We start from the raw sequence: 144179 nt of genomic DNA, 5'->3' as shown, positions 1-144179 counted from the left end.
ACAGCATTATTCCAGCTACATGGCGCCAGTCTGCGAATAATCGAGCCTGGACCAGACAATCCAGTGATCAACAGCATGAGCATCGATCTACACAACTGGCATACGATGACATGTGTCAACCACGTCAATGACCACCTGATCCTGTTAGCCGCTTCTGATGACAACCATGGGTTGCTGAAGACCAATTTTAACCAGGATCTTCACGGCTGGAATGAGACCATGTAAATATGTTATTATCAATAGGTATTGGACGTATTAACATGGTGTATGTATTTTCAACGTACAATTATATGTTAAAATTTGTTGCCATTTGTAAAATACTTCCAGGTTTGGTTTTCAAAGCATAAACAACAATGAAAAGTATTTCCGTACTGATCATGAAAAGTGGTTTGGACTTAATTAATGCTTATGTTTCAGTGTCGTCCTCTTATGTGTGGACTAGCATTTGTCGGCAAACTGAACGACACTGATTCTGAAGAACTGTATAAAGAGGACATTAATCATTTTACGACTTGGTGTGCAGAAAACCACTTACTCTTAAATCTCACAAAAACAAAGGAACTGATCATTCACTTTCGGAGTAAACCCATAGAAACGCTTCCAGTGATAACCAACGGTGAATGTGTTGAGACAGTGTCGGAGTATAAGTATCTGGGAACCTTCATTGACCCTAACCTGAACTGGAACTCTAACACTGAAGCCCTATACAAAAAATGTCAACAACGTCTTCATCTCATGCGTAAACTGAGATCTTTTAATGTTAACCCAACTGTGATGTCATCTCTTTATGTAGCATTTATTCAGAGTATTTTAACATTTTCCTTCCATTGTTTGGTACGGGTCTCTCTCACTTCATCTCAAATAGACGAAATTGTTAACACTGCAAGTAAAATTGCTGGAGTCAGATTTGAATGTTTATCATCAATATATGAGCGGCAAATCGTGAATCAAGCTGTCAAAATCATATCTGACAGTACTCACTACTTAAATTCGGAATACAACCTCCTCCCATCAGGCCGCCGCTACAAAGTTCCAATTGTGAAAACTAAGAGAGCCCGTACATCCTTTATTCCAAGTACCAAATCTCTCTTCAACAAATTTAAAGATACCTAAATCAAAGTATTAATGTAAATATGTTTGGTATCTCTCTAATGTGTCAGTAGCTCTGTTGATGTAACACAAATTCCTGAAAAGGCATTAAAGTATTATTCTATTGTATTCTAACACTTAGTCTCTGAATATGTATAATTGTGATAGAAACAACTGATTCCTTTTAAACTGAAAAGGAGCAACAGGGAGATGGAAAACTCAGAATCGGATGAAATCTAGACTTGCTTCATTTGAAGTCTCTAGCATTGCAGAAAGGGATGGACGTAATGGAGAAGAGTGGGTTTGAGGGACTGTGAGACAGACTTTCTTCTGTATAGTAGAGAGTCGATTCAATTGAGTGGTGGTTATGTATGTATCTTGACGGTTGCAATACCACTTAGCTGGAATACTGCCAACACCCAACAAGCCGTAGCAGGCACACGCTGTTAGCGTCTCTACTGAAACTCGTGAGGGTTTGAATTTTCAACGCTGGGAGGACAAAGGGTTTTTGTGTTGATTCGAATTGACTTCACAGCTAACACATTCGAAATCCGACGAAGATTTTATTTCAATGTACAATGAATAGAAATTTGACATTAGGTGGAGGTTATATTCTATGCACAGATACACCGCTTCCACGCAGCATTGAAGAAGGCGACAAAGCATTTTATTCAAAGGATTATACTTTATACTCACAGAAGATGGGCGAAGCCGCTTCATGATCCACATAACAGTGAGGATCCGGGTTTGAACTGATCTTCAGTAACCCATGCTTGTCGTAAGAGGCGACTAACGGGATCGGCTGATCAGGCTCGCTGACTTGGTTGACACATGTCATCGGTTCCCAATTGCGCAGATCTATACTCATGCTGTTGATCACTACATTGTCTGGTCCAGACCCGATTATTTACAGACCTTTACAATTACAAATAATCCTCATCCTTACCGTTATCACAAAAACATCCTCATCCTTACCGTTATCACAGGTAAATCCGTATCCTTACTGTTACTACAAGTACATCCTCATCCTTACCTTTATCACAAGCAAATCCTTATCCTTACCATTATCAAAAATAAATTCTCAACCTTACCGTTATCACAGGCAAATCCTTACCCTTACCGCTATAAAAAAATCCTAATCCTTACCGTTATCACAAAACATCTTTATCCTTACTGTTGTCATAAAACATTCTTACCCTTACCGTTATAAATAAATCCTCATCCTTAGTGTTATCACAAGTAAATTCTTATACTAACCGTTATCACAAAAACATCCTTATCCTTACCGTTATCACAGGTAATTCTCTTCCTTACCCTTATCTGAAGCAAATCCTAATCCTTACCGCTATAAAAAATCCTTATCCTTACCGTTATCACAAAAACATCCTCATCCTTACCGTTATCACAGTAAATCCTTATCCTTGCCGTTATTACAGGTAAACCCTCATCCTTACCGCTATCACAAGTAAATTCTAATCCTCATCGTTATAAAATAATCCTTATCCTTACCGTTATCACAAAACGTCCTTATCCTACCTTTATCATAAAATATCCTTACCCTTACCATTATCAAAGTAAAATCCTCATCCTTACCACTGTCACAAGTAAATCCTCATCCTTACCGTTATCACAAGTAAATTCTTATCCTTACCGTTATCACAAGTAAATCCTTACCGTTATCACAAGTAAATTCTCAACCTTACCGTTATCACAGTCAAATCCTTACCCTAACCGTTATCACAAAACATCTTTATCCTTACTGTTGTCATAACACATTCTTACCCTTACCGTTATAAATAAATCCTCATCCTTAGTGTTATCACAAGTAAATTCTTATACTAACCGTTATCACAAAAAACATCCTTATCCTTACCGTTATCACAGGTAATTCTCTTCCTTACCCTTATCTGAAGCAAATCCTAATCCTTACCGCTATAAAAAATCCTTATCCTTACCGTTATCACAAAAACATCCTCATCCTTACCGTTATCACAGTAAATCCTTATCCTTACCATTATTACAGGTAAACCCTCATCCTTACCGCTATCACAAGTAAATCCTAATCCTCACCGTTATAAAATAATCCTTATCCTTACCGTTACAACAAAACGTCCTTATCCTACCGTTATCATAAAACATCCTTACCCTTACCGTTATGAAAACAAAATCCTCATCCTTACCACTGTCACAAGTAAATCCTCATCCTTACCGTTATCACAAGTAAATTCTTATCCTTACCGTTATCACAAGTAAAATAATCCTTACCGTTATCACAAGTAAATTCTCAACCTTACCGTTATCTAAGGCAAATCCTTACCCTAACCGTTATCACAAAACATCCTTATCCTTACCGTTGTCTTAAAACATTCTTACCCTTACTGCTATAAAAAATCCTCTTCCTTACCGTTATCAAAAGTAAATTCTTATCCTTACCGTTATCACAAGTGAATTCTTATCCTTACCGTTATCACAAGTACATCCTTACCCTTACAGTTATCACAAGTAAACCCTCATCTTTACCATCATCAAAAAATCCTTATCCTTACCGTTACCACAAGTAAATCATTATCCTAAACGTCATCAAAAGCATCCTTTTCCTTATCCTTATCACAAGTAAAGCCTTATCCTTACTGTTATCACAGGTAAATCCTCATCCTTACCGTTATTACAAGTAAATGTCTAGCCTTGCCGCTATCACAAGTAGATCTTCATCCTTACTGTTATCACAAGTATGTCCTCATCCCTACCGTTATCACGAGTAAACCTTCATCCTTACATTATCAAAAATCTTTATCCTTACTGTTATCACGAGTAAATCCTTATTCTTACCGTCATCCCCAAAAATCCTTATCCTTGCCGTTATCACAAAAACACCCTCATCCTTACCGTTATCAGAGGAAAATCCTTATCCTTGCCGTTATCACAAAAACATCCTCATCCTTACCTTTATCACAAGTAAATCCTTATCCTTTCCATTATCAAAAATAACCCTTATCTTTACCATTGTCACAAGTAAATCCTTATCCTTACCATTGTTACAAGTAAACATAGAGTAAAACAGTTTGAACAGATAAGGCTCGACATGCTTGCCAAATCGTGTCTCCAAATTGTTCATGCTTAAAGCAGGCTTTCTCCACAATATTGTTCTTACATTGTTGTCCTATGTTAATTACCTTCAGTATTATAGTTTTCAATTATGTCTGCTGTGCACGAGTGCAAACCTTGCAACATACTGACTGACTGACTGAGTTTGGTTTTACGCCGCTTTTAGCAATATTCCAGCAACATCACGGCCATGTGGGGATTCGAACCCGGGTCTTCGGCGTGACGAGCCAACGCTTTAACCACTAGACTACCCCACCGCACCCTTGCAACACACATATTACTTAGTTGAACTTAAGACTTGACACTTCCTTATTCTCCAACTGCTTTATGAGATACATGAATTGCACGTGTAGGTTGACTACATAATGTGTGTACTTATATGTTGCAAAAACCTCATTCCCACTATAAGACTGTCGTGAGTGAGTGTCGCTTTTACCAATATTCAAGCAATATCACGACGGGGGACACCAGGAATGGGCTGCACACATTGTGCCTATGTGGAGAATCGAACCGGGGTTTTCAGCGTTTAAAGCGAACACTTTAACCACAAGGCTACCCCACCGTGAATGGTTAGCCAGGCACACGAGACAGAGCACATTGGAACTTCTATTTTAAGTTTCACACCTTATTGCAAACATTATTTACCAGTTACTTTACCATGGGGTGTGTGAGAAGTACTTTATAAATTCAGTGTTCTTAATTACTATATACATGTATACTTCCCACCAAAAGTTTAGACTCACCTAAAACACTCTCTATATGTTATGTATATATGTGGTTACATCGAAAATGAATTTCTCCACTAACTTGGGGGAACCAACTGCAAACTTTATGCAGATGAATTGCACGAGAATCATGCATCAAATTGCTGAAAAGCATGTGCACAGATGCGTTTTGGTGTGAAGTTTTTTTAAGAATTCATATCATTTATCATTTATGGAACTCATGACAATAATTTTCTCAACGTTACGAATTTGTTTTACAATACATCAGTTCATGCGTAAACAGTACCTTTAAACAGTATGGAATATTTTGCAAAATGTAGTTTAGAACAGTTGCCTGAGTAAGTGGCTATATTTACACTGGTGAGTGTAAACTTTTGATGGGAAGTATATACTCAAGTAGTGATATGCATTGACGGGACGGAGAATCAAACCACTAGCATTAAGCTCTATTCATTGGACTGCAGAGGCACAGTGAACATGTTCCATTACGATATCTGAATGGGTTTCAAAACGAAAACGGCATACAAATATCTAGATATTCTTTATGTTTTTGTTAGGATCCTTACACGAAATTCACCGTAGGGGTGCGTCATGAAAATCGAAAATACTGAGTGTTCGGCATTGTGGAAACACCAAAGGACTTTGCAGTTACATTTATAAGACAACAAAGAATTTCATTATGTTCTTTCAAACGTATTGATAGAGAGTAGAAACTTGACACATTAGATAACTACCACCTTTGAATGCTCCTATACAATCTGTGGATAGAGGGTTGTAGAGAGCAACCGACAGGCTATGCAAGTCCTGGTGCACAACTCTATGAATAATATTCTGTGGGGCTTAAACTGACGTTGTAGTTCTAATCTTTAGATATAGATTATCTATGTCATGTCATTTTAGCCAACCTTCTAACCATATCCCAAAACATATTTCAAACCCAATAATGCGATTTAGAACCTCCCATCATTATTTACCAGAAGAGACAGGTCGCTGGAAAAAAATACCTTGACAGTCAAGAAAATGTCATTTATGTAATTACCCAGCGATAGCTCACGAGTTCCATTATCTGTTTAATTGTTCGTACTTCGATAATATCAGATATATCTATAGTACTATTACTGTAAATGGCCAAACCGTATAAAATTTAAAAACATGTTGTCCACCAGTAAGTATTCATCATAAATTCTCAGAATAATTAATACAAAGTTAATACTTAAATAAAATCTTGCTTTAGTAATACGTCAGTTACAGATACCAATAACGTCATAATGAAGACAGAGGCGGGTAACGAACCAAATATTCAATTTGTCACATATGATATGTTTGGGATTACCCTTTGGTAGTAAAGTTCAGATTCTATTACTTTTGTTTGGTTGAGTCCCATCTAGGATTCGAAGCCCACACCCTCAGAGTTAGGCACCGTTGTTGGATTTGTCTGGGAGTCACAAACAGTAAATAGTAAAGAATCATTGTTACGGTCAAAACACTTATTTTCCTAAAACTTTATTTTTCAAATTCATTTTCCGCTTAATTTCTAGTTTTTTATCTAAACAAGTGTAATTGTACTCTTATTTCATTTAATACCTTTGACACTTTTGTAATAACCCTCAAAAAGAAAGGTAACTGCCTCAGGGCATGCCACTTGAGGCCATGTGCTTGCACTGTAAACAACTTTCAACCACGAGTAGTGGTGAGCATAATTATCATATTTTTTATATTTCATGAATTGTAAATTGTTAAAGTAACTTTAATCTATCTTTTCATTAAGTCGTGGTAATTTTTGTGAAGGAATTTTGCTTTATTTGGTCATTTTTGTGGCAAGTTGTAAGTTGGTAAAAATTCTGTGAATACATGTTTTCATGGCTTAAGGTTAACATTTTCTCAGTGCTTTTAAAGAAATATTTCATGGTTTTAATGCTTTATTGTATTTCAAATATGCTTAGGAGCATATAACAATATTTTCTGCTTTTGTCTTTTGAATAAGTTTGGTAAGTGACAGTACAGCCATTTGCTCATTTAGCAAGTTAAATTCTGTTTATGGCTTATTATTTCCTAAAACTTATTTAGTTCTACTATTTTCAGTTAATCTACTTTAAAAACGCAACAGGAATTGAATGTGAATATTAGAATTAGAGTTGGAAATGTATGGACATGTTGAACAGATGGACATTGAATAAAGTAATAAATACAATACACAAGAATCATGTTGTTCGCAACAATCATTTATCGCGGAACTTATGGCAAGATTAAAATATTTGTTTGAACAGGACTGGCACTCCTCTCTTTTCAGCAGTTCTAAAACTAGAAGTTTCTTTAAAGGTACATTTCGAATGGAATTATACCTCAAACGATTAACAATTGCAAAAATCTATCTACATGACAACTCTGACGCTAAGCAATGTCGGGCGGTGGGGTAGCCTAGTGTTAAACGTTCGCTCGTCACGCCGAAGACCCGGGTTCGATTCCCCACATGGGTACAATGTGTGAAGCCCATTTCTGGTGTCCCCCGCCGTGATATTGCGTGAATTTTGCCTTTGAAGATTTGCTGTCACTTCTTTTGAATGAAATACATAGTTAAGATATTGAAAAACTCGAAATTTTAGCCCCCAAACTCGAGAATGTATTATCATTTCTTGCAAATTTGATGTCAAGAATTATCATAACGGGTATCCAGGTAGGGTAGGGTAGGGTAACAGGGGGTGGGGTACCCGTGTAGAAAATGTGGACCCGTCCAAGCCATAGTATTTATATCATATAATAAAATAATTATTGACTTCAGTTCGTTTGATCCAATGATTTATCGACCATGGACATGTGATATTCACCGAGGCGATAAATCATTGCATCAACCTCACTAGAAGTCAATAATTGTATAATATCTGAAAATACAAAACTTTGACGGAAAAAAAGAAAAGCTTTGACAGCTCAAACTGGCTGCTAAAACCCGGGCTGACCAACTGTATGAACACAGGCAGGTTCAAAAGTCAACATGTGTCTAATCTATAGTGATGAAACAATACACGCGCAAATATATTATAAAATGTACAACTAGTTGATGACAGTGACACACTGGTTTTCACTCCAACTGGCTGTATTTACTCAGCAGTTGCGAAAACTGCCCCCCCGTTTGGTGATTCGTTTCACAAGATCTCAAGAACTGCTTTCAAGTGCAATGAATATCTTTTAACGTCTGACAAGAACTGTAAACTGGCAGGTCTATTTTGGGGGCTTAACGAGGAGCAGCTCACGATACGAGCGCGGTAGGTGTTACCTCCCTTTACCATTGAAGGATTGTTCTGGTGAAACATCATGTCTCGTTCTCGTTCTGTATTTCCCTGCATATAACTGACTGTACTTTAGCATGATCATTTCACGGTTAAATTCATATTCAAGGCATGACGTTTTCTTGACCTTGGAGTAACGCATGGAAATATCCATTGTAAATCTTCAAGCCGAAGCGTATCTCAATTTAGTAAGTGCAATCCATGGCAAACTGAGAGAAATCCTAAAACATTAACTCTTTGGTACAACCATTAAAGGGGGATCTTTGTTCAATGTATTTTCCTTGTGAGTGAGTGAGTGAGTTAAGATTTTTTTAGTCACATCGGCAATATATCAGCCATATCGTGATTAAATAAAGTCATAATTATATAAACAATTAAGGGTAAGTTATATAATTCTGTCATCAAAGGACAGTAAAACCACTAGATTAAGACAAATATAAATATAAAACTAGTAACTAAATCTAAAATATTTGAACTATACATGACAATACAATATAAAAACAGGCTATAGATTGCCAACGACTGAAAGTAGATCACCATACTAGGGACCATAGGGACTTACAGTACATTTGCTTCCTGCATGGGCCCTAGCTGGATTTACACCATCCCCTCAGCCGTTAGCAATTTAGACAGATTTAGCCATACATTTAAAAAGACGCATATAATACGATTGAAAATAGTGGAGAGTTTGAATTTACTTTGAAAGTTTGTGGACTTACGTACCCTCTCAGGAGCACAATAATTTTACAGTACTTTAACCCTCTTTGAGGATACAGCCACTAACAATCTGACTTACTAATTTAAACTTCCAATCATAAAATATTTATCTAATTACAAATCATTTACCAAATCTAATTCTTTCAAAAATGCAATAATTAAATGAGAACTTATATTATTTAAAAGATCCTTCATAGTTCGTGATTTGAAAAAGTTATCCCTTGTGATGGAATATTCAACACAGTCAAGCAAGACATGCTTGACCGTGATTCTTTCATCACAAGGGATACAAAACGGAGGATCCTCACCTTTCAATAGGTACTCATGAGTATATCGTTGTGTGGCCAATGAGACATCGTCGCATGATGACCTCTTCAAATCTGGACTGACAACCCAAGTAAGTGTAACCAATACAGGGTTTTATCATTAAACTTATTGATACCTTCTTGGGTGTCCCACTTCTTTTGCATCAGATCACGAATGTAGGATATAATGCATGCTTTGTAATCAGAGTATGGGATAAGAAGTGGTGTCACAGACTTGTTGAGTGCTGCCTTAGCAGCAAGATCAGCCTTTGTGTTCCCAGAAATGCCAACGTGGCTGGGTAACCAACAAAAGACGATGTCATATTGGCCAGTAGCCAGACAATTATATAATTCAATAATTTCAATTAAAAGTGGATGTTTACAAGAAAGATTTTTAATCGCCTGAAGGCAAGAAAGAGAGTCTGAAAAGATGATATATTGTTTATATTTAGGGTGTTTATTAATAAATTTAAAGGCTGTAAATAAGGCATTTGTTTCTGCTGTGAAAATAGAGCTATTATCGGGTAATCGAGAAGCTATTGTTGTGGATCCAATGACAGTGGCACAAGCAACTGTGCCACCATCTTTGGATCCATCCGTAAATAAGGATTTATATGTATTATATTTATTTCTTAATTGGCTAAATTCTTGTTTATATTGTAATTCATTAGTTTCTGTCTTTATAAATGTGGTTAGTGATAGGTCAACCTGTGGCCTAACCAATTGCCAAGGAGGAGAAGAAAGAAGACGGGAAGGAGCTATATTTTCCAGCTCAATGCCAGCAGCAGAAAGGAAAGGTTTAATTCTTATTCCTAGAGGCGGAACAAGAGAGGATATTTTTGTGTATAAATCGTCATAGAGGGGACTGAAGACACGGTTATATGCAGGGTTAGATTTGGTAGAGTACAGTTTGGTAATATTCTGTAAAGAAAGTTTTATACGGCGTTGTGCGAGAGATGGCTCATCAGCCTCGGCGTAGAGACCTTCAACAGGAGAAGTTCTAAAAGACCCAAGACAAAGCCTTAGGCCTTGGTGGTGGACAGAATCAAGTAGTTTTAGGTTGCTTTTACAGGCTCCACCATATACGATGGAGCCATAATCAAGCTTCGAGCGGACTAGTGATCTGTATATGTGTAAGGAGGTAGCTTGATCCCCTCCCAACTTTGAGTTGGAAACAACTGTTAACAAATCCAGAGCCTTCAGGCATTTATGTGGAAGAAAAGTTAAATGTGAGTCAAAAATAAGACCCAAGAACTAGGCCTCCTTGACAACCTTGATGGGTGTGCCATTTACAGATAGTTCAGGGTCTTAATGCGGTTTGTATTTACGGCAGAAATGTATGCAATTAGTTTTGGATTTAGAAAGTTTAAAGCCGTTTTCAAGACACCATTTGTTTATTTTATTTAAACGCAATTGCAGTTGCCGTTCAATAACCGCCGTTTAACCGCGACAAGAAATATTAAAATCACCTACGAAAAGTGATCCATCAATTGAATCATTTAAAACTTTGGATAAACTGTTAATCCTAATACTAAACACTGTGACAGACAATATACTGCCTTGTGGAACACCCTGATCCTGATTGTAATGGTCAGACAGGGATGAACACACTCGGACTTGAAATTGTCTGTCATTTAAAAAAACTGGATATAAATTGAGGCAAACGACTTCATAATCCAAAGTCATGTAAATCTTGTAAAATCCCATGTTTCCATGTCGTGCCGTGCTTTACTAGGCACATAAAGAAACTGTGCATACAAAAATTTAAAATCTAAATTTATCAAACCTGTGTAGACACATAAGGATTTATACTCAGAGATTAGTGACATGAATCCAACATGCATGCACGTGGCACGTTCCGTGACGTGGGTTCGTCCTTGAGACGTGCATTCCGGGAAAGAGAAACAGAGCAAATGAATGCCACACAATACTGTCACTTAGGAAAGCTCAACCCCTGCCTTGGGGTTGTTCAAAAAATTAAACGGCTATTGAAACGCATAGCATGCCAAGGCTCACGTCTGCACGTCATGAGACCATTGGGATGGTACATGGGGGGAATGTCTCAACGACAAGTGGCTGCACATTTCCACTGCCACCGGAACACCATTTCTGCACTGGTGAGACGCTACCAGAACACAAATGACGTCATCGATCGGCCACGTTCTGGACGTCCACGTGTAACAACGCCAAGACAGGACAGATGGATAAGGGTGACCCATCTGCGCCACTGGTTTCAGACTGCAGTGATGACTTTCCGAACCATACCAGGACTTCGCCGTATCCACCACAACACAGTTCGACAACGTTTACGTCATCACGGGATCAGACCACGACGTCCCGGCATACGGCCTATCCTGACTCAACGTCATCGACAAGCTCGCCGAATGTGGTGCCGAAATCATGTCCACAGACCCTTGTTTTGGTGGAGAAATGTTGTTTTACAGATGAGTCCAGGTTTAACATTTCCCATAGTGATGGACGTCAACGTGCCTATAGACGCGTGGGAGAACGTTATGCAAAGGCCTGTGTCTTGGAGAGAAATCGCTTTGGTGGTGGTTCCGTGATGATTTGGGGTGGAATAACAGCACGCCAAAGAACTCCTTTGGTGATTGTTCAGGGCAACTTAACTGGTGTGGGCTACAGGGATCAGATTCTTCGACCTGTGGCAATTCCTTTTCTGCAACGTTATGGCCCTGGGTTAACATTCCAACAGGACAATGCCCGCCCTCATACGACAAGGGTTGCTATGGATTTCTTGCAACACCACAACGTTGACTTACTGCCTTGGCCTGCAAATTCTCCGGATCTCTCTCCGATAGAGGATGTTTGGGACGAGATGGATCGACGTCTACGCTGTCTTCCTCATCCGCCGGTTAAAGTCCTTGACCTTGCAACAGAACTTGAGAGAATCTGGCGTGACATCCCACAAGCCTTCCTTGCACGTTTGATAGGCTCTATGCGTCGTCGATGCACTGCTGTTGTCAATGCCGATGGTGGACATACCCGTTATTGAGCTTGTGACATGGTCGTTTGACCCCTGTCCCGCTTGTGGACTCGTGAAGTCATCGTGATTGACTTTTCAATTGAAATTGTCCCCACTTGTTATGGTCTCATGATCCCTCCATTAAAGTTTATATGTACCTTTGACATTGTTATCGTACTTATCAACTGGGATAATATTTTGACAATGCACAGTTTCTTTATGTGGCTAATATAGATCTAAAAAGATCCACACTGCATGTTGTTTATTAACTATGGCATTCTTCACAAAAACTTCTTAACGCACTAAATGATCGATGGTACTTCTGTTTTTACGAAAACACATTGTCTATCTGTTATTAGGTTATTGGTTTCCAAGTTCCAAACAAGTCGATCATTTATCATGCGTTCCATGGTTTTGCAAACGCAGCTTGTTAGTGAAATTGGTCTATAATTTGAAGGATCAGTATGATCACGTCCAAGCTTAGGTATGGGAACAACACTAGCACCACGCCATGACGGAGAAAAGTGTTCAGATGTCCAAATATCATAATATCATCAAAAATATGTCTCAAAACATGATTCCGGTAAGTGCTTCAGGAGTTGATAATGTGTGTTATCAGTTCCTGAAGCAGTATCGCGAGCCTGATCAAGAGCAGTATGAAGCTCATGTATAGAAAAGGTTTCATTGTACTAGTCTTCCCCATTATCTGAATTGAAATTAATAAATTTCTTTTCTTGCTGGTTTTGATATTTTTTGGAATTCAGGTACATAATTAGATGAGGAAGAATGTTTGGCCAAAGTTTCTCCAAGTTTGTTTGCAATGTCTGATGTATTTGTCAATAATTGGTTCTCATCTTTCAGATGGTGAATGCTAGATTTAGAGCCCTTACCCTTTATTTTCTGGATCATGTTCCATACCTTTGATACTGGCGTGCGCGAATTGATTTTTGATGCATAGTTTCGCCGAGATTGGCGTTTACTTTGCTTGAAAGTACGCCGTGCATTAGCGTTTAAAATTATAAATTTGTCCACATTGTGGACCATAAGATGGCAACGGAAGTAACGTTCAGCTTTCTTCCATGCCTTGCGAGCCTGTTTGCAGTCATTGGTAAACCACGGTTTTCGTATATGAGGAATTGCAGAGGATTTAGGGATACACTCGTCAACTATGTTATTTAGTTCATCTGAAAAACATTTTATGGCATCAGGAATATCATTAAAAAGTTCAGGTTTCAGTTTGTCAGTACAGAGAGTGGCATATAAAGGCCAGTTAGCCTTTTTAAAATTCCATGTTGATGATGGAGTAACATCAGATGGATTCACGGGTGTTAGTAGTGTTGGGAAATGGTCACTTCCACAGAGGTCGTCATGGACTGCCCATTCGAATTCACTCAGTAAGTTGGAGTCAGCAATAGACAAATCAAGAGCTGAATAAGTTCCTGTGCCCGGATGTAAATAAGTGTAAGTGCCATCATTATAAATGCATAAGTCATTATTTGAAATGAAATCCTCCAGTACTTTACCTTGGTGTTTGTATTAGCACCACCCCATAGTGGATTGTGGCAATTTCATCCCCCATGATTTAACAGGGTTTAGGGAGTTGATCATAGAGAGCTTGGAGATCCATAGGTTGAACAGCTGATGAAGGTAGGATGTATGTACAAAGAGCACAAAGTAAAAGCAAACAGCAATACAGTCATTCCCTTTGTAAATATGTTCCAGTGTTTAAAGTTTCTGATCCTTTAACTAAATGTTTATGTTAAATTGTGTATTGCATAGTTTAGCGAAGTTTCAAACTTCAACGGTGCCGCCATTTTCATGCTTCGAAATGCGTTTTACTACGCGCGATTTGATTGGTTTGCCACGATTCTTGGCCCGTATCCGACGAAGCTGACCCGAAGGCGTGCGCCCAGACTGATGTTGCTGGCGCTACTTGACCACTCTGAGGAAAGCTGCAAACTCCTGGGCCTAGATTTTCGAAGCTCTCTTAGCGCTAAGATAGTCGTAAGTGCCATACATTAACATTAACTTACGACTATCTTAGTGCTAAGAAAGCTTAAAAAATCTAGGCCATGGTCCGTATGGCAATCTCACTCAGGGAACATATCTCTTGGTGCACGTCCTGTCCAAGCAGTCGGGACACCAGCCATGTGGATTCTTCAACTCTTGGGGAGATGACAACTGTCACACTTGGAGGTAAAAACCGACAGTGTCTCCGAATCTGAAGGCTCAAGCAACATGTCCGCCATCTTCGACTAAGCAAGCAGTAAACAAACTGACCAAACGCGCTACGTGACAGGAAACACGAATCTAATACCAAATTATAGTTGAAAATTATTATATATATTAAAATTGAAACACAACCTCATTGAAGCTCAATAAAGCCCGATGGAAGAGTCAACACTGAAATAACATCAGAGAAAATCGTGAACACAACCTCTCAGCAAAAAGCTTTGAAGAACAAATGATGAGTTTCCGGTCATGCGCAGTGCACACAAATGACAGATACTACCAGAAATAACATTTGTTATTCGTTAAATTCGAATTTATGTCATCAAAAAGTATTTGATTTTAAATACATTTCCTATGGCATGCTTAATTCCTATCAAACAGACATATTTCAACAGTTGTCTTTGGGAACTGTTGAAAGAAAATCAAAATGAAAAAACCTACTGCCTAGCGAATAGTCATCGCCACTGTTTTCGTTTTTTTGACGATTTGTTCCACTGTTTCTTAACATAATGAAAGGAAATCTATCTTGATAATAGATTAGCTATCCGCCAATGTTTCTTGCTCGTTTACAGTTGCCGATCGCGTTTCTCTGAAACGCTGCCAACAGGAAGCGCGGCAGTACATATTGTGATTTCCCAACAACTAACAACTAACAAGAGCAGTTATCGAGACTTCTGAATTGTTCGTGTTATTCATCAAATATGACAAAACTTTAGTAATAAAACTGTTGTCTTTCAAACCTTGACACACTGTAAGAAATTTCATAACTGGAATTTGTTTTTAAAATGGAATTTAAAGGAACAAAACTCAAACTGTGAATGTTGACGAATGCCGTCATAAGCTGATTTTATGGAAGCTTTATTCACTAATGGCAAACAAGGATAAGTTGAGCACCCCACTGGCGCTTGTCATTGTGAGCGCTTGTCATTGTGAGCGAAGGGTGCCTCAGTTGTCTGCGATCAAGTGTAGTGCGATGGGTGACTTGCTACACCGACCACATGAAAATCATGTGTTGCGACTCAATATTATTGAAAAAGATATTCATAGTACCAAGACAAATGTTGCAAGACTTGAACTTAAAGTTCAAGCTTTAGACGAGTTGCAGAACGAAGTAAGGGGTTTAGAAGCTAGCACCAAGTACATAAGCGATACATTCGATGACTTGAGGGTTGACATTGAACATATGAAGAGCGACATTGCTGTGTTAAATGAAAAGACAGGTGCCTTATATAGATGATCTCAAATTACAAAATCTCAGTCCGAAAGAATCTCTGATCGATCAACGATGCAGATCGATGTGCGATAACTTGATCTTTACCAATATCGAGGAAAGTTCATCCACGGTACGGGGTCTGAATGACTAACACTTTGAGATCGAGGACCGAAAAAGTTCTGAGAGACTTTATTGAAAAGCAATTGAAATTTGACAGTGAGAACTTACAGTTCAAGTGAGTCCACAGGACTGGTCAGAGACGTGCTCCCCAGGACACAGGTGAAATAATTAAACCCAGACCGATTATTGTCAAATTCCTCGTTACAAAAGAGAGAGATGCAGTCAAGCGATGCGGTAAAATGCTAGCTGGTAAACCCTAAGGTATAGCAGAACAGTTTTTCTGAATACAGAAGAAATTTCCTTATGCCCATAAAGAAAGTCGCAATAACTGAGAAAAAGAGAGCGCACATCGTTGTAGATAAGCTTTAGGGGCGGTGGGGTAGCCCAATGGTTAAAGCGCTCGCTCGTCACGCCGAAGGCCCGGGTTCGATTCCCCACATGGGTACAACTTGTGAAGCCCATTTCTGGTGTCCCCCGCCGTGATATTGCAGGAATATTGCTAAAAGCGGCTTAAAACCATACTCAGCCAGTCAGCAGTCAGATAAGCTCTATGTCGAAAATCGCCTCCAGTCTGTACCCATCCCTCCCCCGTATAGAGCCCCGCTATGCAGGACATCTGGGTCAGCTAACGGAGATAGATAGAACAAGTGTACTCCGTGATAACATTGATGTTGAAGTTATCAACAAATTAACCGACGTGATGAGATTTGTCATGGCAGTGTTGATGTTGATACTGCAGTGAATAGGATGGCTGAGGACGTAACGCACATGCTGGTTAATGCCGCACGTAATACGTTCGGTGTCAAACGTAATAGAGCTCCCGGTAAAACGAGTAAAGGCGTCATAACGAACAAGCCCTGGTTCAGTAAATAAACGTATTGATATCAGACAACTTTACCATAAATCGAAACGCCGGTTTAAGAAAACTCGTAATCAAGTAAATTACACAATGTACCACCATCATGGCCAGTTGTATAAAAACTGCATAAACAACATGTTAGAAAACAGAAACATGAAACAAGCACTATGCTACGTAATAAATTCAAATACTCGCTGAAAGAAGTTCTCAAGTTGTCAATTCTCAAGTAAATGATGATAATTCCCAAACCCCGAAACTAGAAATATTTCATGATTTTTTCAAATCTATAAACGATTGATATGCTGACGGCAATGATGATATCGTCGAAGATCTCAACCCGGGTTCATATGATAAGGCTACGCTTAATAGAGATATTACATTAGAAGAAATACGTTCAGCTATCTCGCGTCTATCGTTGGTACATTTATACAACCAAATGGTTCCAAACGAAGTTTGCACGGTCTCCAAGTCAATTAAAGTTCAGTGTCTGTGGGGCGGTGGGGTAGCCTAATGGTTAAAGCGTTGGCTCGTCACGCCGAAGACCCGGGTTCGAATCCCCACATGGGCATAATGTGTGAAGCCCGCCGTGATGTTGCTGGAATATTGCTAAAAGCGGCGTAAAACCAAACTCAGTCAGTCAGTGTCTGTGTGTTTACGCCTCCTGCTCCTTCTGAGCACACTGCTTGTGACGAGCGGGTCGGTGGAGATGATCCCAGGACCTCTCACCCGTCAGTCCACCCTTGCAGACTGGTATATATGGATCAGTGCAAGTTGATCAAGGTTTTGAATGATTCGAACAGTGATACAAAGAAGAAAATGTTCAGTGAACTAAGGTGTGCTATGGACAAGAATTTCGTATCGTTGCATTCGAAAGTTGACAATATGGCGTCGGACATGCACGAGCAACTCGCCCGACTTCAGACAGAGAATGTGGAGTTACACACCAAAGTTAAAGAACTTGAAGATAAATTAGAGTATCTTGAATCTAGAAGCCGACGAGTTGGGAACGAACAAACTTCCTGAACCATTCCACAAAAAAGCTTGCTGTCAACATAACCATTCTCAGAGCTAGCAAATAGCCAGTTGGCAGGGACGCCATCAGTGTAATTTCTGTGTGGCAATGATTTGGCTGAAATAACCTTAGTTGGCAATACCCTGCCATTGACAGTATACAAAAAGTGGCCGTCATGTGGTCCGACGAAGTCAACGTCTGTTGGTAGGAGTGAGTCCTCGTTGGCAGGTCACTTTCTCCCTGACCACCTCCTCCCTACTAAAACAAAATGTACTTTGTCTAATATGCGGTATTATCTTCTTTATAAAATATCTTTTAAATACATTACATCGGATCATGATTGGTATATCTACATATCTTAAATTAGTTTGAGGTTTAAGTAATAATGACATCATTTCTGTAAAACAATTGAATAGATACGTTTTCAAATGATATTCATTGGTTGTTGAGAAATCAGTATTTTCCCCCATCAACGGCAAATTCGTACACAAAACGAACTCGTACATGTTCTTTCTATCTCACATTGTGCTCGCTAAAACGGCAAGTGAGGTTTCAATTTATGAACCAATATTTGGAGTTTACTGAAGGTTTAGACCAGAATTTGATTGTTATTAGGCTGAAACAGAATTGCTAAAATCAAAAAAGTTTTAAATAGTAATTAAATGGTAATTACCCCCCACCCCACCCCATCTAACTTACAGGCCTAGTACACCTATATTTTGTATTAAAATATTAAAAGGATAAACTTTTTTAATTCATAAATAGTTTTGCACTCATTTGTTTTTTACTTTTTTACTTGTTAGGATGTAAACTTATGTTATGCCCGAGATGGACATTTTATGTGCCCTTCGTAGGTGTAACCAGTGAGCCAGATGAATTATGAATCATTGTACGACCTCTTCAAACGGGAAGTCTGTGACTTCCTAGTTAATGACAGTCTGACTAAACCTCGACATAATATATAGAAATACGATTGTTTAAAACTTTAAAATTAAAATATAAGGTTAGTTAGTCCCGAAAACCATTGCAATGGAGTCTTCCTTTGAATTTTAGATTACACTGATCGTTACATTATTTAATTCATGAGTCAAATCTGTCAAAGACTGCCTACGATTACCTTGCACCAAAGTCGGCGATCACTTCTCTGGTCAGACAATTTAGGCCTCCCACTTCAAGCCTTGTTTTCTACTGAACCGTGAGGAAATTTCTTCCAGACTCTAGAGACAATGGATTCATTTATTCCCCAAATCTTTGCCATATTGCAATTTTTTTCTCCATTCTGTTTAAAAAAATCACAATCTTTCAACGCGGTGGTAAATTCTCTTCTTACAGCAGCCATGATTTCATCTCTAAAGTAAACAGGATATCGTCTGCTCCACCTGCATCCTGTAGGTGCTAGGTGAAAAAGTACCCCCTAAAATATTATCTTTTTCCAAATATTGTTTTTGGATGTAAACAGTGTATTTTTTTATCCAAATACCTAACGGCCATCTCAGCTGAAATATACAGCCATTTTTCTTGCAACACTTTGTACATAAATAAATGCACAATGGATAATCAGAACAGATGATAGAATCATAGAGAGAACTCTGAACCTTCGTGCCGATGTATCTTAGTGACAAGTGCATCAGAAAATTACAGAAGAGCAAAGCGAACGTCCATTTGCATTTTTGGAACTGGTGCTTCGTGCAAAGATGGTTTAACAGTGGTTTATCTGGAGCACCGCATAAATACGATTTAGTCAAAGGAACTGGAACCCGTTAAGATCTGGGTTATAGAATTGGTCTTAAGCAACCACTGCTTATCGTTAGAAACAAATGTCGGGATCAGGTGGTCAGACCGTGTTATCGTGTTATCGTATCCCAAATGCGTAGATAGATGCTCATGGTATTGATCACTGGAATTTCTGGTCCAGATTTTATTATTTACAGGCCGCCACTAAATATCTTGAATATTGTTGAGTGTAGCTTTAAACAACAACAAACAAAGCTGGATATTCAACACTGTACGGTATGCTTAATTTGCAACTTGCTCCTGGCCATAGTGCAGCTTCCACACACTCTAAGCATACTAGTCCAGGGCTGGGATGTATCGTAGTTCTGTTGTACAGGTTGGCCCGGATTAAAGTCTTGTTAGGGAGGGGACTGTGAACACAGCCGTGTGATGTACAGCTACCTTGTTGTCCTGACACACAGACACGAACATTTGTCACCGACGTAGAACACAGAAGTGGCTGGATGGATAAAAATGCGACGCTATATTTTACCGTTATATCCTGATTCATCACTAATGCGTTATATTTTCGTTGCACATATTATGCGTTCGCTCATCACGTCAAAGACCCGGGGTCGATCCCCAAATGGATTCAATGTGCGAAGGCCATTTCTAGTCAGCACACCATCCCCACCACCACCCCCGCCGTGATTTTGCTGCAATAGAGGCGTAAGACCACACTCATTCATTTACTTCCAGTCATAATTATCATTTGACTTTAAATTTCCCTTCTATAATGAGTTTTGGTTTACGACGCCTTTAGGAATATTTCTGCAATATCACGACGAGGGACACCAGAAATGGGCTTCACACGTTGTACCCATGTGGGGAATGGAACCTGTGTCCACGGCGTGACTACCGAACGCTTTAACCACTAGGCTACCCCGCCGATTTTAGTGATTCTTAAAACTATGCAGTTATGCTCAGTAAATAATGATACAGTACACATGGGTTTGAATCCCTGTTCCAAGACTTCGATCCTTCATGGGGGTGGTGGGGTAGTCTAATGGTTCAAGCGTCCGTTCGTCTCGATGAAGAACATGGTTCAATTCCCCACATGGGTACAGTTTATGAAACCCATTTGTGTCCCCCGCCTTGATGTTGCTGGATTATTGCGAAACGCGGCTTAAAACTTAACTCACTCACTCGATCCTTCATTGATTGCCTTATCATCGAAACACTTCTTTCTCTCACTCACTCACTCACTCACTCCGGGTTAGAATTGATTTCAATAACCCATTTTTGTCGTAAGAGGTAACAAACGGGATCGAGTGGTCAGTCGCTGACTAGGTTGCCACATGTCATCGGTTCCCAATTGCGTAAATCGATACTCATGATGTTGATCACTAGGTTGTCTGGTCTTGACTTGAATAATTACAGACCGCCGCCATATAGCTGGAATATTGCTGAGTGTGGCATCAAACCTCACTCACTGACTTCACTCACTCACTCACTGAATGTTTTATCAAGCGGAGAGCACTCGTAATGATCGAACTTTTAGCACAAGAGCACACCATTCCGGATTAAAACTGATCCGTTGCCCGTGAAGATCATGGCAAGCTTTGGTCATTCTTGTCGTAAGAGGCGACTAACGAGATCGGATGGTCAGGCTCGCTGACGACATATGTTACCGTATCCCAGTTGCGTAGATCTCTTCTGATCATGCTCACTGGATTGTCTGGTCCAGACATATAGCCAGTGTATGAAATAAGGCCTGTCTGACCGCCCGAGACGGTCTAGATTTCTGACGGACGGTCTAAATTTACAGCTAGCCAGCCCGATGGTCGGGTAGAATTTTAGATGTTCCATACATCTGAGTAAATTCACCATATTTGGTCTGGTTAAATCCATTTTGGGCTGGTAACATTTTGAAGTTACCAGCCCTGATGTCTGGCTGGATTTTTGGCTTATTTCATACACTATTATACATATTATAGTTGTAATATTGCTGAGTGCGACGTCAAACAACGAACAAACATGGTGAATATCTGTATGTAATGGCTGATATTTGTCAGATCACCGTAGCCTTTACGAGCTGCATATGTATTGATATTCGGTCAGAATACAAAATTGAGTGAAATAAATAGTAAACAAAAAACTAGCATCCTTTGCAGGTCGCAAGAGGCAATAGGCTCGGGGACATGGCTGAAAGCTCTGTCACTGTACCCCGACTGCGTGGAGGTAGGTAGGTCGGTCGGTATGTCGGTCGAGTCTGGACCAAACAATCCAGTGATCAATAGCATGAGCATCGTTCTACACAATCGGGATACAATGACATGTGTCAACCAAGTCAGCGAGTATGACTATCCGATTCCGTTAGCCACTCTTACAAGAAACGGTTAATGAGGGTCAATTCTAACCCGGATCTTCGCGGATCTTAAACAATATCATCCCAATTGCGGCCAAGCCCGGTTAACGTGATGGGGCGCCCCCAGGACGGACGCGGACGCCCAGACACTGTTTAGCGACATACCTAACCTGCAGCTAAACGTCACACAAATATTCACATCTTTTCTCTTAAGAGAAGAATGACACGGCTGAGTTACTTTAACACGGCTGTCAGATTCTTCCCGCGGACAACGTGCGTGCATAAACCACATAAACGACAGCGACAGTTACCTGCACAATCCCATGACCACGTTTGTGTTGTACTGACTGGGAACAGGCTGTAACACGGAGGTCGTTGTTGTTCATGTTGTTGTACCTTCGGAGGATAATTTCAGCAAATGTGCATATACCTTTCGGATCGGAACACGTCCTCGCCACAGATTAACATAAAAGTTGAAAACTCGCTCGGAAGACTTCACAGATTTGTGGGACTCTCGTTGATGTATGGATTTTGTGTGATTCTTGTCGTTCTGTGACCTCTACATTGCTTCATTTGTTGCTCATACTTGAGCGAGGTCAAGGTCAGACCTTTTCCCCTACGGATCTGAACCGTGCTGACGTTACTACGTCATTATTTTGATAAATATACAGCGTACATTCCTCACAAGTGTAATTTGATTCAACAGCCTTCACCAACAACTGAAGATACTTGTGAAAATTTACTGAGAATACGTGCAGTGCTTTATCTAAAGGTCAAGGTCAACGTAGAAAGAACTGTTATTGTTTTACAAAATGGAGAAACATCAGATCGAGTCCAAATCGTTGCCGGTTTTTCTAGTAGGATCGTTTGTGGCCTATGTCCTGTTGGTCACCGGCTTCTTTGTGCCGTACTGGATTGGTAACGATACCCTAGGTGTCTACAGCGGGCTGTGGTTCGCGAGGATTTGTACCCCTCAGGAATGTCAGAATCTGTGGTACATTGATCACGGTAAGAAAATAAAACACATTTCTGAGTGAGTGAGTGAGTAAGGGAGTTAGTGAGTGTGAGTACTTAGAACATACAAAACGTAGCGAAAGAAATATACTTATAAGGATATTTACAAAGCGCTAGTTCTACATCACTGAGGGACCTGCTCAAAGCGCCTAACAATCAGATTATTATTAGTATAGGTTAATCACCCTTACAAGGTAGTTCTCTGCAAAGGGTTTTGTTCGTAGTGAGGGTGATTAAATGGCTTACACCACGAGGGCATACTTATTTAATACGCGTGTAATGTATTAGGCCTGATGAAGATTATCAAAATAAGTACAATTTTATGTTTTTTTAATAGAAATAATTGCCCTAGGTCAGTTAATCAGTTATGCTAATAAAACATTACTACGAACACTGGCGGCGTAAAAACAAACTCACTCACTCACTCGCTCACTCTGAAGTGTATTTGAGTGTATGCATTTATGGAGGCTTGGGTTCAAACTTTATATAACCTTGCCTCAAAATTGTCCGATATCCTTTCGTATGGCCCTTCAGTGTCGATGTTCTGTTCAGACCTCCGATAGACGATTTACGATAATCTATCAATTGAATCCCGTTATTTCTATGTACGTTTAGCAGGTCGAACAGGGGCGGATACATCTTTTTGAGAAAGGGGGTGGTGGGGAGTGGTGTGTGTGCACAGTTCATTTGCACCCGTTTTCACGAGAGTTTCAATGACAAGGGGGGAGGGCTTGTCAAATATTTTGTGCGTCATAGCTGTAGGGGAAATAACCGGAAATTCATGATCACATTCGGACTCTCTCGGCTTCTTCCGCTCAAATGGTAATGATCACAAAGACATACATGTACATGTATATCGAACGCTGGAAGGAGAATATTCAGAACGTCAAAGCCGAAGGCGTATCCACGCTCATATTTTTATCAAAACAATAAGAATTGTTCACTGAATTGTAAACACAGTTGTTTGCTGATGTGGTGTGCTCGACCTATCGCATGTCAGAGGTTGTGAGGTGAGGTGAGGTGAAATTGGGTTTAACGTCGTGCTTGAGAATATTTCGCTCATATGACGACGTGCATGCGTGTGTATGTGTATGTGTGGCTGCTTGTACTAGCTGGTTTTATAGTGCTAGCCCACTGAGATACCATGCCGCAGTGAAGCATGAATACCCCACTCAGCCACAGTATACTGACTCCGAGCCGACCAGTCCTTGTGGTATCCGATAATGACGAGCGCCAGGCAGGGACCAACAAGTACCATATTTTAACGTCTTTTGGTATGACGCGTTCGGGGATCGAACTCGCGACCTTCCGCTCTCCGGTCGGACGCTCTAACCACTACACCACGGAGGCGGTCCTCAACTCTTGATGATGTGTTTGTTTGTATGTTGTTTGCAATAATACAGCGGAACGTAAATATTTCAGTCTGGACTAGACAATCCGGTGATCAACAGTATGTCCACCCTATCTGACCACCCTATCCCATTAGTGGCTTCTTAGGGACCGTTCTTAATTCATGGGTAGGTGGCTAGGGGTGGGGTGGGGAGTGGCGTGTGTGATGATGATTATTTTAAAGGGGGCACTAATTTTGTTCTGGCGAGGTGTGTGTGTGTGTGTTGGGGGGGAGGGAGGGGTTATCAACTTTTTACACAGGTCATTTTGTGAGTGAGTTTGGTTTTACGCCGCACTTAGCAATATTCCAGCTATATGGCGGCGGTCTGTAAATAATCGTGTCTGGACCAACAAACCAGCCATCAACGATCTGATCTGCGCAATTGGGAACCGATGACATGTGTCAACCAAGTCAGCGAGCCTGACCACCCGATCCCGTTAGTCGCCTCTTACAACAAGCATGGGTTACTGAAGATCAGTATTCTAACCCGGACCTTCACGGGTCAGGTCATGTGTATTAGGGGCAGTAACATTGATTGTGTACATGACTTGGGGGTTGGGTTGGGCGGTGGGTTTTCACTTAGTTTGTACATAAACGTTAGGGGTGGTTGGTGTGGGGGTCATTCACATTGTACATGCTTCCTCATAGAAATCATCATTACCCCTCTGGCCAATTATGAACGGTCCCTTACGACAAGCATGGGTTGCTGAAGACTACAATTAACCTGGATATTCTCGGCTATCACAACAAACTAGGTAATATCCAAATGTGTGTTGAGATACACAAAGGTTAGTGAAAAATGCTGATTGTGTTTTTTTTGTTTTTTTAATGCCTATACTGGTCCTGTGAAGCAGCCTGGGGTTTTGTACAATGTTCGTTTATTTTTTGTACCTTCAGTTGATCGCACACCGGAAGTAGAAAGATGGGACGTTCTACGTGCATTCGAAACGTTGGCCATGATAGTCGGAGTTGTCTCCCTTGTGTTTGGCGTGCTGATGAACACCATGCGGCATAAAACGTCGAAAAGTCGTCACGTGACACAAGGAATGTTCTTCGCGACGTCTGTGTTTGCAGGTAAGACTACCGAAATGTAAGTGAGTGAGTGAGTTTAGTTTTGCGCCGCTTTTAGCATTATTCCAGCAATATCGCGGCGGGTCACACCAGAAATGGGCTTCACACATTGCACAATGTGGGGAATCTAACCCGGGTCTTTGGCGTGACGAGCGAACGGTTTAATAACTAGGCTTCCCCGCCCCCCCAAATGTAATCTAAACCAGAGTGAGTGAGTATGGCTTTACGCCGCGTTTATCAATACCATCACTACAACGGGGGACAGCAGAAAAGGGCGTCACACATTGTACCCATGTGGGGATTCGAACCCGCGTGACGAACAGAACGCTTTAACCCCTGGGATACCCAAAGGCCCTCTGAACACATGAACTTAGTTGAATATTGATAAAAATTATATTATGTACAGATTTAGCAACTCGGTGTTTGATCTACACTTCAAACACAAAACGTGTACTGATATGAATAATATCAATCAACTCTCAGTCTTGACGATTTGAAAAAACATGCAAAACATGCTGCCAAAAATAGGTTATTTCAGATCTCCTGTCTATGGAATCCTAGAAGGGACATTGTCGCTATGTCGCATTGTCGCGTTGTCAAAAACAAGTACAGTGAGGCAAAATAAACCAAAACGCGACACGCGACACGCGACATCGCGACATCGCGACATTTCGCCTATTTGTCGCATTGTCGCGATGTCGCGTGTCGCGTGTTGTTTAATTTTGCTTGTATTTGGGAGGGCGACAACGCGACAACGCGACAATGTCCCTTCCAGGATTCCATACCTGTCTTATATAGGAAATTATCCTAGGTTCTTTTGTTTGCTCGACCAGTAACATAAGTAGTCGTTTGCGTTGAACCATAACCAGACTATTCAAATACTAGTTCATATTGGCAGCAAATGTGACGTGTAACCTGTTACTACAAAACGTCAGTCTCCACAACAATTATCTATCGCATGTTTTTACACCTTACAATGTAAACTCTTCAAAAAATGAAACGCACAGGTCCAAAATAAGAAAATGTATTATGTACATGTATTTAAGTGTCGATTAAGCTTGAACATAGACGAGGGAAATTCGACACACGGATGAACAGATGTATTGTTCTCATTGAGTCAGTTCACTCACTGCACATGTGTGGACACAAGGGGGCGTTCAGGCCCCAATTTCTCGAAACAAACTTAAGTTTTTACTCAGATTTCAAACTGAGTTTAACAATTTGAAACAGCTGAATTTTTAACTCAACTGCATTTTGTTAAATATATAAGCCCAAACATCTTAAGTAATCTAGCCACCAAACTCAAATTGTCTGCTAAGTTTGTGTTTAATATCGATTTCAGTTCATTCTGGGAAATGCATTTTCTCAAATTTGAGTAAAAACACTAACTTAAATTTGTTTTGAGAAATTTGGGCCAGGTGACACCACCCCTTGCAACAGTCACTGCCCGACACCACTTTGGACGGAATTGCACAAGTCGTCGGATTTATTTTTGCTTGGGGAATTCTTTGCCCTTCCTCCTGCAGTGCACTGGAAGATTCTGCAAGTGTTTACGAACGCGTCGATCAAGTTCGTCCCATGGATGCTCGATCGGGTTCAGATCAGGCGATTTGGAAGGCCAGGGAAGAACACTTGCATTGGCAAGATAGGCACCTGTTACACGAGCTGTGTGAGGTCGAGCGTTATTATGTTGCAACAGCTCCCTCTGGCGTTTAAAAAAGCCTGAGGAGGTGAGGTCGCAGGATTTGGTCTTTGTTGATATTTGCTGTACGATTGCCTTGAACCACCACTAGCTCTGATGTATGCGTGTAGGATAAACAGCCCACACCATGACGCTGTCTCCACCAAATCTGTCCACATGTTGAACGCAGTTCGGCGCAAAATTTTCCTGTCGACGTGGATAGACACGTTATCTCCCATCCCGTCGTTGCAGGAGGAAACGCGATGCAAAGCTGAAACCAAGCGCGTCGCCAGTTCCCCAGGTTCCATATGCCCGTACCCTGTTGGAACATTGGAAACGTTGTTGTTGGTGTAGTCGTGTTAGGGCTGGTCCAACTGTTGGTCGATATGCTCGAATTACCACTTCTCTCAGACGATTTCTGATGGTTTGGTCGGAAATTCTTCGAAGACCAGACACCTGTCCTGCAGTGTAAATTGCTGCAGCAAATCGGTGACGTATGTGAAACACCCGGATGAAACGGTCCCGAGCAGGAGTGGTCACTCTTGGTCTTCCACTTCTGGGACGATCTTGGGTCTAACTGAAGCGGGTATATCGATGCCATAATCGAGAAATGGTGCTGTGGTGGACGTTGAAGTGTCTTGCAACGGAAGACTGGGACACCCTGTTTCCAAACGTCCAATGGCGATATTTCGGCCAGTAGCATTCAATCCTGGCTTTGAGGTGAAGTACGTGAAAAACTTCTTCTGCATGCACTTTTCTTGTATCGCACATTTTGTATGACGGACGTTTCAAACACATTTTGTGATGCGTTTGTTGCAATACACAACAACCACGACATGATTAACGGGATTCAAACATAGGATTTGACTTAATGATGATTGTTGTCAAAATATATCGAAATGAACTGCTGAAAACGCCTGTGCGTTTCTCTTTTTTATAAAGAGGGTATGATAGAATGCCTATCATATCACGTCACGTCACATATATATATCACATACCATATCATATGTCATATCATATTATCTTGTTGGTTTGTTTTTTGTTTAACGGGTCACTAACAAATATCCTAGCTGTAAGGCGGAGGTCTGTAAATAATATAAGTTGTATGCTTCTCTCGAGGGTAATACGGCCTGGTGTACGCCTCTTAGCAGTGGCACCCGAGCCGGTAGGCTAATGATCCAATGAAATTAAAGTATTTTACATGAAGGTAAGATAATCTAGTCTGGTCCAGACAATCCAATGATCTATGCAGTTGGGATACAATGACATGTGTCAAACATTCGTCGAGCCCCACCACACGATACCGTTAGTCGCTAACAACAAACATTGGTTGCTAGAGACCATGTCATATATTATTTTTAGTTTCTATATCAGCATATGACCTATGCACGTGTATTTTTCAAACGGACTGTACATTTGTTTCAGGATTAATGGCTACTGTCGGCGTCCTTGTCTTCATCGCCACGGTCCAGAGAGCCGACATGATGTGGGCTGCCTCTCTCCCCGCTCTGGGGGGCCTGCTGTTCTTCACGTGTGGCGTCTTTACCCTAGTCGTCTGTAGATACGACCCTGACTACACCCTAGACCGGACCCCCACTTACGTCATGGAGCAGACATCTTTCTAACATCGGCTTGGCGTTGTTGGATAGCTTATTCATTGTCATGGTGACCGCTGCTATGGTCATGCCATTCAGTTTTGAATGGGACAGTGCGTCGCTTTTTTTCACAACCGTCTGTTGTCATGGTGACCCGTTGCTATAGTGACTTCAGTTAGCTTGAATGGCACGGTGCGTGCTTGTCATCATAGAGCAGTAATTCTATTTGTCGTTATGTATACTTAGCTAATGAGAAAAAAATATTACTCTCAAGCGGAATAGGTGTTGGGTATATGGGTCACTTGCACCTATTCGTTTACAAACTTCACTAAACTGACGGTGGGTAGCCTAGTAATTAAAGCGTCCGGTCGTCACGTCGAAGACCCGTGTTCGATTCCCACACAAGTGCAATGTGTGAAACCCATTTCTGGAATACTGTTAAAAGCGGCGTAAAAACATACTCACTCGTTCAAATGCACGTGTTCAGGTGTCGCTCCTGCCTCTCCGACAACACTGCTGAAGAGTTTGGGACCAAACCGTGCTGACCTAGCAAAACCTTCAAGGCCTTAGTAGAGTTTACTAACTTAATTTTTCGGTTACAATATCTTCTGGCTGGTTGGACAAACAGTGATACTAATTAACCCCAATTCCTTGAGACCGTGAAAAATATCGAGTGATCCGTACTTCGATACAACCGGATATTGAAATATTTTAATGATACCAAGACTTGCATACCTATGTCAACGTAAAGGTTAATCGCAACGCTTTAAGAAAGAGCATCATACAGCAAGCTGAGCCAGTTCAATAAACAAAGGTCCGGATGTATATGCTGTCGATGTATACTATCCGGGCATGAAGAATAATGACATTAATTATGGATATACAACTTCTTTTATTCTGTGGAGGCGACGTTTCGACATAGGTTCTAATGTCGTTGTCAAGCACGTGATACATGAGTAACAAATTGAGAGAATATATACAGGAGTTGTTGTTACAGTAGATAGGGAATGAGTTGTTTATACAATAGATGAGGTTGATGTACAACGTTTGTATGAGAGATTGAGTAAATTGATAGGAAGCCAGTAGGGTAACATACAAGGACTGAATTAGAGCTTATACAACTGATAGGAAGCCAGGTTGATGTTTATACAATGGATGGGGTTGATGTACGTAGTTGGAATGAAACAGGTAGGGTCTGGCACGACCAAAGTCTTCCTGTGGCCTGCAAGAGGTTCTGGATGCTGTTGTCTCTTTGGAAGGTGACGTCTATGTCAGCTTGGTGCTTCAAGAGTCGTCGTATGTGATGGCTGGTTGATCCTATGTATGGGAGACCGATGGTGAAGGGGGTAGTTTGTTGTCGGGGCGGTTTGGTTGTTGGGTATGTTTAACGTATCCCTAATGTTGTGTCCCAATGTCAGATTATCCCAGTAACCAGGAATTAACCTTATCAGTTTATATCTAAATGTAACCCACAAACTACAATGTATCGAAAACTGTCAGGAACCCAAATAGATCATAGATTGTACAGTCGAGCACCGTTGTGTCGTGATAACTCGATATCTCGGTTGTCTCGATATAATATCTCGGTCCCGCCAAAATCCTTCCTAATTTATCATTATTCAAGCTCTTTTAACTCGATATGGATGTCTCGATATTTCGGATATCTCGATATAAATCCATGGTCACAACAAGCAAATTTACCCTGTTAACTCGATGTTTGCAAAGAAACTCGATGTTCACCTACCTTTCATGGACAAGAATCCCTCTGAACTGAGGTTATTTCCACACGTTTCCACACGGTGCGGCATCAATCAAAGGGATGCGGTAGTGTAAACTAATTTGGGCTAATTGAGTTAATTGAGTTGAAGGTGAACATGTAGTTCGCTGTAACGTTGTTCGTTAAATATATTAAGTACTAAAATGTACAAGTGATCGGGACAAAAAACTTCGTTATATCCGTCAGTTCGTTATGAGCGTACTCGTTATAAACGTAGATTAATATCAATATCCAATATCACAGATTATGAAGTTCGATACTGACAGTTTGTTCATGACATTATTTAACATCTAAACAACATGCCTATACCATATGACTTTTTTCATGTACCATTAACCAAGATTAAGATTGCCCTCATCGCAAAACTTGTATGTATTGTACAAACACAAATACGATGACAATACCAACGACAAAGCGATTGTTCATCTGTTTGTGTATGTATTGTAGACCATTATTGCCCGTTGGTGTGGTGATCCGTTTCTATGGCAATTTCAGTAATCTTTGAATGGCACGCTGCGTGCTTGTCATCATAGAGCAGTGATTCTATGGGTCGTTATGTATACTTAGGGTTGACTGACAGTACTGTATAAAATACAATGAACTCTGCATGCACCTGCAAAGTACCAGTGACCTTTTCTTTCAGGTCTGCCTGTTGTTCTCCCCATACTCCGTTTTAGCCCTTATGTCATTTAGTATTGTGTAAAAGAAACCAATGTTTTCTCTTGCAATAAATGTATATACCATCTGCCTGACAGTCCTATTCTTGCTCGTGACTAATCCCTGAATGAAATGGACCACATCGTAGTACGTGATAACTATTGGTCACTGGCTACGGATACACAATGCCATTTAGACATTATGTTTGTACTTTATGTTACATAATTTTATAGATTGTAGATCGATCGTATATTAGGTTATGGGATTACACTTTCTCAGTAAAGTACAGACAGTAGTACTCTTTGGTGTTTGGTCCCATCCGGGATTCGAACGCATACTCTCAGGGTTGGCAACACATACAGTCAGCGATTTATACCGCGATTAGGTGCCTCTTCTTGAGAGTTCAGGTTCGAATCTCGGATGGAACTAAATCCCCAGAGTACTAGAATCTGTACTTTACTGAGAAAGTGTAATGCCAAACTTAAATATATGCTACAAAATTAGTATAATTTTCGGGCGAGTAATTGATTTGGATTCAGGCGCGTAATTGATTTGGATTTAGTCACGCTTTGAGTTCCAGTGATGTGTCGTTCAACATAATGGGAAAATAGCCCGAATGCGTAGGTCCTTGATGTTAACCTCTGATGTGAAACCCAAGAGCAGGGCACAATCAGGTCTTGTTATCCTCAGGACCCGTGAAGATTAGGGTTAGAATTTGTCTTCAGTAACCCATGCTTGTCATAAGAAACGACTAACGGGATCTGGTGGTCAGGCTCGCTGACTGGGTTGACACATTCCGTGGTATCCCAATTGCGTAGATTGAGGCTCAAGCTGTTGATCACTGGATTGTCTGGTTGAGACTCGATTATTTACAGACCGTCGCAATATAGCTGCAGTATTGCTGAGTGCGGCGTAAAACTAAACTCACTCACTTGTTATTCTCAGAACAAGTTTATGAAATGTCCATCTTCCAGGGGACCTTGGGTCCGTGCGGGTCAAAGTATAATCACTACAATTAAACAGGTGACAGCCGACTACATCGCAGTCTGTCTTCTCGCTGTTTTGTTACTATTCTCAACCGCAACGGCGGGGCAACGTTCAACGACGACACTACAGCACGACGGTACGAAACGTATTTTGTTCACAGTCGTAATGTTGTGTTGTCGTGAGATCGTGATGTAATCACGACGGCGTCGACAACGAATGACGACACAAACTTCATATTTGATGAGTAAATTCACGTATTTTTCACACAACAAATTTAACGATCCGACAGATTTCGCCAAACGCGAATAATTGTGAAACAAATCATCCAGGTTGTCAGCATCCATTCCAGGTACACAATGGTAAAGTCTGGCCCTTAAACTACTATAAAAAACACAAATTCCGGCTAACTTATCCTGCCAATTTTCTGAGCACAGGAAGCGGAACACATCATCCCCAGTTCCGCACCAAATGCCACCTACTTGAATATGTACAAACACTAAGCATAAGTCATGGTGATATAGATGATAGCACTAAATGCTTAAAATTGTGGTCAGTTTCAATTGCTGGATGGATGTGCTTCTAAAAGCCATAACAATCTTGCTCTATTTTATCCAATTATAGCTGTCACATGCCTCTACCAGGCCAGAGGTTTACACACGACACTGGCTCAGCGAGCAAGTGATTCTGATTTAGTGTTGTAGAACCAATAACAAAGTGCACACTGAAATACTTGAGAAATATATTTTATTCCACTTTGAGTTATCAAATATATGTAAGAAAATATATCCAGTGTCTCTTTTAAGCGACACACGCACTTTTAAGATTGTTGCTACTTGTTAAAGTAAAAGTGTAGAATTTAGAGTCTTCTAACTCAAATATAACATTTACACAAGCTGAAGACTATCATGGAACTATGCAAGAGATCGCATTCGAACAACTTCCGTTATTATATAAAATGTTTCAGGCCCTGCCCTAGAATTTGGCGTTGTTTATGTTTATTTTTTTACCAGATGGTATTTGCTTTTTGTGAAAATAACAACGTAAATGCTTACTTATTGGCTCCAACAAAAAATGTTTTTGGTTGGTTTGAACTTTTAACAGGATGTTTTCTCACACATCTACGCATGCTCAATAGCAACAATGCATGTTTCCGGTAGAGCTGTGCACTGATGACCTATCCCATTTATACACGTATACAGTGTCAGTGACTGAGGTTAGTCGCATAATAAAAGCAAGCTCTTTACGAAAATGTATGCATTTTTTACAAACAGGTAGTTTCTCTAACATGCACTTGACCATTTAACGCTTGTAGGTTTTTTCGGTTTTCGTTTTTGTCTAAACATAATATTGCTGATTTGTGTCACGTGGTTTGGGCTTTGGTTGATAAACCAGGAAACTTGAAGTAATAGTCGGCGTTGTTCATGTGGTGCCGCTGTCGGAGATGATGCAGTCCCCACGTTGGCGATGTCGTCCACCTTACCATCCCTCATAGCCGTAGCGGTATATGTGGTAACCGACTGCGGTGCCGTCAACGACGGAGATAGACGCGGCCAGCAGCGACAGCGACGGCCCCCACACCAGCAGATCCATGTTGGACTCTGCGTAGAAGATGATAACGGCCAACAGAGCTGCGACACCTGGAACCAAAATAATTGCTGCTGTAAAAAATATATTTTGCGAGTGAGTAAGTTTGGTATTAAGCAGCTTAAAAAAATGTTTCATCTTGAAAATAGCTTCATATAATATACACCTGTTTGGAATCTACTTAGGTCTTGATCGTGCGATCCAAAACTTTAACCAACCACTACCATATCGATTCTAGTTGTGCCCCTTGACAGTACCAGGATCCGCTTACCGTAATGTCGAAACTAAGATTTGCATCAATTGTAAACAGCGTGACAGCGCTATGTTTCTTATGTTCACATCATGTAAGAGTTTACCTGTCATGAAAGACGTTACGCAAAACATCAGCTGTGACGTCCGTCTGAAGACGTCGTACTCTCGAGAGCATATTGCGAGCGTCGCCGAGCACGCTATAACAGTGAAACCCACTACCACGGCAACCGTTTCTAGGCATCGGACCACGTCGAACCACACGGGGAGGTCAAACAAAAGTTCAACTGCAACAAAACAACATTAATATGACGTGCGTTGGCATACGTACAATATTAAGAGAATGTGAGAAATTGGTATATGAAAAAACATAACTGTTTTGTGCACTCGGACTACTTCGTAAGAACACTACTTATGTTACTCATTGAGTGAGTGAGTTTAGTTTTACGCCGCACTCAGCAATATTTCAATACCACCCGATCCCGTTAGTCACCTCTTACGACAAGCATGGGTTACTGAAGATCAATATTCTAACCCGAGTTTTCACACGTCTGTTACTTAGTTTCAGGTCAGAGAGCAGATGATGACCACGTGATGACCATGTGATGTATGTATATACTACAATGCTACCATATTCCGAATGCGGAAATCATTAGTGAATGAATAATGTTTTACGTCGTATTTAGCAATATTCCAGCAATATCACGGCGAGGAACACCAGAAATGGACTTCACGCGTGTCATGTGCGGAATCGATCCAAGGTCTTCGGCGTGACTAGCGAAAGCTTCATCGACTAGGCTTCCCCAACTCCCCCAATCCGAAAAATAATAAACTGCCTACAGGAATGGGAGTGTCCCCTTTGGCTAGGTCCCTGGGCTACATGTCGTTTGAGTCCACCCCTAATTTGGATTCCTTGTCTCACTAGATCCAGAGGACCCGGTGTTTGTCGTTAGAGTCCACTCCAAATTTGGATTACTTGTCTCACTAGATCCAGAGGATTTGGTGATTGTCGTTAGAGTCCACCCCTAATTTGGATTCCTTGTCTCACTAGATCCAAAGGACCTGGTGTTTGTCGTTCCATCCCTAATTTGGATTCCTTGTCTCACTAGTTCCAGAGGACCTGGTGTTTGTCGTTAGAGTCCACCCCTAATTAGGATTCCTTGTCTCACTAGATCCAGAGGACTTGGTGATTGTCGTTTGAGTCCACCCCTAATTTGGATTCCTTGTCTCACTAGATCCAGAGGACCCTGTGTTTGTCGTTAGAGTCCACTCCTAATTTGGATTCCTTGTCTCACTAGATCCAGAGGACCCGGTGTTTGTCGTTAGAGTCCACTCCAAATTTGGATTACTTGTCTCACTAGATCCAGTAGACTTGGTGATTGTCGTTAGAGTCCACCCCTAATTTGGATTCCTTGTCTCACTAGATCCAAAGGACCTGGTGTTTGTCGTTCCATCCCTAATTTGGATTCCTTGTCTCACTAGTTCCAGAGGACCTGGTGTTTGTCGTTAGAGTCCACCCCTAATTAGGATTCCTTGTCTCACTAGATCCAGAGGACTTGGTGATTGTCGTTTGAGTCCACCCCTAATTTGGATTCCTTGTCTCACTAGATCCAGAGGACCCTGTGTTTGTCGTTAGAGTCCACTCCAAATTTGGATTACTTGTCTCACAAGATCCAGAGGACTTGGTGATTGTCGTTAGAGTCCACCCCTAATTTGGATTCCTTGTCTCACTAGATCCAAAGTACCTGGCGTTTGTCGTTCCATCCCTAATTTGGATTCCTTGTCTCACTAGTTCCAGAGGACCTGGTGTTTGTCGTTAGAGTCCACCCCTAATTAGGATTCCTTGTCTCACTAGATCCAAAGTACCTGGTGTTTGTCGTTCCATCCCTAATTTGGATTCCTTGTCTCACTAGTTCCAGAGGACCTAGTGTTTGTCGTTAGAGTCCACCCCTAATTTGGATTCCTTGTCTCACTAGACCCAGAGGACTTGGTGATTGTCGTTAGAGTCCACCCCTAATTTGGATTCCTTGTCTCACTAGATCCAGAGGATCTGGTGTTTGTCGTTAGAGTCCACCCCTAATTTGGATTCCTTGTCTCACTAGATCCAAAGTACCTGGTGTTTGTCGTTCCATCCCTAATTTGGATATCTTGTCTCACTAGTTCCAGAGGACCTAGTGTTTGTTGTTAGAGTCCACCCCTAATTTGGATTCCTTGTCTCACTAGATACAGAGGACTTGGTGATTGTCGTTAGAGTCCACTCCTAATTTGGACTCATAGAGGAGGTCCCGAGACCTGGTGTACGTCTAGCCAGTTCGATAGTAATGAGACCGTCAGTAAAGAGACAAAGGACGGTACAGGACCTGGAAGTTGTAACAGTTACATGTTACAGTTTACTCTTATCCATTCTCTTGAAGAGACCACAGCTAGGAATGTGATATACAGCAATGGGTTGAAGGGGGAACCTTTTACAACAAATACAAGTGATTGCCACGCTTATCCTGGTATACGTTACACAATTGGTGGTCGTTACACTGACTGGTGCTCTCCGGCGTAAGATATGAAGTGGAGTCCAGGACGCTGCACAATGGGCACAGCTGATGGTTGACTGGCTGAGTATGGATTTACGCCGTTTTAAGCAATATTCCAGCAATGTCACAGCGGGGGACACCAGAAATGGGCTTCACAAGTTGTACCCATGTGGGGAATCGAACCCGGGCCTTCGGCGTGACGAGCGAACGCTTTAACCACTAGGCTACCCCACCGCCCCCACAGCTGATGGGAATTGAGGGTAGAAAGTTCAAAGCGGCATAAAACAACAACTACACTCATTTCCCCTAACAGCGTACATAAAGTATGTTTAAGCATTGCAACATTCCTCACATACCGTCTGTGTAACCGAGGGTGTGACACTTGCCCCGGAAGCAGGACCGCCCGAACCACAGCCCGATGTCCTTGTGCATAGCTGGTAGCCGGAAGGTGAACCATACCGGCACGAAATACGCCGCTAGGTGGAGTATGAAAGCCGCCACAGGCAGGAAAACCACCAACAGAGGGCGTCTCATTTTCTGACATCATGAAAAATAGGAAAAAAATATTATCGTCATTTGGTTTGTTAAATCTGTCTAAGTAAATCGGATTCTTTATAAAATGATTGCAGAAAATTATTGAATACTGTTAGTGGCATTGTCAACATTAGATGTCGATGTCGAATTCCATGCCCTTAAACAATTCCATATTTTCTTTAGTAAAAATGTGGTTATTTACTTTTTAGTGATTATTTCAGTTACGACGCTGTAATACAGTCGTGTGGTTAGTGTGTTCACTATCCACACTTAGGTCCCAGGTTTGATTCCCTATTATACGTAGCTCTTGGTTCATGATACTTTTGCATTAGAGTTGGAATCAATCGACTGGTTGGTTGGCTTGTTGTTTCATGCCAAACTCAGCCATATTTCAGCTATGTGGCGGCGGTCTGTAGATAATCGAGTCTGGGCCAGACAGTCCAGTAATCAACAGCATGAACATCGATCTTCGCAATGTGATGACATGTGTCAACCAAGTCAGTGACCCTGACCACCCGATGTCGTTAGTCACCTCTTATGACAAGCAGGGGGTGCTGAACGTCTACTCAGGTTGGGTTCAGTCGAAATACGTCACACTGAAAGTTTGCGGAATACTTGACTGAAGTATGGAACACTTCCCTATGTTCCCTTGCTTCTCATAGGTGCAAAATAGCCCTGTCTTTGCTTGTGTCTCTGACAGACGCCACCTGTGGAGGGGTATTCACTCACCTTTTTGCGAACACCTGGTGCAATCACTGTTATGTTCTAATTCATTGGTAGAACACATTCGTATGATAATGTCGGAATCGTACAATTTGCAATAATATTTAGGAGTTACTTCGCAAGATAATGAAAATGTTTTTTGTTTGTTTGTTCCTTTCTTTCCTTCTTTATTTTTAGTCTGGATACAATACACTTTGACAAATGGATAATCACGGAAAAAAACAATATCGTATCCCGTTAGTCGCCCCTTACGACAAGCATTGGTTGCTAAAGACCATTTCTAACCAGGACCTTCACGGGTGTACTTGATACAGATAACTCACGGGGAGCGCAATGGGCTGAGTAGACTAACGCTTCAAAGTCCCTCAATATATATAAGTTTGATACTAACAAATAAACCCATTTATATTGAAAAGGAGCCCCTGTGAGTTGGGAGATTCAGACGGAATATAGACTTGCCTCATTTACAGCTTTAGCATTGCAGGGAGGGCTGAGCAGTAGAGAAAATAATGTGGTTCAGGGACTGTGAGACAGACTAGGAGGGCTAGGCAGTAGGGAAAATAATGTGGTTCAGGGACTGTGAGACAGACTAGGAGGGCTAGGCAGTAGGGAAAATAATGTGTTTCAGGGACTGTGAGACAGACTAGGAGGGCTAGGCAGTAGGGAAAATAATGTGGTTCAGGGACTGTGAGACAGACTAGGAGGGCTAGGCAGTAGGGAAAATAATGTGGTTCAGGGACTGTGAGACAACTATGGGCTGAGAGACAATTGCGACTCTTCGAATGCTTTGAGTAAGAAGGATTTTACGACGCTTTAAGTAATAAGCTGTATCATGCACGCCAGAGACACAGAGAAAGGGTGTCACACCTTGTTACCATGTCGGGAATCGATCACGAATTTTCAGCTTCACGAGCGAACAATGAACAATGTACTCATTGTGCTAAAAGTTATATTTAGTTACCGATCCACTGATGCAGATGCATCATAAACAAAGTCAAAGGAACATCGCCTGTATTAAATACACGAAGTTAGATTCTTTCCAATAAGACCATGTTTACCATACCGTTAATCGTCTCATGTCTCAATCTGAAATTCACGTCGACCTTCGCTTTACGGAAATACCCGAGCAGTCAGGAATGTACCTCACCACTTTTTTCACTTCAATGGTAGATGCCGCTCTCTTCATGCACCCACCCCTCTGTGCAGAATCGACACGTCCGGAACGAGGTCTGTCGGAAGATCAAAAGAAATAGTAAAACGAACATAGTGTCAGCATGCCCAAGGGCGTGGACTAATCTCTCAGATTAGGAGATTATCTAGATCATCAATGTGGCCAGAAACAAAGCTATAAAGAGAAATCTAATCGCACTTGTACTTACCGCCATTGTATCAGTAATCAATTTAAAATTTGACAAATATGTCAAAGGTTCAATTAGGTATTTTTCTAATATGTTAGATGGTCTTTGCTAGTTTCAGTTTGTTGGTTTAAGAGACATATAACGCAGGATGTGTTTCCCTGTGGGTGTAAACCCTACTGATACTCTCTATGTGTTTGTGAGGTAACTTGACTGAGTGACAAGATGTAACGATTTAACCTTGTACAAACAAGCAGATTTTCAGTTTCGATTTGGACACTTGTACTGCAATAACCAGTTCTACGTTTACTACTAGAGCTACTAGTTTACTACTACTACCACTACTACTACCACTACTACTACTACAACTACTACTACTACTACTACTACTACTGCTGCTGCTACTACTACTACTACTGCTGCTGCTGCTACTACTACTAACACCACCACTACTACTACTACTACCACTACCACTGCTACTACTACTACTACTGCTACTACTACTACTGCTGCTGCTGCTACTACTACTAACACCACTACTACTACTGCGACTACTTCTACTACTACTACCACTACTACTGCTACTACTAACACCAACTACTACTGCTGCTGCTGCTGCTACTACTACTACTACTACTACTACTACTACTACTACTACTACTACTTACTACTACTACTGCTGCTGTTCTTGACAATTTGTCTTATCAAATTTAGTATTAATGATCATAATGAGTAAGTGAGTTTAGTTTTACGCCGCTTTTAGCAATATTCCAGCAATATCACGGCGGGGGACACGAGAAATGGGCTTCACATATTGTACCCATGTGTGCGGGTCTTCGGCGTGACAAGCGAACGCTTCAACCACTAGGCTACCCCGCCGCCCCTCAAAAACAGAACAAGCAAATTGTGTCAATCTACATAACTTGACTCTCGTCACAGAGTACAGGAACGTATGATCCTCCTCCTCCTGATCATCATCATCATCATCATCATCATCATCATCATCATCATCATCATCGCCACTGTCATGCTGCCCATTTCCTACACTTCAATCTCAATTAACGCAGTAATTACAATATAATTATAACAAAAAAAACTACCTTCCGATAAACTTGTACATGCGACAGAAAACAGACGAAACTCTTGCACGAAACATGCGAAAAGGAGCATGACTTCTATGTTTCAACGTATAATATCAGATAGGTAAATGTACTCACAAATCAGACGCTGTAATCACCATGCCACACACCTTTGACCCTCTCAGATGAAGTGAACTCGTAATGCGTGCGTAGTTATTTCATAAAATCGGTGCTCACTGTTTCCCGCGAGGGGGTATACACAACAGCAGGAATAGCGGCGCTTCCGAGTGACCCCCGGGGAGCTGTTGCAACACCTTTATACATACGGCTGATCTTCCTTTAAGCAGGTCAAACCCCCTGCGGAGGTGACATGTACAGTATTTGTCTACTTACTGACATATGCGGGTCAAAATAATCCGAGTAATCTTTCATCACAGTATATTAATTCCGTCTTGCCGCGCTGTTGTTAAATATTCAGCAAATATCTAAAATATGTTTACGTTTCGGAAATTCGTATTGGTACGTATGCCGTCAAATCTGCCATATCTAAACAAACTAGTACCTTAAAGTACCTAATACGCATTGATGAATAGTCCTTTTGAATTAATAAAATATCTAAAATACAAAACCTTGATTTGACCTTGATTTGGCCAACAGTTTTGACTTTTTGAGGTAACTAAAAACATATCACTCTGCTACTTTGTATTGTTCATGAAAATAAAACCGACAAAACAGTTTCACCATTTATAAAACATATCTGCTAAAAGCAGAGTCGATTGTACATGGCTACACCATGAGAGACCGCCTCCGTGGTGTAGTGGTTAGAGCGTCCGCCCGGAGAGCGGAAGGTCGCGGGTTCGATTTCCGACCGCGTCATACCAAAAGACCTTAAAATATGGTACTTGTTGGTCCCTGCCTGACGCTCGGCATTAATGGGTACAACAAGGACTGGTCGGCTCGGAGTCAGTATAATGTGTCTGAGTGGGGTATTCATGCTTCACTGCGGCATGGTATCTCAGTGGGCTAGCACTATAAAACCAGTCTGGGCTAGTACCAGCAGCCGCACACACACATACACACGCATGCACGTCATCATATGAGCGAAATATTCTCAAGCACGAACGACGTTAAACCCAATTCCACCACCACCACAACACTATGAGTATGTATTTGTTTGACGACGCATTCAGCAGTATTACAGTTGTACGACGCGGTCTGTAAACAATTAAGTCTGGACCAGACAATCCAGTGATAGACACCATGAGATACAACAGAGCATGTGTTTATGAATCACTATCTGATGCCAGATTTACGCGAAAAGTGAGAAAGGAATATTAATAGTGCATTAAGTTTTGAAGTAGTTAATAATTTCATCATAAAAAACGACAGCTTCAACTCTCAATGGTGCTCTGAACTGACATGCCGTGAACTAACCAAGTCAAGTTTTGCTTATTAATACCTCTGTTGTCTGTGGTTAGAGTTTAACGCTGTCATCATGGCGTCCCGTTTTTCTCGTCACGTGGTCGTCATTTTTGCACCGTCAGATAAAAATGGGATGACTTTCATTTTACGATAACTATTTCTTTAATCGTGTTTTTCACATAACATCGACAGTTATACAAACAGATTGTTTCTATTTCAATTCAAACGAAATCAAATTAATCGGTATCAAATACATCCCAATTAGGGAAGAAATACGAAGAATCTGAAGCGTTTTGCCTTTGATATTTTAAAACTCTGTTGACTTTAGTGATATTTCTGGAGTAAATTTGGAAATCAATACTGATTAATATCCTTATAATTTAATATGTTTTGGCGCATCAACTACAACTCAATTAACAGAAGACAAATTTGAACTGAACACGAATGTCTTAAAGGGACACTGCTCTCCACGGCCAGCCAGGCATATAATACCAGAAAAAGGGTGTCCTTTAGAAAATATGTATTATATAAAGTAAAATTCAAATTTACGTCACAATGATGTCCGGATGACGTAAACATTACACCGGTATGCATGAAGTGATATTTGTCCTAGTGCACGTAAATGTTTACCGGGACTTCCTGTATTTTAATCCTTGAAGGTCCGGGTTAGCATTGGTATTCAGTAGCCCATGCTTGTCGTAAAAGGCGACTATTGGGATCGGGTGGTCAGGCTTGCTGACTTGGTTGACAAATGTCATCGTATTCCAATTGCGGAGATCGATGCTCATGATGTTGATCACTGGTCCAGACTGGATTATTTACAGACAGAAGCCATATAGCTGGAATATTGCTGAGTGCGGCATCACACAACCAACCAACCAACCAAGTCTGTTTTAATATATGCCTAATTTAGGGAATTTGCTCTATGTGCCATTCAGAAAAAGTTCACTAACACCCGATTCTGTCTTATAACAGAGACCGCCTCCGTGGTGTAGTGGCTAGAGCGTCCGCCCGGAGAGCGGAAGGTCGCGGGTTCGATTTCCGACCGCGTCATACCAAAAGACCTTAAAATATGGTACTTGTTGGTCCCTGCCTGACGCTCGGCATTAATGGGTACAACAAGGACTGGTCGGCTCGGAGTCAGTATGATGTGTCTGAGTTGGGTATTCATGCTTCACTGAGGCATGGTATCTCAGTGGGCTACCACTATAAAACCAGCTTAAGTCTGGGCTAGTACAAGCAGCTGCACATACACATACACACGCATGCACGTCGTCATATGAGCGAAATATTCTCAAGTACGACCTAAACCCCAATTTCACCTCACCTTATAACAGAAGTTATAGTAGAATGTCGTTATTGAGTCAAATTACTCCTTGCCATTCTAAATATTCCATCCGAGCTTAGGGCTTAATTTGGAAGCGGACTCTTTCTAACATGCACATGATCCGACCTTGACTCGAGAAAAATCACAATGTGTTCAGTTGTTTTAGCTGAGAAAATTGAATACTTGAATTTCCTGCGTTGTAAAGGAAATAAGTTCATAATAACACTTGGGCGAGATCTGCAGATAATTTTGCTTGTCACCTTCGTCATGGTTGTTGTTTTATGCCGCGTTCAGCAATATACCAGCTATATAAAGGGGGTCTGTAAATTATTGAATCTGGACCCGACAGTCCAATGATCAGCATCAAGGATTTCCATTTGAACTGGCCCGGCTAGATATAAGGACCGACATTGTAAAATGGACAGGTTTTATCACTTTACAAAATGTGCATTTCTCAAATGATGCCCTGGAGCGGCGTATCATACAGATTGATTGCTGGAAGTAAAATGGGCATTACATTGGAAATATAATGGTAAAATGTACCAAGATAGGTTTCATTACAACTTGAACAGTTTAGAGATCTCTGGCAATGACTGTGCATCGATTCGAAAATGCCTAAAGCAAAGACTTATAGTCATGAACGTATCATTCCACTGCCCATGCGCAAATAGAGGCGTGATTGACTAATTTATACAAAGAACTAACATGGACTAAGGCAAATATCGTTGGTTTTTTCGTTGTTCGAAACGCTGCATTCCGTGCAAACACCACTATTAGCATTTGGAATACGATGACATGTGTCAACCAAGTCATCGAACCGTTAGTCGCCTCTAACGACAAGCAGCGGTTGCTGAAGACCAATTCTAACCCAGATCTTCACGGGTTTGTTAGTGATATATACGTATAATAATGGCGTTTACTCAAGTTGGTAGTAGTTAAGCATAGTAGTGTTTTGCAAAACATACGAAACTATCGGATATTCAATGGCATCGGTCGACTCCTCCTATTCTCTGTGTAAATGTCAGGGACTGAAGAACGTGCTCCGTATGCTGAACAAACACGGAAGAGGGCTGGCTGAATCTCCTGCACACACAAAGAGACTTATCGGTGCCTGTATAAAACCTGATACGACTTTCAGCTCAGCTATCTTACCCATGAGGGAAAACAAAGGCGACGGAATGTAGTAAACACTCAGTTATTGATACATGTAAATTCAATACAAGCCCACGAGACACATACTTCCCAAGAACAGAACTGCTTCAGTGGCTAACAAATGAAACCAAATTAGTCAGTGAGTTTAGTTTTACGCCACACTCAGCAACATTCCAGCTTTATGGCGGCGGTCTGTAAATAATCGGGACTGGACCAAACAATCCAGTGAGCAAAAGCATCAGCATCGATCTAAGTAATTGGAATACGATGACATGCTGACTTGGTTGAAGTCAGCAAGCCTGACCACCCGATACCGATAGTCGCCTCTTACGACAAGCATGGGTTACTGAAGGTTCATTCTAACCCGGACCTTCACGGGTCTTTAATTGTGAGTATCATTACTGAGACCATTGTGTTGTATTGTGAAGTCACTTGTTGAACGTAGTTTAAACAAACATTGGATTGAGCTTATTCAAACATAGAGAAAGAAGCTGATACGATTTATGTTTTGGCCGCACGTGATCGTTTATTTTCATTCACCCTCCTCGGTATGTTATTTTCCAAACTGATATCAGTTTATAGCAGTCGCGTTAAACTGCAACCATCAAATACATTTATTAAAAACAAACTTTGACATATTGAAATGAAGAGTTTCTTTATTGAATTTCCTGATAGTACCTCCAGCTATAGAAAGACACCTCCAGGTTGAAAGTCAAACGAATGGGTCATTATTAATTAAGCCAGAGTTCCTTAGGCGTTTATAATATCATAAATTGAAAAACCCTCTATGTAGATGAAAATATCTCCCACGTAGCTTAAGGTATCATCTCTGCGCAAGTAAAGCATCATCTATGATCATCTGTCTGACCACCCGATACCGATAGTCGCCTCTTACGACAAGCATGGGTTACTAAAGATCAGCAAGCCTGACCACCCGATACCGATAGTCGCCTCTTACGACAAGCATGGGTTGCTAAAGGTCAGCAAGCCTGACCACCCGATACCGATAGTCGCCTCTTACGACAAGCATGGGTTGCTAAAGATCAGTTCCAACCAGGATGAAACCAAATTAAAACTGAAGAGTTTAAAATGAATACGTTTGAAGAATAACAACATTGCCGGTGTGAATGCTTATTCTGTCTGGCATTTTGTGTAAAACTGCACAAGTTAGAAGGCAAACAAAAGCGACGGAGCATAGGATTCTTATGGTAAAACCTAAACATAATCCTTGTCAAACACCGAGTCCTAGTGGTCTTATCTAAACATATTCATTGCAGAATATCGGATCCTGGTGGTCTAACCTAAACATAATCCTTGTCGAACATCGAGTCCTAGTGGTCTTATCTAAACATATTCATTGCAGAATATCGGATCCTGGTGGTCTAACCTAAACATAATCCTTGTCAAACATCGAGTCCTAGTGGTCTAATCTAAACATATTCATTGCAGAATATCGGATCCTGGTGGTCTAACCTAAACATAATAATCCTTATTAAACCTGGAATCCCCGTAGTCTAACCTGTACTTAATCACTGTATACCAACGTGAAACTGTAAAGTGTTGTAAATGATGTATTTGAAAATAACAGCATAATATTTTGTCCATCTTCTGGTCAATGTTTTATTGCAAACCCGCTGACAATACCCATAGTTGGTAACACGAGACAGGGCGACACGCCCAAGAGGAAGGGCGGTGTATAAAAAAATCAATTGACAAAACTCATACTTCGTAAAATGAGACAGAGCGACACACCATAAAGGAAGGGTGTAACATCGCGACCAATAACGTCAATATCAGGCATCACCGCCACATGGGTTCATACAGATGAGACATCGGCGGCGCACTGAACACACAAGATGATTGAAAACAACCTGGGGGGGCATATTCCAAATGCTGACTAAACTTTTGGCCTACTGAGCGAACGGTACCGACTGGTTCTGGTCCTGTCGTAGTAGTCGACCCATCTGATTCGGACATGTTTTATGATAGAGGTCTTAAAATCAGTCAGCGGTAGGACTACAGCAGTGTTAAGCTGCCTCAAGAACGGGTTGTCTGGTGTGTTGTTTAACGCCGCACTCAGCAATTTTCCAGCTTTATAACGGCGGTCTGTAACCCCAAAAGGGGGTAACGTACACTTTAGGGCGAGGAAATATCCTGGAGCTAATTGACATTACGTTCCTCTATTTGCACATAGGACAGGACATTGTGTCGATCGATGCCGTCTTGGCAGGTACTCTATTTAAATCGAAAATGACAACATGTCTTCATGAATATTTGTAAATAGATACGCTAATCCTACAATAAAGTTATATTTACTGAATTCTGTATGAAGCACGATTTTGCATCCTTTAGTTTCTGAATGGGGATACTTATGTTTCGTTTCTGTATGTTTTATTGCACATTGATCGTACGTGTGATTGCTATCTTGTGCGAAACGAACTCCTAGCTCTTAAGCACCATCTTCCTGACCGTGTTATGTGGTCTCCTCAAAGCTTCGAGGTTTACATCATTCATTAGAATGTGACAAATTGTCGGCGCTTCTCTAAATAGTTGACGTAACCATTGTTATCCCTATCGACGACGTCATTATTAGTCGCTACCGTCGATGGCATAACTGAATCATTGACGTCATGAAGAGCAGTGGAAGATGTTAGTGTCCAACCATCATCGATCTCTGCAGAAGCAGCAATTGTTCATATCCCAGACCAAAGAGAGTCAGTCATGTCAGCGAGCCTGACCACCCGAACACGTTAGTCGCCTCTTACGACAAAGATGGGTCACTGAAGATCAGTGAGTGAGTGAGTTTAGATCAGAGGGGTACAGTCCGCAGTCTAGACTACCAGCTGTCCGACTTCCATTATTGTGGAAGCCGCTGAGGGGTCTAGGCGTCTGACTTTGTGTGCTGGCGATTAGGTGCCTGACTCTGAGGGTGTGGGTTCGAATGCCGGATGGAAGTCAACCCCCAAAAAGTACTAGAATCTGTACTTTACTGAGAAAGTGTAATCCCAGATATAACATATGTTACTGAAGATCAATTCCAACTCGGACTATAGAGAATAAACTGAAAAAGGTCTAACTCTATTCTAAGCCTAGACCGCGTCAACTGCAGGTTCTGTTCATATCCAGCATTGTTTGAGGATACAAAATGGTATTTGGCTCCATTTTGGATTGTTCTTATATTCATTTTATTATATTTGGATTGTTCTTGGATTCATGTGGATTATTCTTGGCTCCATTTGGACTTCTTTTCTTATTTTGTGGAAAAACGAATTTTCTGTAACAGTCATTACATCATTGACATCATCTATGTCTGCACATTAATTCCAGCCATCATCGTTGTTGGGTACACTTAGTCTTATCTTGCTTCTTCCACGAAAGACAAAACACAGGGTCAATAGGTCATACAGCTTTATTTGCGCAGTCTGGAAATTAGTTACAGGAACAGAAAAAATAATGTACAAAAATCAGATAAAAATACCGTAACATTCTCTTAATGACGCTTACGATCGGCGAAACAAAATCTCGTAACGTACATCGCGATACCATACACTGTGACAAAGGGACTGACATGCGGTCCGTTTCATTATTCGTCTCAGGGGTTAGTCTGAGAAAGGTGTCACCCTGGACAAGCATGTCTCATTTATTTATCATTGGTTCTGTAACTACAGATGTCATCAACGTATGGCTATTTTGTAAATTGTTACTTTCTGTTACTTAAGATGTATTTGTCCTTTCGATTATAACTGTTAGGAGGGTGGTTCTTTTTTACATATTTGTGAATCACAATTTTCGTTTTCACTGTCTGTGGAGCAACTGATTTCCGCAGAAGTCAAAACACACCTAAGGATCACACCTAAGGATCGACCATTTTATACTCGGTTTAGGCATTTTCAAACATTATTGAGCTCGGATTCCCATAGAAATATAGGCAATCGGTTATTATGAAAACAAAAAATGAAAATTTGAAAACAAGGACGCCTGTTAAGTAAAACAAGAGAAACACCGACAGTTCGATTGTCTTGACACCCTAATCATCCCTCCCCCCTCCCAAATAAAAGGATCGATCCATAAAAATGACACGTGTATTCAAAGGGAATATCCCCAAAATGACAAACATTCGCCCACCCGTAATATAGATGGGTGAGTGAGTGAGTGAGTGAATGCAATCCTCAAAGTGTCCTATTCACTGTCTTGACATTTCTCTTTGTCCAGTGTATACACAAAGCGCTGGTATTATATTTCATTTAATTCATAATAAAGAAAATTGATTATCAAAATACCCAGTCCTGTTGTTTATACAGTTTATAACAACCAATATTTACAAATAAACAACGGACATTTGGTCCCTTGGAGATGTAAACAATTTGTAACAAAACAATGCTATGTAAACAAAAAAATCATTTGGTATTGTACAACATCATGAGGATGACGTCATTGTATTCATGATGATAATGATGACGACGTCATTGTATTCATGATGATAATGACAATGACGACAATGCAGGCGTGATATTAACACATTCTTATACAATGTCTTTGATTATATCATTGACCTCTATAAATAAACCTAGCTTTGATCACAGAAATAACGTTAGAGGGTTAGGATATATTACTTATGAGAATAATTGTTTGAGTTTTCTCTTTTTACTTAGCAAAATCTAAATGATCGTTGTTAAACTAAACTGCGTCCTAATTTAACGGAAACTAACTATTTCCAAGTTAGTCTTGGGTGGTGTTTAACACCTGCAAGGTGGTTGTAAAGGTTGCCTGAATTCTTTATAACTATCTCATCACCTGAGATGCCGCTCGCATCAGCAGCATGGATGCATAGGTTTCGTTTCAGATATCTCACATTCCATTTTTGACAAACCCAAAGACATGCGCAGTATCGTCGGCATGTCGCTTACATCTTATTCAAATAAAAAGGCGGTCATGAAGAACGATTTTTAAGCATCAAAGCTACAAACAAGAATTAATGAATATTGAAATATGCATACAGGCAACAAATGAAAAGTTCATATATGGAATGTGTAATCTCACAAGTACTTCATAAAGTTCGGCTAGGAAAGTTAATATCGGGATGTCAAAAACGACAAAGGAGCGCAGGAAGGCTATATTACGAAAACAATAAAGGTTTTGCTTTCCAAATACTAGTAGGTTCCCATCATACTTATTTTCCCCCGAGTGTCAAGTTTGTACAGAACCACAATAAACATCTTCTCGGGTGATATTTCAGCCAATCAGATTCCTATATTACCTCAATTCCTATATGAAATGTCATACAGCTAAATATTGTTAGCATCCACTCTAAGTATACAGCTCCTACACTCCATGAGCGTTTTATTGACATCACCGTATGCTAATCAATGTCTATAGAGCGGTTAGTAAGGCCAAGTCGTGACCATGATTATACTGAAGCGCACGTAAAATATTTGAAAAAGGCGTTAAACATGTGCCTTTGTATGCTCATGTACGTGTTCGTATTGGCGGATATGATTACAGGCTCATATTTCCTATATACAAACTCAAATATAACAATTAATTAATAAGACGTCTTTCTTACCCCTTTCTTAACATACACATACAATATTATATTATTCTTTATAAAGTCTGACGGGTTTAATCGCTAACAAAAGGGATAACTCGGAATGGACCTTTCCAGCTATAGCAAATGATATCATTGTAATTGTTGTTATTGAATGAGTATATGCGTGGTGAAAAGTAACCATACATGGCCATTCATCGATTGTCAAACTGGGGTATTTTTCAAATATACTGACTTCCTTTATAATCAAGAACAGATTGGCTGAGAGACCATATTTGGGTTTTACATCGGTTTGACCAGCATTCCACTCCTAACTAGGCGTGCCAGCTTGATCTAGGAGTATAATCCTTGGTGGGTCAAGTCTCAGATTTATCTCGTTGATGAATTCCACAAGCTCGGGTATATGAATACCACGAAGTCGAGTATCGTACCGAAAAACCTAGAAACACAATCGGGACACCTATCAGTAGGTATCCGGCTTACCCAAAGGGACGTTACTCTGTAGAGCTAATTGAGGTGTCTTAAACGAAAGGGTTAATCCACTAGTAATAACAGAACGTATGAACGTCCCGTTATATCGAATCACTATTGAATAATTAACATGGAATTGTTAAACTCTCGCTCCCGTTTGTAACCAGCAGGCTCGGTCGTTTTCGTGAGACCACAATCAATCGGAACTTCGTGACGCTCTACTCCGCGAACTCTGACAGTGTTTGTCGTAATACCCGGAACGATTGTTTTCAAAACTCAACGCCATGAAATTTAAGCAGGCGCTTTGACGCAATCTGCATCTTTTAGTCTGCCAGGGATGCAATCAAAACGGATTATATTCTTCTCGTCGTATCATTGATGGTATCGCGTGCTGGAGACTTATTACCATGAACAGCGGAAACAAATGGCATGGGAATGATAACAGGCAACCCTTGGAGATTCGTACAGTACGTCGGTACAGAAATGATTTCACTGTGATTGTCATAACAACGTAAATCTGAAATCAATAACGACATAACAATATATAAGATTACACAAGGGTAACATTGGTATACTGACTGCGTGGTGTCGCCTTTCTAAAGTCTGTCGAGTCTGGAAATACTGAAAACAGTCGGTAATATGAAGATTATGAGAATAATGCCAGAATTCATTACTTGGTAATGGCTAAATGAACGTTCAGTGACTTACACGATAGTATGATATTACAAATGGTAAAGTTCGTCACTGACGGCACGTACAGACTACGTAGGAGTAGGTTGATCTTTTTAGTGTATCATAATCAAAATCTTTTGTTTCTCGCTTTCATGGTTTGAAATACGATGTTAGTTAAGTACGGAGAGACAAGATTTGCCATAAGATAGACCTGATAGCAAGACTTTCAAATATATCGCCTGGAGGTGTAGCCACAGTTGCAGAGAGTGTTTGAGAAACGACTTCTCACATTGTACCTCTGTGGGAACATATTTATGGGGAGATTGACCCCTTTTGTAAATGTGAGAAACAAAAGACTTTATTTATACTTGGAGAAACTGGTATATTAATGATGACTGTGATAAAAATGATTGTTAACAAATGATGGTGTATAATTGTATACACTGAAAATGAGACATATCGAGGACCAAAAAATTGTATAAATGAGTTGATATATCAGGTGACCAGTACTAATGAAAACGTAAAAACGAGGACTAGATCTACGTATAATTTCGGTGTTATAATGGGGTTCTTTCTATCACGTGACTTCTACCAAACTTGCAACCATATGCCTGAGCTTTGTCTGACACGGTGTTACCTACGGTTCAGCAGTTAACTCAATGGCAAGAATAGCTGGGTGGCAGATACATAAATCAACAATGAATTGTTAATGACTAGGTAACCTGGGATTACACGTATCGATATTAACAGACAGTGGTATCCATTCTGTTGACTTCAGAGTTATCTGCCTTGCAGCCTTGACCTTTGTAGGTTTTGTTCAAGCTCCAGTTCAGCACGTGCTACGTATAGTATACACATGAAAGATAGGACAGACAGCGATGTATCACTGTTTGGAGTTTAGGCTGCCGTGTTCGTTTTACAAATTATTCAACTCATAAGACTCGAATGACCTTTTGGTATGTATTGACAGAGGATACCGATCCAAATGTCTTTTCTTCGATCTGATCAGACTGCGATTCTCCCTCATGAGCTGTATTGTATTTGTGCAGAGATTTAGTTGTTAACAGAAGCTTAACGTCAAGATAGTCAAAACGCAGCAAGAATATTTACTTTTGCTCAGCAAGGAGAATGTCGATTTTCTTCGATTACTCTCCTAATAGCAGAGGGGTTGACAGTTGAAACGTGAATTGCTTTCGAATCATGGTACTCTCTCACACACTTCTGACACAAAACACTGCCCTTCCAGCTCACGCGGCAATTTAAGACTTAAATTGGAAAATAAATTGGATAATTAAAAAAATTAAGGGATGAATTATCTGTTTTTAAGAACCAGAGATTGAGGAAAAAACTGTTAAAGGTATTTGATACATCGCTTTAACTGCCCTTGCCGTTTTTACTGTAGGCTTGATAACAATTGCTGTATCAGTGTCGAATACTGGAAACTTATTCTGTTGGTGATCTTCCTTATAACGCATTCCTCCAGTTTCATTCCCGCAATAAGTATAAGCCTGGATAAGCCAGGATGTGTACTCCAAAAGGTTATTAACCAAGATGATTACTGCCAGACTAAGCGGAGACATATCAATATAAAGTTTGGTCTAAAGCTATTACAAGTTGGCCGACTAGCAGCATCTCAAACAGACACAGGGCGTCCGGGTACTCTGGGCCAGGAGTCAGGGGACCCGGATGGACACGGGACGGTAGACTTCTCTTACAAGGCTACGACAAAAAACTGCTTCCATATAAGGCAAAATGTGAACCAAAAACATCCAATTAGCTTTAACAGATACAAAATCCACGTTCTTGTCAAACACCAGATATATCAATGTACACATATTCTTGAAAAATATCCACCATCTGATCTCTGCGTACGTCAGAGTTCAACCTTGCCACCAATTTCCTGTCAATGTCTTCTTAAGCAGGAAGACATTGCACGCACGCACTCGTACGTTTGGGGCAGTGGAAGACATGTATGGTGCACCGTTCTAGTCAAAATTCGGGATCGCATGCGATCGCAGGCCACTAGAAACTATGGATGAGCTGTTGTATTTGCCCGGGTTACGGGAGGCACCGATTGGTAGAGGTCGCAGAATTGCCAGTTCCTGATCTTGTGACGTCTTTGGTCCCTTTGATTGTACTGTCATCCTCGCTTTTGAATTGGCAGCAATATACACATAAATCCAACTTCCGGTTATTAACGGAAGAATACGTCCGTAATTCACATTTTTGGCGTCTAAATATAGTCCCGTTAATGCATTTGATGCGGGGCTCATCTTCAGCACCAATATCAGATACACTCCATCGTATCCTCTTTCCAGCTACGACCTCTGTAGTCCAGTGAATTATCACATATGTAATGACGTATTACACGTCACGTGATCCCTGACGTCATACGTTTGACGTCACGGGTAACGGGGTAGACGCGGGGTATATTTCGGAATTGTTGGACGTCTCCCAATCAATGTAATCCCTTTTCCGTTTGGTAGGTTTGTCAGTAGGGCGATCGGATGACAGGCTTATGTCATCAAAATCGTCGCCATATTTATCTCTCCAGCTGAGGTATCCTCCGAACGCCACGCCCAGCTGCAGGATTCCGCCAACTCCCGGCAGCGCGGGGCCCCACTCCAGCTTGTACACCTCCTTATCAAGCATGGCACAGAATATTATCACTCCCACTCCGGCGGCAGCTCCTGAAATGCAAGATGACAATGGTTAACGAGTGAGTCTTATTTCGCAATTTTGTTGAACTATTCCACGTATACTGACTGACTGAGTTTAGTTTTACGCCGCTTTTAGCAATATTCCAGCAACATCACGGCGGGGGACACCAGAAATGGGCTTCACACATTGTACCTATGTGGGGATTCGAACCCGGGTCTTCGGTGTGACGAGCCAACGCTTTAACCACTAGGCTACCCCACCGCCCCTATTCCAGCTATATCGGTAAGTGATTGAGTATAGTTTTACGCCGATTCCAGCAATATCCCAGCAATATCAGAGCTGGGGACACTAGAAATGGGCCTCACACATTGTGCCCAATTGGGGAATCGAACTCGGGCCTTCGGCGTGACGAGCGAATGCTTAATCCACCAGGCTACCCCACCGCCCTTCCGTTACATCATGATGTTTGTGCAAAAGCCCGAATAGATAATGTATTTTATTTGTATTGTCCTAATGTATTGTGTTCTAATGTTAACGTTACCCGTGAAGATCCGGGTTACAATTGATATTCAGTAACCCATCCTTGTCGTTAGAGGCGACTAACGGGATCGGGTGGTCAGGCTTACTGTATTGTTTGACACATGTCATCATTACCCAGTTACGTAGATCGATGTTCATGCTGATGATCCCAGGATTGTCTGGTCCAGACCCGATTATTTAAAGACTGCCGCTGGAATATTGCTGAGTGCGGCTTAAACTAAACTCACTCACCCTAAAACTAAACTCACTCACTAACTCACTCACTTTTAATGTTTTATGCTTGCTAGTTTGGATTCTATATGTGATATTCTAGTTGTTCTACTAACTATTACTGACAGATTTTATAATGAAGCTTTATTTGATATTACTTTGTAACTTGTTAAAGTCACGATATGGCTGAAATACTGCCAATGTGACTAAAAATCCTAACTCACGCACTCACTCGATCTTACACGTATATCCTATGGTAAACCCATTAGCAACTGACAGGCCTAGGGTCGAAATCTCTGAGAACTGGGATTCGAACTCCCGATCATAGCTTTATGATACGTCCAGAAGAAACTGTCTACAGCTATTTGCAGGGTTTAAGACGACCCGCACTCCTCGATTTCAAAACGATTTTTCTTAAAAGCGTTGTGTAAAAGATTGATGTTAAAAGATGCCAATGAATGTCTTTAGAAGAGGAACGCTGCGGTAAGATCGATGTCTCTCCAGACCACTCTGATAGTCGCAGTGGCGATCGCCCAGATCTCGGGGGGAACTGAGTACTTAGATTGAAAGGGAAATACATGAGAGTCACCCAGAACTACGTGTAGCCCCTCTCTCCCTCCTTCTGTCTCTCTCTCTCTTCTCTCTCCACACTATTTAAACACAATTTCAAAATGTTTATTTGCAATAATGTTTGGTCTTGTTAGCCGCTTCTTACGACAAGCCAGGTTTACCCTACGAGCAACTCTAACCCGGAACTTCTCGGGGAATTACTTACAGATCGTCGTGTTGCAGCTTAAAGATTGACGCTTAGTCTCTGAATGTATAAAATCTTGATAGAAACAAATAATTCCTTTTAAATTGAAATGGAGACCCGTTGAGGAGGGGGATTCAGAACCTGGAAATCTAGACTTGCTACATTTTGGTCTTTAGCATTGCGGGATGGTGGGGTATGATTGTGGTGAAATCGTTCGCTCGTCATGCCGTGATTGTGCTGGAATATTGTAGAAAGGGAAGGGAGTGAGTGAGTATGGTTTTCGCCGCTTTCAGCAATATTCCAGCAACATCACGGTGGAGGACACCAGAAATGGGCTTCACACATTGTACCCATGTAGGGAATCGAACCCAGGTCTTTGGCGTGACGAGCGAACGCCTTAACTACTAGGCTACTCCACCGCCAGAGGCAGAAGGGAACATATTGCGGACAGGGACTGTGACACAGACTACTTTATATCACCACAGCATGAAACACCACTCACCACTCACCAACTCACACAATCACATCTATACCTAGGTCCAGATTGTCGAAGCTCTCTTAGCGCTAAGATAGTCGTAAGTTAATGTTAATGAATGGCACTTACGACTACCTTAGCGCTAAGATAGCTTCGAAAATCTAGGCCCTGAATGATTCAGTGTTGACATAAAACGGAACATATCCCCTGAATATGATTCATCCCAAATATACTTGTTCTAATTTCATATTTTAACGGTAGGTTGGAGTATTGGGTTCAGATCAAAGTTACATGAGTAAGACCTGATTATGTTACCGTGGGAATATTTTCAACCGAAGTATATTACGTACCTCCAACAGCTGCGAAGGTCAAGTACGCGGCCTTGAGATGTAACGTTTTGACCTGTGACCGCATCATAATGATGATTTTGATGATGTATAAAATGAGGGCGATAAACCCCGTCACAAATCCTGGAGTCACGAAACATTTGGAGACCATGAGTAAAGAAGGCACCCTGTCGAAATCTGAAACAAAAAAATACATCTTTAAGTTTAAATTAAAGATTCGTATAATAAACACAGGCGAATCGAGTTGTTAAGGCACTATGTCTATGAACGTGGAATGTTTCTCTGACTTTGGTTGGCCACTTTAAAATGATGTGCGCTAGTCATTTGTATTGTCAGTACAATTGTATTTCCAGTACAATTGTATTTTCAGCACAAAATACATTTTCAAATGTCCTGCCTCATATAAAGCATGCTTTGTTAAGCAGAAAGTATGTCCCTTCATAACTGACATCTTTGTGGAAGGATGAGCTGAATGTGCGCCAAATTGTGTTTGTTGATATTCTTTATCGGAAACAAGTTCCATGGCTTCACTTTTTGTTTTCAATAAATATTAAAGACAAATTCCGTTTACTTTTAGCAGCAAAAATGTGCCAGAAAGCCATTCATAGTTTTTGTTTTTATGCAGCCTCTCTGGTCAACTTGAGACCCTATCTTCAAAAGCTGACCCCTTGATTGATTTATTGATTTATTCGATCTGATCCAGAACTATTTACGGTCATCAGTTACAGCTCGAGAACCACACTGTTCGGGCCTTATTCGAACTCGAGTTCAGCATGAAATGATTCAGTGAGTGGGTTTAGATTAAGAGGCGTCAGTGGTAGTTCCACCACACTGAACAAGAACTAGATCAAATTTTAATCTAGTTATATCAATAAAATCTTAATCCAGTTGTGCCAATATCTAGTTACTAAATAATATCATATCGATTTACATCAACCACGTAGAGCATAGCAACAACCAGTGGCGCTCTCTTTCCCGCCCATCCATTTTAACGCAACAGAAAAAATGTCCCACAAAGTGGTCCGTTTGCACTTAGTAACGCATATTCGTCATCATGTTCACATCTCAATATATCGCTTCTGTGTCAAATATGGTTCTGGCAAACGGTAACCTAATAATGAGGTTTGCCTGCAGTGTTATACACGATCAAATTATCAACCATGTCATAAACGACGTGGATGGGAAGTCCTGAATAACATACAGAATAATCAGTGTTACATTGCAGAAAAGCCGTAAAACTAAACTTCACTGATTAAGTCCACTCTAAGCTCAAATATCTCTGTCACGTTTTCTTTCAAAATAGTGCTCAAAATCCCATAATCACAAATATCACTTTGTCCATCGATTCCGTTTTCCGCTAAGCGTAGTGATTCTTAATGCTGTCAATCCCAATTTTCGATATTGCCGTATTTGGAACAAAATGCGAAACATAAAATACATTACTGTCAAAATCTTGAAGATTTCAAAGGCTAGTGGACGATTAGCAAGCATCCGTGCCCAGTTAACGATATTGCGTTTTCAGCGGAGGACCAACAGAAGGCTTGATTGGCCAAAGTTAGAAGGCCTACAACGGCTTGTTTAGAAAAAACATGAAAATCAATGAACATGAATAGGTGCAATATGTTCCAAATCAATGCTTACAATGTGTCCATAAACTAATTTCATTCTACAACGTCAGCGAAAACCCCGTCGTGTCGTTGTACCATTGATTTGCCGTTCACGTCAAAGGTAACAGTTGTTGGTTGTGGATATGTTTCTCTATTACAGCGTTTGATGCTGTCCAGTTCAATCCAAATGTGAAACAAGAGACAAGACCGGATAGTTACCAAACAAGAAAAACACGACACGATTGTCAGTTATAGAAAATAAAGTCAGGGTTCTGAGAGTGCTAAACACGAGTTCAAGTACCAGTAATTATTTCGAAGGGAGGCAACCACTGTGGATGTGCTGAACGAATTTGCACGCTTTCACTGCAAGTTCCAATCGAGCTGAGGTGAGTGTATTCCAGATACCGGTCACGACTGGGAAGATGTTTGACCAACAAGATGGCTACCCATTGCTTCATGATGTGATTACCCGCGAAAAATGAAAATTGACGAGTTTGGGGACATGTTTCACTTTCAGCTGGTCGCCTCGTGTACAAACAATTCAATTTGGGCGTGAGCGAGCACTATAATACATTTACCCTAGCCTCACAATCGCTCTTTTTGTTCCATAATCAAATAGCTCCAGTCCTGCTTACGCTCGTCTTCCGCAGTATTGGGTAAACAACTCCAGCCGGTGCGGAATTAGAAGATTTTAACACATGCAGGGTTGCCTCCCCTTTTGCACTACGTCTAAATATAGCCGCGTGACCTTTTGTTTGACGCACTGTTTCGCGTTTTGAATGTCGGAAATGTCAAAGGTGCTATAGGGTTATATTTTTGGACATATTCATGAGGAATTCAAAAATTAGATATGTTTGATTCTGAGGTAGTTTTCAGAAGCGTCGCAGAGACGAATGAGCTTGTGTCTGCACAGGGAGATTCCATCGGGTGGAGAAGCGAGTGAGCTGGCTGCATTCAGCTATGATTCCTGACTATTAGAAGACGTCACACGAACACACCACCTCATGCATATTCATATGCATATCACTCGCTGCATTTGTGCAATTGTTTTGAACGTGATGTGACATTCACCTTGAGGTGCCAAGGGAGATAACTCTCTAAGCATTATTATTGGTATAAAATAAGGCATTAGATATAAAGGTTCATTAAGGCAGTGGGGTGTTGGGTGTAAGTTGTGGGTGGGTGTGTATGCTGTTTTTAGAATCATCATTTCACCCAGGGGAGATAACTTCCGACGAAGAACATAAATTATGGATGTGAGGTAGGGGAGGTAACTGTTTTGGAGGACCATCGTTCGACCAGCAATGCACCGGCGGTACAAAAGAAAGAAACCCCTGCCATAAAGACGCACAATGTCCAGATATCATGAAGCATGGGAAAACCCTTCTGGCGACATCCATCAACTCATCCAAATCACGTTGTCCACAACGGTCAATCTACTCCAATCACCGGACAGAGGGTGCAACCAATCAGCGCACACTCGACTGTTCTGTCGCGGACACGGGAAGCCGTTCAATCAGACTGTCATCACGTTCACAAGACTCGTCACAAAACAACTTCAAAATTCCTGGTCGTGTCACGATCCGAATCCACAGCTGTCGAAACCCTACCCAGTACTCATTAAGCTTTCTTTAGGTAAATGATTCTGTTAATTGTCGGCCCAACGGCGGAGTTATTTGATATTTGCCAGTTAGAAAGGTCAAATGCTAAGTTGTGCTTGTTGATGATGAATTAAAGCTATTACCCTAAGGAATAATAATACTATTTCAACTACAAACGTCGTGAAAAGTAGTGCTATACATGCAACTGATTTAAAGACCTGGAGTTCTTATTCCCGACTTATTCATAACGAGAAGTACGTGACGTAGTTCCTCTAAAAAGCAACAAACATTATTGACGTTTACAAAACAACGGGGAAAACATGGTATTGTTTGTTGACAGAGTGGTTAAAAGTGTATTTCAATGGCTGTGCATTTCAATAGAGTGTATAAATAATGGTTGAGTAACTGGCATACTTTAAACTTGTGTGAGAGGCTGTTTGAGTGGTTGACTTACTGGCATAAATGTGTGTGAGTTTGTGTGTAGGAAGTGTTAAATGTTTGAGTGACTGCCAGACTGTTTAGATATGTGAAAGAATGTTTCAGGGTTAAAATGGTACAGTGGATAGGTACAGTGGATAAGAGTGTCTAAAGGAGCATTCAAATGGTTGGGTTTTTTTCACGCTCAGGAGTATTCCAGAGAAACGACGGCGGTCTGTACAGACACGATTATGGACCAGACACTACAGTGACCGACATCATGAGCATCAATCTACGCAATTAAGATGCGACGACACGTGTCGACCAAGTCGGTGAGCCACTGATTGAAAGAACCGAATCAATCAGGATGCAGTGGGATGATAACTCACCAGATGAAAACAGGGGGTTGACTGAGTGACTTAGCAAATAATTAACGCAGAGAGCAATATTTGCACCATAAATTGATACAAGACGACGACATAGTAAAGACTAAATCTACCAGGTCCAATCTCTCCCAAACGTTGGCCTCAACGTGAAAACACTAAATCTACCAGATCCAATTTCTCCCATACGTTGGCCTCAATGTGAAAACGCTATATCTACCAGGTCCAATCTCTCCCAAACATTGACGTCAACGCGAAAACGCTAAATCTACCAGGTCCAATCTCTCCCAAACGTTGACGTCAACGTGAAAACGCTAAATCTACCAGGTCCAATCTCTCCCAAACATTCCAGCAACGTCAACGTGAAAACGCTAAAATACCAGGTCAATCTCTCCCAAACATTGACGTCAACGCGAAAAATCGCTAAACATTACCAGGTCCAATCGCTCCCAAACGTTGACGTCAAACATTGAAAACGCGAAAACGCTAAATCTACCAGGTCCAATCTCTCCCAAACGTTGACGTCAGCGTGAAAACGCTAAATCTACCAGGTCCAATCTCTCCCAAACATTGACGTCAACGTGAAAACGCTAAATCTACCAGGTCCAATCTCCCAAACATTGACGTCAACGCGAAAACGCTAACTCTACCAGGTTGAATCTCTCAAACGTTGACGTCAGCATGAAAACGCTAAATCTACCAGGTCCAATCTCTCCCAAACATTGACGTCAACGCGAAAACGCTAAATCTACCAGGTCCAATCTCTCCCAAACGTTGACGTCAGCATGAAAACGCTAAATCTACCAGGTCCAATCTCTCCCAAACATTGACGTCAACGTGAAAACGCTAAATCTACCAGGTCCAATCTCTCCCAAACATTGACGTCAACGCGAAAACGCTATATTTACCAGGTCCAATCTCTCCCAAACGTTGACGTCAGCATGAAAACGCTAAATCTACCAGGTCCAATCTCTCCCAAACGTTGACGTCAGCATGAAAACGCTAAATCTACCAGGTCCAATCTCTCCCAAACGTTTGCTTCAACGTGAAAACACTAAATGTACCAGGTCCAATCTCTCCCATAAATTGACGTCAACGTGAAAACATTACATGTACCAGGTCCAATCTCTCCCAAACGTTGACGTCAACGTGAAAACGCTAACTCTACCAGGTCCAATCTCTCCCAAACGTTGTCCTCAACGTGAAAACGTTAAATCTACCAGGTCCAATCGCTCCCAAACATTGACGTCAACGCGAAAACGCTAAATCTACCAGGTCCAATCTCTCCCAAACGTTGACGTCAACGTGAATAAAACGTAACAATACGAGAGGGTTATTAAAACAAGACCCAGAAAAACTACACTACTTCTCTAAAAACTCCAAAAAGATGGTAAAACAAACGAAGGTTGTAAAAAGCTTTAAAAGAGCAATATATCCACTAGTAGAGACACGATAAGAAGGATTAGATACCCTTAAGACAGTGCCTACATAGCAGCACCTTTTTGCTTTTGATGTAACACTAAAGGGTATTAAATATTTATTACCCGTCCATGATCTAAATGTAGAAATAGTACGGTAACCTGTAGCCCAATGGGAGTTTCAGGTACCAAGTAGGCAAGTCGTTAGTGGCTGAGCATTGTTTTCAACGTTACCCAGGGGGATATCGGTTTACATCATTACTGCAAGGGAGTCATTAATGCATATTACTTGAGAAATGTTTACTTTCTTTGCAGCCATTGGCTTATGCGCGTAAGTCAGGAAGCTGATTACAGATTATTCTCTGAAAATATTGAAAAACAAGTTAGGCATCCTGAATATTTTGGGTGATATTATCATGAAATTGTGTGTTTAGTCTTCACTACAATAACAATCCTTCTAAACATTCGGGGCGGTGGAGTAGCCAAGTGGTTACAGCGTTCGCTCGTAACGTCGAAGACCCGGGTTCGATTCCCCACATGGGTACAATGTGTGAAGCCCATTTCTGGTGTCCCCCGCCGTGATGTTGTTGGAATATTGCCTAAAGTGGCGTGAAACCAAACTCAGTGACTCATTCTAGATATTCATGATCCTACTGTTTTAATCTCTTGGTGCCGAGCGCAGGCAGAGTAACAACAGGTACCGTACGTCTTTTTCCACCAGAGAACGATGGTGGCCAGATTTGTTCAGAGGGCCGAAACAATGCAGATAGATATTAAGCAGTTTGCTCAATCCAACTATCATTGGTGCCAACGCACCAAGAATAACAAGTGGAATAACAACCTGAGATTCGAACTCACGAAGAGCGGACCCTGGCACGGTCATGGGGCCTCAAACTGTTGGGACATACACGTCTTAAGGAACGAATGTAATAATTCGCTCATCCCGCAGAGAATAGATCCTGTGATGCAGCTGTTATATTCAAACAGCGGCGTAAATTATACTCACTCACTCATCATGACGTACACAGTTAAATATACACGCCGATATCAACCTGAAATCTGTCGAACCAATCAATGTCGTAAATGTAGATTTCGCTTCTAACGCCTCGTGCGGAAAACAGCATCGGCTAAATCCGAGTTCAGACTGAAGATCTAATTTCTTTGTGCTAAAAACCAACATAACGTTTTGTCATTATTTATTCCTTGATCAGAATCTTTCTGAAACTAGACGTTAAAAGTTTGCATCAATACAAAGTTATAAATTAACCCTAACGTACGCTAACCAAATGACGTTTATTGCCAGAATAAACCCAATTAAATATGCAAATGCCGGTAAAATGCGTTTTAGCTTAAAAACTGCTCCCTCAAATCTCATCGCTTGTCAGGTTTAGAGGTGTAAGGTACGCTGCTGCGTGCAATAAACCATGGGAATATCGGCGTCTCTAAGTAATACTTTCTCTTATCTGTCAACGGCTTCGTTCATTATTGCTCAATTCTCCCTAACTGAGCAAAAACCTGCTAATGGAGTCTCACTCCAAACTCTCGTTCTTTGTTAAACTAATTGTAGTCATGTGGACAATATCACCTGTTAAACGGAGCATCCTAGCAACGAGTGATATTACCCTGAGAACTAATGATATGAAATGGATCAACACGAGAAGACTTGTTCTGATCTGTTGGTTTTATTGAGAGTCTCGCAATCAATCATAACGAGAGCCGATAACTCCCATCGCTGTGGTATTACAAAAGTAACGGGGATCAAACATGCAGTAACGAGTCAAACTCCCGGGGGAATTCACCGTCAGACGACAATAAATATTTATTGACTTGTTGTTTGTGATATTCATCGAAGCCAAAGTGTATATTCATACTGAAATCGATGTGATATTAATTACAATCCGGTGTGATATATTGATATCTATTACACTCGTGCCGAAGCTACAGTTGCATTGACGACGGATGGTGCCTGGAGCTAAGTCTGACTGACTGACTGAGTTTGGTTTTACGCCGCTTTTAGCAATATTCCAGCAACACCACGGCGGGGAACACCAGAAATGGCCTGGAGCTAAGACAATCCATCTCTTTCTTGGCACGCAAGTACCACCCAACCAATATGGATTGATACATATTTGAAGTTTCATTCTGTTGACGACATATTCGACCCACATGTGTCAAAAGAGATGATACATACACGAACGTATAAGACGTTTCCGGAATCTTGACGTCACGGCGCGTCTAAGAAAAGACGCTGAGACGAGACACACCTTAAAAAATATTGGATTAACAATTTAATCATATTGTTGAAACTGTAAACAACCTAAGGTCAGATGGAGCTTAAATAGATTATAACGGCTTAAAACTCAACAATATACTCCAGACAGGAGTATACTGACTGACTGACTGAGTTTAGTTTTACGCCGCTTTTAGCAATATTCCAGCAATATCACGGCGGGGGACACCAGAAATGGGCTTAACACATTGTGCCCATGTGGGGAATCGAACACGGGTCATCGGCGGGCGCTTTAACCACGAGGCTACCCCACCGCCCCTATTTTGATTCACTAAAATGGTGTTCCCAATGTAACTACTAAGAAAACAATGGTGACGACAACTACTACATGATGCGCTTCATCCTCATCCTTCATCCTTCACCCTCATCCTTCGAATTCATCCTCCTGCTCATCTTCATCCCGAATTCATACAACAACAACAACATTGCGCGCATACCGAAAACCAACAAAATCTTTTAACAAACAAACACACACACCCCGACCCAACACCTCCCCCCGGACAACAACAAACACACACACACACCCCCCCCCCTCCCCTTGCCTTAATGGAGCGAGGACACCCCAGAATGAGAAATAAGACGTAGGTGTAAGTGTTCAGTGTTATCTCAAGACGCCATCGTTTGTATGTGTACAAAAGTGGTAGGGTATTGACGCCACTTTCTATTTCCTGTAATCGCTACCACATACCACACACCTCATACCTTGCATCAGAACTGGCAACACACTTAAGCCCTTAACACACAGTGAACTTAACGGATTAACTTCAAAGATCGAGTTCCTAGTAAACTATCATGTTTGAGGATTTGGCATATTTTTCAATCTTTGAGGCAAATTATGTTATTTTGAAAGAGAAATATTACGTTAAACCGTTTCCAGGTGTGGGAGACAAGGCAGGATATACTTTGAACGTCCATAAATACTTCAGACATCGGTGCTGGAGCAAGGAAATACACTGCTGTTCACCGATTGTAGTGAGTGAGTGAGTGAGTTTATACGGAATAAGAAAAACCATTCAGATAAGACAAATGTTGCTCTTTAAAGATAGATCATTTTGGTTGCGAATCCGAAATTCGACCAGCGGATGCTTAGTATTCCTACCACCGGTAAGGGCCGCAACTCCATATAGCGAATTATGGCACCTTAAACCACTTAAAGGCCAAGGCATGGTAACAACATGAACCACCCTCTAACGTACGGCTGCAAGAGGACCCAATCACCGAACAAACGCTCTATCCACTACACCATCGAGACACCCCCAATCAAAGAGGCTATCCGAGCAATGAAGTCATATGACGTTGAGTCAATCACAGAAATCCTTATCTAAAATTAGTTATCGAATCTTTATGGGTTACGTCTGAAAGTAAAGGCCGTTACTGTTTCTCGGAAATCATTAATGTAACTTTTTATTACAGCTATCAATACAAGATTGTCCTTCCACATCATGGTTTACGACATCGTCGGTACTGGTCTGGCGCGTTTGACCAAGTAAGTGTGCGACATGACGTTTGAGCCATCTATCCAGACATACGGCCGCCTGTTCAGTGTTATCAGATCTGAATCACACAAACTGGTGATGGATGGTATGAGCAATGTGCAGCTAGAAATACATTTGCCATCTAAAGACCATCTTTAAACCATTTATCCACCAAATTTAGCAATATTCCAGCAATATCACGGCGTGGAACACCAGAAATGGGATTCACACATTGTACCCATGTGGGGAATGGAACCCGGGTCTTCAACGTGACGACTTTAACCACTGGGCTACCCAACCACCCCGATCGGTTGATTTCGTGTCATCGTATCCTGGAATATTGCTAAAGGCGGCGTAAAACACACCTCACTCTCTCGCCGTTTGTTCGGTCGCTTCCTGTGACAGCATCGATTGCCAAGGACCAATTCTAACCCAGATTCTTCACGAACCTTTGCTAATGCGCCAGGGTTACATGCCTAGTTTATGAACACGACAAACAACAATTTCAATACAAAATGAAGATTGTCCAAAGCACAATGGCCACTAGCTAACACAGCCCTTCAAAGAAACGCACTTGCAACGTTTGACTGGTTTAAATGAAAGACTGAGACAGTATGGTATTCACAAACTGTGTGTATAAATTGCCGTAAGGAAACATACCAGTCTTGTTTTCGATTTCCAATTATTAAAATTGTCAATATTGTCCATACGTAGTAATAACCCATCACTTCCTCAAACAAGTCCCGCTTTCATGTTTCCCACCTTTATCGAGAGTAAACACGCTGGACAAACACAAGTGACATTCGTGAAACGCCGGGAGAATCCAGCCAGAATAGCCGGACGTGACCGGGGCGGACCACAGATTCCAAGATGGCGGACATGTTGGTCTGTCTCGCAGTCCCTGAACCGTAATAGTTACCTTTCTCCTTTGCCCTTTCTGCAAGGACCTAAAAGAAGCAAGTCTAGGTTTCCCTCCCTTCTCACTGGGGATCCTTTAAAAATCTATTCGCTGTGGTTTTGGAAACAGGCTGGAGCTGGGACAGGGTTTTTTTCCTTTGTAACAAACTGTGGGTCTAGTTTGTCTCGCAGTCCCTGAATTATTTTCTATATTTCCCCAGGTGCTGAATCTCCCATCTGACTGGACTCCTTTTTAATTTAACATGAATTGTATGTTTCTATCAAAATTATATATACTCTATAAAAAGCAGGGAAACCTGAACTTTCAATGTGGACTGGAAGTATTACACGCTAACAAACTTTTCAACGACAGACATCCTATGAAGGTACCACCATTTCTCTTTATCACAATCCCTTAACATAACGCATGGGATGCACGTGCACAACGCAGTCGCCCCAAACATGTGCATGGTGGTGTGGGTGTGGGTGGTATTCGTGATTTTGATGGTTTTCAAGAAGGTCGACAGACCAATAATTTTGACAATCTTGCATCACGCAGTTCGTAGTGTTTGTTTTTGGCCGGGTTTTATTTTTTGTGTAAAAAACGAAAATCGTACATAGGAAAATTGCACGTCATACACCAATCATCTGTACAAACAACTACATGTGTATGGTCGTAAGGAAGTGTAAGTGGTGATGCACTCTCAAAACGTTCATTATTATCATATCAACATTGATTGACTCCGATATATCTCCCATTTTTTTCAATTGCAAATTATAAATTCCCCTACTTGTTTTGAAGAGTATATATTCAGAGTGAGTGAGTGAGTTTAGTTTTACGCCGCACTCAGCAATATTCCAGCTATATGACGGCGGTCTGTAAATAATCGAGTCTGGACCAGACAATCCAGTGATCAACAGCATGAGCATCGATCTGCGCAATTGGGAACCGATGACATGTGTCAACCAAGTCAGCGAAACTGACCACCCGATCCCGTTAGTCGCCTCTTACGACAAGATAGTCGCTTTTTATGGCAAGCACATGGGTTGCTGAAGACCTATTCTACCCCGGATCTTCACGGGTCGTATATATTCAGAGACTAAGCGTTAGTCTAGTCGGACGGTTACACCACGATAAAGTAACGCTGTTGCGTTGATGGATAATAAGGTCTTGGGTCGGTGATAATGAGTTATTCTGTGATTAGTGTTCGTTGTTGGCGATGTTGCCATGAGAACTGACATTAACGCCACTGCAACGTGGGCGAAGTATATCAAGAATGTACTTAACATCGTTTTGTACTCAGTTCGTTTAAAGTAACATATCATATTTTGCGCTGCAAATAAAAGCGACAAAAACTCTTACTAGAGCCACAAGAAATACTGTAAATAGGTCTCTATTGTTAATATAGTGGTATAACATGATTGTCCATTCAGTCATATCTGTTTTCGACATTATGCTGTCCAGCGTGGAATCCGTTCTCACAAACAATGGAGATTATTCTGGCATTGGCGTTTCATAGTTTCATATGGATTGTTTCATATTCCAGGTACCCGTGAAGATCCGGGTTAGAACTGGTCTTCAGCAACCCATGCTTGTCGTAAAAAGGCGACTAACGGGATCGGGTGGTCAGGCTTGCTGACTTGGTTGACACATGTCATCGTATCCCAATTGCGTAGATAGATGTTCATGTTGCTGATCAGCGGTTTATCTGGTCCAGGCCCGATTATTTACAGATTTCCGCCATATAGCTGTAATATTGCTGAGTGTGGCGTTAAACAACAAACAAACCAACCAATCAAGCATATACCCGAGAAGGAAGTAAAAGATAATTCCTTATAATTTGCGATAGTTCAATTTTTCACTTCCTCTTTCTTTATCTTTATCACAGTTTAGGTTTCGGGGATATTATTCTTCCTTAATAGGCCGAAAACCGTTCACAGGACATTCATATATTAGTCACATGTTCCCTTCAGTCTTGTGGGGAATCTGGTAGAATATAGATATAGAATATAGATGTGTGCGTGCGTGCGTGCGTGCTTGACTTGATTGATTGCATGTCATCGTATCCCAATGATACTGAGCGGTGCTCATGACATCAACCACTTGGCCGTCTGCGTCCGACTCGATTATTTACACACAGTCGTTATATGGGTGAGTGAAGGTCTGAGCATCAACCAATGTGCGGCTACAAAACAAATCTGACAAACAACCATCTTTAAACCCATATATCTACCAAATTGATGCACATATAGTAGGGAGTGAGTGAGTGAGTTTAGTTTTAAGCCGCTTTTAGCAATATTCCAGCAATATTACGGCGGGGACACCAGAAATGGGCTTCACATTGTACCCATGTGGGGAACCGAACACCAGTCTTCGGCGTGACAAGCCAACGCTTTAACCACTAGGCTACCCCACCGCCCCGCCCTCATATCGGTAGACCATGGATAGACGGTGTATACCCACTGCCTACAGTTCCAAAAAAGCCTACAGGTTAAAACAACAAGATACGGTCCAGAGATCAGGAAGTGAATACACAGATCTGACCTGTTTTACCCCTGCTAAAATGAACTTGACTAAGTTAGCTGGTTAATTCTATGGTGTTTTCCCACTCTGCCTACAGAAGTTTAAACAACGTAGGCAGTTTGGAACTGTAGGCAGTATGGGACCTAACCGGATAGACCCTAGTTAAGTCTTGGGTGAAACAACAAACAAGCTTCTATACACTGCCACTGGCTTCAGCACGTCAAATACACAGCATCTATAGTCTGTTTGCAGTGAAAACGTACCGGTGAATTGCACTTTAAACAAAAATGTAAATCGAATAAAGTGAAATTAAAATTGCGAATCCTCATAATTCTACCTTGTCAATTGAACATTCAAATCTTAGATTTTTATTCCACTTAGAAAAAAGTTGTTTAACAAACGATCATAGTTTCAAATCGCTTATATTGGTTTGTATTACAAGGGGGTAAGCGCAGCAGTTGGAACAGTGAAACAAATGCGCGTGCGGTACGTGATGAGCGTCAACTTAGACCAACCCGCCTTGTGCTCGGTGTTTCATTTACTGTGCATACCCCCTTGTAATACAAACCAATAATACCGATTTGAACCTTGATCGTTTGTTAAACAGCTTTTATCCTAAGTTGAACAAAATTCTGAAATTTAAATTTTCAAATGGCAAGGTAAAATTATGAGGATTCGCAATCTTAATTTCACTTTGTTCGATTTACTTTTTGTTTAAATTAATCGGTACGTTTTCACTGCAAATAGACTATAAGTTAAACCAATACTTCTCGATTCCTTCAAAAGACATAAAAGCTGAGAGAACAAGTCTCTTCTATGCAGATCCTATCAGGAATGAATGTATTCACTCCCAATACGATCTCGAAATCTGTGCTGACAAATTGCATAAGTGCGTGACATTCATAATGGAGCTCTCAGTTCACAGTATCAATCACCACGGTGCTATAACAAACTCCTATAATTAATACAGATTTGCGTTTCACAAAACACTTATCACAGGGTGTGATCAACACGAATAACTATTACACGAGTAATTATTACTCGTGAATTTCAAAACTCAGAGTAATTGCATAATGCATATAATTTCTTATCGCGTGACAATTACACCGTCTCGTGGGTGACCAAGCGTAAGTATATTTCGAATTCTAAGAACAGTGCGGTTTAAAAAGCAGGAAACTTCAAAAATGTTTTTCAAGCTGTGATCAAGAGAAGTGTTCAGTTTTTATTCTCCAGATCCGTTTGTAATGTCGATGGAAGCACTGGAATGTCCGGAATGGTAATTGGTCACAGCGTTGCAGGAATCACAAGGGTTGGTTCGCTCACAGCAACGCTGATTCAGCTGATACGATTACAATACCACTAATTACACGTTCAGTGCAAAGTGGAATTCATTTCACTCTAGCTATAATCTCTTATCTCCATCGTGTGTTGTACACAGGCTGAATAACTCGTCAATTTCACCAACGACAACGGAACGGCAATGTCAATTTCAGTTCAAATACGGAATTAATTACAGATGGAAATAGATGGATCGTGCAGAGATAATATAATTGCCATCAGTATTAATGATATGAGAATTGTATTATGGAATCCAAATTCATTACGACCTAAAAAGGTATTGAATTTATCATTTTGCACATTTAAGTTGATCAGATTTCGTTCTGGCAATACATCACGCATTGACAGGGGTGTTGTTACGGATACAAAGGCGATTCCGCGGCCTGTTGTTTCTTAAGAAATGGTAACGTAAATATTCTTTGTCCCAGTTCAGCAATATTTCACCCATTCAGGGCAATCTCCTTTCTCAATAAGGGAACGTCCTGCTTAAATTTCCTATCGATAATCTTAACAGGTGTTTTCAGTGGTTGTAAATAACGGTTCCATGTGAAAGTTGATGATTAAACCATGGCTTACACTGTTCTCGCTTCTACGGTATGTAATCTATTGGATCTGCTCGTGTTAGGGGTGTAATAGAGTATCAGGTTTCAGTTCATAATTCACTTTCTAGGGATATTTTTCACGTGTTTTTTTCTTGAAGCTTACGATTACGTACTTTCGGTAAGAAATGCTTTACAACGTAAACGTGGGCGTAATGGTGGACCGTGTCGTTAATGGTAGACCGTGTCGCAATGATGGACCGTGTCGTAATGGTGGATCCGCAATGATGGACCGTGTCGCAAACATGGACCGTGGTGGACCGCAAACATGGACGTGATGGACCGTGCAGCGCAATGATAGACTGTGTCACAATGATGGACCGAGTGTCACAAATGATAGACCGTGTCGCAATGATGGACCGTGTCGCAAATTGTCCGTGGATGGACCGTGTCGCAAACATGGACCGTGGTGTCGCAAACATGGACCGTGTCACAATGGTGGACCGTGTCGCAAACATGGACCGTGTCACAATGGTGGACCGTGTCGCAAACATGGACCGTGGCGCAATCATTGTCCGTGTCGCAAACATGGACCGTGCCGCAATGATAGACCGTGTCAAACATGGACGTGTCACAAACATGGACCGATAGACCGTGTCGCAATGATAGACCGTGTCAAAATGATGGACCGTGTCGCAATGATGGACCGTGGCGCAATCATTGTCAGTGGTGGACCGTGCCGCAATGATAGACCGTGTCACAATGAGAGACCGTGTCGCAAACATGGATCGTGGCGCAATCATTGTCGTGGTGGACCGTGCCGCAATGATGGACCGTGTCACAATGATAGACCGTGTCAAAATGATGGACCGTGTCAAAATGATGGACCGTGTCACAATGATAGACCGTGTCACAATCATGGACCGTGTCACAATAATAGACCGTGTCGCAATGATAGACCGTGTCGCAATGATAGACCACGTCACAAACATGGACCGTGTCGCAATCATTGTCCGTGATGGACCGTGTCGCAATGATGGACCGTGTCGCAATGACAGACCGTGTGTCGCAATGACGGACCGTGTCGCAATGATGGACCGTAAGACTTCAGACTGAGAGAAGCAATCCTTATCAGAGATAATCACCTCCAAGACAACCTCCCTTGAAGAGCAGGTAGGGAGGGCTCCCGTTATTACCTGCTTAACGTAAAAGCCTATGACAGTGAAGTTGAAACGCCATGTGGAGTCGATAATTGTATCATTCTGCTATGGTTTCTCCCACTATTGACCGGCGGTTGCCCCTCCAGTGTTGATTACTTCTGTCCGGCGTCGTGTTGTTGTCATAGGTGTAACAGTACTGTAAACCCAGCTATGTAACACCCCATCGGCTTCAGAACTCTACATACAACTCTGACTCAATGCTCTGCACCGGGTCAATATCAAGTACAGACTACCTCCGTTATAACGCCTTTCGTCAAGACGAGTTCTTATCTGTCATAGCCATCAATACCCTATAATATAATAACCAAAAATGAAAACGTATGTTAATTTATACAGTATCGGTTCTTTTGAGCATTGCCAATGAAAAAAAATAACGTTGTCAGTGAGAATGTCCACTGGAATAACTATGAACAATGTCTGTACATACACTAATTTATTCACCTGATCAAAGTAGCGGATTTGCCAAGTTGTCCTTTATAAAAAAATGGCATTATAACCAGATGCAACGTTTGTTATGAAAAAATGGATGACGGTAGCGTTATAACCAGTTTGGCGTTAAAGGAGAATCCGAACGAAAGCAAAACTTTTGATATAAAACATAATTATACATAATTTTTTATTGAAAATTTGGGAATATGTTTCTGAAGACTTTATCTTTCACCGAGCAAATTATTGCAATTCACCCGTATTCTCCTTTAAATAAAAGGAATTTCAATGCGTTACATCGGTTCTGGAAAGTCATAAACAGTTTGACGTTATAACCAGGGCGGACTGTACATTATTCGCAGTAATTTACCAAACACACACCTCTGGAATATCACAGCTGATACTCAACATCCAAAAACTCGTCCCTTTGTATCATTGGTCCCTCAGGTAGCAGGGAACCCTTTCACCAGGACATTAGACAAAAGCTTAGTCCTTGAATATCTATAATTTTGATAGGGAAAATTAAACCAATTTAAATTGAAAAGGAGCCGCAGTGAGCTGACTTGCTTCATTTAGGGCTTTAACATTGCAGGGAGGGCTAGGCAGTAAGGAAATATGTGGTTCAGAGACTACGAGACAGACTACCAGGACATACACTAAACGATGAATCCGAGGTCATTGCCGCTCTCGTATTAGCCTCTGCAGTAAGCTACACCATAGATACATCACTTGAAGCATACGAGCTTTTCAAGCCCCCGTGATGGACGAGAGAAGATACCCTAGACACGGAGGCCAATCTTGCGGACTAAATATGCTTCCGTAACCTCAGACGAGCTACGGATGGAAGCTGAGATCAATGGGAAGCCAATTGAGACCATTGTGAGGTCAAATATTGGCGTTTTGACGACTGTGGGGTAAACCGAACCCAAGGCTCGTCATCAATCTCTTTTTGGATTTAAGAATAATTTGGCTACTTACAGATATATTTTGGACACACTGACGTTAAATGTAATCTACGTAGGTGAAAGCTATATGTTACTTTATTCGATACATGTCTTCATCTGCCAAACTGCTGATGTGTGGGGACAATATACGCTATCCGTAGAGAACGTTGCCATACTGAGTGTACCCCAGCATACACGGTTGAATAGACTGTCTGACAGTCCCTTAACCACATTATTTCCCCTACTGCCTAGCCCTCCTAGTCTGTCACACAGTCCCTGAACCACATTATTTTCCCTACTGCCTAGCCCTCCTAGTCTGTCACACAGTCCCTGAACCACATTATTATCCCTACTGCCTAGCCCTCCTAGTCTGTCACACAGTCCCTGAACCACATTATTTTCCTACTGCCTAGCCCTCCTAGTCTGTCTCCTCCTATTCTGTCTCACAGTCCCTGAACCACATTATTTTCCCTATTGCCCAGCCCTCCTAGTCTGTCACACAGTCCCTGAACCACATTATTTTCCCTACTGCTTTGCCCTGCCTGCAATGCTGAAGCTATAGATGAAGCAAGTCTACATATCCTCAGGTTCTGAATCTCCCATCTCACCGAGGCTCCTTTTCAAATTAAATGGGATTATTTGTTACTATCAAAATTCTATATTCAGAGAGAGTAAGCGTTAGTCTATTATTATTTATTATAGGATATTTATATAGCGCACATATCCAGGCAACTAGTGCATGCTCAAGGCGCTGGTATTTTCCCCTCGATCATTGGATGTCAATCTCAACGGCACATCGTATTATCAATCTCAACTCCTGGGGAGTATACAACTCTTGCAGCCACTAGGCGCACCGAGTTATTGTGGCTTTCTCATCCTAACGAGGGTACCCATTCACAGCTGGGTGGACTGGGACACATAGTCACAGTACTTTGTCCAAGTCCAAGTTCCGCAACTAGGTGTTTGCACGTATTCATGTGGCCACCATCTGGTCATATACCAACGGATTCGTGGGTTGAAAGAGTCTGCACAGAAAGTTGACTCCAAGGTTTTACACCCGGTCACAGGTGGGCTCGATCCCGGCACCTCAACCTCGCTGGATCACTAGCCTGGCGTCTTAGCCAGCTCGCCCACCGCGCCCCACAGTCTAGCGGTTGAAAGATACGGTGTGGCAATTTGGCTAACTGCGTTTTTCGCGATAGTCGAGATATTGTTTTCATACCCAGATCGGATAAAAGTCGTGTTCTCTCTCACCTATAATATAGCGTTGTACGACTCAAAGCTAAATTAATAAATTTCTAATTACACGCAACAGAAATCGTAAACGCGTCGCTGATCATGGCCCATGATGTCATTGTTTCACGTGCACATTAGATTACCCATTCATATTGAGTAACGAAGTTAAACGACTTGTCTACATAAACTGTTCAGGTTAGCTCCATGAAACTGAAAACTATCAGTTATATATGCTGAAAATCTAATCTAAGTACTTCTTGACAAAAATACATCACGCACAATGTCACACATCATGTTGCACACCCGAATGATTTGTTTTCAGAGTAATGCGTCCAAAGTTGGTCAGTTAGTTTCTTGCCGTCCTCAGCAATATTCCAGCAATATCCCGACGAGGAAATCCAGAAATGGGCTTCACACATTGCACCCATGTGGAGAATCGAACCCGGATCTTCCGCGTGACGAGCGAATGCTTTAACCACAAGGCCACGCTACGATTCCTTTCAGATACAATCCATCTGTAAACGCGGAATAGTCTAAACAAGCACATAAAAGCAAAAGGCTCGTGGTGGATTAGTGTCGGTATTTTAATACGGGGGCGGGTATCGGGGCGGGGGGCGAGTGTCGGGGGCGAGCGTCGGGGCGGGCGTCGGGGGGGATTGTCGGGGCTGGTGTCGAGGGTGGGTGTCGGCGGCGAGCGTCGTGGGCGGGCGTCGGGGGTGTCGGGGGGAGTCGGAGGGCGGGGCGTCGGGGCTGGTGTCGGGGGCGTCGGGGGGCGGGTGAGGGTGGTGTCGTCGGGGCGAGCGTCGGGGGCGGGTGTCGGGGCGGGTGTGTCAAGGGTGGTGTCGGAGGCGGGCGTCGGGCCGGGTGTCTGGGGCTGTCATAGGTTCTTGAGGCACCGATGCCTCCCACCCTCTTCTAATGCTTGTCATATTGTGCAAGAACCTGTACATGTTTCTGTATGATTATTGTGAGCTTCTCTGAGTAGACGACAAAAGTACATTTTTAACTTTTAATTTTAACATGACCCACTCTGAATACGTGTATTATCTTTGTAAGCCTCACGTTTTGGGATGATATTCGCCTCACTCCCCCTGACCAACCCACCCCAAACACACACACGCACGCACGCACGCACACACACTCACCACCCCTATAGTAGATGCCCACGGTGCCGTATGTATCTTATTACAGACTGACTGACTGAGTTTAGTTTTACGCCGCTTTTAGCAATATTCCATCACTATCACGGCGGGGGACACCAGAAATGGGCTTCACACATTGTACCCATATGGGGAATCGAACCCGGGTCTTCGGCGTGACGAGCCAACGCAATAACCACTACGCTACCCCACCGCCCCTCATATTACAAAACTGTCGTAGAGTGAGTGAGTTACCATATGAAGTCAGAACAAGTACAAGGTGATTGAAACGCGTCTCGATTAGGCACTCAGACAGTTGCTAATATTAGCTGTCTGAGATTGCTAAGCAATATGGGGCAAGTTCTTCACCGTTGTTCAAAGGGCTTATCAGACCGTCTTTGTTTTATTGCTCTGTTTAATACCTTCACATAAAGTTATTCTTATATATGTTGCATAGTCAACGTACATACAGGGCCAGATATCCCTTCAAATATCTACATATCTACTTCAAATCAAATAGCAAGCACACGAGGGCTTCACTAGCTTAAAAAATAAATCAAGGGTCTTTTTGGACGCCGGGATTGGACTGTTGAGACTGTTTAATCACGACTTTGATGAACAAGCCGGATATTATTCTAGCCATTTGAAATCATTTCACTTATGTTCGTCGTCAGAAGAGCCGACTTACGCAGCTCAGGGATCAATGAAGGTCTGGCGAAGATCAACTCAAGTTGTCTGTGTAACGCTGTATAGATTGCAACGTGGGGGACTACGACGTCAGTCTGTGTAGTCGACGCACGCAATCATTTAAAATGTATGTGGTGCCAGACGACTGGGCACGTTGTAGTCAGCCGTTGTGTGAAATGACAGGACTGTTTTCTAAAGCGACAGACTTGGCGTCACAGTAGAATGAAACACAGTCTAAATTCAAATGCATTTTAAACTTTTAAATGAAATGGAAGTTTGATGATGCGTATCTTCCACTTTCAATCAGTTGAAAGGAATTTCAAAGCAAGCCCGATACCATGGCTTAAAGTATGTGTCGACCTAACAAATAACTACGCGCGAAGAGGATTATTGCGTAGACGTGAAGTAGGCGTATATCGTCTGAGAAATACACAACGCTTACTGTGTAGGAAACATTATGTACATATATACTGACTGACTGGCTGACTGACTGATTGAGTTTGGTTTTACGCCGCTTTTAGCAATATTCCAGCAACATCACGGCGGGGGACACCAGAAATGGGCTTCACACATTGTACACATGTGGGGATTCGAACCCGGGTCTTTGGCGTGACGAGCCAACGCTTTCACCATTAGGCTACCCCACCGCCCATATGTACATATATATGACCGCCTCCGTGGTGTAGTGGTTAGAGCGTCCGCCCGGAGAGCCCATACCAAAAGACGTTAAAATATGGTACTTGTTGGTCCCTGCCTGGCGCTCGGCATTAATGGGTACAACAAGTACTGGTCGGCTCGGAGTCAGTATAATGTGTCTGAGTGGGGTATTCATGCTTCACTGCGGCATGGTGTCTCAGTGGGCTAGCACTATAAAACCAGCTTAAGTCTGGGCTAGTACAAGCAGACGCACATACACATACACACGCATGCATGTCGTCATATGAGCGAAATATTCTCAAGCACGACGTTAAACCCAATTTCACCTCACCTCACCTATGTACATATATAGCATAAGAGACCTTATGTGCATGTATAGCATAGGAGACCTTCTGTACATGTATAGCGTAGGAAATCGTATGCATATGTAGAGCGGAGGAGTGAGTGAGTATGGTTTTACGCCGCTTTTAGCAATATTCCAGCAATAACACGGCGGGGGACACCAGAAATGGGCTTCACATATTGTACCCATGTGGGGAATCGAACCCGGGTCTTTAGCGTGACGAGCCAACGCTTTAACCATTAGGCTACCCCACCGCCCCGTAGAGCGTAGGAGACCTTATGTACATGTATAGCGTAGGAGACCTAAGGTAGTGTATTACGTGGAGGTCGTAAGTACGTGTACAACGTACAGTACGTGTGTCGCATAGCAGACCACAATTTCACACGTAATGCAAGAGACCTAGAGTATGTGTTCTCCGTAGGAGACCTTAAGTACGTGCATTGCATATCTTACGTAAATTACTTGTATCGGCAAGAAGACGTAAAGTGCGTGTATCGCAAAGGACGCATAAATATTTATATATCTATCGCGTAGATGACTTTTAAAACAATACCACAAATAACATTTAATTCCCATCACATCCACTGACAGGTTGATTAAGGACTCTATACCAGTAATAAACACCTTGGAGGTAACCGATTTCTCTTACAGGTTGGTTTACACGCCACTTGTGATCTTTGGATCTCTTGTTCATTTCTTTGGTTGCGGAAAATTATAAAAACAGACACATTCTAAAGGTAAAAATCTCTTTAAATTTCAACCGATTTTTTTTCAAACACCAAATCACGATAAATCCTTCTGACAATACCGTGGATTTATCCAGTCGAAATAAAGACTGAGCCCGTCTCTTTCCATCGATAACGCAGAGGCCGTATCAAAGGACCGCAACCCATCTAATTCACGCTAGATGTGTAGAGATGGAGATACTTCCATCGGAGATAAGAATGCCGTGCTATATAACCGTATTAGCATATCATGACCACTACTGTAACACATGATGAATGTGATGATTGCCCAAACAGCATGAACCCTTCTCGAGTAACCTCGAGATCAATGCGGGGCCAATTTATCCAATTTGAGTTGACACTTCAGCATAGCCAAACTGGTTGATCTCCCAAATCGGGGATCGATCAATAGCGAAGAGAAAGAGACGCTAGTATTGTATGAACAAACAAGGGTACAGGTATTCTTGTTTGCCCTTCTTGAAGCGCCTTCGGTTGTCTCTTAATAGACTAGACTTCTGTCTACTAAGTCTTTATTTAGCGTAAAGTTCACCGACTGGGCTACCGTCTAAGGGCTCCGAATTAAGCGTAAACTTAATGCACTGGGCTACCGTCTGTATATATCTTTAAATAGGGTTTATTCCTTTGACAATCCTTTGCTCATTTGCGTCACTTCCTTTTTACTCCATCGCTTGTCGTGTTCGGGGGAATTGTGTTTGAAATGTGCTGTGAGCATGGGATTTCAATTTCTCTGTTGCGGTGACAGATCCGTTGGCTTGTTTGAGAGGCATATTGATGACACAACATGCAATCACGACGCAATATCAAAGGAGTCATTGAAAACAGTCAAAGGGAACAACTTCAACATACCAATGATTTTCCGTTTTAAAAAACGACCGGGGGTAATTATTTTCAAAACATCGTCGATCGGACCGCTTCACCTTCAAAAGGTTTATAATAATCGTATGTTATGGAAGCAAACACGTGTTCGATAACGACAACATTACTTGATCTGAAAAATATGTTGCATCCAGCGCCATCTGGTGATAAAAAGAGAGAGTGATGGTCGTCCTGCGCCGTATGTTGGTTTGTTTTTGTTGGTTTGGTGTTTAAAGCTACACTCAGCAATTGTCCAGCTTTGTGACTGCTGTCTGAATAATCGAGTCTGGACCAGACAATCACTGAAATTATGAAATAGATCCTCACAGTTGGGATACGATGACATGCGTCATCCTACGACCATTGCACTTTCATTACGTGGCCACAGGATAAAACAAGTGAGTGAGTATGGTTTTACGCCGCTTTTAGCAATATTACAGCAATATCACAGTGGAGGATACCAGAAATGGGCTTCACACATTGTACCCATGTGGGGATTCGAACCCGGGTCTTCGGCGTGACGAGCCAACGCTTTAACCATTAGGCTACCCCACCGCCCCTATGTACATATATAGCATAAGAGACCTTATGTGCATGTATAGCATAGGAGACCTTCCATATATGTATAGCGTAGGAAATCTTATGCATATGTAGAGCGTAGGAGTGAGTGAGTTTGGTTTTACGCCGTGTTTAGCAATATTCCAGCAATATCACGGCGGGGGACACCAGAAATGGGTTTCACACATTGTACCCATGTGCTGAACCGAACCCAGGTCTTCAGCGTACCCCTATTAGGATATGGAAGAGTATTTAGTACGATATTGATTGTGTGTCATTTTACCCCATGCTACCAATCACTGGTTTGTCTGGTCCAGACTGGACTATAAGCCTCCTGGGCATGCACTGTGTTTCTATCTCTTCACCATAATCTCTTCACACCCTTATGAAGCCAAACCAAACTGGACAACACATTGCGCCCATGCTGGGAATCGAACCTTGGTCTTCAGCATGCCGAGTGGACGCTTTAACCACTTGGCTACCCCACCGCCCCACGCGGGATAATACATGCGATCCTGATAATAGTACCAAGCCTCTAACGGGCACTTCAATATTCTGGTTGAAGGAGGTTCAAATCACTTAACGCAACCTGTAAACTTCGAGCGAATGGTTCTTCTGAATACCTGTTCAATCACGAATTCTGTGAACATCCCACCCACCTATCAGCAACGAATCGATGAGGAGACGTTGAGCAAACTCTCCACTAATGCATCGACACTAAACCCTGACAACCGCAATACACAGGTGATTAAGACGATTAATCCGGTGCCCGCAAGTACCCTCACACACGGAACAGATTTGTCGGACTGTGATGAAGAGATAAGACCAGTGTATGCACTTGTTCTAGAGATGACAGGACAGTGGGGGTCCACTTTCAACGACGATGCAGCGTTCCTAGGGGGTTTGGGTGGGGGAGCGTTGCGCCCTGGGCTTCAATCACGCTGATTAATCAGATAATATGATAGATGGAAATACGACGGATATGTCCGTTTATGATCACATCGTGCAAATTGCGTTCAATCATGAAATTATGTAATTACTGCAGGGAATACTGAACTCGATGGGTCTGATGAAAGGTTTTAGCTTTGGGTGCAACTGGGATCGTTTTTATATGCCACCTCCGGTTGTAATTTACAGGCAATATGCTGGATTAAACCCGTATGTCTCGAGGGGATCGTAGACTAAGCAATTTACTAAGCGATGTCAAATGAAGGACGGCAACATATTAATAAACAAAGAATGTTTATCTCCAACGTATAAGGCACTGGTGTGGAATGCAGTTTGACTCTGTCTGTCTGTCTGTCCACACACACACACACACACACACACACTGAGAGAGACACACACACACACCGAGAGAGAGAGAGACACACACACACACACACACACACACACACACACATTATATTATGTGTGTGTGTATGTGAGTGAGTGAGTGAGTGAGTTTAGTTTTACGCCGAACTTAGCAATATTTCAGCTATATGGCGGCGGTCTGTAAATAATCGAGTCTGGACCAGACAATCCATTGATCAACAGCATGAACATCGATCTGCGCATGATGCGCAATTGGGAACCGATGACAGTGTATATATGTATTATATATATTTAAGTAGCAGCAGTTACGCCATTCTGAGAGAAGAGATTGGTTGTGTAATAGGACGTGCCTAGATGTCCGTAGATCAACACAGTGCATGTAAGCACACGTGCACGAAGACATGAACACACCAAGGAGGCACCTGCATGGCAACACGTGCACAAGTGTGAACAGACAATGCCATTTAGACAGTTGTCAAATGTAACGTATGCTATATTTGGTATTACATTTTCTCTGTAAGTACAGATTCTGGTACTTTTGTTGGGTTGAGTCCCATCTGGGATTCGAACCTGCACCCTCAAAGTCAGGTACCTAATCGCCAGCACAAAAAGTCAATCGTCTAACCCGCTCAGCCATCGCCGCTTCCACAAAAATGGAAGTCGGACAACTGGTAGTCTAGACCACAAATAAAATTCATCGCGCGCACTTGATCAGTTAGGATAATCAGGCCCAAATGAGATTCGAACCCAGGATCAACTGATCTTGGTAACCATGGCTGAACAGAATGTACACACACCAATCAGACATACCTTCAAGAATCAACTTTATCTATTTAATCACTGCGATAAAAAACATTAATATTTCCTTAATCAAATCATTTAAGAAGATTTTAGTTTAGTTGACAGTGTTTACTTTCGTTATTAGCAATTCTACCAAAACCTGACTCATTGTACTAACATATTCCTGATGGAAATGACGGGGTCAAACATGGCCGTAGCTTCCGGTCACGTGCTTCCCGCGGGATAATATTAATCATAAACGTGTCCGCCCTGTAGATTTCGCAAATGAGCAGTCACAATGTAAAGCCGCTTTCTGAAACTACATTTCCAGATAACATGTCAATGAAACTCTTATTATATCACAAATATTGTTGTCTTACCTCCTAGAAAGGCCATAACTAAGATCCTTACGTCCAAATAATTGTTTCACTCTAACACATGGAGAGTGTAGGTTACTTTTGAGAACAAGTCTGTTATTTATATTTTTTATATAGTAGTAGGAGGTCTTTGTAACACTTGCTGTCCAGCTTCAGTGTTAAGGGGTTCTTCGAACCTACTCAAAAGCCTCGAATACGAACATTTAAAAATCTATTTAATACCATGATATGAGCGGTAGATTAGTAGTAGTAGTAGTAGAAGTAGTAGTAGTAGTAGTAGTAGTAGCAGTAGTAGTAGTAGTAGTAGTAGTAGTATCAGTGCAGCAGCAGCAGTAGTAGTAGTAGTGGTTGTGGTATTAGCCTTGCTCCAAGGTTGTACTGAATGATAAGTTCATGGATGTATAGTAATTCTATCCTTTAAAGTGGCAAGTCTACAAAAAGCGGACAATAAGGACGCCAGTCTGTTATTTATATTTTTATGTAGTACTAGGTCTTTGTAACACTTGCTGTCCAGCTTATGTGTTAAGGGGTTCGAACGTTATCAAATACAAAGATACCAAGGCTAACAGCAATAAACAGGATTGGATTTGTACCCGTTTTGCGATCAGTGTTTATCGTAACGCAGCGTATGTTTTCATCATGTCTGACGTGTACAAAGAAGTTGACTTGGGAACACGTTGAACGCACTGTGCAGTGTTTTAGTTATATCACGAGGACTCAGGTCTGTGTGGGTGTAAAGCCTGAAGTGATGACAAATCCTAACTGAAAAACCTACAATCACAGTCAACGTGAATTTGGCGTTCAAAGATACGATCATAGGATTCTGGCATGACCAAGGGACGTAACTCTGCAAAGCAAACACACTTTGATGTTTGGCCATCAAGTACACTTTGTATCAGCAATGATAACAATGTGCATTTACAATTGACAAAGTTCAGAGTCACTTCCTCCGTCCGGGTACAACAGGAGAAGGATGTTTCGCCATCATCACCGGAATCTCACTCGTGATTAGTCATCCTTCACAACACAGTGCGTCACGCTCATGATGAAATCGATCGCTGCTATTTTGATACATATAATCATTCGTAAGATTTATTCAATCAAATACCCATCTCCATAGAAGAAGCAAATTATAAAGTAATTTCATAATTTTTAATTTATGGTTGTCACAAATGATTGTATATAATCATACATTTGATTGTTTACATGCTGATCATAGTCTGTCGAAGGAACGGTTCCAGAAGTGACTTCCAGTGTTACGTAATCACACACAACGTCTACGATTTCCCGCTAAACGATAAATTACTTTAATTTCATAAATAATTTCGGCATTTATCGATACATGTAACATCTTTTTTTAATTGACATTTCAGGTCACACTTTGACGAAGCAAATTAAAGTTCTCGAGTGCTCCTGAGGCATAAAACTGTTTCGTGTTTTAAAAATCTGATAAATTGAGTTTTACAAATAACCAACTACATCACGTGACATTTGATTTCGAAGTTACAAAACAAATCTCTCTTTATTATGGGACGGCATAATATTCCCTTTTATTCCAGAATCCCAAATCAGATATTTTAAGGTTTCAGCAAAGCAAAGGAGTCTTTGAGAGGAGGCCCCCAAATGATAGCATTGCACTCTGATGGGTAGTAAGAGGCGTCAGCTCTGAAAAGGCTATTCGTACATCAATAGCTGGTTAAAGGCTATTTCTTCCAACTGGACAATTAGGACCCAACATAAAATAGGCAGAGGATTGGAAATAAGACCAGTTGAATAACAGAAATTGGATCTGCAAAGTACCAGTAAAATCGTAACTTCTCTGATTTGACATGTTTAAGCCCAGTCGTCCGTCATCATGCTGCGCTGCTTTCAACGTGAAATCGCGAGATTTAACCCACGTGACCCTTAAACTTAATTGAGTCGCGTGAGGGGTCAATTTAACTAACGCAACTATTGAAGCTTACAACCAATTCATCACATCAGCTACCAAACTTGCGGAATATTGGATGTGTTTAATAAACTGTGAGCCTGATTTGTTCCTTTCCGATAAATGACTGCTCCCATGGGATGATGGGGAACTCTTCAGGAGTGGAGGTTTCTTTTGGTCATCGATCCGAGAGTTGTCGCCCTTCCGAGCATAAACGCAAACCAGCAAGTGATCTATTGAGAGGTCGAGGGTGTGATATCACTTTTCCTCTCCATGCTATTACCATTTTTTATACAGCCTAGATAAATATTACCCCTTGACAAGAAAGGGCGGCGAATTGCATTAAAACAATTCATCATCATCAATAAGTATTTGGTACGGTAAGAACATTATTGACCGACTTCAAAGTACCAGTACGTTGAAGGATGAGCAGAACTGCTTACAGCAATATTCCAGCAACATAATGACGTGGACACCAGAAATCTGCTTCATACATGGCAACCAAGGGAAACGAACCTTTCGGAAGACAAACGAACACATCAACCACTAGGCCAACCGATCGCTTATGGTATGCATAAAAGTCTGAGCATAATGATTTACGTTAGAGCCTGAAGTAAGCAACTGGATGCCATGGAAGGAAAAATAGTTACTTCCCACGATATTCTTGCCGTGCTGTGCAGGAAATGACACTTCTGTCAACATTCTGTACATATGTTTATTCCATTAGGCACATTTGCTGGATGTTTTCATGGAAGCCAATGCCGAGGACGACTTCAAACAACGTTTGAAATATGCATGTTTTGCGCATGGTTGACTCAGTCTATCAGAAAAGGGACGTGTCTTGCCGGCTACGCTCCTGGCAAGAAACATTGCTGACATTCAGCTGTGGTTGTTTCTGGGGCGTTGAAGAGGGATAAACTTTACGGATTGACAACTTTTTGTAATTGATGCGACGTTTTGGTGTAGATGCTTACAGGGTTATCAAGCAGGTGATATACAACATCATGCCACCTAAATGTATCTGCCTAGTGTGTGAACGTACTGGGGTCTTTATTTGTCACTGGTCTGTGGTCATGTATGAGTGAGTCGGTGAGTGAGTGAGTGAGTTTGGTTTTACGCCGCGTTTAACAATATTCCAGCAATATCACGGCGGGGGGACACCAGAAATGAGCTTCACACATATTACCCATGTGGGGAATCGAACCCGGGTCTTCAGCGTGCCGAGCGAACGCTTTAACCACTAGGCTACCCCACCGCCCCTGGTCATGTATGAGAGAGCTTTGTTGTTTAACGCCACCCTCAGCACAATTCCATATATGACGGTGGTCTGTCATTAATACAGTGTGGACCAAACAATCCAATGACTGACGTCATGGGCATCGATCTTCGCAACTGGGATACCTCGTCATGTCAGTTTGTTGTTGAGGGGAAGCACCCGGATGCTGTATGGTGCCAAAAAATCATAATCGGGGAATGTGTGGGATTCGCACCCACCACCAACGGATCTTGACACGTAAGACGTACAAGTTTAGGGCTCGAACGCGGACTTCGAGAGAGGCAAACAAACAAATTAAACAGTGCATGTAACGCTTATATACACTATCTGACGGAAATCGACGAGAGTCGAAGCGCTTGGTCTAGAGGTCTTGACCTTCACCGCACTGAGAGTGAGCGAGTGAGTGAGTGAGTGTGTGCGTCAGTGCGTGAGTGAGTGAGTGAGTGGGTGACTGGATGAGTGAGTGTAGTTATACGTCGCTTTTAGCAATATTCCAGTAATATCACCAGAAATTGACTTCACACATTGTACGCATGTGGGGAATCGCACCCGGGTCTTCGGTGTGACGAGCTAACGCTTTAACCACTAGGCTACCTCGCCGCTCAGTACAGCAGATGAAGATACGTTGATATCAATTTCATCCGTCATATATAAGGATGTGCCAACAAGACACGTTGCAGACTTCGGTTAACACAAGAAAGTCTCAGGTGCACCGCATCGACGGAGGTTGATTTTTCAGGATGACAGTAGAGTGCATGGCACTTTCTGACTCCACTGCATCGTTTTACAGACAATATGCGGTCCTTTGGACATGCAGTGGTTCGACTTACACGGGTCATATTTCATAAGGTGGACGATTTGTATTTAAAACACACACTAACATGTAATGATAGATTACAAATTTCCATTGCTAAAATGTCCACCGCATCTGCGCCCAGGTTTGTGACAAAAAAGGAGAAAACGGAAATTCCTTGCAGAAGCCACGTCTCCAATGGAGCCATCTGGGAACTGGAGCATGCCTTTCCGCATATTGGAACATAATCAATACATGACAGGAAGCGGAGCATTTTAAAAGAACACATGCTTCAACTAACGTTGATAAAAATATTCCAAGGCTGAACGAGCGATGGCGTTCTTGAACAAGCAAAGGACTGGCGAGTGGGGTTGGTGTTGTTTACGGAATGACTTCATTATTACACGTCGATTTAAAGTGATCTGGTTGGTAACTGGCTGTGGGATGTCATGACAACGAGGTCAGGGTTCATTTAATACTACTCCATTTTGATCATTCAGTCCCCATTTTAGTACTACCTGTTTGTATTGTCTCTCTGCCGCCATGGAGCTGGAATATTGAGTGTGGCGTTAAACAACACACCAACCAACTATTGTCTCAATACTATTGAATTTCAGTGATAACTCGTGGATATGCTTCGTTACCTTCTTATTCTGATTCATCAGGATGCATACTAGTTACATATAAAAACGAAACGGGCATTCTGATCCGGAATATACATTACAAAAGCAGGACTAATAGCGAAACAAAATAATATCAACATTTTACACTTTAGATATGAACGTTGGCTACCACACCTGAACTGGCGATTACCACTTAAGCACTGGGCAATTACCTGTTACATGTGCCTGTTTAGCAAGTATAACTTAATGCAACAGTTGTAACAAAAGTCACAAGCCGTGAAACGTTGTTACCGGCGTACAACAGTGAAGCTCATATTTCTAGTCTTTAAGGTTGATCCTTTGAATACACAATGGTTTACGTTGACACAAGTGCTACCAGATCACAAAGGGGGTTCTTTATGTATCCCTACTTGACACACCTGTATACCAAGGTGTATGTACAATGCCATATGTTAAATAGCGGACCTGAGTGATATTTCAGAATCATGTCTATGTGGGATGATATAAGATTATATACACTACTTACGTATGCTGTTTGTATCAGATGTCACAGATTGATTGCAACAGAGGCAACATTTAGGTTACGTTGTATTGGCTACAAAAATAGCCGGAATATTCCAACAACAAATCTAAACAGGAAATTAAAATTTAAAATGTAATAAAAATTCCATGAAGGAAATCTATGGTCACTCAATTTACCTATGATATTAATATGTGTGTGTGGAAGTTATTTTCGGGGAAATATATTCCTTTTTACAATTGTTAATTTCCCGAACAATTAATACTCCCTATGAACGAAAGTGTATTGATGTAATATCAATGCAAATACAATCAAATACATGCATATTAAAGATCTGGAAATATAATGTTCAATGCGTAGAAACAAGTAAACCAACTACATGCATATGGGCGCTCCAGGACATAATCATGCTATATTCATATAAGTGATCAATATACTCAATAAATATGTTATTTTATACGATACCGTTAACAATAAAGCATACATTAGCAATATATAATTATAGGTGCAATATATCATTCTATAAGCAATATGCCTGTCACCTACCGTCATGAACAGGGCATTAATAGCTTATAATTCCCCGAGCTAAAAAACGCCCCTTTCAATGTACTCCAGTGGCTGTTAATAATCCGTAATATCTACATAAACGAACAACCGTGGGATCACTAGGGCTTGCTTCAATGAACTGAACCACAAAGACTTAAAACCGCCAGTAGATATTTACTTACAAAAAGTTCTGAACAACTGCATAAAAGATGACCCCAAAGGCCACCCCCCTGTCTTACATCCACTGTTTGTTCCCGCGGTTCTTTGTATAGCTGTATATAGATATTAACTGACTAGTTGCTCGCTTCGGTGACGTTATGAGCCTCGATTACAGTAGACATATTGTGCTTGTTTACAAAGAATTTGCTGGGCTTCAGTGTCAATGGTGGAGATAAGTAATTTCTCGTTGGGCCTTTTCAACAAGCGACAAGCAGGGCATTCATGTTAAAGCTGATATCGTGCTCATCAAAGTGTTATGACTTCAAGGTTCAACGCCATCTACTTGAATAACACAGGAGGGGTGAAAGAAATGTAAGTGTGTCTATATGTTGCTATGTATACGCTGGGTAGATATATACGGGTAGATATAGAAGCTGATTTACAGACGCAGTGTACGTAAACGGAGACACTGGTGTTTGAATGTCGTTGCTGTAGCAGAAACAAATAAAGTGAGTGACAGTAAAACATAATTACAACCTATGACATCTACTGTTACACAGTGTAATTCGCGGCTCGAGAACATTTTCCAAAGCATAATAAATCTGGCTGGACATTATATGTGTTTGGTTTGGTTTGACTTCATAAGGGTGTGAACAGATTATGGTGAAGAAAAAGAAGCAGTACTAGTGAATACCCATGAGACCGGGAAACCAAGACAAACCAGTGATTGACACACAATCAAATGTTTCGTAATAAATTCTCTTCCTTATCCTAAGCACGACCTTCATCCACATCCTCATACACACCCTTATCCTCACCCTGGCTTCTGTCTTCATCGGCATCTTCATCTACACCCTCAATCTCATCAACATCCTCGCCCGTATGCTGACCCTGACAATGACCCTCATCCTCATCATCTACATCTACACCCTCGTCCTTATGAACATCCACACCTTCACGCTCATCTTTATCTACATCCTCACCATTACCCTGACCCTTATCTTCATCAGCACTACACAATCACCCCCATCCTCATCCACTACCCCACTGTCATCCACTACCTCACCGTCATCCACCACCTCACCGTCATCCACCACCTCATTCTCATCCAACTACTTCACTCTCTTCTACTACCACACCCTCATCAACTACCTCACCGTCATCCACTACCTCACCATCATCCACTACCTCACCGTCATCCACTACCTCACCGTCATCCACTACCCCACTGCCATCCACTACCTCACCGTCATCCACTATTTCACCGTCATCCACCACCTCATTCTCATCCAACTACTTCACTCTCTTCTACTACCACACCCTCATCAACTACCTCACCTCATCCACAACCTCACCCTCATCCACTACCACACCCTCTACATCACACTCATCCACATCCTAATCTTCATCTTCATCCCCACAAGCGTGACCTCAGTGGTCCCCTGTGACATGCCTGGGCACATTTGAATCCCACAAAGACACAGAGACAATCTGACAGTGCGGCATGTGGAGTGCCCAGTGTGTTCCGTGCAGCTGGTACAGCCTGCTCCACAATGCGACAGCCTGGTAGTTAACTTGATAAACACTTCACGATAACAGAATCATAAATCGAAGTGTCAATTCATAAAACCATGACAACGCATTACGCACAAACCAACACATGTTATGAAGAATTAAACTTTGATGTTTAAACCCACTGCTTCTAGAAACAATCCTGCAATCACATGGACTGGATGGTCAGAATGCTGACACAATACTTGCAAGAGAAAGTATAATGAGTAATTAGTATGTAAAACAACAACGTTCCTCTTGCAGCATTCTATTCCAGTGCCACTGCTACCAGTGGGTAACCAAATACATGTCATTGAACACTTCACAACCAACAACTACCCGTGAAGATCCGGGTTAGAATATTGATCGTCAGTAACCAATGCTTGTCGTAAGAGGCGACTAACGGGATCGGGTGGTCAGGCTCGCTGACTTGGTTGACACATGTCATCGGTTTCCAATTGCGCAGATCGATGCTCATGCTTTTGATCACTGGATTGTCTGGTCCAATCTCGATTATTTACAGACCTCCGCCATATAGCTGGAATATTGCTGAGTGCGGCGTAACACTATACTCACTCACTCTCTCACTCACTCACAACCAGCAACATGCCAGAAACAGCACACGAGGGGCATGAAAAACTGGATTCAAATATTGTCTCCACATGGTGAACCTAACATTAGTGTCTCATCCGAACAACTATATACATTCACGTAACTACAAAATATCAATGGATTTATCAAAAGACATTTAGCTGTATATCGAGGTATATCATTTTTCGGTCAGCTCAAGTTGACGCGTTTTATTTGTTATTTCGTTTCGGTTAATGGCGTCTAGCGATGAAAGGTTCTAATTCTAATAACGAATTGCTCTCGATGGATTTAACACAGAAACTCTAATTGCAATATCCTATTGAAGGTAGAAAACGATACGCTCTCATTGCTGCAGAAGATCGTTCATGCATATTGATCGGGGTTAAAATCGCCCACGGTGTCATAAAATCATGTTTCGTTCAAAGACTGTTGTAAATTATTGACTACGAATACCGTTATCAATAAGATAAGGGGCCCCGTCGATGGTGTAGTGGACAGAGCATCTGGTTGGAAGCGGAAACCGCTGGTTCGATGCCGTGCGCGAGTTGTTTCACACCAAAATATATATATCAAAATGGGTATTCGTTAGTGCCTGACATTGACGCGGAATCAAACAAGGATTGGTCGGCATGGAGTCAGAAAAGTATGTCTCTCAGTCCCTCAACTACGTTACTTCCCTTTCTTCCTGGTCCCTTCAGCAACGCTGACGCCCTATATGAAGCAAGTCTAGATTTCCTCGGGTTCAGGATCTCCTTTCCACCTGGGGCTCCCATTCAATTTAACTGGAATTGTTTGTTCCTATTAAAATTAGACTTATTCAGAGACTAAATGTGAGTCTAGTCTGGGGTTGGAGATGTTAAATCGTGACATATTACATTTGGCCACCCATACAAGTGCAATAATAATAGAAGCTCCATTCCAGCTCGCCTCCAAACGTACGGCTAGTTGTATTGACAATACTATTGTAAAGGGCCACTTTGCAACGTCGCATATCAAGAAGACGATGCCTGTTATTTGTCCTGTCAATCATGTGTTGTCTTAAACACAATAATAACACTTTAAGTTGTAATTATCATAAGAAAACAGCAAAATTCTGACAAGGACGCTTGGACGCGTAATCGACTCTATTTTAACAAAATCGTAACAACTGGTTTACAATTAATGTCAGACTTTCTTCACAAGAATTATTTCCTACTTTAATTGCAACAAGGCTATTTACAGCCGAGGTTATTTATGTTGAAACTATTTTCCTTAAACAGATGTAACCCCAAGCGTCTCTCTTTACTTGTGCCCATTTTCCGGATGAAATATATATTTATTTTCATTAATATACTTTGTGATATACCCAATGAAGTCAAGACGACGCCTACAGTTGTCATGACAACACAGTGTGTCGCTGTATACAAGATGAACGACGTTTAATTACACAAGTAAACCTAATAATTCTAACCAAAAAATAATATAAGGAAATTTCGTAACTTTCGTGACTTAAAAAATGGTTTCTATGGTGTAATGTACTGACTGGTGTTTCCGCTACTCGATAGACGGAGCTCAGTTCATCATAAGCGGGGTTGCATCACCCTTGACAAAACTGGCAATTCTCCCGAACTTAATGACGCTCCCTGTCAACATGCTAATCCCGGAAGCCCGCTCGTGACACTATGGTGACGGAATTCTGCCATTGTCCATGCCCGTGGTGGATCGTGTTTCACCGTTACACTAAGGTCATGTGTTGAAGGTCATTATTGCGACGCCCTCATAACGCGAGTTGTCATACAGTGAGCGGCCGTGTTTGTTTTCTGATCTGATATCGGATGAACTGACAATTTGGGCAAATATTTATTGGCGTTTCTTCTTTACCGTGATCGTGTCGGGATGGGAGTATGGTTTCGGAAGATTACTCATGTATATTTATGTTTTGATGGAACTCTTGGTTTCAGTGTACTAGTGGACCAATGTTTTACCCTGAGTTTGGTAAACGCTGCACATGAAGCATGGCGCGAACTACACCGACGAATGACAACGTTGCTGTGTCATCTTGTTGACGGTGTTAACCTCTTTGGTCACGTGCACGTTAACCTACTTGGTCACGTTAACATGGCGTCCGACCTCCGTCGGCTGATATACCACTAGCCTTGCTCCGATGCTGTACTGAATTCTAAGTGAGTGAGTGAGTTTAGTTTTACGCCGCTTTTAGCAATATTCCAGCAATATCACAGCGGGGGACACCAGAAATGGGCTTCACACATTGTGTCCATGTGGGGAATCGAACCCGGGTCTTCGGCGCGACGAGCGAACGCCTTAACCACAAGGCTACCCCACCGTCCCAGACTTCTAAGCTCATGGTTGTATATTATTTAAATAGACAAGTCTAGAAAAGCACATCCAAGGGCGCCAGTCTGTTATTTATATCATTTTTGGAAATTATTACTTAAACTATTAATTATTACCTTAGAGACTTGTGCAAGTCTAATATACCATCAACTTATGTAGTTTAGCCACTCAGAAACACGTGTGGAAAAAATGGCGTTCTGATGTAAATCACTCGGTACATGTATATAGTTGACAGAATACAATTAAAGAGACATTTCCACTTGGTGTCACAATTCCATTACTGAGTCCACTCTACCGTTGGTAGTTAGTTCAAACCATCATTACTTAGCAAAACCCATTTGTCGTCACTCTTAAATATTCATAACGCGCTCAACAACTGAAACCAAATTACTTGTATTTTCAAAGTCGATATTTCGCCATCTGTCACCGAAAGTCTACAGTAGTTGTTACAGATCAGCGCAACACCACTGACACAGCTGTTGAGGGTTTCACTAAGTCACGTCAAATGATTGTTGATACACAATGATAAAACATATATGTATATTCATAAGTGTACAATTAACGCGTCGAGCGCAGCGGTGGTAAATGATCAGGTTTAGCGCCACTCATGTCAGTTTTGCAGTAACATTAGACTAACGCTTAGTCTCTGAATATATTTAATTTTGATTGTAACAAATAAATCCATTGAAATTGAAAAGGAGCCCAAGGGAGACCTGATGAAATCGAGACTTGCTTCATTCAGGGCTTAAGCATTGCAACGAAGGAAAGGCTGTAGGGAAAATAATGTTGTTCAGGGACTGCGAGATTGACTAGAGTAAAATCAAACTGGGTCAGTAAGAACGCGCATTATACACTGCAGGAACAAAACCACGGTATTCGGCGAGACAAGTAAACACTTTAATCACTGCCCTATGTGTCACCTAGCAACCCATATGTATACAGAGATATATGTAGACTATAATGTCCGAGGGAGACCGAAAGAGATGAAAAGAGTAAGTAGGTGAGTGTTGTTTTACCGCAAGTGAGTGTGTGAAAATCTAATCTGAGTACGTCTTGAGAAAAATACATCACGCACATCATGTTGCACACCCCGAATAATCTGTTTTTAGAGCAATGTGTCCAAAGTTGGTCAGTTACTGGGTGTAGCATCGCTTTTCTGATGCAGTGAATGAGTTTACGCCGCGTTTAGCAATATTCCAGCAATATCTCGACACCAGAAATGGGCTTCACAAATTGTGCCCATTTGGGGAATCGAACCCGGGTCTTCGGCGTGACGAGCGAATGCCTTAGCTACTAGGCTAGCCCACCGCCCCGGTTTCGGTAATGTGTGAGCAATATCATGGAAACGTGAAAAAGGTTTGAAGAGAAAAAAGCCAGATCTTTATGCAGCTTTGTAGTTATCCACTCATGTCCTCCAGACTATTGGATGAATTTTGAGAAAGATCTGCCCTAAAGCCAATATTACACACTCCACCTGGTCTGAAACAATTACCTACCTGGAACTTTCGGTTTTGTAGAAATAACCGAATTTCACTGATAACAGTGAGTGAGTGAGTATAGTTTTACGCCGCTCTCAGCAATATTCCAGCTGTATTGCAGCGGTCTGTAAATAATCGAGTCTGGAACAGACAATCCAGTGATCAACAGCATCAGCATCGATCTGCGCAATTGGGAACTGATGACATGTGTCAACCAAATCAGCGAGCCTGACCACCCGATCCCGTTAGTCGCCTGTTGTGGCAAGCATGGGTTGCTGAAGACCTATTCTACTCCTGATCTACACGGGGACACTGATAACAGAACAATAAACACTGATAAAATAACAAATGAAATGGAAGATTTTCCAACAGCTTGAACTGAATACGATCTCAAAACAGCGTTTAACATACCTCTGAATTTAGGAAGACTGGAACTTTTAAATCCCAATTTTGAACAAAACAATACTTTTCTCAAAAGATACTTAATTTAACATCCTAGATAAACCAGTATGTAATTTTGTCAGTGGTATCACAGCATGCTGTTTGCTTTGCAGACAGCATTCGAGACATAGGCATTGCAGAAAGGTTTAAATCATACTGTGGAATTGTCGTATAAGTAACTCATTCTGGTAACTGTCGACGCTAATGTATTTACGGTGAGTGCATTTAAAAACACGTTTATGTCATACTGACATTTTGTGATGTGTACTCAACAAATATTCTATGCAGCAGCGGTTTGGTTGTACTCGTAAATATATAAATAAGACCAAACAGTTCCCAGAACAGCATCACTTGTGTATTATGCTGAAACGAGAGGACTTAGAATCCCCCGAATAGCAGACAATGAATTATTATGCATAATTCAGGGTGACATTTCCATGACAGGCAGTGATTCATAAGGGTATTTCAGATCTGCGGAGATGCATTCAATCTTTACCAATACATTTTTAAAAGTTGAACCATAAATATTTTAGAGTCCGCTGAGTACTGTCCGCTTACCATCCACGCATGTGATCAGGTTACGCTTCACATACTGAACTACCGAGGGTGTGTTTTGGAGGTGACCGGGGATCGAACAACCGACCTTCCTTATTCACATTAATAGTTAATAGGAGATTAATAGTTTTACAAGTATCCACCCTTGCCCTGCATCGCTGCCATCAAAATTTGAAATAAATTTTGAAATAAAAAAACTTTAAATGCCGCCGCGCTCACGTCACTGGCGATCACATGATGTTCGCCTGAGCATCTCCTTGGAATTTTCTTTTTCTGTACTTCTAAAAAGAGCTTAAACCAACTGACAGCATTAAGCTTTCACGTCCATAGAATATTCTAACATTACATGGCCCGATAAAATGTCCCGCCATGGCATTGTATGTATAAATTGCCTTCACCGTATCCTATAACGAATCGGGTAGGTTTGGGGTGCGGGGTCATTGTCTCAGGCTGAGCAGGGTTTGGTTGAGGGGGGTTGTCTAATGTTAGGGGGTGGGACAGTCTTTGTCTATGTGTTCTTCGGACGCAACAGCTGCCACAGTGAATAGACACCAAACAAGGGAAACGATCGACACCGGAATTAATAACAACAATTGCCTTGGTTAATAACAACAAAGCGAGACCCTTGGGACAAAGGATGTGTTTTTAGGGAGTCATTGAATAGGTCTGAACCGGGGCTATATCTGCAGGGGTTGGAGAAAGGGTTCCCTTGGAGAGGCCAAAGGTTAAGAAAGGAATTTTGACATTTCCTTCATTTCTGGGGGTTATAGACTTTTATGGGAAGCTCTTTAGGAGGATAACATAAAGATCCTTATTATAATAAAATTTCGTCGTTTTATGAGAAAATCGACGTTTATTGTTAGATTACTGTGTTACCGTGGCTTCAATTATCTATAATATTATTCAGATAATTCGTTTTTAGAGGATTGAATTTCGTTTTCATAACGTTTTGAAATCTACCTCGTGAAACAACCTCATTGACCTCGTTGTGATTGCATTGATCTTTCTAAGATATGGGAAAGAAAAGTTAACAGATACGAATGATTTCAATTCAAATGAAATAAACTTCCAGAAATCTACCAATTTTCTTCTCGTGTCATTAATGTATTACCACAATTCCCAGATATCGATTTCAAAATTGCTACAAAACACACAAAAAGGGACATAAATCGGAAAGAAAACAATCTTTTCCATCTATAATTGCCTGGCAGATCTAATCGTGTTGAATAGTGGAGGAACAAACATCGAAAACCGAACACGACCATGACTTACGGATTCACAGAAAAGAGAAGAAGTCCAAAAGAACGTTTGGGTTTCTCGTCTAATGAGCACCACAAAAGCCACGAGTCTCTGGGGCCAATTATAAAGGATTTTAAGTGAAGTAAGATTGAATTTGATGGCGCTTTCATTGTACACTGAACACATGTTAAGGACCAAAGGGAAAACTCTGGCAAGGAAAAAAATATGATAGAATCACTTGCACCAGCAGCAAATGAGCCCAAGCCACCTGCTCGACTCTTCCGGGGACAGTATCAAAATCAATTTTACGTTATTATACAGACAAACAATTACACGTCAAATATATATATACTTCTTTGTGCTTTTTGTGAATTTTCATGAGTAAAGTCATCTTGCCGAAACGGGAGAGTTACCTGAATCAGTGTGTCAAGGGCCGGTGGGGTAGCCTAGTGGTTAAGGCGTTCGCTCGACACACCGAAGACCCGGGTTCGATTCCGCACGTGGGACAATGTGTGAAGCCCATTTCTGGTGGTCCCCCCCATATAACTCGAATATTGCGAGTGCGACGTTAAACATCATACAAACAAACAAACCCGTGAAGATCCGGGTTAGAATTGATCTTCAGTAACCATGCATGTCGTAAGAGGCGGTTAACGGGATCGGGTTGTCAGGCTCGCTGACTTGGTTGACACGTCATCGGTTCCCATTTGCGCAGATCACCGGATTGTCTGTTCCAGACTTGATTATTTACAGACCGCAACCATATATAGCTGGTATATTGCTGAGTGCGGCGTAAAACTAGACTCACTCACTCACAAACAAACAAACCTTCGTTGAACAACACAACATCGAAGTCGACTGACACAGAGTCAGACTGGTCATGCATCACGAGTCTTTAAAAATCATATTTTAGGGGATAGCAAGATTTCGACACAATCCCTCAGTTTTTAAACCCCAGTTTGAAAATAGATTCACATCTGCTCTCAGTATTTTTTCCTGAACACGTGGTTTAGACAATTAACATGACAAAACATTATCTATTTTGAGTGGAAAATTTTCATCAACGTTAATATGGAGTCACGGTATCACAAACTGCACATCAAGCTGAAGCCTTGTCTGAGGTCATCCGTCACGGTGGGTAGATCGTCTCAATGGTCTTTAGTGTGAGCCCTAGATTAGCTACGTATTTGCGTAAAATACGCAAAATAAATCTCTATAACCCAGTTAACCTTAATTTGCCTCGGTACAAACACGTATGGAGATTCTCAGAAGCTCAGTGGTATCATAACGCTGTGCCTAATTAACCAGTGTAGCCTCTCCGACTTGCGTACCTGAACATTCCTACTGGTCTGTATTTATTGATCAGTTGCAAACATGGCTGACATGTGAACTCAGTCCACAAAAGCGCTTGCTCTCGACTATTGTAGTTGAAGAGGAGGTCCCAATTCGTGAAAAATTAATGTTACATGAAACAGCATTTTCAGCGAAAGTATTTTTTAGAAATATCTACACATTTGTTTTTTTTAAATAACTGACAGACTGACAGGATCCATCAAAGTGAGTGAGTGAATGAGTGAGACTGTTCAACAATATAAAACACAGCTACAAGAGATTTTTATTCATGTCTTATAAATACTGCCCTCTAAAAAGTATGATAAGGCATTGATTGTCAGGGAAACATTACATTTAGACTAAGGCTTAGTCTCTGAATATATATAATTTTGATAGTAACAAACAAGCCTATTTATATTGAAAAGGAGCCCTAGGGCGACCAGAGATTCAGATCCTGAAAATCTAGACTTGCTTTATTTAGGGCTTTAGCACTGCAGAGAGGGCTTGGCAGTAGGGAAATTAATGTGGTTCAGGGACTGTGAGACAGACTACATTACATTAAATAAGTCTCTTTAAGACTTTAAGCCTGTACAGTAGGGCTTGAGATTAATAATGGTGTTTGGTATTGGGCATGTCTATTCCAACAGTCGACCCCTTCTTCGGTGTGAGGGGCGGTGGGGTAGCCTAGTGGTTAAAGCGTTGGCTCGTCACGCCGAAGGCCCGGGTTCGATTCCCCACATGGGCACAATGTGTTAAGCCCATTTCTGGTGTCCCCCGCCGTGATATTGCTGGAATATTGCTAAAAGCGGCGTAAAACTGAACTCTGTCAGTCTTCGGTGTGACGGGCGAAGGCTGTAACCACAAGGCTACCCCAACAGATCTGAGTGAAAAAAGTAGTAGTAGAAAATGTAGAAAGAGTGAAATTAGTTACTGTTCATTGAGAATACTTCGTATCAAAATGGGCACGGGGTAATTCAAGGTGCCGAGTTATGTCCCTTGGGCATTAGGAAATCGTGGGTTCGAATCCTAGATATTCAATCGGTATTATTATGGGTTTGCCAGCACCATAACCGTTTTATTGTATTCGCTAAAGTCGGAAACATGCGATACAAAAAATACAAACGACGTCAAACCCACAAACAAAAACCGTTTTTGTTACAGTTATCAATAATCTCCACTAGTCCTCTGTATACTAAGCAAACATACAGTCAAACAGGATACAGCCGTTTCTTTGCTTTGTTCTCGTAGCATACGTATCGACATTCAACATCGCTTGCAGTTGCAGCATCACGCACAACAGCCGGCCGTCAAACACAAATGGCACACGTTATCCTATTCGCCAATGGTAATAATTTATCCTAATCAATTTACGCCGACACAGGAATAAAAGTATAGTTATCGACGAATATATGTCTTCCGCGCTCTGACTTACCGGAACGAGGACTTAAATCAAAATTACGACAACATCTAACAAAAGATTGAACTCGGTAATATTTGTATCGGTAAAGATCAATATGTACTTATTGATTCGTGTGTAGCATATGTCCTGTTGAAAATTTTACGACATGGAATCAGTGAAGATTTAGAATCAGTTTTCGTTACGTATTGACCAAATATCCAAATGCACGAATCCACCATGTGTACTTGGCTTATAATAGAATGAATCAGAAGGATTCAAAATCTAACACTGTCATTTAGATTCACACGTGGACCCTGCTACACAAAGCCGTCGTAATACTACGTCTGTCGTAAGCCTACGTTATAGTATATGACTTACGACTGACTTTGCGTTACTATCGCTTTTTGAAACGGAGCCCTGAAGTCAGTCAGCATCCTCAACAGCAACGGAACCATAGCGTGATCTTACTACTGCGACAATGTTATTGTAAGGTTAGATAGCCTTAACGCTAAGAACGCTTTGCGAAAGTAGGCACAAGTTGACAGGCAACACTTATCATGGAAAACCAGGTAAACTAAAACAAAATTAAAAAGTCACACCCACAAATAAACACATCAGCAACAACAACTAAAAGCTTCAGATAGCTAACAATGGTGTATGGAAGGCCGATCCTGCGATATTTTGAGTTCGAGCTTCATTTAGAGCTTTTAAATTTGCATTTTGCATTGCAGAACGTTTGGAAAATAATGAGTTCAGAGAGACTGACTACCACACAGGGTGCTCTATTGTTTCATACAATGACTGGGTTTTGTTGCCGTATGTCATTCAAACAAAATTCACTCAATATGTGTGAATTTGACATGAGCAATACGTGATACTTTTACCGTTTTGTAACGTGGGTTACAGCTATGGGAGTCTTAACAATGACAAGTGTGTTTTATAAAAGCTGAAATGATACCTGTACATGTGTCAAATGATGCCTGGTTACGCCATATCACTCTGTGCATGTGTCAAATGATGCCTGGTTACGCCATATCACTCTGTACATGTGTCAAATGATGCCTGGTTAAACCATATAACTCTGTTCATGTGTCAAATGATGCCTGGTTAAACCATATAACTCTGTTCATGTGTCAAATGATGCCTGGTTAAACCATATCACTCTGTTCATGTGTCAAATGATGCCTGGTTACGCCATATCACTCTGTACATGTGTCAAATGATGCCTGGTTACGCCATATCACTCTGTACATGTGTCAAATGATGCCTGGTTATGCCATATCACTCTGTACCTGTGTCAAATGATGCCTGGTTAAACCATATAACTCTGTTCATGTGTCAAATGATGCCTGGTTAAGCCATATCACTCTGTTCATGTGTCAAATGATGCCTGTGGTTAAGCCATATCACTCTGTACATATGTCACAGCGAAACTGGAGAAAGAATATGGCGGGGCACGTGGTGTTGATCTAGTTAACAATAAGCTGAATATAGTTGATCAATCAATGTGATTGTGGGAGTGGGCAGAGTCTCCCGGGAGTTCGAAATTACACAAGCGCCGCCAAGCTCACAGATTTTGTAAATATGGACGCTTGGGCAAACTAGAACATCGCTGCTTATTGATTTACACGCCTGCGTAAACGAGAGAGAGAGAGAGGAGGGAGAGAATGTGCGAGAATGAGAGGAGAGAGAGAGAGAGAGAGAGAATGAGAGCGGGATGAGAGAGAGAGAATGAGAGAGGGAGAATGAGAGGTGAGAGAGAGAATGAGAGAGAGGGAGAGAGAATGAGAGAGGGAGAGAATGAGAGAAGGGAGAGAGAATGAGAGAGGGAGGGAAAGAGAATGAGAGAGGAGAGAATGGGAAAGGAGAGAGAGAGGGAGAGAGAATGAGAGAGGGAGGGATAGGAGAATGAGAGAGAGAGAGAAAGAGAGAGAGGGAGAGAGAGAGAATGAGAGAGAGAGAGGGAGAGAAAGAGAGGAGAGAGAGGGACAAAGGAGGAGGGTGGGTGGGTGAGTGTGTGTGTGTGTGTGTGTGTGTGTTTTGGTTGGTTTGTTGGTGGCGACTGTGGATCAAACTACCGACCTTCCACAATCCCATCAAATGCTCTATCCACTACACCACGTGGGGACCCCTGTATGTACCGAGATCAGTATTTGTAGTCAATCATTCTCATGACTAATGACACAACACGCAAGGTGTAACCCTGGAGCATACGCATGTTTCCGTTTCGAAGAAACAGATCCTTATTTGAATACTACTTCCGCGTAACGCACGATGTACCTAGCCCCCCACCACCCCCTCTGTCAATGGCGTAACCTACCGCACCACAATGTGCCTTAAGGGCTGTAAATTACATACGTAACGTCAAATACACAAACTCCGTTAGCTTAAATTACGTTGCGTTACGTTACATGTATTACGTTACTACGCTCCTTTACCACGTCAGTTACGTAACTCTAATATATGTTCGAGAACAAGATTGAAAGTTTTCCAAGTACATAAATACTGAATTCTTCGGCTAACTTTAAATGCCCTACGGCGACAGCCATCCCAAGTGCATGTACATGGTCCCTGGTCTCACGTACTGGCTAGCAGCAATTAGTAATAAAAGGATTCAGTATAACAATATTACCAAGGTGAAGGTGAATAACGGGGTGAAGGTGAATAACGGGGTGAAGGCAACAATGGCGGCAATGCCTTGTGCCAGGTTCAGGCCCCCAGTTTGTGACATGCAAGAAACATGTACGTAAAGGTTTATTTAAGAGCGTAAATTGTAAAAATATATCGATAACGAATATTTCCTTGTTAATATTTGCGGAATATGATTTGACAGACATCCCTGCAGGCTTAACATGCCACGAGATATTTCCTCTACGGGAAACGCTATCTACTTGGCGAAAGTAGTGACTTATATACATGAATAAACGAAGCAGATATTGTACAGAGATGCAAGGATAACTGAACGGGTGTACAATACAAGCAATAATACATTTCTACACAATGGAATTTTACCAAATATCTTTTTCAATATTTCTAGATAACGATTTGAAACGTCATACCTCGAGTGCAAATATGCAACATGTTGCACATGAAAACGTCGATAAGTAATGACCTAGGATGTCACCATGGCGTACTCCATTTCCGAGTACTGATTAAAACGAAATAAACTGGATTAACACAGCATAGAATGCGCAATGTAAATGTCACAGGGTATAAACTGTCATAGTATAATTAGCTCCACGGGGGTACGTGGCATGCCGTGATAAATGTACATCATATTTCAAAATTGACTGGGTTCAGTATGCATGACAATCATCAATACAGAAGAACACGTGTTCCCAATTTAAAAATATCCTGTTAGAGGCGTTCTTCTTGCAGTTGAGATAATTGTGACAAAATAGTAAATATGGATTCTAAAAACGGATTCACGAAAGGTTATAAATTTGAATATTTTCATATACAGCACATGCTGAACCAGGAGGAGCGTGATCATGTATGTCTGATGATACTTTAAAAGACTATATTCTCAGTGTACATACAACACAAACATTCCCATAATAAATCTGATCACTAAAGTTTCTTTGACAGCATCAGTATATATTCTTATAATACACATGGTCTGTTGTTGTCCTTACTATCATCACGACCTTTGACCTACGATTGATAAGCTCTTGACCGACAATAACACAGCTGCCTAGGGTGATACTTAATCTTAGACGAGCTCATTTAAAATGACCAACCGTCCGACTGCAGTGTTTGGGGCAAATAATAGCCATAGGACTAACACCGTGAGAGAGTGGGGGTGGGGGTGGGGGTGGGAGAGGGAGGGAGAAAGGAGGAGTGCCGTGGGAGGCGTGAGGTGGGGAGTGTTTGTCTGTGTGTTGTTGGAGGGGGATAAGAAGCGTCACACCCTGAAGGGCCGGGGCGTCTGATTATACCACAGGTCATTTCCCGTGAATGGAGAACAAACGATTTTATGTATGCAGATTTACACTTAATGTGTTTAATCTTATGTCAGCCGTTATTATCCTGACTGTGTACATAGGTTGGTGGACACGCAGTGCTCCAACAAAACCAGTCGCTCTCGGCGTTATCTGGGACTGAATGGGAGTGGTGGGGACAGTCCCATACATGCTGACATGATTACACTGTAATACTATATATACTTAGGAATTATCTCGACGGGTGTTGGGTAGAGGTGGGAGGGGTAGATAGGTGCAGGGAGGGGTAGGGGTGCACAGCGGGGTAGTGTAGTGTTTGGACAAAGCGTTGAGAAAAGGGAGGGATGGGTAGAAAAGAAGCATTTCCATTTAAAGGAGAATACTAGAAACTTGCAATAGTGAGTGAGTGTAGTTTTACGCCGCTTTTAGCAATATTCCAGCAATATCACGGCTGGGAACATCAGAAGGGCTTCACCCATCGTACCCATGTGGGGAATCTAACCCGGGTCTTCGGCGTGACGAGCGGACGCTTTAACCACTAGACTACCCAACCGCTCCATAAACCTGCAATAACTGACTGGGTTCAAGATAAAGTTACCAGAAACAAGTACCCGATTTCTAATGCAAAAGTATTATTATTTACATTAAATCGCGAAAACAGCACCTCGGTTTCGCTTGAATCAGAAGTAAGCCTTCGATGACTACCTTTATCGGGTGTATGAAATCAGTCTTGTACGATCTAAGGCGATCTATCGATTATGTTTCACAGTTCCTGAAACATAATATTTCTCTACCGTCCAACCCTATCTGTAATACAAAAGCTCGAAATAGAGCAAGTCTAGATATTCCTCATGTATTGAATCTCCCATGGGCTCCTTTTCAATTTAAATGAATCTTTTCGTTTCCAAATTACACATTTCATAGACAAGCGTTTGCCAAATACAGTTTTCTTTAGAGGGTGATGCTGCATTTCAACACGTTTTAAAAACATCAATTATGACAATTGAAATTTAAGCGACAACAGTATCCATTCCAGCCTATTAAAACATGCATGCCATCAACTGACTCTATAACACGTATCCGTGGTGTAATGAAAACCTCAATAGATCGTGATAACACTAACAATTTAAAGTAACGATACACTGACCCCTTTCAACAGAGTCAAAACACCATTAGCAATCTCAATGTTGTGGAAGGATACACATCTATATTTTGGGTCAAAGTTCTTAAGCCGCCCGCAATAAGCAAAGTAAAGACGGCTATGAATGATAACGTCGACATTGTTTATGGGCGATCTTCATGCTTTTAGTGCCCCGTGGGTTTAGTGCTAAGATATAATCTTGCGTGCAAGATCACTCTGGAAAATAGGAATGAGTATGGGGCGATTTACTCTCTTCCCATCATGCAATATTCATGAGAGCTGATCACGACTTCCGGTCTTGGTGAAGCCTTCTAGGTTGATGAGGATATCTATTTTCTTGTGAGGCAGACAAATCGTAATTCTCTTTCGTATTTGATTTTCAGATTCGTGATGTTCCCTGGCGAGAGCTTAGGTTCGTTTTGACACAAATACATAAATGTGACCTACATTGTTTATGTTACGTGATGTCGTTGTATAAAAGATAGCTCTGGACTTTGTGATTCGGTGTCTGACAGAAGCATAGTCAGAGGGATTTATGTCTTTTGAAAATATTTTTTATCTCATAGTAGAGGGGGAAAGGAAATTTTGAAGGCGACAAACTGATATTACTTTAAAGATATGTATTCATAGACTAAGCCTTAGTCTGGGAGGTGCGCAGTCTCTGGGCCCCTATTTATAATGTTTTACGAAAATAATTTAGAAACCGTTTTGAAATATGTTCATCTCAGAGACTAAATGTTAGTCTATCCTTCTAAGTATATCTCCATTTTGTTGGAGTATATACCGCAGTTCGCTCAGCTAGAACCACATGCCAAAGACACGTCACTGAGACCAGCCATCCAATCAGATTACACATATGAGCGAGAGAAATCCAATGCTAAGTTGTTGACAATAGAGCTTGACATGGTGACGTAAGTTCCGAAATGAAAAGTGCAGGGTATTTATCAAAAAAATGGAGAAAAGGCACATTGGTTTATCTGGGGGATACGTCAGCAAGTGATCACGGCGGGGGACACAAGAAATGGGCTTCATATAACACCCATGTTTGGAATCGAACCAGCGTGACGAGCAAACGCGTTAACAACTAGGCTACCCATCCATTAATCCCAATAAATAACGTATCCTTAATTGCGTAGGTCAATGCTCATGATGTTGATCATTGGACTGTCTGGTCCAGCCTCAATTATTTAGAGACAGCCGTCATATAGCTGGAATATTGCTGAATGCGGCGTTACACAACAAACTAATAAATCCATGAAACACATATCAGAACATATTACAACTGGACCATAAATAGAGTCTAAAACAGACATATCTATTTTAATTTTTTCTTCCGTATGAACCAAACTTAGATTTGGAATGTAAATAGGAACGCAAATGTTACAAGATCAATGGCAGTATTGCAACAGATATGATAAGCATATCGATTTGTACACACGGAATGGGTGCGACCATAGAACATCCCTTTCTGATGTTTCTGTTGACGTCACAACTTAATATAGTTTTACTTTGACTCACAATAGCACGAATATGATGTCAATGGCTATTCTCATTAAAAACGAGGCGTAAAAAAGTGGACAGATCTTACGCTTCGAGGCTGAAATATCCACCAGTTGAAAAAATCGACATTTTATGAATGAAACCAACCGGGCCTTCGACATGAAACTCAAAAGTCGCAGTCGCAGAGTATACATTGAATACAGAGTTACGACAGGTCGTAACGTTACGAACGCTTTGTAGATCGGGACCAAGGTTCCAGTCCACGTTCAATAAGGTAGTCAGGTCTTTGTCAGGTATATGCTATATTTCAATAGTTATCATTGTCAGCGCTTGTAAACCAACATAATGACGCCCCTATACTTAACATAACCCCGAGTACATATAGGAGTGTTGCCTTGGAAACCTGTTCCTGACTAATTTCAGTTTGTTTGGGAGCTTCTTTCGCTGGAAGGGAAAAGAAAATTAGTTTTAAACCTCTAATTATGTTTTCATCTTGTGTTTGTAACAAATTGCTACGCCATAAACATCCACTAATTGCAGCAATAGCGTAACACCAGCATGCCGTAATTACTAAACATGGCTGGCGAGATAATGAGCCTATCTATGGATTACTGCTAACAAAGGTAATCATAATGCTTAGCCATTTGCTCATTATCTTAAGTGTCATCGGGATTCTGAAAGATTTTCTGAATTTTAAGGATTATTGACTTTCAGCTACCCGAGCAGTGGCTGATATGGCGCTAGGCCCATCGGAAGCATCCATTACGACATACTGATTTACGGCAGTTGAGCCGTTTTACTGTAGTCGTAATGCAGTGGTAAATCTGTCCTTCGTTCAGATGCTTTAAACATATTTCCAGGACAGGAACCGTGTGCTAAAAGGATTCAGTGAAGAAGTGTCCTCGTTAGAAATATAATCACACTTGATTGGATTACTCACAACCGAAGTCTCAGAAACACAAAACGTGTAGATGATACCTGTAGCACCTGCAGTGAGTGACTGAGTTTACTTTTACGCCGCAATATATTTGAGCAATATTCCAGCAATACCACGGCGGTGGACACCAAAAATGGGCTTCACACAACATTGTACCCATTAGGGGACTCGAAACCGGGTCTTCAGCGTGACGACCGAACGCTTTAACCACTAGGCTGCCCCACCTGATATGAAGTTGATACACTGGGGATGGGGTATATGGAGTTAACACTCACTTCAGCGTTCGACTAGTTTCAGTTGACAATACCGCTGACTGCATTTATCTGAAAATATATTCCGTAAAACAAATTTTCCCCGAGAATCGAGACTGACCTATGATCCAGCATTGTGTTAGGTATCAAACATGGAGATCTCTGATACTTTAGAGGAACGTTAGGCCATATACACCAAATGATATCCGTTCATTGTATAACGCCATAACCAAATAGACCTTTGTATTAAGTCATTCCATGTCTGTTGTTACTACTTCAAACTACGTTAATAAAGAATTCAAAGAGACCACTAATTTCAGTTCGTCATAGTCGTGGTTTGTAATACTCATTTCGATTAATAAATATTAAGCAAATGCCATGAAACGACACACACCAAGCCCCCTCCCAAAAGAAATATAATAATAAAAAATAAAAATAAATACATTACAAAATAATAAAAAGATAGATAGATAAATAAATAAATATTTAAATAAATAAATAAATAAATAACACGTGGTTTACTGGATTCAGCTTACACCCGTCCGTCCTCATTTGTTCGTTAATTCCAACAACCCTTAATTGGGGATATCCATTTCTTGAACAAAACGTTATAACTCTCTTAATAATGTAACCCATGATTTCCAAAAGGCACTCTATATACAGTAAGTTAATATTATGCAAATACTCTTTCAAGGGACATTCATCAAACAGCTTAGAGCTCCTTTGCGAAACCCCTTTCATTTCGGACAATGGTCTTTCGCCGATGGTCAATACTTGTAGCGTCTATTCATAAACTACGCCCGTATCGTTTCAGAAGCCGGACAATTATGACATGTTCATGATTGATTGATATTAATTTGGCCAGCTGATTGATAATTACCGTTATCTCCAAGGCTCATATTGCTAACGTTTATTAATTTAACGACAAATGAACAAGTGTTCACTCTGCTTCCAGTCTTCTGAGAGATTTCTGGGGACGCGGAGTTTACGAGCTATATTTGGGCATGGGTGTTTTTCAGCTTAACATCTGGTTTAGTTTTCACTCTGGGATACGTGTCGAGGTGATGTTGACAATCCCGAGCTGTGGGAACCCAGTCTAGACTGGTTCTGGTCTTCGTTGCGAAGGTTGAGTGTGGGAATCAATTTACAGTCAAATTGTTTTTCAGAATTTGTTTTCCAAACTTTATTGTTAATGATTTACTATAACACTTTATCTGTTAATAAAAACAGTTTATTACTGTAGGTATTTTGAAAAAAATATACATGACTTGTTTCAAGTCTAGGTAACGTTTTATGACCTCCTGTGTGAAACTGCGTAACATTCGCGACACTACCTGATCGAGGTACACTTGGTATGAACCTGCGAGTTCGTTTTGATAAACTTAAAGAATATGAAATTTGACACCATGTCACGCGACAGGCGCTGAGATCATGCGACGCACGTGAAACAACCACGCCCACGCCGATACAGGCAGAAAACACTTGATTGTTAGATTAGATCGATGCTCATGTTGTTGATCACTGGCTTATCTGGTTCAGTCTCGATTATTTACATACCGCTGTCATATAGCTGGAATATTACCGAGTGTTGAGTTAAACAACAAACAAACAAATTAACTCACTATGTATTACAAATGCATCTAGCAGTCTGAACTGATATAATCTACAACGTCGAGCGTGTACCAATCTAGGGACTATTTTGGAGTGTATTAATGTATATTAGGTTGAAATGTCACGGCTAGAGTTTCTAATGTGAAGAGTGACTTTTTAATCAACCCGCTACGAGGATACAAAATCCTAAAATGGATATTTCATCACTTTATGGACATTTGCGTTGTCACATCTGACGATGAGAAATGACATAGCAACGACATCTACAGCTATATTTTGAAGCCAGGGCAGTTACGCTGGCAGCAATACCGTTTATCATCATTACCCCTGCAGACCAGACGAACCGGTTATGTTTCAAAGCCAATGTAGACATAAAAATAAAGTCCATGTCACAATAAATATCCTATTCGGTATGGATCATCATTACGAAGTCGGTATAAACATTGTCGTCTTTTCTTCCCAAAACATTGAAATTAGAAGTTATGTCGCGCACCGACTCGTGTTGTTAAGCAGGCGAGTCTGGTCGCCGACAGTTGGTTTGTCCACTGTCCTGTTGCAGACAAAATGATATTGACTCGAGTTTAATTAAATGTCGTATACAAAAGGTAAATATGCAGCTGTATCCTTCCAGTGACCAAAGATACTTGATCTCATCAGATAATGTTACCATGGCAACCATCCGTCTGTTTTGCACCCGGCAGCATCCGCTTCTTTCAGACATTACCATACGAATGAGACGTAGAGTAAAGGGTTCATGTGGTACAAGATACTTTGGGCCAAACAGTCTGATAAAGATTCGAGAAAACAAGTAGGTTTTGAGTACTCTCAGGTTGATGTGTAGAAAATCAGCCATGACGGGCCAGAATTGATGTGTTTTAGATGCGCGCGTGAAGCGTTTGTTAAACCTTCGCTAGGCAGTCGTGCGTTTAGCGATGGTGTACAGTGTACCGCAGACGGCTAAGAGAGTGATACCCTCAGATTACTTCAGACCAGACAAGCGTTAACCTCCGAGGTCTTGCTGGATTAACATTTTATATGTAAGGTTTAATATTTTTAAAGCGCCAAATGACATTCATGAAGTGAAGGTTTCTGGTAATACATTATCAAAACTCCTGTCGACGGTTCAGTGTGCACTCGATTTTGTTTCTCAGCTCCTTGAGGGGTATAGGGGCCATGTTGGCATTAGCAGCTCATCCTAACCACCACGCTATCCCACCAACTTGAAATGATACAGATTGTTGGCACTACCCACTGAGGAAGCCCATTCACCTCTCTGCAAACTATTTGTTTTGTGGGATATGGGGTAGCCTAGTGGTTAAAGCGTTCGTTCGTCACGCCAAACACCCGGGTTCGTTCCCCATATGGGTACAATGTGTGAAGCCCAATTCTGGGCCCCGTTTCAGAAAACTCTTATAAAGCCTAAGATCTCGTAACTTTTCTCGTAGCATTCGTACCTCCTATGTTACAGTATCTTCGGCTTACGAGAGCTTTGTGAAACTGGGCCCTGGTGTTCCCCATGGTGAATTTGCTGGAATATTGCTAAAGGCAGCGTCAATCCAAACTCACTCACCCACTTGATTATGAAAAAATAACAGTATGGAAATGGTCCCCAGTCAATATCCTTTGTATAAAACAAAATGACGAAGGATTAGCAATTGCGCGACTTGTCTTGGCTGTGTATAGTTGGAAGCGGAAAACAATAGCTAATTTCTCCCGCCTTTAGTATCCAGCGTAGTATATTAACATTGTGTACCGTAAGAGGTGAGAAAGATAATAAACTAGGTCACAGCCGAGCTTTATCCGACAAACAAAGCGACACTAAGTTATAAAGGCATTGTGTTATCCACAGCCCACAGTGTTTGACAAAGGAATGTTATAACTGAATGAATGTTATCACCAATATATTGTCCCTGTTTACAAATAAATACACTGCACAGTTAAGATATGTTGCTGATATTTGGGGGGAGTTTGCTGGTATTTTTGTTTGTTTTATTGTTTGTTTGTTTTTTTAAATATCCTTTGACCATGTTTCTTCTATGACGTCATAACGTCAACACCTGGGAATAGTCAGGCTGGAATGACTGGATCCCTGAAATATCAGAGGAATTAGCTTGTCTAGCTAATGGTGAAATTAGCTCCACCAATTTCGAAGATAAAAAGTTTTCGTCGCCAACTTCCATTCCAAAGGGTACAAGTTGCTATCTAAACGAACATGTAATATGCAATATCTATAGCTCACGTGTATGTAAACATGTACATTCAACTCAGGTTACAGTGTAATCTGTATGTAAACAATGTAATGGATACGTAGGTGTCTCTGCTCCGTCGATTGTACCGAAATACCGCTGACAAGCCACAAAACAGCTGTATGCATAAGTAGAACGTGCATGTTATCTGATTAATGCATTATGGCCGGGGAACTGAATACCCTGAGTGTATCGTGGTGATAACAACGATCACATGCTGCATGTATCGATGACAAGGGAGGGAATATACTTAAGGCTCATATAGACTCCCTGAACAATTCAAGATATAATGCACTGTGCAACTGTCAGCGTTTCAAAGTCAATGGTTGAAAGTCACGATCCACGAGCATTATGTAATATAATCAGCCACTGATGGATGAAAAAGAGTGAGTGAGTGAAGTTTTAACAATATTCCAGCAATATCAACGGGGCACACCAGAAATGGGCTTCACACATTGTACCTTAGTCTGTCTCACAGTCCCTGAACCACTTTAATTTCCCTACTGCCAAGCCCTCTCTGCAGTGCTAAAGCACTAAATAAAGCAAGTCTAGATTTCCTCAGGTTCAGGTCTCTGGTCTCCCTAGGGCTCCTTTTCAATATAAATGGGCTTGTTTGTTACTATCAAAATTATATATATTCAGAGACTAAGCCTTAGTTTAATTGTACCCATGTGGGGAGTCGAACCTGGGTCGTAGGCTTTACAAACGAACGCTTTAACCATTAGGCTACCTCGCCGCCCCTAGGTGAATAAGAATATGAAGTTTTAAATGCCTTTCAAAGACTTTGGTTAATGTCGGGGTAAACAAAAAACACGCCAAAGCCAGGGAATCAGAGCCGGGCCATCGGAGTGACGAGCGAAAATTTTAACCACTTGGCTATTACGTTCGGCAGACGGAGTTAAAACTTTCCGTGACCATTTGTGCAATTCCGGAAACACGTGACGTACATGTATATAGGCACAGAACGAGCGCTGCTGAATGTGTGAAGGCGTGGAATATATTCTGGTCCTTTCCTGCTTCGCTTAAAACAGTGAGTGGCTTCAATAGGGTCACCCTCAAACCTACAGTCTCATTGCATGACTGATGACCGCTTGGGGTAATCGTAACATTCGTCCATTAGCCGAACCATGAAAGAGAACGAGTATTTGGATCAGTCATCTATCCTCCTGATCACGCCACACATGAAAGCATAGATGAGACGGGTCACTGTATTAATGTTCCGCACATTAATTTGAGTATTTTCGGTATCCTGACTTCATACAGACTTTTTATACGTTCCGTGGTGGATATTAACATTGCCGTTTCATTTGGCTTCATGGCCGCTGATCTTAATTACCCGCAGAGTTAAGATAATGACTATTCCTCAAAACTAATTACTTTATCGATTGGTCCATGTAATCACTGGGCTGTACTATCGAGATCAGTGTTGCGATCGGCTACTTTCGTGAAGACTCGTTACGTCCTGCCGAAGCCGAACTGCCTGTGTGGAGGTCACGAAGGTTCACGAGCTCTGACGAATCCACTGACCACTCAAGTTGAGATATACACCCAGCCAATAAATCTCCTATGTTGCCATTGAGGGATTAATGCAGCCACTAAACAAGGGGCTACGCGCTCTGACATTTCAGCATTGTTTAAGCCCTCTTTTGCAAACTGCGGCGTTATGTAGTTCCGGTTATTATCAAGGGAGGTAATCAATTTACTCATTTGTTTAAGCAAATATTTAACTTGTACTTTCGTATAATGTGTACCTGAAATGCTTTACAGTTCAAATATATCCCAATTTCCTGAATGAGTTTTACAGCATGCCCAATATTTACCACTATAACGATGGCCTGGTTACAGAGTTAGATGGTTTTCAAAATGGCAACAACGCATACACCAACCAATAGAATAAATCAAAACCAAATCAGAATTTATCTCTGTACCTGAATTCTACCAACGACGCGACCAACACTACTAAGTAGGTCCTGTTAAACACTTTTGTGTCGAACGTTGATGAGTCGAGTGAGCATGGTTTTACGCCGCTTTTAACAATATTCCTGCAATATCACGGCGGGGAAGACTGACTGACTGACTGAGTTTGGTTTTACGCCGCTTTTAGCAATATTCCAGCAATATCACGGCGGGGAAGACCAGAAATGGACTTCTCACATTGTACCCATGGGGGGAATGGAACCCGGGTCTTCGGCGTGACGGGCGAACGCTTTAACCACTAGGCTGCCCCTCCGACCCCTTGATCTGTCGAACTCATAGTTGTCTCGATGTAGAGGTATGACCCCTGCCACAGCCATATATTCTCTGGCCATTGTCTATATTCCTTATACAGTCATCTTCCAATCAGGTTATGTTGAACTTCGGATAACTCGAAGTTTCAACGTCGTAAACTTAGATAAACGGTGTCTGTGATCAGTTTCAGCGTAGCTAACATTGTCTCAAACGATGGCTCAAAGTCGGCTATCAAACACTTGGTGTCGGGTCTGTATTATTGCTTGATGGCGACCCAGCATGCAGTGTGTGTACAACCAACCCAATTACGCCCTGCTTGTTCTGCGTGTCTTCAGGGGCTGGGGTGCTTTGGGGAGGCTTGTTCTGAACAAATAGACCCATGTTCATTCTGGGGATTGTAGACGGATCATTTGTTTGAAAACGTTCGGGAAGCGACCATTTTGTTTTGGTTGAAATTTGTCTACAAATTCGCCCGCAGCTGCGTTTTGCCAAAGTGGACAAAACATTAACTCAGTTCCCCATGGCGCCATTGAACGACTGAGTGAGTGAGTTGGTTTGATCAGTACTTCAGTTACAGCATGGGAGAAAAACCCGAAATGATAGAGCAGGGGTATCCCTGGGCAAACCGGGATTCGACAGATTGAGCAAGTTTTTAAGCCGCTTTTAGCAATATTCCAGCAATATCATGGCGAGGGACACCAGAAATGGGCTTCACACATTGTACCTATGTGGGGAATCGAACCCGGGTCTTCGGCGTGACGAGCCAACGCTTTAAACACTGTGCTACACCACCACCCATGTACTATTGCGAAGGGAGAGGACATACGATCTCTTCTCTAGCGTCACCGGCAGCCAAGGTATCAATAATTAACTTGCTTTTGACGTACGATCCAGAATCTCGCAGTATCAATCATTATCAAACACCCATGAAGTAAAGTTTGTGTATCAGCTCGACATGTCGGAGCAGCAGTTGGTTCGATGTTGCATATTCGCAAGCCATTGTGGAGCTTTATTAATTTTTCCTTTTATAAGTATTCCATTTCAATACAACGTGACATATTCTCACCGGAGATGAAGCGAAGCAATCCAATCTTGGTCAGATTTGACAAACATTGTCGCAGTGCAAACACAATGAACTCGGCTTCCCAATTAATTTTTCACTCGTTTGAAAATGAATTTTGCGCTCAAAATACTGTGGCATTTCAACAGTTTAAAATTTTGCACCTACATGCGCAAGATCAAATATGCTGATGTAGATATGAAATTAAATACGCTGAGGAAGATATGATCCGGGGTCATTCTTCTACGTTACCCACAGGGCAGGAGCCAGCGGGTGGGGGGATAGAGTGCTGGTGTTCGCCCATGGACCTAGACTTGCACAGGTATATAGGGTAATAATAAAAAGGTTATATGATTATATCTTAAATATGCATTAAAAGAACACGTCGACCCTCTAACGGTCCGCTTATCTGGACTTGCCTCTTTAAAAAACACAATTACTAAACACCCATGGCTTGCCATTCTGTGCAGCGTAACGTAAGCAACAATAGACGCAACGTAAGCAACAATAGACGTAACGTAAGCAACAATAGACGCAACGTAAGCATCAATAGACGCAACGTAAGCAACTATAGACGTAACGTAAGCAACAATACACGCAGCATAACCAACGATACACGCAGCGTAAGCAACAATACACGCAGCGTAAGCAACAATAGACGCAACGTAAGCAACAATAGACGTAACATAATCAACAATAGACGTGACATTAGGCGACCAGGGTGCCATTGTACAAAGCAACCTTAGCGCTAGGCAAGTCGTAAGTCTATGTTAAGGTAAGGGAGTTACGATCACCTTAGCCCTGAGGTCGCTTTATACAACATCACCCAGGGTCACCGCTCCTCGACATTTTCTGAAGGATTTCCCAATATTAAACACATGTATCCACAAATCCTTCGAGCAAAGCCACCCTGCCTTTATGCTTCAAAGACGTCGTTGCATAAAGAAGCCATTACTTGTATTTTGTGTAAGTCAGTGAATGGGAGCGTCAAGGATAAAGGAGGCAAGATCCGTCAGAACCTGGTCTTTATCTCATTAAGCCCTGTACGGAAGTTCCGATTTTGGCCATCAATTACACCCAGTACGATCGTTGAAATTAACTTAGCAATACATCCTGTTCGGACATATTTAATTCCTAGCTGAACCTGGTCTTGAATTCCTAAAGCAAGTTTAAATTTCAGCTGGAAGGGATTAAATACCTCGCCCCACTCCTTTTCAATTTGTTGCTGCAATCCACAAGGGATTGTATCACTGTTTGGCTTCATCGGACAAAATGGATAACAAATCGAAATAGGTCACGTGGTACTATATATAAAAAATAATTTCTTTTTCGTGTTTGCTTATCTTTTTTTCGTATTTTCTTATTCAAAGATATAACTCGCTTTTTTCGCCGTGTTGGAGAAAGGATGAGGTGAATAATCCCAAAGCATTTCAGTTCCTTCAGAGTGTTAGCGATGAGTATATGTATACTACAGGAATCTAAGCTCGTCGCTACCATAGAGAAATGCGGTGGGTGAGGGGTTGTTACCGTGCTGAACAGTGCTTCAGTTTTTCCCCCAAGATAATATTTTTATTGTGGAACAACAGCTTGAGTGAGTGAGTGAGGTTAGTTTTACGCCACACTCACCAGTATTCCAGCTATGTGGCGGGGGTCTGTAAATAATCGAGTCTGGACCTGACAATCCAGTGATCAACAGCATGAGCATCGACCTACGCAACTTGGATGCGATGACAAGTGTCAACCAAGCCAGCGAGCCTGACCACCCGACCCGTTAGACGCCTCTTACTATGAGCATGGGTTACTGAAAATCAATTCTAGACAACAGCTTGAATTGTCACATATAGAAGCATCATTTCTGAAATCCCGAGAGGTGAGGTGAGGTGAAATTGGATTTAACGTCGTACTTGAGAATATTTCGCTCATATGACGACGTGCATGCGTGTGTATGTGTATGTGCGGCTGCTTGTACTAGCCCAGACTGAAGTTGGGTTTATAGTGCTACCCCACTGAGATACCATGCCGCAGTGAAGCATGAATACCCCACTCAGACACATTATTCTGACTCCGAGCCGACTAGTCCTTGTTGTACCCATTAATACCGAGCGCCAGGCAGGGACCAACAAGTACCATATTTTAACGTCTTTTGGTATGACGCAGTCGGGGATCGAACCCGCGACTTTCCGCTCTCCGGGCGGACGGTCCAACCACTGCACCACGGAGGCGGTCGAAAACCCGAGAGAGTGAAGATAGCGCCGACAATCCAGATCATAAACAGGACGAATCGAGGATTCGATCCCTCATTCAAATCCGGTACCTACCTAGCTTAGTGTTGAAATCAGGTGAGTGAGTATGGTTTTACGACAATATAGCAATATTCCAGCTACATAACCAGTGAGTGACTTCAGTTCTACGCCGCTTTTAGATATATTCCAGCAATATCACGGCGGTGAACACCAGAAGTTGGCAGCACCCATTGAACCCAAATGGGAAATCGAACCAGAATTTTCCGTGTGACGAGCGAACGCTTTAACCACTAGGCTACCCTCCCGCCCGAAACCTAAATAGCAAGCACAAATTACTCCAAGATCGATTCTACATATCGTACACAACTAAATAAGATATGGGCGTCCTCATAAGGAAACAGATAATGGTTCGATAGTAAATAACCTGACACATGTCCAGACAACACCCAGTATTAGGTACTAATTGAGCAGTAATGTGACACCATGAGAAATCGGGGAAATTCTTTCTGCGAGTTGTCTACCTCCATACCCAGACCAGTTGGCTGAGGGCTGGATGTCGTAGATGAGGGTAGGATGTCGTAAGACGTCTTAGCTGGGGGTAGGATGTCGTAAGATGTGTAGCTGGAGATAGGATGTCGTAAGACGTCTTAGCTGGGGGTAGGGCGACGCAGCTGTAGGTAGGATGTCGAAATTGTGGGAAGGGTTCGTAGATGAGGGTAAGGTGTCGTAGTTGAGGAAAGGGTGTCGTAAGATGGCTTAGTTGAGGAAAGGGTGTCGTAAGGTGTCGTAGTTGAGGGTAGGATGTCGTAGTTGAGCGAAGGGTGTCGTAAGATGTCTTAGTTGAGGGTGGGATGGCGTCGATGAGGGTAGGGTGTCGTAGTTGAGGGTGGGATTGCGTCGATGATGGTAGCGAGTCGTAGTTGAGGGTAGAGCGTCGTAGTTGAGGGTAGGGCCTCGTAGTTGAGGGTAGAGCGTCGTAGTTGAGGGTAGGGTGTCGTAGTTGAGGGTAGGGTGTCGTAGTTGAGGGTAGAGCGTCGTAATTGAGGGTAGGGTGTCGTACATGTGGGTAGGGTGTTGTAGTGGAGGATAATACGTCGCAGTTGAGGTTAGGATGTCGTAGTTGTAGGAAGGGTGTCGTAGCTGAAGGTAGGGCGTCGTTGTTGTAGCTTACAATCTATTACCTCATGCTCGGCAGACAGTTGGTGTTAACTGCTCGGCAACACTTACTCCTGCCCCCGTAGATCGCTGGCCGTATTTCACACGGCTCTCCACAGATAATCAGTTTCCCCTGAGTATGTTTGCATGATCTAAGTGTATTTGTCGATATTGAACAAGCAGTTACATCATCCCATAGCTCCAAGCAAGACGGGGGTAATGACGGAGTAGCTCAGTCAACAGCCCGATAAATCAGCACTGCTAACCTTATGGTGAATTCTTCGCATGGTAGGATACGGACAGTTCAACTTACTAGTCCGAATAATCAGGACCCCAAACACACACATATATATATATATATGTACATACGTGTACAAGTATTCCGAACTTCCAGTCATACGTTGGGGAATACGCTAATTAGACACTAAAGTAATGGGGTTATTAACCAAAATTTCCAATCAAAGAAAGCTAAACGAATGTATTTTTGTTATTAATGACTGAAATACATCTTCATAATTAATATTCATCAGTTGACGAAGATAACAAAATTCAAAGGTTTAACCTTCTAACTGCTTGCCACTACAAAATATATAGGATGTCAAGGCCTTTATTGTTACGTTCTGTTGTTTGTCTGGGGAATATTCAAGAAGGGGTACAGTTTTGTTTTGTTTTTTGTCAAAAACGGTATTGTGAATTTCATAAAAATCCTTCTTTCATATAAAGGTATTTACTGGTTTGTCTGTCATGAAGCGCAACACAGTTTCGCCTGTGAATAAAACACGGAAAACGCCGAAATTATGATTAACATGGGGAAAACCAGAACAACATGGGTAACTTCAACATGGCCAGTTCACCTGATGAAGGGACCTGGAATGGTCTCGAAACGTCGTGAGAGAAATTAAAAAGAAGTTTAATCCATAAAAATATCTTACACATCAATGTACAAATTCTAAATGCTACTGAAAGACAACATGGGTAAGGGTCAGGAATCCAAATTTGGGTCCGTCGGGAAGCCGGAAACACAAGTTTTGGTGTAAGGACATTCCGCGCAGAATGTTATAATACCTTTCTTCCGAAAATGAAGTTTTACTTCCTCCTAACACACCCGTGAGGCGTGTTTCTGAGAATAGATCCTCCCCAATACTATGTAAGTGAGTCCATGTCGAGTCCACGTTGACGAATGGGAGTATCCATAGTCGCAGCTATACGACGGCTAAGTGAAGCGGGACAAAATGTTATGGTAATCAAACTCAGGCAGCATGGAGCGTTGGCAACGTTGTCAACCATTCGTTGGTCTGGCCGTGTGTCCAAAACTTACAGATCGACGACCCGTGAAGATCCGGGTTACAATTGGTGTTCAGCAACCCATGTTTGTCGGAAGAGGCGACTAACGGGATCGGCCGATCAGGCTTAGATCGATGCTCATGCTGTTCATCACTGGATCGTATGACCAAGACTCGATTAATTACAGACCGCAGTTATATAACTGTAAAATGCAGAGTGCAATCAAAACATAATCCAGCAAAGTAACGGTACTGGTCATCACAAGTTAATGAGTTGTGGGTCGGGTAGGGATGAAGTTTATTGTTCAGAGATATGCACGTTTTAGCGGACGCTACTAAACTGGTTATTTAATGATGCTCCCAGCTGATTTGCGCCGGGCTCTGCACACATTACTATCATGTGTAAATATTCAAGTACTGCTTCCCGACATGGCTGTTATGTCTGCCTGTTGCCTTATAATGAGGTCAAGCAGTAGTTGTCAGCGTCGGATTCGTTATATCGGAGGACGTGGAAATGATACATACGTCAAATGTCCTGCACAAAAGGAAACATTTGTTTCAGTTTTGAAAGTAGGGAACACATTCCTCTGAGAAGCTATGAAACAAAACCTATAGAAAATTTAATAAAGTACTCACTTAAAGGATTCCATTTTTAAATATGCCATTTCAACAATTCTGAATTTCGACGTCTGGTGTTACCTTCACTGGCAAATCTACAATATCCATATAATTTGGTTTCAGTACGTGAATATTTCATACTCAGCCCGAGTTGGTGTTCAGTTAAGAGGAAGGTTGATGTTCATCCTTGGTAGGGAGTTTCGACCTGAAGGCATGGGAGGCTGGCGTGGGGTGTGGGAACGTTTGGAGCGGGGGCTCGCAGACACACCACAACATGATCCTTCACGTCTCAGAAGCTCGAGTTTAAGGAAGGATTTTTAAAAAATCTTATACAAACATTACATTGTGGCTTAGCTTGATGATGCGGGTTTTTAGGAAAATTGTTTACATGATAAAAATATTACAAAATGATACCATTTATTATATCTGGAGTATCAATCTAACGAACTTAGTTTAACAGACTTTAGACTAACACATACGGTCAATTAAATTATTATCTTCGTCTTTAAGTTCTGTATTGATGCAGATTTCATAATGTGAAATATAGCTAGTTCGGCTATGTTTTACATCTCGATTGGCTTTCTTTAACAAAATACAATATATGTTGTATAGTCGTGGTGAAGGGCAGATTTAACACGTCGAGTCTTGTATAGACATATAAGAACAAATGTTTTGACAATCATTCTGAATCGGACCTAACAACAACAAAACACAACGCGCGATTACTCGTAAAATATCTTTTGTTTTGCTCAGGTGAGCAGTGTTTGGCATGTTCATTGCAATACATCCCCCCTTGACTGTCTGCTCCAGGTAAACGAGCACACCTGTCCTACAGGTATGTCTCACCTGTCGACAGATACTGCACAGGTGACAAGGACGCGACGTGCCTCGAGTCCAGCCCAAGGGCATTGCGTTATTTCAGAATATCGCTGTCAAATAACAATCCCCGTCTGTCCTCGATCCACGTAACTGGTACCCATCTATCATTCCCAATCGTTTGCTCCGAACGAATCTTAATTTGCTTGCCCAACTGCGTCTCCGATTGTTTCCGAGTGAGAGACTGGGTTCAATTATTTACACTGCTTCGTTAAATAGTTCAATTTGTCTCGGGACAGTAAAGATGGTCTACAGACATGAATAAATTACCTCAACTAAACATAGGAAATCGACCTCTTAAAGTTCTGAATTAAAGGCAGGTAGAATCTCCTCCGAGGGCAGGTGGTGCAACATGAACGTTCATTGTTAAGAAAACATGAGGCATTTCGTCGGTGACGCCATCACAGTCACTGGGGGTCTCGACATTGGGAAAATATATCTAAGACTGAGATATAAGCGAGCAGGTTAGAGGATCTTCAGTTTTAAAAGTAGCATATTCACTTCATATATTACATCTGGTGATATTGGTCACCAAACACGTTACTAAGTTACCCTGGCTTTAATTATGCTCCGTAACTATCAAAGACGACGACAGCCGTCATTGTTGAAGGCGGCAGGAAGCACTAGCGTTTTATTTTATATAAAAAAATAACAAGAAATACTGACAAAAAGGTGATCGACAACTTTTTGGCCAACCCCGATTTCGACCACGACATTGCCCTATACATGAACAGTGCTGGGCTTACTATTGACTACAGGTATATTCTCGGAATTGTCTTCAAATGACAAACAGAAAGAATGGGAAGCAGGATTGGTAGATCATATTGCTGAACACATGCATCTACAACACGATGCTGAGATTGACCAGACGGACACAGGCGTTATTTAGTCACAGCCATGAGTCTGCCGACATGTATTGGTTTTCCTTTTCAAATTTCAAAAACTTGTCTGGGTAGAAGCTGGCTTTCTACGACTGGATAAAGGGCCTTTATGCTTGGACGAAAGGGGTGCGTGTGAGCGGTTTAAAGGGGCTGCGTGCCTTCAGCTTTCAGAGGCTAATAGCAGTTTCCTTTTCCTGGATCATCCAGCTACCTGGGTCATAGAGCAGGGACGAGATAATTCATCAGCTCGTCCTAATCGGACTGAGTACACTAGATATTCTCTCATCTCAATTGGACATCAACCGTGTAATGATGGCGACTGTATCGCGATTATAAGGAAGACCGACGCGTCCTGTTGAAACAATGGCCCTGTCATCCAGAAATCTCAGTCGTATTTCTCACACTATTTCCATCATTTACCTTATGTTCAACTGACACACGGCCTAGCAGCTCACGAATGCAGCACCGTCGCCGTGCTTGACATATATGTCAAAAATAGATTTATATCTAGAGTCATCAAAATGTCAGACTATTCATACTGCGACAGGTATCTACATCTAAACAGGATATGTGGAATATAGACATAAGATGCAAGGCTATCATAATATAATGGATAATTATCAACTAACATTTTTATTAATTATTGTTAATATTTCCTGTAATCATTTTTTATTTACTCCGTATCTTGTCTCGCACTCTCAGCTTAATGGTGTAGAGTTTATCACAAATCTATGTACTTATTGCAGTTAGATAACATTTATCAGACTTTTCAAAAACCAATAGAACTTAAAACTTGTCAAATTAAGTTTCCTACCGATGTATAAGTTAACAATCACCCAGTGGGGTGTTCTGCTTCAACAGGGATGGTCACTTACATCCTTATTTGTAGAAATGAGGATAAACGCGTAAACTTACGCAATCTGTATCCGCTTTCCAGCGATAGAACAAGTAATGATCCTAGATTTAAGAAATTGAGAGAAAGAGTTGTTCGACTTCCAATGAAACTTTCAAACATTTTGTTTTTCTGTAACTAGTTGTTAAGCCATATTTAAGCAGAGACAATATACCGATGGTCTCTGTAGTTAAGTAATTATATAACACCCTCAGTAACGGACACAATAAACCCTCCCTTCTGCACCCCTCACACAGGACAGTTACTTTATCAACCTAATTAATCTTTACAACCATCACAACCCTCGACCCCCCTTCCACCAGCTGTAAACAAACTCTCTGAACCCGGACGACATTCTATAAAGCTTGAACAGGCCTGGCTCCTTTGTTTGAACAAAGGACACTGTTAAACGTCCGAATCCTTGTATAATGAGAAAGTTTAACAAAGCTTACCTTCTTCGTGATGCCAAGTACTGTTACAATAGTCTGCCTTCCGACACTCTGTCTTGGGCTTGGTTTTGTATCCAGAGGTTTTCTTGCAGTTTTCCTGTCCATTTTCTTCCACACACTCCGTAGTCTCCCATTTTATTCTCAGTTGTTTTGTTGTACAAATTGTATCAAAACACTCCACGCGAGTCCACAGACTAAATCTCACATCGCCTTCTGTTTTATTTTTCGGGGCTGTCCACATCGGGACGAAAGAACCCGAAAGTTCAAGCCCGAACCCCACTAGCAACAAAACGGCTGTGAAAATAGACAAAGCTAACTTTTCCGACTTCGTGGCCATGTCGCCGAGAACTTGAATGACTGGACACTCCGATTTCGTCACACTCACAGACTAGACATTGCAAAATCCCCGGAAAGTAAACTCCACCGTTATCCGCGATCAGTTCACAACATGCTTCGCTTCATATGGTGTGGTCGGAATTTGACCTACTTAAGAACTGCTCAAGTCGGATGTGACATTCAGCCGAACACATGACAAACTGTGGACTCCCAAGCCTCGTGACGTAGCAGCGAGATAAACGCCCGTTCAAATTCCCGCGAGCGGCGAGCAAGTGGTCGGCCCTGCAGCAGACGACACCGAATGGCTAAAGCGCCCGTCCGCTGTTACAGCTTGGCTACTTTTAAAGCTCTAAATCATATCGGTGTTACCTCCATACATAACAAACTGAGTCTATTGATCAATGATGGGCTCGCGAGAGGCGAGCGTCCCCAGTACATACAGCCAAGCAGACGACATGGAGAGTTTGCCGCGCTCACACGCGGTAGGCTATCGGTCTGTAGGTGTGAAGTGTTCACGGACTCACTCTAACAGTGAACAAGAATTGGCCTCCAATCATCAAAGCCTACCCTTCCTGTATACCATGGCCGTCCCCGGTACATCAGATCAAAGTTTTATTGAACATGTCCAACTCTGGATTAATCAGAGACTGTTGCACACTACAAAGCCGATCTACACACCTCCTTTGGATGCTGTAAATCCAGCGTTTCTTTCAGTAGCTGTACAAAGCTGCCGAGAGCTGTGATTACTGCTTGAACTTTCCTTCAACAGACTCTCAGAAGTGTTCTGCCCTGTCCAGAGTCCTCAGGCCTTCAACCCCGCCCAGCGATCATCCCGGGAGACCTGAAGCTATTACAGCCATTGTGTACTTTATGTTCACTCAACATATGCATTAAATTGTCTCTGCCTCGTCTGTAGAGAATACCTGAAAAATGATCTTAATGGAATGGTAAAACTAGACGCGGACTTCATATATATCTATTGTCCTTCCACGTCGCTTTTCCAATAAGCGCTAATTATCAAGATGTACAATCAAATCCCCCGTTCGGGACAAAGGGCCGCCCATTTAGCCGCTAGGTGTCTACAGCTTGACCGCGATGGGAGGGACCGGTGTTTTCAGTAGACTGTATTTTTCATTGCGTGAAATTGAGACGACTCGTGGTTCATTTCCATGTAAATGTGACCACCTAAGGGTCGTTACGCAAATGTTATTGAATTATCTAAATCTGCACACATGTAGTAGAGCCATTGTATACTCGTTGTGTCGAGTTTCTGTCACAGGACACCTTATTGCGAAGTAGTCAAAATGTCGTAGTTGTTCTTAACACATTTAATTCATTTCTAAACCTTGTGTCGTGAAACACTACCAAATCACCAGACAGGCAAGTGAATATCAAGTATATATTTCAGATGTAACAAAAAATTCTTAAAAGACGCTACACATTGATAAAACATTGCTAAATTATCCCTTCCACTCAAAGGTTATCCATTTTGTGTTGTTAATAAATAACCTTGACCTCACACGAATGTTGACCTTCACCCTAAAATTTTCCCCACCCTCACGCGCACCCAACCCGACAGTGACATCACAATTCACGCACCTTTGTTCGATGTGAAGCACGTCGGCCGTCTGCTGCGGCGCCGTCGCCGGTCGAGAGGCAGTTGTGTGCTAAACACCCGTCACAAAGGAGGTTTCGGTTGGCTTAACGCACTTCTTGTCAGCAAGGATGCAAAACAAAGGACCGGCTTTGAAACTGAGGGGTCACGTGACTGATAGATTTTAAAAAGTCCGGGATTACACATTTGTTGTTTAATAATAAAAATAATAATAGTAGTTTATTATAGTGTCATGTGTTATAAATGATGGGACAGCATAGTACAGCATATAAATAATGATAAAGTGCTATTTTCAGAGGGGACTTTGTTACATCTGGATCGTTGGCGGAGTAGTGATGAGTTTTAACATCATCTAATGTGACCGGGTAGGCGAGAGAATATCAGGAAGCTCGGAGTGTATCTGCATCTCCTGTACACACTTAGGTCATAGAGATAACATGCCGTTTTTGAAGTACTAGCCTGCTGAGATAACATGCCGTTTTTTAAGCAATAGCTGTCTGAGATAACATACTTTTTAAAAATTACCAGTCCACTGAGATAACATGTTGTTTTTAAATTACCTACCAACAGAGATAACATGCTATTTTTACATTACCAACCCACTGAGATAACATGCTGTTGAAACTACTAGTCCGCTGAGATTACGCCCCGTCTTCATAGTACTTAACCCACTGAGATTACATGCCGTTTTTAAGTACTTGCCCGGGAGAAAACATGCCGATATTTTCCATTGTTTCGCCTGATGAGATAACATGCTGTTTTGAAGCACAAATCCAGCTGTGAGAACCTACCGTTTTTAAGAACTAGCCCGCTAAAATAACATGCTATTTTTGAAATACTAGTCCACTGAGATAACACGCCGCTTTGAAGTACTAGCCCACTGAGATAACTTGCTGTATTTGAAGTACAAGCTCACTGAGATAACTTGCCGTTTTTGAAGTATTAGCCCACTGCGATAGCATGCTGTTTTTGAAGTATTAGCCCACTGCGATAGCATGCTGTTTTTGAAGTATTAGCCCACTGCGATAGCATGCTGTGTTTGAAGTATTAGCCCACTGCGATAGCATGCTGTTTTTGAAGTATTAGCCCACTGCGATAGCATGCTGTTTTTGAAGTATTAGCCCACTGCGATAGCATGCTGTTTTTGAAGTATTAGCCCACTGCGATAGCATGCTGTTTTAGAAGTAATACCTGGCTCCGATAACATGCTGTTTTTGTTCAATTACCAACCCACTTGGATAACATGCCGTTTTCAAGTATTAGCTGGCTAAGATAACATGCTGGTTTTAAATTACCAACCAAATGAGATAACATGCCGTTTTTGAAGTACTTGCCCGCTGAGATTACTCATGCCGTTTTTGGTGTATTAGCAGGCGAAGATACATGCCGTTTTATGTTCTTGTCCGGAGAGAAAACACACCGTTTTTCCATTGTTTTGCCTGCTGAGATAACATACCGTTTTTATTGTACATTTTCGTTTGTCAAAAATACCGTTTTTGAAGTACTAGTCAACGGAGATAACATGGAGTTTTTGAAGAATTGCAGGCGGAGATAACATGCGGGTGTTGTTAGCATAACATTTCCGTTGTCTAGTCCGCTGAGACAACATGCCGTTTTGAAGAACTAGTCCGCTGGGATAACATGCCATTTTATTGTAATAGGTTTCTGAGATAACATGCCGTTTTCATTTTATTGCCCATAGACAAACATGTCGACTTTCCCATTGTTTTGCCCGCTGAGATAACATGGCGTTTTGAAGTACTAGTCCGCTGAGATAACATGCCGTTTTACATTGTCTTGCTCGGAGAGATACAATCAAACAGTATAAAATGGAGATGTTCAGTGCCTAGTGCATCCGATGCACCCATGACCCATACTGTCACGGGTCATCGTTTATCGTCGTTTGCTGAGAACAAGCCTTGATCGAACACGGACCTTCAGCTCTCTGATCAGGCGCTCTACCAACTAAACCACGGAGGAGGTTATTGTGAAGATGAGAATTGCCCTGGTGGGACAGCTGACCTGTGTTTTCAATTTTGTTTCTTCTAAAGCATCCCGAGCCCTCACAAACAAGTCACACACGGTCCATCAATATATATTAAGGGTGTGAAAACTGAATAAAGAATTGAATTGTATGAATGGTAACCCATGTCCACCGAGACATGGTTTGCCTGCCCTCGAGCGCATGTGCTTCTCGTCGCAATTCAAAATAGGAGGTGAAGGGCAGGGTACTAGTTTTGTCCACCGTTGACGTGGTTAAAGGAATGGAAGATATACTCATGGAAACGAATAAGGGAACACATGGAAATACAAGTGTTCCGTTATTCTTTTCCAGGTTTCTTTACTAGCCTTGTTTTGCACTGTGGGTGAAATTCTGGGAATAAATAAACTAACCCTTATACTTTCATGTGTTCCCTTAGTCGGCAGCTTTCAGGTTCCCTAGACTGACAATGAGTCTCAGAAATATAGATACCTTATTTATAAATTAAAAAGAATTACAATACAAAAGTTGCCCATCATTCTAGAATTCAGTAGGTTTTTATTTTCAATTTATTTTCTTGGTATTAAGACACAGACTGCGGGTTAAAAACGTGTCCCCATTGCCGCTCCACTCCCTCTCCCCATATTCTCCCCCTTAATTAATTGCCCCCTACCCTCACCCCACCCCACTTGTCACCCCGGGATGGCGACTGGTCAGACAGTACTACAACTATCAACGAGTCGTTCCAGGACCCGCTATGTGATCTCTAATGTATCGAGCTGGCAACATTGCCCAATGGCCGTTTTGTTGAAAGAAGCTCTTTATCTTCAGCTGGTGTGCCTCGAGAGCATATGTAGTCTAATAACCCTACTTCCATACGTACACCTAATGGGGAATCACCACTAATCAAACATTCATAGGCTAAAAGGTTTCTTTAGCCAAAATATATTCTGTTTCTCTCCCAATGAGAAACTACATTTTGTAATGGAAATGGCAATCCCAGGCACTGGTGGTTTATTCGGGGACTGGACCATTCGTAACTACTCGTCCCTTTCCGTAACCTGAAAGGAGACTCGTACCCCTCTCGTAGCCATGTCCGGGAGAGATATTCCTCCAGCCAATCAGAATACGTGTAAGTAGAGAAGAAATTGAGTCAAAATAGTCAGTTGAAATAATTTTCATTTCGACTTGCATAATTCTTTCCCAGACACTTCAAGAATATTTTCATTATTGCACAGTCCTCCTGGGTTTCACGAATTTTTATAACCACGATATATTAATATTATGGTGTTGGAAAATATTTAAGCATGTTAAACATACCCTTTGAGGTAATTTCCTTGGCGTGGATGCCATGTTTGTTTTCCAAGTAAACTAGAGTTACATGCCCTTAAAAATAGTTCGGCGACTAGTCTATTTCTTTCTCTCTGCGTTCAGTTCAGTAAAATGGATACGAGATGGGTAGGAGTCTTCTTTCATGTTCCGGAATGACACGAGTAGTTACGAATGGAATGGGACTGCTCTGAATTCAGAGTTACTTGCCCTTGCCATGTCCTCAACCGTCAAAACATTAACCAGGCCTGAAAACGGAAAGTGATTTTGCCTTCAAACGGAAGTGAAGTGAATTTGTTTTGTTTGGCGCTACAGTTTAACGATTAGACGAACGCTTAGTCTCTGAATATATATATAATTTTGATAGAAACAAATAATTCCATTATAATTGAATAGGAGCGGAAAATCTAGAGTTGTTTCATTCAGGGTGTTCGCATAGCAGAAAGGGCTGGGTGGAAAGGAAAATAATGTGGTTCATGGACTATGAGACAGTCTAATAATTTAATGGCAGTCGGAGATAATTCCGCGTTGTTTGGAATAGAACTCAGGTGCAGTTCACTGTGGCGAATGCACTGAAAAGTTACCGAAGTTTCTGCTTTCGTCAACTGGACTCGCAGATTATGACGATTGGTTGTTCACATGTAATCCTTCCTAGGCTAACGCTTAGTCTCTGCATGAATATATATGTTAATTTCGATAGAATACAAATAACGTCTTTAACCAAAAAAGGTGCCCCAGCGAGATGGGAGATTGCGTGAGGAAATTCCTGACTTGCTTCATCTAGGGCTTTCGCATTTCGAACCTGAACTGGGCCGATATGAAAACAACTTGGCCGACAGTAAACAACAATGAAAAAAAACAACCTTCACTAAAACTTCTTCTACAAACGTTTCCTAACAAGATGTGAGTCAATGTTCAGCCATGCGTCTGATGTTGAGGTTATTAAACTTGTTTGTTTGTTGTTTAACGGCGCACTCAGCAATATTCAAGCTATATGGCGGAGGTCTGAACAGACAATCCAGTGATCAACAGCACGAGCGTCGATCTACGTTATTGGGATACGATGACATGTGTCAACCAAGTCAGCGAGCCTGACCACCCGATCCCGTTAGTCGCCTCTTACAACAAGCATGGTTGCTGAAGGCCAATTCTAACCTGGATATTCACGGGTGGTTTTTAATCTAATAACCAGACGTTGTTGGGAAATAGATTTAAAGACTCATATGTGACGAGCAGACTAACATGTAGTCCCTGAAATATAGTAAAATATGAGGTTAATAAACAGCTCTGTGAGTGAGTGAGTGAGTGAGTTTAGTTTTACACCGCACTCAGCAATATTCCAGCTATATGGCGGCGGTCTGTAAATAATCGAGTCTGGACCAGACAATCCAGTGATCAACTACATGAGCATCGATCTGCGCAATTGGGAACCGATGACATGTGTCAACCAAGTCAGCGAGCCTGACCACCCAATCCCGTTAACAGCTCTATGAAGTAATGTCCCATAGATTTAGGGACATTATACGTATCTTGATTCTTCAGAGGTGACAATGGAATGGAATAAGCACGGTATTTGGCTTGGATATGCGTCGCTGTTTGGATCACTTGGTGAGGTGTTGTCAGATAACAGGAATAGCACTTGGTAGCCAAGTATTCATATTGCGGGTGGACGTGAAAAAAGTATTGCCGTTCCGGTGGATGCAAGAAACGTATTGCCATGATATTGATGTTACAGATGGGTGGGGTGGCCTTGTACTGATATTGCTGGTGGATGCAAGAAACATATTGCTGTGATGTTGATGTTACAGGTAGGAAAGGCGCTGAGGTGGCCTTGTACTGACATTGCGGGTGGATGCAAGAAACGTATTGCCGTGATATTGATGTTACAGCTGGGAGAGACGCTGGGGTGGCCTTGTACTGACATTGCGGGTGGATGCAAGAAACGTTATGCTGTGATATTGATGTAACAGTTGGGAAAGACGCTGGGGTGGCCTTGTTCTGACATTGAGGGTGGATGCAAGAAACGTATTGCCGTGATATTGATGTAACAGTTGGGAAAGACGCTGGGGACAAATACTGGCGTGGATGCAAGAAACGTATTGCCGTGACATTGATGTAACAGGTAGGAGAGACGCTTGGGACAAATACTGGCGTGGATGCAGGGAACGTGAGAGCGGCCCTCAGTTGGACTGGAATTCACACTGCGGGTGGTAGCGAGGACGGTGTTGAAGTTTTGTTGGATGTGAATTGTTTACGGGTGGCCTGATATGGACATTGCGGGTGTTTTTGACTAAGTGAGAGGATGTATGGCGGTGGTTTTTAAAGTGGTTGTGGCGTTTTGGTTACCTAATAGTAGTGATGTTGCAGGTGTCTGTTGAGGATTGTGTCGCGGTGGTGTTAGAAGTGGTTATGGCGTTTTGGTGACCAAGTATTGAATACTACACTGAAGTGTGAGTGATGTGAGAATTTCGCTGGGGTAGCCAGGTATTAACATTTCGGTTGGGTGCAAGGATGGCATTGCAGCTATGTGTGGGGATGGTAGTGGGACGTCGATGGCGTTGTGGTTGCCCAGTATCATGTGGTTGGTTGTGTGAGGATAGTTTTGAGTGAGTGAGTGAGTTTAGTTTTACGCCGCACTCAGCAATATAGTCCAGCTATATGGCGGCGGTCTGCAAATAATCGGGTCTGGGCCAAGACAATCCAGTAATCAACACCATGAGCATCGATGTGCGCAATTGGGAACCGATGACATGTGTGAACCAAGCCTTGCCACCCGATCCCGATAGTCGCCTCTTACGACAAGCATGGGCTACTGAAGGCTCATTCTAACCCGGACCATCACGGATTGAGGATAGTATTGAGAATAGTATTGAGGATCGGTGCAAGGATAGCATTGTAGTGTAGTCGGGTTCTGAACGTATTAAGAATTAAGAATTAATTTGTGCCTCGTGATGTCACCAAAAGCAACAATGAGCGGACCATGAAACACCTGGATGAACTATCTGATGTTGTAGCAAACACATAAATGTGATGTAATTAGACAATATAGCAACGATGAAAATGACCTCCCAGTATTCTGTTCCCAACGTCCCTGGGATGACGTCATATTCAGTAATATCCTCTACTTAATCCATAGCTATTAGAAGCATCGTCAAGACAGCGTCTGTATGGAATATTAACACCACGGGGCAATAAACGTATTGAAAATCATTTCATAGTTTCCCAAAGCCCGAGCATCTGGTATTACGCCATTCAAAACGCGTCCGGCGAACACTCCAACACCCATCAGATAAACCAATTTACAACATAATTCGAGAGCAAAAACTTAGACATCCTGTTAATATCGGCGGACATCATGGTCGCTGCATAGTGACTTGGTGTGATCGTCTCAATATCTGCATCAATAGTTCTGCTTCCCGGTATCAATACATTGAACGATGTCTCCAGCAATCTATAGTTGAAGCGATATGTGACTCCCATTACAGGGGTATTACATCACAGACCCATTCGCCTTGGGGGCTGAAACTCTACTTAACAGCATTGATCGACGCCGAGAAGAGGACTCGCTTCGTGTGTCAAGGTATGGAGTTTATTGCGGGAGGAAGGACGCCTGTTAGATAAACCACTCAATCAAATGTATCGAATAACGCCGACAAGGGGAAGAATAGCCGCTGGGAATAATAAGACTCTACGACGGTAACGGAGAAACTACTCCGTCCTACGCTTCAGCGAGCACGCGATATCAGAAGTTTTGAAAAGAGACTAGGCTTCTGTCTATGAAAGCGGGCGTGGGATTGACGTTGGCCATGTACCTCATGCATGGACTGGTTTTAGCAAACCCTCAAGCTTACTTAGTTATGCGAATATTGTAGAACAAACAATAGGGCTATTTAAGGGATTCGTTTAACTTTTACGTTTTCTGGGATATATCAATATTCATGAATGTCTTGATCTTGGATGAAGTAGGATTTGGGCATCAGAACTATTTATGAATGGAGACAGACTGGTTTTGTGACTAATGTATAACGTTTGCTCAGCTGACCAGGAATTTTGCTTCAGACAAGAATATGTACAAACATGTTTTTTGCATAATTAAGTTTTCAAAATATTCAAAGAAAGTTCCATTTGTAGTTATCTCACCCGTGTCGTTACTGAAAGTATAACTGACAAACATACGACAAAAATAATCACGGAATGTTAGAGGAGATAGTGACCGAGTTTGGTAAATGCTGCTTTGTACATAATCAGTCGGGATCAACGTGGTATATGAAGCAATCCCGAAATGATCAACGTCTTAGGCGTTTACTGTTTTTGTGAAACACAAGAAAAAATCATAACCAAGGTGAATCTGGGATCAGAGATCCAGTCCTTGGTTCCTGGTAGACCAAAGGGACGCAAATCTTGACCTTAGACGATTGGGCCATTCGTGTGTCGTTCATGCTTGGAGTGAGTGAGTTTTAGTTTTACGTCGCTTTTAGCAATATTCCAGTAAATGGGCTTCACGCATTGTACCCATGTGTGGAATCGAACCCGGGTCTTCGGCGTGACGAGCGAACGCTTTAACCACTAGGCTACCCCACCGCCCCTCATGCTTGGAGGAACAAGCATTTGAATATTAATATCTTAAAAAGATGCTGCAGTAACAGTTGTTTTTGTTTCTTAGTTTTCGAAAGGGGGTGGGGTGGACATCAATATTTTCATTAATCACAAGAGAAACACATCATTATATAAACACAAGGAACACATAATACATGGATTTCTAAACGAAATTTAAACACCGCTTTTAGCAATATTTCAGCAATATCATGGCAGGGGGGACACCAGAAATATGCTTCACACATTGTATCCATGTGGGGAGGTGTATTATAAAAGGACGTAGAAGCACTAGATAGCAATTTGTTTAGCCCCAAAATCTAAAAATAAGATCTTATCGATAAGTTTCTTTACTCTATTTAACAGAGAAAATCAGATTTGGTACGGCGGTTTAAAACCCGGATTTTCGGCGTGACGGTTTAACCACTGCGCGCCCCCACCGCCCCCACCGCCCCCACCACTAGTGGATTGTTGCTTGGTTTGTTGTTTTACGCCGCACTCAGCAATATTCCAGCTATGTCCAGTTGGGATACGATGACATATGTCAACCAAGTCAGCAAGCCTGATGCCCCGATCCCGTTAGTCGCCTCTTACGACATGCATGAGTTGCCGAAGACCAATTCTAACCCGGATCTTCACGGGTTTGGGTCACGATATGGCTGACACATTGCCGATGTGACCTAAAATCTTAACTCACTCACTCACTTACGGTTTTGAGTGAGTGAGTTTAGTTTTACACCGCCTTTAGCAATATTCCGGCAATATCACGGCGGGGACACCAGAAAAGGGCTTCAGACATTGTACCCATATGGGGAATCAAACACGGGTCTTCGGCGTGACAAGCGAACGCTTTAACCACTAGGCTACCCCACCGCCCACACGAGTTTGAAGGTTTATGAAACAAACATGATTAAACTAAGGACACCTCATGTTGCGATACTTTGCCGTCCGCAAACACCGTTTATTAACCAATCAGACTGTGGCCTACTCTCCCCTTCTATTTGAAGTCACTTCTAACATGATAAATCATGGCTAACATATGGCTACCTGTCGCCATCGTGATGTCGTTAAGTTGTTCGTGTTGTTATCGTCTGCGGCGTTTTATCGCGTGCTTTCACATTCTAGTCGTCAGCAGACTTCCGGTATTGAGTCAACCAGTGAGTGAATTGGATTTGACACTGCCTTGAACTGTTAGCGCGGCGTTTCGGAGCTTAACGTGTGAGGAGGCTTTGACTGATGCAAATTCTGGACGTTTACTGGTAACCTGTGAACACGAATATTGAGCCGACAAACCTCAAGTCATAAACTACAACATAGTCTGTGAAATCTTAGATTACACAATGTTTTTCTCGCTCTTAGTCTTCAATGTGTCTACTCCTATCGTTGATTCAATTTTTAATACAATATGTTTTGGGAATAAAGCAGGTGTTCATAGACATGGCGTACTAACGCTTATTCTTTGAATATATATCATTTGGATAGAAACAAATAATTCTCTTTTAACTGAAAAGGGGTCCCTTTGAGACGGGATATTCAGAACCTGAACCTGAGGAAATCTAGACGTGCTTTATTTAGGGTTTTAGCATTGCAGAGATGGCTCTGCGGAAGGGAACACAATACTGTTCATGAACTGTGAGACATACAAGGTGCAGGAGACGAGGTAACTTTCTGCGCTTGAAACGTCATCAGAAGTATTCCAGTTATCAGGTGGCGGCCTTTAATCAAGTCTTGGCGAATATAGTGAACTATGTCATGAACATCGAGCTAGGCAACTGGGATACGATGAGATGCATCAGCCAAGTCAGCAAACCTAATAACCTGAGTGCCTATTCTAGAAAGTGTCCCAGCTAAGACAGATCCTAACTAGTTAGGGCAGGAGTTAGGACATCATACCGTTAGGATAAGACTCATTCTCGAAACGATCCTATCCCTGTCCTAACTTGAGCTTCCGATCCTATATTTTTGTAGCTAGGCTAGCGAGCTCTTCAGTAGGTGAGATAGAAAAACCTTCATTAAGTCGGGGATTCACCTAAATATTACCCATGATTCAGTGCATGAAAAACACATACTAGTATATAGGGGCAACTACAATTTCGTTTACAAGATAAATGGAAAGACTACAAAACAGAAATCAAAGTGAATAGCTGGAAAGAGGTGAAATTCAGCTTTTGATGGACTTACTAGATCTAATTTAAATTCATATCTTGTATCCAGACAAAATAGAGTGAACTCGAATAGATTTAAAATATTTAATGAGATCTAAGTATTGTTATATGTTAATATATTTTCGTCACATCAAATTCATTTATTCAAAAAGGGGATAACGTTTTTCTTCAGTGTTTGAAAGTCTGCAAAAATAGCAATAAGACATGTGCAAGAAATATTTTCATTTAATTTTTTTTTAATGAAATCCATGACTTGAACTCTCATTATGCGTCATCTCACAAAGAGAAAATTCACCTAGGAAATAAACAGGAGCTACTTCCCTTATCGAGTTGGCCTTGACATTGACATGTCACGGCAATGTGACAGGAAAGAGCAATGTTGTGAATAAAAAGGGATAGAATATTTAAAAATTGAACAAATCTCCTTTGTAGATCTAAAGAATATCTGTATTGCAACCAGTATGTCTATTCATTACCGATAAAGTGATAATATATACTCGAAAAAACCCTTCTAAGCTCATACAAACTGTGTTACTGTAAATTCAAATTTAGGCGTGTTATTTTGTTTAACAACGTCAAAATTGGTGAACAAACAAGTACCACACCATGTTGATTTCCACTAAGATAGACTTAGGACAAGTCAGAACCTATCCTAGTATTTGTCCTACGTTAGGATATCCTAGCGCTAGGATACTTTTCGAGAATAAGGTAGGACATCTATCCTAGACACTAGGATCAAAGTTAGGATATCCAAGGGCTAGGATCCTTTCGAGAATAGGGCCCTGGGTCCCGATTCACACAGCATTCATAACGTTACGACCTGTCGTAACTCAATAGTTTATCATTGGCTTATAAATGTCGTAGCTACGAACGTCTTGTTGATCAGGGTCCCGTTCCTCAAAGCGATCGTAGCGCTACGACAGTCGTAAGTCTATGTTAAAGTATGGGAGTTACGACTGTCGTAAGTCTATGTTAAAGTATGGGAGTTACGACTGTCGTAGCCCTACGATCGCTTTGGGGAACGGGGCCCAGGGCTCTGATGACCTGATCCCGTTAGTCGCTTCAAACATGGGTTGCTGAAGACCGATTCCGACCCGGGTCTTCCAGTGATCAACAGCATGAGCATCGATCTATGTAACTGGGATACAATGACATGTGTCAACGAAGTCAGCGAGTCTGCCCATCCGATCCCGTTAGTCGCCTCGTACAGCAATGATGGGTTGCTAAATACCAATTCTGACCCTGGTCTTCACGAAGTAGCCTTTTGGAAGTTGCTATCGCCTGTTCATACTCACACGGTTCGATTCCAACACTGAGTGATATGTGCTTATGAATATACTCATGATCCCCGCCGCGACTTTGTTGCACTGCTCCATATATTTTCGAATGTTTTCAACAGACGTTACTGTTTTGTGTTTTTTTGTAAAATGAGAACGCTCCTTTATGTTGTCGCAAAACAAATGTCAAGCTCATCAACTCGCGGAATATCAATGACTATGATCATTGATTCAGACTTCTTAGTTTTCCCTTCTACTGATCTTTAGCCGAGGTTTCATAACATTCTGCACGGGTATTAGATCGGCCTTTATTAGTGACTGTATACGGGATTGAGCCAGGCCGAAAAACATCTTTATTTGAAAAATAGGTAAAATGATTGTTTCGAGCTATTATGTATATACAGCCAAACACAAATGTGTCGAAGCTGAAAGGACTTCTGTAAATCATTCGAGTTTTCCTATATATATGTTCGACACAATCGCAAAATACTAACTAGATAAGGAATACCCAGGGACTAAGTTTTTACTTGGAGACAACCGTAGGATCAGCAGCACAGCGTCATTCAAACAGCCTTTAACCAGATCATCTGAAATACAGAAAGAAAGAAAGTGAGTGAGTTCGTGAGTGAGTTTAGTTTTATTCCAGCTATATGGTGGCGGTCTGTAAATAACCGAGTCTGGACCAGACAATCAAGTGATCAAGAGCATGAGCATCGATCTACCCAAATGAGATACGATGACAAGTGTCAACCAAGTCAGCGAGCCAGACCCCACGATCCCGTCAGTCGCCTCTTACGACAAGCATGAGTTACTGAAGATCAATTCTAACCCAGATAAAAATAAATACAAACGAATAAAAAAGAATAGAAACTTTTAATTCGACACAACGATGTTTGACTTTATTTAAAACCTAGTCAATATCAGATTTGACACTATCAGGCAGAGTGATCGTGTCCCCGTGTTCTGTAAATCAAGTATTTACCTGAACGTTTCAATAACGCTGCTTGTGACCATGGGGCCCAGCACTGCCCAGTGAGTTAAGTATATGTATGTCAAGCAGCCTACACGCCTACTAAATGTACTTCACCAACGAACTGTGGGAAGTCTGGGTTGGAATATGAATCCCCGATAAGCAGGCTTGTTGTAACAGGCGACTAAATCGATCGGGTGATCAGGCTTGGTGACTTGATTGATTGTATGTCATCGAATCAACATTGCGGGACTATACTCGAAACCACCGGATTGTCTGGTCTAGACTCGATTATTTACAGACCGCCGTCATAAAGCTGGCAATTTGCCAAATGCGGTGTTAAATAACAAACAAACAAATATTACCAGGGAAAGATTTAACTTTATATCAGTTCGTCATATCCAGAGTTAGTCATTTGCATGATAAAACTATTCATTTATATCCGTTATATCGGGAGTTGTGTGAAAACAAGTCTCAAATTGGGCGCGCCTTTGAATGTATGACTGGAAGCTCTTTTACAGGGTTGAACCTATTTACTGCAACATAACGTGACCTTGTCCAAAATGGCCACCGACTTCAAAGATCGGTGAATCTTAATTGACTTCTCTTCCTCTATCCCAGTGTAGAAGTAGAGATAGGAGATCACCTGTCTTCAACGGTACGATATACAATATGGCCTAAATACTTGGTAAACAATTGATTCGCATGTCAGAGGGCAGTAACATCTCCTATTCAATTCCTTCAAGAACCCTACATAAAAACCACCTTTAAACATCAGTCCTGCTACTCTGTTCTTAATGGGAGGTATCATATCCTTGAATCATGATATCCTATTTGAACAAAATTCTGTGAAAGATCTGGCACTCCAAGGAATATCTGTGCACAATCGCAACCCCTTCATTGCCCACGGCGTATTCTTGAACACATCCATATGAGTGACAGCATCGACAACGATAACGCTCGACAGAGAGACTTTTTCTCTTTGACAATGTTGACACGAGTCTTTAAGGGTATTAGATGATATTACTGCTTTCCAGGAAGCCGCTTTTCTCCAAGATGTGACGGAATCAACATTGAAAGAAACGTTTTACGTTCGGCTTTATGCTGCTGTAGCCATTATTGACTTCCAGGGGTCCGCTGTATGTAGAAAAAGAAAAGATGGGATTTTTGTCATTAATACTGGTTCCTAATTTTGAATAGGATCCTCGTATCCTAGTATTGATCTATCCTAAAGAGATGTGAAACATAAAAACATTTTGTGAGGACTTTGGATCAACATCGTCACTAGTCGGTGATTTGCCTTGATCTTGAGAGGGTCCGCTTACACTCGTGACTCAGAGCAGGAAGTTGCGCAAAGATATGGTGGTGTGGTATCTCACTGGCTGTACATCAGGTTAGAGATGAAGGGTGAAGTATCGAACTGTTCTCGAGAAGAAAACTTTAACGGACACCACGAGAGTGCGGGGAAAGGTCTGTAGAGAAAGGTCCCTCTTCCACAGAATCTTACTCACTTTCCCCCCCAACCCCAACCACCAGCCCCTGGAAGTTGAGCTGGGGTTCCTGACCCGTCCCATTTTCATCAGCACAATCGTGCTGTACCCTTTGGCTAATATCGTCATTCATACAGTATATATGCCGCGTACACAGTGTGTTTTTTGTGGAGTGAGTGAGTTACGTTTTACGCCGCACTCAGCAATATTCCTGCTGTATGGCGAGAATAATCGAATCTGGACTAGAGTGGGTGAGTGAGTTTAGTTTTGTGCCGCACTCAGCATTATTCCAGCTTTATGGCGGCGGTCTCTAAACAATCGAGTCTGGACCACAGTGGGTGGGTGAGTTTAGTTTTGTGCCGCACTCAACAATATTCCAGTTATATGGCGGCGGTCTCTAAATAATCGAGTCTGGACCAGACAATCAAGTGATCAATAGCATGAGCATCGATCTAGGCAATTGGGATACGATGACATGTGTCAGTCATGTCAGCGAGGCTGACCAACCAATCGCCTAGTCACCTCTTACGACAAGCATGGGATGCTAGAGATCAATTCTAGCCCGGACCTTCACGGGTCTGTTGTTGTGAAAGATTCTGAATGAAATAAGAGTTCTCACTGCATTGCTGACACGGAGGAAAGACTGGTGTTTCGAATTGAAAAAACATTAACACATATACATATATGGCATAGAGAAATACTTAATCTTTAAATGTGAGCGGTTGGATAGCCTAGTGGTTCACGCATAAGGTCGCACACCAAAACCCGGGTTCGATTTCCAACATAGGTACAATGTGCGAAGCCCTTTTCTGGCGTTCCCGCATTGACATTGTTGGAATAGTGCTGAAGGCGGCGCAAAAACAGTATTTCATACTCATTCAGTTTTAATGTGTGATGTCAGTGTTGCACAACCACATCCATTGTGAATGGGCAGGAAGTCATGCACAATGTATTCCTTCCTCCTACACAAAGGATGAAAGGGTGATTAAGTTATGAAAGTGCCATCAATAGATTGATACAGAACCAGTACGCTGGATGGATGAATTCAGCTTTACACAACTCTACTTTCCCTTTTCATGGAGCAATACTCCAGCAGCTCCAGCCTGTAGTGAAAACAGTTTACAGCGTCGGAGGTTCAGTCGAGCATGTTCTTTCTGCGATGATTTCAAAGAGCATGATACATTTTTTTCCAAATTTGTTTGATCAAGTTAACAACACTGAAAGCCTCAGCAAAACTTTCAAAAGTTTTATTGTAGAAACACATTTCTAAATCTGACGCCTCCATGATGTCTGATGCAATACCCTGTTTTTGTTCTTGTACTGTATATTTCTGCGTGTGTGTTTTTAACGAATGACATCTGTGAGGCAGAATACCATCCTACATGGTATTATATTTATTTGGTAATAAAACGGCAAAACTCTTGGTTACCACTGATCTCCAGCAACACATGGTTGCTGTGAGGCTCGTCTTCTGGGATCGGGTAGTCAGGCTCGGTGAAATGGGTGATGTATTTTTTTTCATTCAATCTTTATTCAGAACTGATGGCCACAGGCCTATAGTACAAATATATACAAAGTTCAACAGCAAGTGGATTTCTCTTCAAAATAGCATGATAGATAAAGAACGCAATATTTTCAATAAATGTACGGTTAGAAGTTGATAATAATTGGATAAATTTATGTTTTGACGGTTGTTTCGTACAAAACCTCTGTATATATTTGCTTCTAATGCTTCTATAATAATCACAAATTAGCAGAACATGGTATTCATCTTCCAGGACATTTAATTTTCAGTATTTACACACGGTAGATGTATGTCATTGTATGTTATTATTATAGGGTATTTATATAGCGCACACATCCAGGCAACTAGTGCATGCACAAGGCGCAGGTATTTTTCCCTCGATCACTGGATGTCAACAGCACATCGTATTATCAATCTCAACTCCCTGGGGAGTATACAACTCTTGCAGCCACTAGGCGCACTGAGTTATTGTGGCTTGCTCATTCTAACGAGGTACCCACTCACAGCTGGGTGGACTGGGACACATAGCCACTGCACGTTGCTGTACCGGCAACTAGGTGTTTGCACGTATTCATGTAGCCACCACCATCTACCAACGGATTCGTGGGTTCTTTTAAATGCACAGGGTTGTGACAACACTGAAAGAGTCTGCACACAAAGTTGATTCCAAGGTTTTTACACCCGGTTACAGGTGGGCTCGATCCCGACACCTCAACCTCGCTGGATCACTAGCCTGGCGCCTTAGCCAGCTCGCCCACCACGCCCCCGTATGTCAGTTGTGAAACACGATGCTCATAATATCTGTCACTGGACTGCCCTTTCCAGAACACATTATATACGTCGTCTTGTAACTGGAAAAGGTGTAATGGACAATAATACTGACTGACTGACTGAATTTGGTTTTACGCCGCTTTTAGCAATATTCCAGCAACATCACGGCGGGGGACACCAGAAATGGGCTTCACAAATTGTACCCATGTGGGGATTCGAACCCGGGTCTTCGGCGTGACGAGCCAACGCTTTAACCACTGGGCTACCCCACCGCCCCAATGGACAATAATAATTGGGTATTTATACTTATACACATATATACACATACATATACATATACACATACATACATACACATACACACACATATATACATATATACACATACATATACACAAACACACATACATACATGCATACATACACACACATACATACATATATACACATACACACATATATATCCACACATACATACATACACATATACATACATATACATACCTACATATATACATACATATATATTTATATACACATACACATACATATATATATACACATACACACACACATACATATACATATATATATTCCCTAATCAATCAAACTCATACATCCATTCATACACCTATTTAATTCACACACTCCACTGCACGGCATCGCAACGCAACGCAACTCAACGCACCGCGCAACGCCAGTCCACACGCACACCACACGCGCACGCGCACAGGCCGATAATTACATGGATGCAAACATGTCTGATATACAGTTAAACAAGCCACTGTGTCGAAATAGAATGGACCTACGTAAATACTTCGAGTTATCCAAGGTTCCAAACAACCGAAACATTGATGACTATACACTGGGACCATGTTGTTTATTTCGACACATCAGAGTTCGACACAACTGTGTTTAACCGGACTTACATTGTAGCTGTGGCTAAACTCCTCGCAGTCATTTGAAAAAGCCGAAGCACACTGTAGTTAATTTGACACAACGGTGTTTAACTGAACTATAATGTGCAGCCCTGGCAAGACACCTCGGAGTTATTTGAAGAGCAGAAGCACACTGTAGTACATTCGTCATAGCGGTGCTTGTCTGTATTATTCAAACAGCCCCAAAACAACACATCTGAGTTGCCCCTGATCAATGCTAACAACACATTCATCGCATCAAATTTAATATACGTTTCATGCCATTTCACTGCGCGATAGAATCTTTAAAGGATCGATTGGTCGGTTTATTTATTCATAGCATTTCATCTTATTTAATAACTTCCTATTACATTTTATCAATCATAATTACAGTTCGACTGTAAAGGACGAATAGAAGGAATCATTTCAAACCACGGGAGCGAGATTGGATGGCAGTTATTATCTTGAACCAATAATTTTATTGTTTATATACACCTATTATGCATTGATGTATTTCTGAAAGACAACTCTTGTAATATCTAATTTCTATTTATCCTCATAAATATCTTGACACGACTTAAACCCGGGAAGATCCGGGTTAGAACTGGTCTTCAGCAAACCATGCTTGTCGTAAGAAGCGAGTAACGGGATCGAGTCGTGAGACTCGCTGACTTGGTTGACGGTTGTCATCGTATCCCAATTACATAGATCGATTCTCATGATGTTGATCACTGGATTGTCTGGTCGACACTCGATTATTTACATTCCGCCGCCATATAGCTGGAATATTGCTGAGTGCAGCGTTAAACCATAAACCAACCAACCAACAAACGAACGTTTGCATTATTCTGGTGTATTATAGACTGACTGACTGACTGAGTTTAGTTTTACGCCGCTTTTAGCAATTTTCCAGCAACATCACAACGGGGGACACCTGAAATGGGCTTCCCACATTGTATCCATGTGGGGAGGTGTATTATAAAAGGACGTAGAAGCACTAGATAGCAATTTGTTTAGCCCCAAAATCTAAAAATAAGATCTTATCGATAAGTTTCTTTACTCTATTTAACAGAGAAAATCAGATTTGGTACGGCGGTTTAAAACTTTTTTTACATTTTTAAAAGAAAATCTTTATTTACCACCAACAAGTGTCAACCATTGTCATGTGACTTGGAATTCCATACATTCATCCACCGTCCCTAATCACTTATATAAATGTTTCCTAAAGAGCCTTTTTACGCCCCTTCTTTATTTTGTAGTGATCCGCGGTCGTATTCCTACCCAGTAATTAGTCCACTGATCACTCCGCGACACCATTCTATGATTATTTATTTTGGAGATCGGGAAAAAATCGGCCGATGGTTGATTTAGTCTGATCACTGGATCTACCGCGATTATAGGGAGCACCTGAGGGTATTTGGTTTGCTCGGCAGTGTTTAGACCCCTTTAGAATCTATAAACGTTCTAAGGATATTAACGCTATCTCCGACTGTTATTGTTGGGGCGAAGACGGAAAATTTCGCGCATTATCCGATAGCAATTTGCCCATTTCCGACACATGTCGTAAAAGACGAAAATCGATTCATCGAAAATTGTTGTTTTAGCTTGGATGAGTGCGTCACATTATGACAAGTAAAAAGAGAGGCTTTACCAAACAACTACCTCCAGGTTATACCGCCACAAGAACCATTGATGACAGTGGATGTATTGACGAGTTGGTTCCAGGCAAATAACACTTTACTGCCACCATGAATGGTGACCAGTTATTGTCAGTCTTCAATAAACTTGTTCATGGCACTATGAGTTACTTCAGCGCCTACAACGCAGGCTAATTGGCCTAAAAACGTTAACACCTCTTTATTTGTAATGCCATCCATTCAGAACGCGTTCGAAGATTTCTTAAATGTTTTGATGCTGGACTCGTTATTTTATCGTATCCTGGTCGTGTTTGGTCGATGTTTATGGCAAAGTTTCTAATTGAAACACATACGGAGGTAATTCAATGGACAAATGTCCTCATGGTTTGGTTGGCTTGTGTCGTCTCACAATTGTGACAGCATTGGCTTTTAAATCGCAATGGCATCAAGCAACCAATATGAGAATACACTGCGTGTCTTAATTTCGCATACAGTTAGTTACCAGTGAAGATTTATGTTAGGAATGGTCCTGTTGCAAGTAGTGACTAACGGGATCGGGTGGTCAGGGTTGCTGACTTGGTTGACACATGCCATCGTATTCCAGTTGCGTAGATCGATGCCGTTGATGCCAATAATTGGACATTCTGGTCCAGACCCGATTATTCACAAACCGTTGTCATGTTGCTAGAAATATGCCGCGTGCGGCGTTACAAAACAAACTTACAATTTCTTAAACAGTACATACAACATTTGAAATATTTTCACAAATTCAACCTACAATGAGTTTCATATTTCACCTGGGGCAATAAAGGCATTGTACCTACACCGAGTTTCCCTAAGTGCCATCAGCAAGTTTCACAGTGCACTTTCAGCAAGCTTCACATTTTACTTTCAGCAAGTTTCACATTTTACCTTCAGCAAGTTTCACAGTTCACCTTCAGCAAGTTTCACAGTTCATCTTAATCAAGTTTCACAGTTCACCTTCAGAAGCAAGCTTCACAGTGCACCTTCAGCAAGTTTCACAGTTCATTTTCAGCAAGTTTCACAATTCACCTTCAGCAAGTTTCACACAGCACCTTCAGCAAGTTTCACAGTTCACCTTCAGCAAGTTTCACACAGCATCTTCAGCAAGTTTCACAGTTCACCTTCAGCAAGTTTCACACAGCATCTTCAGCAAGTTTCACACATCAACTTCAGCAAGTTTCACAGTGCTCCTTCGGAAGCAAGTTTCACAGTTCACCTTCAGCAAGTTTCACAGTGCACCTTCAGCAAGTTTCGCAGTTCACCTTCAGCAAGTTTCACAGTTCACCTTCAGCAAGTTTCACAGTTCATCTTCAGCAAGTTTCACAGTTCACCTTCAGCAAATTTCACATTGCTTCTTCAGAAGCAAGTTTCACAGCGCACCTTCAGCAATTTTACAAGTTCATCTTCAGCAAGTTTCACAGTGCACCTTCAGAAAGTTTCACAGTGCACCTTCAGCAAGTTTCACAGTTCATCTTAATCAAGTTTCACAGTGCACCTTCAGCAAGTTTCACAGTGCACCTTTAGCACGTTTCACAGTGCACCTTAAGCTAGTTTCACTGTTCATCTTCAGCACGTTTCACAGTGCACCTTCAGCACGTTTCACATTGCACCTTCAGCACGTTTCACAGTTCACCTTCAACACGTTTTACAGTGCACCTTCAGCAAGTTTCACAGTGCACCTTCAGCAAGTTTCACTATTCACCCTCAGCAAGTTTCACAGTGCACCTTCAGCAGATTTCACAGTGCACCTTCAGCAAGTTTCACAGCGCACCTGAAGCAAGTTTCACAGTGCACCCTCAGCAGGTTTCACAGTTCAACTTCAGTAAGTTTCACAGTGCACCTTCATCAAGTTTCACAGTGTATCTACTGCCAGTTTCACAGTGCACCTTCAACACGTTTCACAGGTAACCTTTAGCCAGTTTCCCGGTGAACCTTTAGCGAACTTCACAATGCACCTACCACCAGAAATGCACTGCACGATATAGCAATACACTATTGTATCCTTCACTTACCCCCACTAGCTATTTCCCTATAGTCCGCCATGTTTTCGTCGCAGTGATGGCAGCAATCTCCCCGACGTACGCTGTTTCGATGCCGAAGGCCTTACCCGGCACGTCAATATCTGTAGTCTAAGCTGCCACGTGTTTTATGAGAATGGACAAGCTTCATTCAAGTT

The 144179-nt window shown here is 41.7% G+C and overlaps 2 protein-coding genes and 1 long non-coding RNA gene across 3 annotated transcripts; 2 read left to right on the top strand and 1 right to left on the bottom strand.

Moving 5' to 3' along the window:
• The first annotated feature begins 21986 nt into the window (after positions 1-21986).
• LOC124288834 lies at positions 21987-29419 on the top strand. Its single transcript, XM_046725387.1, has 3 exons — positions 21987-22733; positions 25027-25203; positions 28307-29419. The coding sequence occupies exons 1-3, from the start codon at positions 22538-22540 to the stop codon at positions 28504-28506; spliced, it is 573 nt and encodes a 190-aa protein (XP_046581343.1). The 5' UTR covers positions 21987-22537; the 3' UTR covers positions 28507-29419.
• A 17822-nt stretch (positions 29420-47241) lies between these two features.
• Positions 47242-122340, bottom strand: LOC124288815. The gene is made up of 3 exons (XM_046725359.1): positions 121377-122340; positions 55529-55702; positions 47242-53228 (listed from the first exon to the last, which is right to left on the bottom strand). The coding sequence occupies exons 1-3, from the start codon at positions 121708-121710 to the stop codon at positions 52927-52929; spliced, it is 810 nt and encodes a 269-aa protein (XP_046581315.1). The 5' UTR covers positions 121711-122340; the 3' UTR covers positions 47242-52926.
• Positions 65663-73238, top strand: LOC124288816. The gene is made up of 3 exons (XR_006901528.1): positions 65663-65682; positions 67295-67296; positions 73096-73238. It is a non-coding gene; the product is annotated as an uncharacterized LOC124288816 (long non-coding RNA).
• Positions 122341-144179: the final 21839 nt, after the last annotated feature.

The sequence above is a fragment of the Haliotis rubra genome, unplaced genomic scaffold (assembly GCF_003918875.1).
Source record: "Haliotis rubra isolate DU_JTF1 unplaced genomic scaffold, ASM391887v1 Scf426, whole genome shotgun sequence".
NCBI lineage: Eukaryota > Metazoa > Mollusca > Gastropoda > Lepetellida > Haliotidae > Haliotis > Haliotis rubra.
The sequence above is the reverse complement of the archived record's forward strand: the minus strand, read 5'-3'. Positions and strand labels throughout refer to the sequence as shown.

What these genes read in the sequence shown, in the direction of transcription:
- LOC124288834 (XM_046725387.1), top strand. Translation starts at nt 22,538, where the DNA reads ATGGAGAAACATCAGATCGAGTCCAAATCGTTGCCGGTTTTTCTAGTA. An exon ending in TCTGTGGTACATTGATCACG is followed by an intron (nt 22,734 to 25,026) that starts GTAAGAAAATAA and finishes TTGTACCTTCAG; the next exon opens with TTGATCGCACACCGGAAGTA. An exon ending in CGCGACGTCTGTGTTTGCAG is followed by an intron (nt 25,204 to 28,306) that starts GTAAGACTACCG and finishes CATTTGTTTCAG; the next exon opens with GATTAATGGCTACTGTCGGC.
- LOC124288815 (XM_046725359.1), bottom strand. Translation starts at nt 121,710, where the DNA reads ATGGCCACGAAGTCGGAAAAGTTAGCTTTGTCTATTTTCACAGCCGTT. An exon ending in TACTTGGCATCACGAAGAAG is followed by an intron (nt 55,703 to 121,376) that starts GTAAGCTTTGTT and finishes TTTTTGTTTCAG; the next exon opens with ATTTCGACAGGGTGCCTTCT. An exon ending in GACCTTCGCAGCTGTTGGAG is followed by an intron (nt 53,229 to 55,528) that starts GTACGTAATATA and finishes CTTGCATTTCAG; the next exon opens with GAGCTGCCGCCGGAGTGGGA.